The following is a 108441-nucleotide window of genomic DNA, read 5'->3' as shown; positions in this document are numbered from 1 at the left end:
ATCAATACTGATGGATGTAGAGGTGTCTAGAATAGGACGGCACAGCAGAGCCGCTTACATGCACGTCCAGAAATCTTCATAATTGAGAATTATTTACAGTTTATTCACTCAAGTGTCAAGTTTGGAGTCGTAGATGTTTATCTGCCTGTTAGAGAAGTTAGAGATTCACTGCAGGTCCAGCGGCGTTGGCTGTAGGACGACAGTTAGGGGAGTCGACCATCAATAAATTATCTTTTTTTTCCACTACCTTCATGCTGACTTGCCTGTACTAATGAAAATTGTTATCAAGAAACTATACTAAACTGGTCTGTAGCTCACTTTTATTGATTATGAGTGTAATTCCTTTACTTTTCATTAATGTTTTCACTGTAAAACCCGATTCAAAGTTAATTTAACTGATTACATCACCAATTTTTAGCAAAAATAACTTAATTTAATTGATTAAGTAGCTTTAGTTGAATAGATTTTTGTATTTTTTTTATTTGTACAGTGAAAACAAAATACCAAGTTAAAAAAGTACTTAATCAAGAATGTTTCTTGAACTTAATGCCACTTAAAATGACAGGTAAAAAGCTGCATAATCAAAAACCTTTTTTTAACTTAAAATGTTTCAGCAATTGTTAGTTAAATTAACTTATCTGGTTTTACAGTGTAGGAAATAATGGCAGTTTTTTTCTTTTTCATTTCAACAGCTTCCTCATCATGTGACCTTGTGACTCCAAAATCAATACCAAACATTATCACTGAACCAGGACACATTTGCTCTTATTGGATTTTTATGGCTTCTAAAATCAAGAAACCAGAGGGCAGTTTTAGGTTACAAACTCAAGACGTCACACAAAAAAAAAAAAAAAAATTAAAAACAAATAAAAGAAGCAACTATTTTGATATGAAATATTTGGGGTAAACACATGGAAATGAGCCTTAATTGGTATAATTGGTTAACACCTATAACGTTTACCCTACTAGTTCCTGTCAGAATGGCTGCTGCGAAAAGGGTCTGTTGACAATTCATCTGGAAGATTCACTTAAAAACATATCGACATGTCACGGCAGGAAAACCCCAGGTGTAAATAATAAAATCAATGATGTGTGAATTTCGATGCTTCAGGTTTTCGGGGTCTTGTTGTGCTCGCTGTCACACTCTCGTGACCTACTGGGACACTTGAATGGAGCAGAGCACAGCGTTAATGTTATTAATAACGCACTCTAAGTCAAAATGACATCTTGTTTTTCATTAATTAGAAATTATTTAGCTTTAAAATATATAAATAACTTACTCTTTGGGCCATTTGAGACAATAGAGGCTCATCTCCAGTTTGTGCCTCTCACTAATTATTATTTTCACACTTGAGACTTCTACTTTAATTATTAAACTGGAGTCACAGAGCTAAGTGACAGAATTAAGCATCCCCACAGGTCATTTGACAACATTTTTTACAGCTATTATGTCAACCAGATTCCAAGGTTTTCAATTTTCCGACCGTTTTGTTCAGCCAAAAACAACAGAAATGCAAGCTGGAGGTGAAAAATAAGTTAATTTTCCATTAGTTTGTGTTATTTTAGGTCTTTAATTTTTACTATGCATACATTAATATTGTCTTGCATCATCAAACAAGCAGATATGTATTCCCTGACGATTCCCTGATGACTCCCATCTTTGTTTATTGATGATTCTTGTAATATCCTATTATATATATATATAAATAGATAATATAACAGAAAGCTAGCATGTGAGATTTTTATTTTTATTTTTTTTATATAAAACTCTTGTATTATCTTTAAGATAAACTGATGTTTAACTGTGTCACTCAAACACGATCCTCAGTGTAAAAAAAAAAAAAAAAAAAAGATGATGATTACATGACAGGCAGAAACTGGGGCTAATAGAGGATTATTATCTCTGGGTGCACAAAGAGGAGAAGCAGTAATCTATTCTTGTGCAAGAGGCAGCTTCGTTGTCATAGCAACTGATATCCATTTTTATCCTCCATCTGACAGGTTGAGTGGGCGGGACTTCCGACTGCCACAAGCTCTGCCAAAGTTAATAGTGTGTCAAGATGGTCATCCTCCTTTGACGCGTTCAAATGTTATTTTTTTATATATATATTTTTTAACATTATAATATTATTCCAGTTGGAGGCTGATGACTCCTAACTGTATAATCAACAATAACAATCAGCAGACATATTTTATTACATTTTATTGCTTGTTTGGCTTTTATTCTTGCATATATTTATATTTAATCACAATATGTATTTACTGTCCTTATCTTTCATCATCATTGTCTTTCCTCAGTCATGTTTTTTCTTCTTGATCTTTATTTCTGTCTTGGCCTTACTGTCTGGCCCTCTGTTGTTATATATATTTGTCTGTCAAAGCACTTTGTAAACTCTGTTTTTAAATGTGCCATATTAATAAAGTTATTATTATTATTATTAGTAGTAGTAGTAGTAGTATTATTATACAATAACCTCTGTGAACCTCTGTGAGTCTCTGTGATTATTATTATTATTATTATTATCAGTATTATTATTATTATTAGTAGTAGTAGTAGTAGTAGTATTATTATACAATAACCTCTGTGAGTCTCTGTGATTATTATTATTATTATTATTAGTAGTAGTATTAGTATTATTATTATACAATAACCTCTGTGAGTCTCTGTGATTATTATTATTATTATTATTATTATTATTATCAGTATTATTATTATACAATAACCTCTGTGAGTCTCTGTGATTATTATTATTATTATTATTATTATTATTATTATTATTATTATCAGTATTATTATTTTACAATAAGTTCATTAGCATTATAATTAACTTTAGATACAATAAAGTGCAGTTACAGTTTATCAAAGATACGTCTTGAAGGAATTTGCTCGCTTGCTCTGACCGGCAAAAAAACGAAAGCGGAAGTTATCACAGCGTACCATCTTGTCTCTTTACATCATCTCTGGTTTGAACAATTAAACACCATTTCCCAGAAGTCTTTGCCGATGAACTGTCACCCAAAATGTCAGCACCCTTAAGAACTCATGCACCGGGGAGATTACAGCACTATACTTACTACTACATTTAAAGATTAAAGCATTTCTGTCGTCGTGGTAGTTAATTAACGGTCCGCTACTATGGCAACAGCCTACATTGTAGTCATGACAATGCAGACGTATTCCACAGCTAGTTAGCTGACGTTTGTTTATCCTTCACGCTACGTGTTCAGTGACTTTGTAGCTTAACCAGAAACATGTCGTTTTCTCTCGTGAAACGTTGGTGCGAAACACCTTTATTAAGACGTGTTTTACAGTTCAAAACCTACAGGAGGAAAATACTGAACTACAACATGACCTACACACTGCTGAGACATCGCTGGATGAAGAGGCTGCCCGTCCTCTCCAGCAGCTTCAAGATGATCAGCACACAGACAGACAAGGTAAACCACCAGAGACATTCAGAAACAGGTTCAATGAACTCCCAGTGAATTCAGTGAGTCTCTGTGAGTCTCTGTGAGTCTCTGTGAACCTCTGTGAGTCTCTGTGAGTCTCTGTGAGTCTCTGTGAGTCTCTGTGAACCTCTGTGAGTCTCTGTGAGTCTCTGTGAGTCTCTGTGAGTTCAGTGAGTCTCTGTGAGTCTCTGTGAACCTCTGTGAGTCTCTGTGAGTCTCTGTGAGTCTCTGTGAGTCTCAGTGAGTCTCTGTGAGTCTCTGTGAACCTCTGTGAACCTCTGTGAGTCTCTGTGAGTCTCTGTGAGTTCAGTGAGTCTCTGTGAGTCTCTGTGAGTCTCTGTGAACCTCTGTGAGTCTCTGTGAGTCTCTGTGAGTCTCTGTGAGTCTCTGTGAACCTCTGTGAACCTCTGTGAACCTCTGTGAGTCTCTGTGAGTCTCTGTGAGTTCAGTGAGTCTCTGTGAGTCTCTGTGAACCTCTGTGAGTCTCTGTGAACCTCTGTGAGTCTCTGTGAGTCTCTGTGAGTCTCTGTGAAAGGCTTCCTGCTCATAATTCTGTAATACAACATTGTTACATATAAACAGCATTGAACTATTCTATCCCTGCCAAGAGACCTTTTTCACAGCAGTCATTTTGACATGAAATATTAGGGTAAACACAGGTGTTAAATGGAACAGAGCCTTAATTAGTATCACTGGTGTTTACCCTACTGTTTGTGAAAAGGGTTTATATTTATAAATTATCTTGAAGATGCACTTAAAACACATCGACACGTGTTACTGTTATCTGTTACAGTCTGAGATTACATTTAAACTAAATGGTTCTGTATTTGCCCCATCCACAAGTTAATTGATTAGCCTTAAATATTGTTATTAGGGCTGCACAATTAATACAAAATATAATCTAAATATGCAGGTAACAAGAGCAGTAATGCTCTTAATTAAAGTATTATAATGAAGTGCTGTAGGGCTGCACTGCTCTACAAATCTTGTTCTCCAGATTTAAGAAAACATTTAAATCATTTAGTGAAAATTCAATTTGTGATGCAGAAATGATTATTCCCACAAAATATCTGTCATAATAATTGCATAAAAATTATGTTTTTACCATATCGTGCAGCCCTAATTGCTATTTCTTTAAGATGTTTTTTACAGTAACAGTTAAGCAGTTGTTAATTAACAGGCTTCTTTCCTTTTTCTTTTAAGGATGCTGTTGACCTGTCTAAGTTCCCTGCTGACAGAATCAGGAATTTTTGCATCATCGCTCACATTGACCACGGGAAGAGCACTCTGGCTGACAGGCTGTTGGAGATGACAGGTACGTTTGCTCATCAAACAGATTCACACAAGAGTCACAACCGGTTTAGGTCTGAAAACAAACTGATAATGTGATAATTTAATGTATTAGGTAGGTATCTACAGTAATTGGACTGTGTGCATTAATCAGGGGATTTGTGATCTGTGTGTGGCTGTTACTCTCCAAATAGTTGTTTAATAACGTGTGGCTGAGTGATGGTTTCACGATATATTACTGTATTTTCTTATTTAATTTTATTTGACTCTGCCTTTTATAGACAGATATTGTGATATGAGTCACAATTAGTGGGAATAATAATTTAATTTTCATTGAAAAAAAACTGTTAAAGTTATGATGATGTGACATTTGTCATCTGGAGAATAAGATTTAAAGACCAGAGCTTCTCTGTAGCACTACAGCATTTTATTTTAATTAATAATTAATAAAATATCTAATGGATATTGTAATTTCAGTAATATTTAAATTAATTATGAGACCCTATTTTATATGGCTTTATAGTGGCTTATTTTACTGAACTTAATACAAACAAAATATTTTAAAATAGTTCTAAAAAGTCTATAAACTCACATAAAAAGAGATATTTCTCACGTTTTATTGCACAAGTAAGAAACAAATTGTCACATATTATTGTGTGCCGTGAGAGTTAATCGTGGGTTATTCATTGTTATAAAGTTATAACTGTTATTAACTGTGTATCCTTCTTACTAAGGCTCCGTCTCAATACACAGCTTGTCCTTTCATCCAGTGTAACGCCCAACACTAATGACATGAGTGAGAGAGCTTGTGTCTCTCTCTCTCCCGCTGTCCGTCCCTCACTCTCTCTCTCACACACACACACACACACACACACACACACACACACACACACACACACACACACACACACACACAGTGTCAGCGACTGGGTCACTGTTGAGGTTCAGACATAGTACTTAATGAACCACATTATATCAGGAACTGATTAGCACAATGTGTTCACTAATGGATGTCATTGACAAACAGGGGCCATAGCAAAGACTGAGAAGAATAAACAGGTGTTGGACAAGCTTCAGGTGGAGCGAGAGAGAGGGATAACGGTGAAGGCCCAGACAGCCTCGTTGTTTTACAACCACGAGGGACAGCAGTATCTCCTGAACCTCATCGACACACCGGTAAGTGCTCAGCCGAGTCAGTCCTCTCTTCCAGCCCAGACACCTTTCGTTTACATTGAAAATCCTCCTAACGACTTCCTTTCCTCATTGTTTACTTCTTGTTTGCTACTGTGGCAGATTGTATGTGCTCCATAAGTCCCCAACTAGATGCATTTTGGCCTGTTTATTGCAGATTTCACCTCTCATTCACAATTAATTAGACCAAAGTGGCCTCTTACTGCAAAAGCAAAACGATAGATGAACATTTTGTCATTGTCTTTACATTCTGCACTACCATGACTCTCTCTGAATCTCCTGTGCTTTCCCTCTCTGCAGGGTCACGTTGACTTCAGTTACGAGGTGTCTCGATCGATTTCTGCATGCCAAGGTGTCCTGTTGATTGTCGATGCCAATCAGGTACAAAAACCAGACTTCTATCTCCCAGTTTTCTTCATGAATCATTGTGGCTGTATGTTTGTGCAACCATGTGATGCCGTTGTTAATATTTTGCTGTCTCGTGAAGGGGATTCAAGCGCAGACGGTGGCCAACTTCTACCTGGCATTTGAAGCTCAGCTGGCAATCATCCCTGTCATCAACAAGGTACAATGAGACCTACTTGTTTTTGGTTTAATCACATTATTTTTCTCATTTTAATGGGGTTTTTTTCTAATTGGACATTTCTCCCTTTTTAGATTGATTTGAAAAATGCTGATCCGGAGAGAGTGGAGTCACAGATTGAAAAGGTGTTTGATATTCCGAGAGAAGAATGCATCAGGGTGAGTTGGAGCTTTGCTTTTTAGTTTTCAGCATCGCTTCTGTGAAGAATTTCTCTTAATTTTATGGCCTCATCTTTTTCAGATTTCAGCTAAACTTGGAACAAATGTTGAAAACGTTCTCCAAGCGGTTGTAGACAGAATTCCACCGTAAGAAAGTTAATCTTGTTTCATTTCTCACATGAAACATGTTTGACACACACAAATTAAGCTTTTTTTCTTTTTTTGTTTCATTGTATCCGCAGACCTGAAGCTAGTATTGATGACCCCTTTAAAGCCCTAGTGTTTGACTCCAATTTCGACCACTATAGAGGAGTGGTGGCCAACATCGCTGTGTTTGGAGGTCGGGTCAAAAAAGGGGACAGGATTGTGTCAGCATATCTCGGCAAAACCTACGAGGTCAACGAGCTGGGGCTCCTCCGGCCAGATGAGCACTCAACTGGCAAGCTGTAAGGGTCATTCTTCCTCCTCTCGTGTCATTTCTCTCACTCGATATCTCATCCAGTAGAGCTGATATTGGGAGCGGAAAATATTATATTGACAGAAAAATAATTTGCAACTGTTTTGATGTTTTTGATAGTTGAGTGAGTTTTGTCATTTAGATCATTTTTAAAGCAAAAAGGTTTTAAGTTGTGAAGCTTTTTTAGTCTTTTGTGATAATAAACTGAATATCTTCGAATTAGGAAAACAAAATTTTAATTGGCATTATTCAAAGATATAGCATTTTATAGGTCCCATATTGTAGAAAGGGAGATTTATATCATATATGATTATGAAGCAGGTCTAGGTGCTATGTAAATACTGTGAAAGTATCAAAACCGTATTCAGAAACTGCCTTTAAAGGAGCCGTCAGCCAATCAGAAGAAAGGCTTATTAATATTAAGGCTTCGATCACACATATACGCAAACGCAGGGGAGCGACCATCGCCTGCTGAGGCGAATGCACGCTGTGCGTCTTTGCTTTTGGTTGAGGCTACAACTCCACCGGTCAAAGTTCACAAGAGTTAAAAAGGAACAAGTTTGTGCAAGTGTGACTGACTAATGAGGCCAGTTCTTTCTGGAGCTCCAGAGAGACGCACGAGAGAGGAGATTTAGATTTATTTTGAGGGCATTTGTAATGCTTTATTAGACAGCGAAAGCTTGAGAGGTGAACGGGAAAGACAGAGGAGAGAGAGGGGATGACATGCTGCAAAGGACTCAGAAACAAACCCAGGTCGCTGCAGAAAGGAGTCAGCCTTGATACATTGGGTGGGTGCTCTACCAGGAGAGCTACTGGGGTGCCTGAAAGAGGAGAAAAAAACAATATTTAGTTAGTTTTCGTAACCATCTTCTTGGTTATTCAAAAATTCAAATATGGGACCTTTAATGATTAAAAATAGAAGATAGTTTTTAAAATGAGTTTAGGTTTATCTAAATTCTGTTTGTTGCAATAGAAATGTAAAATATCCTGAAATGTATAATGTAATACATGGTTTGAAATCTGATTCCGAATCTCTTGCCACTGCAGCCATCTCTGAATAATAATCCATCCGTCTGTCTACACTCTGTCCAACTGTCCACTGGAGGACGGTTTACATTGCATTAGTGTAACTCTCCTCGACTGTCGTGTAGGTTTGCAGGCCAAGTTGGCTACATCGTAGCAGGGATGAAGGACGTGAAGGAGGCCCAGATTGGTGACACACTCTATCTCCAGGAGCAGCCGGTGGAAGCTCTTCCAGGGTTTAAACCCGCCAAAGCCATGGTCTTTGCTGGTGAGAAGTGTTCTCGTCTGCTGTTGCTTCTTGCTTCTCTCAGATCAAAATCTCTCTGTAAAAAACATTTTTTTTCAACACCGCATGCAATAATGTAACTACTCAGTACGTAACGGAGCACTAGCCTTGAATATTCCGGTATCACTGGTGATGTAGTCAAACATAAAACCCCTTAAGTGCATGTCGTGTTTCAATAGCTAGTACAGTGAGTGCCTGTGCTTTCCAACTAAATGAAAAGAGTTCTGCTTGAGTCCTGATGTGCACTCTGTCTTTTATTTTTCTGTCCCTCAGGCATGTATCCGATGGACCAGTCGGAGTACCAAGGCCTTCGCAGCGCCATTGAGAAACTGACCCTGAATGACTCGAGTGTCACAGTGCAGAGAGACAGCAGTCTGGCCCTCGGAGCAGGCTGGAGGTCAGAACGACTGCTTGGAATTAGAATGAAAAATGGCTCTAAGAGCACAACAGAGGAGTGGGGTCATTACATATACTGTGACCAGTAATGAAAACAAAAGTGTGGACATTGAGCAGTGTGAGCGCAAAAAAAGTTCCAACCTGCTTCGGGAGTCCTGATGTTTGGATGTTTTCCAAGTAATTTGCTGTTGCAGAAAAGTTATTCACTTTTTTCCTAAAAGGCACCAAATGTGGGAGAAGTTGCAAGATTTATCTTCTTTCTTATCGGTTTCTACACAAACTTGGACATCATAAGATATGATTGATTGGGCCATAAGCAACTTTCCTCGGGACATACTGTATGATGCCAAAATAGACAGCAAGAGTTTATTTATCATCACAGGTCACATCAGTCCAGCTGGTGTAAATTTGATTCTATTAGTGGCAGTGATTTAGATCATTTGGAAGTATGAAACTGCACTGGAATAGCGATGAATCTTACTCACTGTTGAACTCTTTCCAAACAGGCTCTTTGTAATTAAAAGCATGAATATCAATTATGAAACTTGAGTGAACCTGTGAACCCTCCTGTCCCCCTGCAGACTTGGCTTCCTGGGTCTTCTCCATATGGAGGTGTTCAATCAGAGGCTGGAGCAGGAGTACAATGCCTCTGTTATAGTAACGGCGCCCACCGTGCCCTACAAGGCTGTCCTCTCTTCAGCCAAACTCATCAAGGTAAGAGCCGCTTCCTGCTCATATATTTTCCTGTCTTACTGTAGAGCTGGGTTCGTACTGTAATCTTAGCAAAAGGAAAGATTGAACTGACTTGGTAATGAATGATAAATGGAGCCTCTCTGGTATTACTGGCGTGCTCTCCTGTAACACGACATATGGGACATGCTTGATGGGAAATACTTGAGAGGGCAATTAAAATGTCCTGTTGCAGAAGCAAAATCACAGCCAATTTGTTGCTGTTGCGTTGAGTTTCCTTGGAAACAACATCCCAGAGCAGCAACTTACTGGATGTAAAGACTTTAAATTATTATTTTATGACAAATTATTACAATTTACACAATTTCTCAGTCTTGAAAGACTCATAAGAGAGAGTCGACCTAGTCATCATTAGCAGGTTAGTTGCAGTAAAAGACTCCCCTCAAACTCCATTCGAGAGCTGTGCCTAACCCTCCTTAGGGCCGGGACTAAAGTAGTAATTAAGTAAGAAAGGGGATTGTTGCAGCATGGACCTTTTCTCTCGTAACACAGATGTCACATACCCTAGTTAGCCCAGTCAGTGGTCCCATTAGCTGACTTTAATGTCATAATATACTCCATTGTACTTGGATAGTCTGCCTACAGATTGTTTATAGAGTATTTGTCACATTTCAACAACTTGTTGATTGAGATTCAGCTATTCAACTGTCTCACAAATAAAGGTTTGCTTAGGTTTAGGCACAAAATCAACTTACTTAGAGTATGTTTGTGAATTGTTACAGTAGATACACTCTATGAATTATAGTGTTAAACATCTACAGACAAAGCAGATGTGACAAATACTTTATAAACCAGTAGTTTATAGTCTGTCCAGATTATCCAAAATAAAGTGTTACCTACATTCTCTGTCAGCCCTGGAACTTAAACCATTTTCTTATGTAAAGGTAACCTTTTATAGCCTTATTTCAAGCCTGCAGTGAGTGTTTCAGTCCCAAAACAAAGCTTTTAGGTGAAGTTTCACGTTAAAATCATCATTAAAGCTTTTGGAAAGACCTTTATCTGCTTAATTTGGAGGTTCAAATCTTGTTGGTTCTTCTTACAGGAACACGGCAGTAAGGAGATCACCATCGTGAATCCTGCTCAGTTCCCAGACAGAACAGTTGTGTCAGAGTATTTGGAGCCGATGGTACTGGGGACCATTCTCGCTCCCGACTCTTACACTGGCAAGATTATGAGTCTCTGCTTGGTAAGAGGAAAAATGGGAAATGCAAATCAAATGCATGACAAACTGTTGTCTGTACTGTTTAACCTGAATGTGTGAATGTGTTTCTGCACCACATGGGGTTCATTTTCATTTGCTTGTGTACCGCTAACATGTATCTGCCTTGTAAACATCTCATTTTAAGGGTAGACGTGTTTTAAAAAAAATCTGAGAATGATGATGTCTCTGAATACTCACAGGCGAGTTGGCCTGATTCTCAAGCCTGTTGGAAAATGTATTTTGACAGCAGATACGAGAGTGCAGCTTTGCTTTTTACCCTTTTCCAAATTGGTCTGGAGCCAAAGAGAAAACAACACTCGAAAATGAGTCCATTGTGTTTATATTTCTGATGCTACATTGCATGTTTAGAGCTCCCTCAATTTCAAAAGTAATTGATTGATTAGGTTACCAAAGCAGCTCTTCTTTGGATTGTAATATAAAACTACTGAAGCCAAAAACAATATAATCTTGTGTTGTTAAAGAATCGCAGAGCGGTCCAGAAGAACATGTTGTACATAGACGACCAACGCGTCATGATGAAGTATCTCTTCCCTTTGAATGAAGTCGTTGTGGATTTCTATGACCTCCTCAAATCGCTGTCCTCTGGCTATGCAAGGTAAAACTAGTACTAAAAGTACTACGTCTATAAATACATATACTACACATTCAATCATAAACATTTAATATGCATTTTGAGGCTACTTTGTAATCTGGTAAGTGGTGGAAAGAATCTTTTTGCAGTGTCAAATGAAACTGGATCTTATATCAGGATGAATTAAAGTCAGTGAATCAAAACACTCACAAGGAACTTTCCTTTGACTGATGTTTTTTCTGCAAAAAAAAAGTATAATTTCCACATTAAAATCCTTAAAAAGTAATTTACTTTACTTACTTTACCTCCTTTAAAAATGTCAGAATCTATGAATGTGCAAATTGTGTTAATTTCTCAAGTTTTCCTGCTGGACACAAGATGTTTCCTACTTCACCTTAAAAAAGAAACTTTCCACTCTCAGCAGATCTGTAAACATCTTTCTAGTGTCAAACTCACATACATCATTCTGCACAGTGAAGCTCAAACATCCAACTGCAAGAACAAGAGCAAAAACATAGTTTTGAGTGAAGGGGGACTTTATTTAAATACTGCGTCACGTCTGACTCATGATTTTATCCTCTTATAGTTTTGACTACGAGAATGCTGGCTACCAGGCTGCTGATTTGATAAAGATGGATATTCTGCTGAATGGGCGACCTGTGGAAGAACTCATCACGATTGTACACAGGTACTGTGTGTTTGAAATTATAGCTGAATTCACATGCAGAATAAGTCTGCAAGTTTAATCTTTCACTAAATATTTTGGTTGGTAAGTTCCTCGTTTGTCTCAGGAGGTGTGACTCTGATGCTGCTTGAGAGGATCTTGTTATTTTTTTTGTCACAGCGGGCTCCCATACCTTAATTATTATTGTTGCTGTCACAGAAAAGAAATGGCAGATTTTTACATAATTTCAAGGTTATATGGTCCTTCATTACTAAAGTAATTCTTCTGAGCCTATGGTGCATGAAATGTATTCAACGCCCAGGATAACATTAAAAAATGGCCTGTTGGCAGCCAGTGTTAACATTATCTATTACGGTGACTTTACACACCGGACAAGGACTTCATTCCATTTGTGACAAGGACAATAGAGTAACTTCACAGGCGAAAAGTGATGATGCACAGCAGATATTTAATGTACTTACCACCAACGCCAGTACAGACTTTGGTAATTGAAGGGCGCTACGCTTCACCAACGATTGCTTCTACTCTCCCACCGTTCACACTGTAAGCCTTGGAGCCGAGCCGAGCGTAATTTCAGTTATTCTTTAAGGGCGACGCAATCGCACCAATCACAGAGCAGAATATCTTTTACGAGAGGCACGTTCGAGGATGACTGAAGTATATGGGACGTGACTGGACTGAAGTGAGACAAGGATGACCTGTGAAGCAGAGAGGCCATTTACATCTGTTTGATATGCAGGCTTTTATCTAAAGTACATTATAGAATGACAAGGGCACACAGGTGTATTGCGAACCTCAAATACTGGTGTTCAGTGTCATGCTCTACCCATTAAAGCAATAGTTTCACATTTTGGGAAATATGCCTATTTATCTTCTTGCTGGGAGTTAGATTATACATTTAGTTTGAGCTAGAGCTAAGAGGTAGCATAAAGACTGTAAGCAGGAGGAAACCACTAGCCTGTTTGTGTGTTTGAGTTTAAAAATGTTCCAGCAACACCTCTAACGCTCACTAATTGACACATTTTATCTGGTTAGTTTAAAGGTCCAGTGTGTAATATTTAGGAGGATCTATTGGCAGAAATGGAATATAATACTCATAGGTATGTTGTCTTTAGCGTATAATCACCAGAAAATATGAAATGTTGAGTTTTTGTTACTTTAGAATGAGCTGTTTTTATCTACAGAGGGAGTCTGCCATTTCAAATCTGCATGTTTCTACAGTAGCCCACAAAGGACAAACTAAACACTCGATAGGGCCTTTTGCGTTTTTGGTAAGTTTGGTGGCCACAGTAGTTTCTCTTACGCACTTGGAAGGTTGAGCTACATTCAGTTGGTTTACAATCTGCAACTTCACCACTGTATTTACCACTGTACCACCATTTATGTTTGGATAGACAAGATTCAAATGATAGTATAACATATTTTTGAACTTTGGAGACAGAGCTAGGCTTCCTGTGTCCCTGTCTCCGGTCTTTATGCTATACTAGGGTAACCGCTTTCTGGCTGTAGCTTCATAATTAATACACAAACATCAGTGTGGTATCAATCTCCGGGTATTCCCAAATGTCAAACCATTACTTCTTTTAACCTTCACAGAACTGCCTCAGTGGCAAAAATTTAGCAATTTTATGGCCGTAAACCTTTTTATCCTGAACATTTTCACCGTGTTGAGAATGGTCCGATTAGTGAAATAACTTGGAAAGATGACGTATGTTGACATTCTGCTCTGATTTTTAAATCTAATGCTGATTATTTGGATGAGTTCGCTGTGATTAAAGGTCACATTTTAAAATTTTAAAATGCCATTTTGATTAAACTTGGACCGATGATTCATCTTGTCAATCACTTCCCAAAGGGGGCGACACATGTGCAGTATATGTCATTATCAGCTGCTCTATTTTGAGGTGATTTGGTGAGAACAGTACATTTTATGATGGATTGCTGGTAGTGTAGAGCTGTGTATCTGTAGAGTTTTACAGTTGTTTTTGGTTCAGATGTTTGTGTTTTCATTACAGAGACCGGGCGTACAGTTCAGGGAAAGCCATGTGTGAGCGACTGAAAGACTCCATACCAAGGCAGATGTTTGAGATCGCTGTACAGGCAGCTATTGGCAGTAAGGTCATTGCGAGGGAAACGTAAGTACAACATCAGCCGGAAGCTTTGTCAGAATGAGATGAGATGCAGAACAGTGTATATAGAAAAAGCACTATGAATTGTATTTGTGTATTAAATGTGACATGACAATATTTGCTTCTTTCAGAATTAAGGCCTACAAAAAAAATGTTCTTGCTAAATGTGTAAGTAAAAGTTTCTCTTAACTCTCAGAATTGTTTTAATCTACAAATGTACCACAAATAAAGTGAATTATATATATATATATATTGTTTTGTGTCGCTAGTACGGAGGTGACATAACACGTAAGATGAAGCTACTGAAGAAACAGGCGGAGGGTAAAAAGAAGATGCGGCTCATCGGCAGTGTGGAAGTTCCCAAAGACGCCTTCATTAATGTTCTGAAGAGGAAACAAAAATAGACTGCGATACCATTAGTGTATTATTATATAGGTTATATATATATATATAGGTCTTTGTTATTAAAAGGCACTACTAATTTATCTGAATAAAAAGATCATTGTTGCTGCAGACTGCTGTAATTGTGCTGATTTCTACGATATGCATCATTACTTCTCCTCTCTTTTTTCATTTAACAGTTTTTAATATTAATTTCTGTGCAAAAACCAATAAAGAGATTGAGGAAAGGAAAAAGGAAATATTACACGCTGTTCAAAATGAATGATTGTCTAATACTTTATTAACACTTCTGTTTGTGATGGTGATTTTGGCTTTATCATATGACAACACAGTTTGACCAAACTATGCAGAAGAATGTTGAACCTCATTTAATGTTAAAAATACATAATAATAATACATCATTAAATGTGCTGCCCACACCTCATGTCACTGTATATACTATACAGTGCAGTAAGTATGGATAATTATTTGATTGCATTCTGAGATGTTCATCAGTCAGTCAACAAATTAAATGTGGTAATTGGTTGATCATTTAGGTCATTTATTCTTTCACTCTTGGTCAGACAAACTTCAGCAGTCATAACTCAACATTTTATAGACGAGAAGGATTAAGCAGGTAAAACTGACAATTAAAAAGAAACATTGTTCAGGCCATGATTTATTTTTCATGAAGTGAGAAGATATAAACTTGGCTCAGTCATTCATGAAGTGAGAAGATATAAACTTGGCTCAGTCATTTAAATTCTGTATATTCTTATAGAGACATTTCCTGTTTAAAACACTAAATGTGCCAATTTGATCATATAAGTTCTGCACATTGTAGACTGAATGAAAAGAGAAGAACAGTAGATCTTCTGGTTCATGCTCTCATCATTTTCCATAAACAGTGCCTGCAAAGTGTTGTTTATGGTAGATGTTGGTATTTAATGAGACTCTTTTGTTCTGGTCTCTGTGTTGGTTTTAATCTCTGGTCTCCGTGTGAGATGATTTTGAATTTGACTTTAACCAGGATGTATTTTTTTACTATTACAAAGTCAAATTTTAACTAATTTAGATTAAGATGTTAATGTTGTAACTTAGGTGTCTTTGATTTACAACTAAACTAACTAACGTCCTACAGTTTGAGTGAGTTGCTGCAGGATGGTGTAGGGAGACCCCCCCAGGCTGTGCCTTCCAATTAAAACACTTAGTCCCTACCAGCTCTTGATTGGTAGCTGACGCTGACATTTGACCTCTAAAAGACAGTGATATAAATTACAATTCTTACCATGTTTTGTGCCAACTGTGCTGCGTTTGTGAAAAAGTAAAATATCAAAGCCTGTCCTTTAAGCAGTGTTCCCAGTAGATGGCAGCAGCAGCTCAAACGCACAAAAGAGCAGAAAGGACGTTGATTCCCCCCTGAACTCATTTTCAATCAGACCTCATCAGCCTCCGGCTCCATAAATGTCAGTTTTAAATCATATAAACTCCAGACAGTCCACTTACCTTCTAACCAGCAGTTAGAGGTTCGATGAAAATATCTCATTGTCCCTGTGTGCTGCCCGTACTTTGCAAATTAAAGCGAATGGGATTTAAGAGACTAATTGGTATTTAGCTCAAGTGAAAGGGATGAGAGTAGTGCACATTTTGACAAGTTGCACTCCAGCAGTGTGCAGTGGTTTTAAGTATTCAAGTAAAAATGATTGTTAATTGTGTGGACAGTTTAGGATTAGACCTGTTTATTGCAGACATTTTGACATCTTACAGAAATGCAGACATAATTTAAGTTATTAATTACACCTGAATATGAAAAGGCCTGTGTTTATATTGTATTTATGGTTATATCAATGATGATATATCAACTGATGAGGAAACCAACACATTTTATAGTCAAACACTTTTCGCAATGACTAATAAACTGTAAAAAAATCAGCAGGCACTTAAATATAAGATATAAAACGGTGTCTTTCCAGCTATTTTTTTTTATGTTTTCACATTTCAGTGTATTCAAACACGCAGATGTGACTCAAATTGGCTTTACAGGTCAGTATGTAGCCTTGGGTTTAAGAAAAATATAATAAACTGAGCTACACTTTTCAAAGATTTAGGTGACGCATTTAGTACTGTTGATTATTATTGAGGTTCTACCCAGAACCATTTGCTTCTGAAGAACACATTTTTACAGGAAAGGGATCTTTAAGGGTTCTTTGTAAGATTAAGAGCATGGGTGTTAAAAGATCCTTTTACTCATAGATGTAAGGAATCCCCCTAATCAATTACTTTTACTTGTGTTCTGCCATAGTTGATATCTTTACCCTCATTTCATGCCATACAATAGTTAATTCCATACTAGTAATGAACATGTGTTAGTTGGTGAGATACCTTGTGTGTAGATGTTTTGGGCTGTGGACTCACGTTTGAATAGTTTTTGGTTTCCAGTTTGGTGAACAAGCTTAAAACTGCTTTGATTTTATTCCATTTGTCATCCTGACACTTTAAAAAGAGACAAGAAGCAGCTCTCAAGTAATTTTAACCCTTAAAAATCACTAGTACAGCTGGTTTTAGGAGACGTGACAGCAACCTCACACTAATGGTTTAAACTATAAACCAACACAAATTGAGGATTATCATCATAAAACAGACATATTAAAAACGTAAAAAGTAACATTTGCATTTTGGAACATAAAACAGCAAACTTAACAAACTACTCAGTCCAACACTAGGGCATGATGGGAAATGTGGGTGGCCACTACAATACATTTCTAAGGGCAACATTCATGTCATCGCACCTCCTCCTCTACAAAACAGGTGTGACGTATGAGGCGTTCAGGCTCTCTCCTATACTGAGGAGGAGAGTTTGTTAGAGAAAGGTGGAGGAAGGTTAAAAGAAATCAGGTCAGATCTGAGAATTTAGTTTTATTTTTCCACCCAATAGAAGACGAATAGGGATTAATGTGGTCTTGATTACGAGTTTGTTCACACCCGTCTCGAAGTGATCACCTGATTATCTGTGTGAATTTTGTACTAGAAGCTGGATTGAAGAGACAGGATCAGAAACTTCAAGGTATAAGACAAATGTAATATTCTCACCATTATTATGTCCCCACACACTGCTCTCATCAGACTCTGCATTACTTTGCTGTTTGTAGATGGCTTATGATTCATATGGTGTACTACAGGGACAGTCAGTAGCGTGATGCTACTAACTGCCTGATGTGCCTGACTTCCACTGGTGCTATAGGCTCCTTTTGGACCTGCTCCCCTGGGACCTGCTCCCCTGGGACCTGCTCCCCTGGGACCTACACAGCCTCTCTTGTTCTGTTGGCTCATCCTCCTCATACATCATTGCTCCAAGATTTTTAAATAAATATTTTACTCATTAAAAATTGTTTGAATGTTTTCTCAATGTTGGTAATTGTAACATAGAAAAACCACAATATAAACCCTTATAAAAAGACTATTTTTAGAGCATCTGGGTTGGTTCTTAGTGGAAACTTTCACAGGTGTTTCTATGTATAACCCTATAAAGGGTTCTCCTATGAGGACAAGCCAAAGTACCCTATATGGTTTGAGTTAGCACTTTTATTTTCTAAGAGCGTAAATACAGTTTTACCTTAATTTGCTCCATTAGAATTGGTATTAATGACAATTTGATGTCATAAGGATCCGTAAAGCGGTTTCTCAGGGGTCTGTTTTATTCTAATACATAATAATAATATGGAATAATCCCATAAAAAAAAAAACTTCTTATAGCTTTCTCTCAGTCTTTGGTAATATTCAATCTACAGGCAGATTTTCAGGTGCAAACACCAGCTTTTCTTTTCTTTTTGGTAGAAGTGGTACAAAAGATAAATAGGTAAACTCCTGTACAGGTACAGATTCAGGGACCTCGGACTGTGAGTATGTGCTGTTGTACTGGAGATGTTAAGCCGTAAGATTTGTAACAGGTGACTTCCTTGTACCTTTTGCCTTTATATATTTATACATCCTTTTATGGAAAACAGCCTATCTTACATGACTTCTGAAGCACAGGAAAACACATATCTTACCTACATTTCAATGTCAAAACTAACAATAAATACTTGATAAAATAAATGTAAAATGATTATTATTCTCAGTGGTTGTAGAAGTTTCACTATAGGTTTTTACACCATACTCTTCTATTTAATTCACAGGTCTTTATTGCCTATAGTGATGCCTTTTTTGTATCCTGTTGGTGTTTCCTTTTTATTATACATTATAATATTAAAGTTTAATATCTTGTATTTTATTCCATATATAGTCATAAATAGCCTCTATCTCTATATACTGTATTATACATACTTAGACTCTTTTTATACTTTTATGATTTATTATTATTTTACATGTGTAACCCGATATATACACATTTCTATTTATAGATATATTGTTAGATATTGTAACCTTATTATTATTTAATTAAAAAAATCTAATATTAAAAACAACATTTTATATATTTTATGTTATTATTATTATTATTATTGTGTTATGGTCTTGAGCCATCTGAACTCTTCCTATTGATAAACTGACAACAGCCTGAGAACAAAACAAAAAAAAGCGAACTGGTTTTGTTTGATTCTACGTAATACCCGTAGTTCCATTCTCTCAACGCGGAAGCAGCTACGAATGGCTACAGCGCTAACTGGCATTAATGTGTTTTTATCCTCAAACACAGCCACGAATATTTAACATAGAGGCGGGTTATGAAGTACGGAGACAGGTGGCTTCATAACATGTTGCTTTGACAGTTTTAAAACATTTAAAAAATGAAGACGTTACGGCTTCTTTTATCCGGCTGCTAACTGAAAACAACTCACCTCCTCTTAAAGAAAGAAAGAAACAAACATGAAGGTCCGCTCGTCTGTGTTCGCCTCGTTTATTTTAATCTCCGAGGTGGTTGGCATCGCCCTCTTCCTGCGGGGGTTCTTCCCCGCACCTGTCAGGTCTTCCCTCTCATCCAAGAGCAAGCTGTCGGATCTCCCATCGGAGCCGCTGACAGGTGAGTTCACCGCGTCTCCTACCTGCGTCTAACAGGTCCGCCTTGTAGTCTCTGATCGATATATTGATTGATTTAATCACAGGGAGCTCTCCCAACGCCTCTCGCCTCCCACCACCCCTCTTTAAAAGGGTGGTTGTAATGCTGGTGGACGCCCTCCGGGAGGACTTTGTGTTTGGCCCCGGTGGTCGCAGGTACATGCCTTACACCAGACATGTGGTGGAAAGAGGCTCCTCGCAAAGCTTTGTGGCCAAGGCGAGACCCCCTACTGTCACCATGCCCAGGATCAAGGTGAGGAGGTCACTCAGGTGTCATTATTATTATTATTATGCTCATGGACGCCAGTTTTTTTGGCAGGAAGCTGAAAATAAATGAATATATTTCACAAAATTCAAGTTTTAAATGTCGCTGTTTGATCAGAAACAGCCGGTAGATTCATTACTTTAACCCCAAAACTTACTAAAATACAGTATTACTTGACATTTACAGGCTGCTGATTAAGAAAACAATAAAAATATGTATTTAAAATGGATAGGAAATCATAATAATCACATTTTCTTGCACTATGAAAAAAGTATTCCCAACTAGCAATTCAATAAAAAGGAGTTTTTAGTGATCCTTAGTTTGGGAGACGCTGATTCAACCTATAATGATTCTTTAAAAAGGCTGGTTTTATTCTCTATTTTTCTTATTGTTGATAAATCCCATAAAAAGCCCAAAGCCGACACTGTGTTAGTCCGTCTTTCTGACCTTCCTGTCCTTCTCTTAAGTTTAGTTTTAGCTTCCTAAAACAAGAATGACCGCTGGTATAAATGTTAGTGGTCAGGTAAACGTTGATATACCCTCACTGTCCAGTATATTAGATCCACCAAGCTGAAGCTAAGCAGTGCAACAGCCTGGCAGTAAATCCTAATATTCTGGTGCTGTTGGACCCGTTTTAGAGACGTTGAATCAACTGAACGATCATTTGAGAGGCTGCAGTTTGTGATGCTGTTTAACTGCGTTGTGTTATACCGAGAGACGTCAGCGAGGGTTTATATCACCAACCTTAAATGAAGTTCAACGCTTTAGTCAGTCTAAGGTGGATGAACACTTGGAGGGGATCAAACCTTTGGAAAATTCTTAACGTTTGACTTATGTGCTGTTCAATGTTTGTTTTCAGTAGAGATGTTAAAGTTTAAGTTAACTTCAAACTGCATGATGTGGTAAAAACATATTGAGATGTGATTCACGATTAGTGGGAATTAACATTTTTGCATCACAAATTTTATTTTTTATTCACTAAAACTATTAAAATCATGATTTTTGGGGGTCTGTACCAAACAAACATCTTAAATCTCTCTTCTCCAGATTTAAGATGTTTGTTTGTTACTTACTAACTTGTTAGTACTACTGTTAATATTACACTTATATTTTATACATTTCAATTAATAACTAACTGAATTTTGTAAAATATAAATTACTTATTGGATATTTTATGCCTTTATTAGGTAATGACAGAGAGATGAACGGCCTTTGTTTATCCTGGAATCAGTGTAAAGTTGGACTATGTTATCTAATCACTAAATAACAATATAACACATAACTGCATCTGACATTACTTTACTTAACTAATGATTACTATTATCAGTTAACACAGTAATTATCAGTGCCCATAAATTAGTGCTTAATAACAGGAATTCATATTTGTATGTATTATTCTGATAATTCAACTATAGACACATAATAATAATAATAATAATGATAATAATAATAATTATAATAATTATTATTATTATTATTATTATTCATTTTGATGGATCTTTGTTCTATTAAAGCCAAATTAATTAAGTTTTACTAGGAAACATTATGAACATTTGAACTTTCTTTGTGATGTCAGTTAGATGTTGTTAGATCTCAGCTATTAAATATTAAATAATCAATCTTAACTCACGACATCTTTGCCTTTCTTACCATCAAGTTTGCATAAACAACAGTTATCAGTTATCTTATGGGCCATAAGAAACAAGTAATCGTCTATATCGTGCATCCATAACATCAATACTTGAAAATATTTATTAAATACTTTTTAATCAATTGTATTTGCATGTTAAAGTAATGTTGGAACAATTAACCAACAACATGTTCTACGATGAATCGCTGAAGTTGTTTGTAATGCACAAACACCAAACATTTACTGCTTCCATATTCTCAAGTGTGAGTATTTTCTCTGTTTTATATCATTATTAATGAATTGAAGTTGTCTCCTTTGGCTCTGGGAAAACAGCAATAAAAGTTTCAATTCCTTTTTTCACCAATATTTCATCCAGCCCCATCATAAGAGGTACAAGTGCTGGAGTCAGAAAATGTCCTAACAGTATTCCTGTGAGACCAGAATAGTCATGTAAAAGAAAAAGTGCGAGGAATATTTTGAAATAGGTGCTAAGATTTCAGCAAATAGGGTTAGATGGCAGAATTTGGGAAGGGTGAAAACATGGCGCGTTGTCACACTTGGATGATGTGTCGTGCTGATGGGAGTATTTTGGGAGCAGAGCCAGGGAGGGAATTACAGTCATTGTCATTACATGTCATATGTGGCTTCCATGACAGTTGGTTGTGCTGAAACACACTAAGATTGTGGGCAGGAAGAGTCAGCGTGTTGTTGTCAATGGTGCTGGAGAGATTTTGCCAAGGGAACGATTTTTTCCCCTCGGAAAAAGAGCAGCTTGGTCCTCTTACAAGTTCTGGGCTGTGCTGAGGTGGTGGGAAGGCATCTAACTGAAGTTGTCAGGTGAAGCAGAATATTGAGCCTGAGTGTCAGAGGGCGGAATAAAAGGCAGCATTCATGCTTAAGCAGTGCTGCTGACAGCGTCGAGCTGTTGTAAAGATAGAAGAAGATTGGAGCTAAACCTGGAGAATCCTGCTGCTTAAGATCCACAGTGGGGACGGAGTTCTCCTCAGCTATGGCTGATAAATGAACCATGAGAGTGCAGATTCAGCGGTCTTCAGGTCAGTGAGGGCAGCAAAGACCATGTGTTGGTTGACAGCGTCTCAGACGGTGGACAGGATGAGCGATGAAGACGAGGAGGAGAAACCTTGGAGGGGAAAGAGTATTCAGTAACAACCTGGAGTCTCACTACTAAAAGCCTCTCTGAAGCCAGCAGAGCATGTTACACTGTGGGGGAGCAGCTGACAATCATTTTAATTATCAATGAATGTAGTGATTTTTCTTTTCTTTTTTTTTTTTTGTGAATGAATCATTTAGCTTTTAAAATGTCAACACTAATGAAAAATGTCTATTAAATGTTATCAGAACACAAAGCAATGTATTAAAACTTTAATTGATCTTAAATAAATAAAAGCCAGAAAATGTCTAAATTGAGACAGCAAAGCTTTAAAGTTTAAATTAGGAAATGATTATCAGGATAGTTGTTGATTATTTTCCTGTTGATCCAGTATACAACCAAGCTCTAGTCCATAAAATGTCATAAGAAACTGAGTAATGCCGATTTTAATTTCCCAGAGCCCACTGTGACACATTTAATGTCTTGTTTTATACAACCAACTGTCCAAAAAACAGTTTATTATCATACACGACAAAGAGAATAATTAAATCCTTGTGCTGTAACGACTGAATGGTGGTGGAAATCTGGGTGACTGGATTGGATGCAGGAACACTTTCTTGGTTGGAAAGTTTGAAGTTGTCGTGAGACGAAGCAGGTCAGTGGTGATGTGGAGGAGGGATGACGGGATAAAGCTGAGCGTGATTGAGGTGGACTTGCATGGAGACAGATGTTCACCATAATCCGAAAGGGTTTAGAGGATGCAGTGTTGATGAGCGGGGGGGGAGGGCCTTAAGGCAGCTTGGAAAAATAGCTCTGGATGTGAACCTTCTCAAAAAGTTTTGTTGATGGTAAAAGAGTATGTAGAGGAAAATCGATGAGAGAGGAAATTCAAAATAAAATCTTCCTGATTCAGAAGCACAGACTTGAGGGGTTTATGTTGCAGTAGAGCTGTAGTATATGGAGGAGAGACGGAACTGAAAATGCAGCCTCTTCAGCTGTCCAGAAATGTGTACGTTTGATTTGCAGGCTCGGTGAGAGCATACAGGTACATCTATAATCCCTGCAGAGGGGCCTGTTAATCACATTTTAGAGGGCTGGGCAGTTACAGTAGATTCGAGGCACAGCACCTTACTATACTGCCTTGTATTCTTCTTCACCTTTTACTGCATGATTGGTAATTAATTGAAGAAGAGATTTATTTTTGAGGGGAATATGAATGAGAGCCCACTGTAAAGAAATCCCAAGATATCCTCTGAATTGTTGGAGCACCGTCACACTACAGCTGGTGCATGACAAAAACAAGCATAAGCTCAGAGCTTCTGAGGCACTTTTCTGTTGTAAACCTGCAGCTCAGTTTAACATTTAAATGATTTAGTTAAGGTGTGTTATTCACAGAGCTTTAACAGCATCAAAAGCATTAAGGTTAAATTGTTTCTAATCATGGCATTGAGGTTTTGTGGTGCGCCAGTAGGTGGCAGTAGAAACTAACTGCCATTTACTGCCCACTATCACTGCATTGCACCCAATTAACTGGTATGACACAGCCAACTAACCTAAATCATAATCTCTCAGTGGCACGGCCATTAATTTACACACCCATTAGACCCAACACTCCCTCCGCTGTATCTAATAAAGTTACAAGCTTCCTGCACATATACCATACAGCTGATTTTGAAGTCTTATTCAGATACACAGTTACGTTTAAGTATCTAGTTTCTTCTCCATGTGTTATATTTTTTTATTGAACTGCCACGCAGCAAACAGTTGTTATGCTGGAAACTCTACCCCGGGGTCTTCCCACTAAATTTAATGGCTCCAATTTACTTGCGCTTTCTAACCATGACAGGAAAAAGAAAAGAAGTTTTCTTCCCCAGTCCTGTATTCACATGTGGCCAGTTGAGCCTCGCACTCAGACTGGCACAGCAGTCAGTGGACATTACTGAGGTGGTGGATTTGCACAATGAATTCAGTTAATCATAACAGTAGCAGCAATGCACAGAGGGTGTCTGAGAGGCCAGTGCTTTACTGGGTTGAGTACACACACACACACACACACACACACACACACACACACACACTTAGGTATTATCTGGCAATAAGAAACCTGAGGAGATTGAGGAGATTTTCAAGTTACTGGTGGAAAGTCTTCCTTTACAACAGTCAACCAAAAGTAAGTGAAAAGGAAACTGAAAAATCTTTTGCCAGGCTCGAAGACTCAAAGTCACAGCCCCTTCCGTCTGTTTTTTGGCACCTTTACAAGTTTTAATCACCGTGCCAGAGAGTGTCTGTATACCCCACTGATATTGTATTTGACATTTAAGCAGTGGCACATCGTAAGCCTAGACGCGTACTGTGGGCCAGTAATTAGTATGTTGATGAGTCACTGATTCGTTTGGGCAGCTTCTCAATGTTTTTTTTTTTTGGCATCTGGAGAAATGTTTAAGATTTAGCCTTTTTAAACTTTTCCACAGAGCTCTCGTATGTCTCCAGCTGATCGTTTCCTTTGCAGTAGAATTATCTCCTTTTGCTCCTGTGTTCGTTATTGCATAACAGCAAAGTGTTCACAAGGCACAAAGGCCCTGTTTTCCACCGAACCACTGGTTTCATTGGTCTGACTGTCTCTATTAATAGACAGGGGACCACAGTGAGACTGAATAGGCAGAAAGAGAAGACTGCTTTTGAAGCGGAACCATCCGTCTCTTCCTGAAACAAGCATCTGCAACCGGCAGGAGCAAAACAATGACAGGGAAGGAAGGAAGGAAGGAAGGAAGGAAGTGGTAAATAATTGAGCTCAGGAACAAAGCTCACAAGATGAGGCTCAAATTTCAATTTTCATTTTTCCTGTCGTAGCAGTACCTGTGAGCGAGCTGACAAAACTGAAAGGCTTCTGACGTTCCTCTGGCGTAAAGCTGTTGTTCATTCGTTAAGTAGCAGACACAAAGCTTTCAAAGTGTCAGAGGAGAACTTTGCTCCCATATATAAAGACACAAATTGATAAAAACTTATTCTCCTTGGTGTATTGAAAATGTAGCAAATAAAGAGAGGTTTAAAGCCTGTGACAGTTCTTGGGGTTGTTTGCGGGGGCGTGATATTGTTAGTTTATTGCTATTTGTCTCTTGTGTCTGTGCAGAAGTCACATTGTTGCTATAGAACAGGTACTCACACAGTAACCATGCAAGCAAAAAAAACCCCACGATTATATAAAAACTGATAAGCTGAACAAAATACCCAGATGTGAACTGAGAAACAGGGTTATACAAGGACAAATACATTAACAATAAAGCATATAAAATAGCGCTTTAAGAAGTGATTTCAGAGATGAATCTGAATTTGCCAGCCGAGCTTCCTCTGCAGGTTCCTCTAACACCGAGGCCCTCACACAATAAAGGCTGGTCACCTCTGATTTTAGCCTGGATTTTCTGAGCGTCCCGCAGGATCTCAGGTTGTGCTCCAGGCAGCTCATAGGGGGGTTTAAATAACACTGTTTCCTGCCAGTATCTGCAATCTCATGTCTCCTTCAGTGCATAAAGACAAGGCCTTTGTACTTCCCCCTCGACAATGCACCAGACCCTCTCCCGACTTATAAAATAGGCTCTGTTTTCCTTGTCAGTCAAATGGAGACCAGTGTTGTTTTATTTCTGATTCCATGATGAAATCAGTAGAAACTTTACTACATAAATATCATCAATCTACCTGATTCAGTTTCCAGTTTCCATTTGTAGCAGCAAGATTGTTTAGGGGATGTGGGAATTAGTTTGGCTACCAATACTAGATTGATCGGATAAAAGGGAAATTGATTGATTTGAAGATTATTAATATGTAAAAACTGAACAGTGTACAGCAGCAAAAATCGTAATTAGCTGGATTAATATGATGAAATTGTAATGTTGTATAACACTGTTAAAAGACAATTATTGTTCAAAGGACAATGACAAAAACATCCTCCCCAGGCTCTTACCACTGGCAGTATCCCAGGCTTCATTGATGTGGTAATGAACCTGAATTCTCCTGCACTGCTGGAAGACAACCTCATTTGGCAGGCCAAAACAGCGGGGAAGAGGATCGTCTTCTACGGAGATGACACCTGGGTGCGCCTCTTCCCCAAACACTTCATGGAGTACGATGGCACGACCTCTTTCTTTGTATCTGACTACACTGAGGTATGTATGAGTTAAACACCAAGGGATTGACTGTTATGATGTATTTTTCTGTCTAACATCAATATAGAATTAAAGCACCCGGTGGCTGATATGATACAGAATCTTTAAAAATGATACATAAAGAAATTCTGGATGAAATTATGAAACCATATTTACTGTGGTATACATGAGGTTGAAGTTTAAACTAAAAGTGAGAAAAAAGATGAAGTAAAACCTGTTTAATTGTTTCTTCTTGGCTAAAAACCTTCCCTTCTCACTTTCATTATTCTTAGATCACCTTGAATTGTTTTTCTATATGAATCATACAACACTATAACTAACGCTCTGGTTGCTCCAGACTGCTGATGCTCTACATCAAAGTATTTTAAATCATAGCAATAACCCAATACATACAGTCAGGTTCCAAAATTAACTTTTTGGCTCCTCTGCCAATGAAAGCTTACCAGCCAAAAATATTTTTTTTCTAGCCATAAAACTACATCATTCATTATTTGACTTGAATTCATTTTCATTTTTGAGCCTTTCTGAACTTTTTGAGCTTCATATTATAGCCTGGATCTCGAGGCCTTCAGGACTTTTGTCTTCATCTTTATGTTTCCTTTTTGGTGGCTTAACACTAACTAACACTAATAACATGTAACACAGATATTTCTTACAGCAAATACATAAACAGGCATTGTGTAGAAACAGTAGTAAGCTGCTTTGATGTGATTCTGTGATGTTACGATATGTTTTGATGGACAGTGAGGGTTACACTACTCTCAGCCTGTCCTCATAAACAACACGGCGATGAAAACCTGGCCATAAGCTTGGAAATTATTTACCACCTCTAGTGACCCTAGTTTATTTTTCTGCCAAACCCAAAATTTACCAGCATTTTGGGCCCTGCATACAGCAAAGACTGTTCATAATGTAGTATCTAGAGATCCACAATCCAATTCTTTCCAATTCCAGATACCTGAATTTGGATATCTGCTGATACCGATACAACTTCCACCCCTCTGAATGTTGGCTTTACACTCATTTCAAATTGCTATCTTGCTTTCCTGCATTTCGAGACTAAAATATTTCCAAAATAAGGACATGTTGATTTAGCCGACTGTTACTAGCTCACACAGTTTCAGACTGTCTCATGTTACGTTATGGTGGGTATATGGTGCAGCGCAAGCTGAATTCTGGGAGACAAAATATGGGGAATACCGGATATCTTTGTAGAACACTAATCGCTAATCAATTAATTAATATAACATTTTGGCTTTGAGTTTAGAAATGCATTATTACATATTTATAATTCATAAAACAGATTATGGCATCTGGATTGGTTTGAGGGTCTAATCCACCGAGTGAATTATGTCAGTATTGGCTGATGCTGATATTCAGTCTGATTGGTCCGAACTCGAGTAGTAATGGTTAATTAAGCAGGGTTTTTATATATATGTTCTCTCAAATATGGTGTACATGTATGTCTGGAAATGATCCAGTCACTGCATTTTCTACGAGTGATCTGCATTAAAGAGAGCAAGGCGGCTGATCAACCAGGGACACACAGAGATGAGATCACACACACACACAAAAAAAGCTGCTAATCAGTTATCTCCATATGCCATAGCTACCAATCTACTGTGGGACTGTATGCAATCTGTTCTTGTTTATACTGGAATATTGGTGATGGAGAGTTTTGAGCCCTTTACCTGAAATGTGGGATGAAGGTAAATATCTGCCGGAAAATCTTTGCCTGATGATGATAATCAGACAATCATCAGGTTTGTCACAGCTCTGGGTAAAGCTCCTTTCGGCTCAGTTTTTATTTGCTCTGGGGGCGATTTTAAATAATATGAACCTAAATTGGTTATTGGTTGAAATCCTGTAGATCAGTAAAGTATCTTTTATGCGTCATGTCTCCACGTAGGTTGACAACAATGTGACCCGTCACTTGGATAGCACCCTAAAGAGAGATGACTGGGACATTTTGATCCTCCACTACCTAGGCCTCGACCACATCGGTCACATCAGTGGACCCCACAGTTCCCTCATCCAGCCCAAACTGCTGGAGATGGATGACATCCTGAAGAAGATCCACAGTGCCCTCATTTCAAAGGTAATTTCTTACCCCGGCATCTGTTTTCTACATCATGTTGTATCTGTTTGTTCTGTTGTTGTTAAGCTTCAGAATTTGTTTTTTTCAGTGTGAAATTTGTTACAGAGTTTCAAGGAAGTTCTTGAAAATTATATAAAGTTTTAAAGCTGCGCTGGGTCAAATTACTTAGTGAAATGTGAAAGGGGTTGCTTATAGTCATGGACCCACAGAGACTTTCTGACTCTGCAGGTTCTCATTTACCTGGTTTAAAGTGTCTGCTGATTTCAGGAGAAATCCTCTGACTGTACCCGACCTGCCCAACACCAAACAGCAGACAGTGTTAGTCACTAGCTGGTGAACATAGTGGAGCATTTAGCTGCTACAAAGCGAGCCTACTCCTCTAATCAGTCCAAAACATAGCTTAAAAGAAGAGTGATTATTGGCCTGGTGGTCAGAAATGCTGATGTTGCTGTGTGTCTGCTCAACGTGTAAAGAGGCATCTGTTTGAGGATTCATTCATGAAACTATTAGTTGATTATTCAGTTAAGTGATAAGTAGGTGTGCAGCGGAAAAAAGTGTTACTATTTTAAAAATGTAAGTTTAATTTTTAAAGCCAAAATCGCAGTAAAATGAATAAACTTAATATCTTTGAGTTTCAACGTGTTGGTCGGACAAAAGCAAATTGATGAAATCACCTCGGGCTTCAGGAAATTGTGACGGGCATTTACACTATTTTCTGACATTTAATAGACTTTATTCATTAATTGAGGAAATAATGGCCATATTATATTACGCAGTTAAAATGTGCCCAGATGCAGAACACAGACAAGGAGGCAGATAAAGTTTAAAGATTTATTGCAGTAGTACCAGAGAACGGAGGTAGTGTGGAGAGGAGATGAGGGGGCTTGTGGCAGGGAAGGAAGATTCGATGGCAGCAGAGGTTGACGACGATGGTGGTGGTGGAGTGTGGCTGGCATGAGCGGGGTTGAATAAAATTGTTGCAGGCAGACCGACAGGAAAACTGGCAGGTGAGTGATGATCTGGGAACACAAAGAGAATCACGTTAGATCAAGGAAAACAGACGGAAGCTAAATCACCAGCGTAACGTTTTAAAGTTTGGCCTGAAACGCATTCCACTGAGGCTGAACAAACGGTTTGACACAGTGCAAACTGATGCGAGCCAGGTGAGCCCACTGAGAGTGTGGATGAGCTGTTTCAGACAGGTGTGCAGAGGAGCAGACACAGAAGGGGAGACCACACCCACGGACATACATGTTGGCCCCATCCCAAGGGCTGTCCCATTCTAATGGTAAATGGACTGTACTGCCTTTCTAGTCTTCCAACCACTCAAAGCACTTTTACACTACATGCCACATTCACCCATTCACACAGTGATGGGATAGGCCATCACAAACAGAAAGAAACTCACTCATACGTTCATTCACCCGGAGCAATTTGCTCTTTATCCACATGTTCTGTAAGCGAACAGTACTGCAGACTTTGCCTGAGAGAATTACCCGCAGTTCATAGCGTTGTGACAGTAAACACGGGTCTACCAGCGGAAAAACGTCAAATAAAAAGCCCCATCCCACAGTTATAGGCTGCGTAACATGTCTTGGCGTTGTCAAGGTAACGTGATAAAAATAATCTAATAATAAACTTTATTTATACGGCAGTTTAAAAAAAAAAAAACAAGTTGTTTACCATGTTGGCAAGACAACGTGTGCTAGAATGAATCCTCTCAAACTCAAGCAAAAAAAATAGAAAATGGCACATGCAGCTTTAAAATCACTCACTGTGTTTATATTTGATTGACTGACATTGAATGTACAAAATACAACAAAGCACATATTTTCATCACGGGCAGCTTAATAAAAACATTTCCAGAGCTATCCTCAATGGAACAAAATCAAAAGGTGTGAAATGCATAAAATTCATATCATAACCACTGTTTTCTGTAAATCCGTCTTATGGAGGAGGCAATTTGAGCCAGCAGCAGGAACGGTGGGCTCCACCACTAACAATGAAGACTATTATATAGAGCAGTAATTACAGGATGTAAGTACATTAAATGTCAGTATAAAAAATATCAAAAACACGGTTTGATTTCATGAAAATGTTAAATGTTACAGCTGTAACTTACCTGTTATTTACTCACTGTATTTGGAGATACTGGTTTGGCTTCTTATTTTAAATTCAAGTCTGTTAGACTGATTGACTTTGCATGGCTGTGCTGCTGCTTAATTTAATTGTCAACATCTGCTTCTCTCTATTAAGATAAATTAAATTCAACATTACACTTCAAATTTTGAACAGCAACTTTACATTTTTTTTCAAAGATTTTATAAAAGTTAACGTCAATCTATTGTAAAAAGAAATATTCAAATATGAAGTAATGATCAATAGTTAATATATTAATGTGATGCTATCAGGGAATTTCTTGCATTATCAGTTTTTTGGATGGTCATTTAATTACACGGATCATTTGTGGTGTTTCCAGCAGTTATTATGTTATCTGTTGCAGCAAACCCAGAGATTTAATAAACTGTTAAGCCTTTCTGTTATCTTTAATTTTGTCTTTGATCAGTGTGCAGGTCTAGTCGCCTTGTTTTCTCTGTGCGGTCTGACAGCTGTGCATGCATATTGTCTTTGTGCCGTGTGTGTGTTGTTAATGGGCACTGTCTCACTGTCATTCATCTGTGTAGCTTGTATTTAGATTGTCAAGTCATGTCAACACGAGCCTACAATCTCCTTTTTGTCTCCTCATCTTTTTGCATCTCTGAAATGACAGAGAGAGAGAGACAGAGAGAGAGAGACAGAGAGAGAGAGACAGAGAGAGAAGCCAGATGCAGATATCCATGTAAACTTTTCCTTTTTGCAAAAGATACAGCGAAGGGTATTTCTGGAAATGTTGATGCAACATTTCACCACATCCCCAAGTAGTTAATTCAGTCTTGTTAAATCCTGTCTCTCCAGGCTCCTGGTGACATCTGTGCGTTTTGGGCAATGGCGGCCTCGTACGTGCTCCCAGTGAGCTCTTTGAATGAAATGTGTTTGAAAGTCTTGCTTCAGTCACATTAGTGAAAGCTGTGGCTGTTCTTTTTCTACCGCAGCTGTGTGACCTAAAAATAGACACAGCCCAGAGGCGTCCCACAGAATACCTTTAGAAGCTTCTCAAAAAAACAACCATGTTTTCTCTGATCAACACATGCTTTTAACATGTTGGGAGCTGTTTGACTGCACACGTGAGCTAGCTGTTGTTTGCTGCTGATTCCTTCAGTAGTAAAAGAAATGACGTCTCCTGCTGCAGCAGCACAGTGAAGGAGAAAAGCGTGGTAGCATTCAGAGGTTCTGTTGTAATGTGACGCGAGTAGCCTATTTCAGCGAGCTCATATTAGGGGCAGAGACATGCTCTACCTGTAGCCGCAACACTCTCCATTAAAACATGATTGGAAAGCAGGACCTCGTGGTCATAAAGACCTCCATCAGACCTTTGTGTTAATGGAGATCACATGGCCTCAATCTTCTCGTCTGGATATTTCAGATTGTAAGGTTGTTCTGCTGCTTTTTTCTGTTTGAAGTGCAAAACTTCTTAAACCTGACCTGCAGAGCAGTGTGTATTCTGAGCCATGTATTTCATCAGCAAGATAAATGAAATGTTGCAAGTGTTTAGACTTATTTTTCTTGTTCCTTCTGTAAAGAAGACCTTGATATCGTCCTAATATTGAGTGCACCTTCTTTACAACTAATGTACAACAATTTTCCACGGTTGTTCCTTTTTATTTGTCTGATGTAGCCCCACAGCTCTACTGTATCCGATTAGCTATTAGAAGTAAATCTTCATTGGCACCACCACCAGTCAGTTTTTTATAAATGGGTTATAAACAAGGTGCTATTTAACACTATTAATTATATGAAGGTGTTTATTGTTACAGTCACGTAAATATCTTAGCAGTTTATTCATCACTCTTACCTTAATAACCTGAATGTATTTGTTTATTAATCAAATAAGACGTGAGTTTTAGCACAATCTAGCTTGATTGTGTGAGGATTTTCTCATAAATGTCCTGAGTAATTCACCTTCCACAACAAGAAAGTTAAGGGAAGAAATTAGCTCCATACTTTTAATTATTTTTAGCTATCTATTTAAACTGTTCTTCTTGCTTGCTGGCTTGTTTCCATGCACTCTCAAATGCAACACGTGTGTTACAACTGACTGAGGTTGATGGGCAGCTTACTGGTTATTCTAAGTTTACTAAAGATCAACATGAAACTATTTTGTAAGCAGATGTTCATTTGCCTCCCTTTAGAGAAGGAATGACTTGCAGCAAAGGTCCTGGGCTGGAATCAAACCCAGGCTGCTCCAGTAAGGACTCAGCCTGTCACTACCAGGTTAGCTAGTGGGGTGCACCCATGTGGATATAATTTTGTTACTCAAATCACAATTTCTGTTTCTTAGTCAAGTTTAGGTAAGTTAATTAGTTGAGCTTTCCGCATACCCCCTGGCAACTGCAGAAGTACCCCTGGTTGGGAATCACTGATTCACCGGATAGACATAAAAGCTATTCAGTTTTTATTTTTTCTGGCTTACTCATGGAGAACATGAGCTATCATCTGATTCAGCATGGTGCCTAGTGTATTAGTTTTAAAAAGGTTTCTTATGAAGTGTGAAGAAAGTCTCCCAACAGAGGCCCGGTGCATTCATCCTTGAGAACAGGAGTAAACTCTGACTTATCCTAAATAGAGGAGAGGCTCACTCAGTGTGGGGCTCACTGGTGTTTAGTACCGGTCTTGAGGTGTTTCTTTGGATCCCCTGTGTCCAGTGCCATTTATAACAAGCATCCAAGAGGTAAAATCTAGGACAGAAGGTAATCTTTTGCTCCTTCTTTGCTGAGTGAGTAGCAAATATAATGGGTCAGCTGAGCACAATGGCACAGTTTGGCTCAGGCTCCAACCTGCAACGTTCCCTCAGTGCATTCATCACTTTTTTTTATGTCACAATATCAAAAAAAGTATGATCGATACATCACTATAGCTGTGGATAAAAAAAAATAAACGCTCATGCTGACGTTGGCCTTTTCTGTGTGTCCGTTCGGATAAAGTCATCCTAGATGAAACATTTTATCTGCCTTAGTTTCCAAATGTTCCGAACTCAAATGAAGAATTTATCTCAGCTTTCAGCAATCGTTGCTTTTTCTGTCTTTTAGGCTGTCTGTTAATCTGTAGTTCATAGGATACAATTTTCAGTCTTTAATAATAAATGAAGTCTCTGTTCTTTGATTTTTTTTTTCTGTCCTTCTTGTGTGATACAACACTGAACTGAGGAATCTTTTGAGAGTATTGTAATGTGTGGTAAGATTTGGCTTTTGTTTTGTTAACATCTGTAGTCGTATTTTTTAAACCAGCCCCCACTACCGTGACTCATAAGGCATCCTTGTGGAATACACTGTCAATGGAAGGTACTCGTGAGTCTGGTTGAAAGGGAATTACTTAGGGAAGAAACCAAGCTCGATCAAAGTATGTCATCCTCAACAAACGATTCATCCTGTGTTTGTGTGCTACCTTTACTCAATTTGTTTTAGTCTGGAGATGCAGTGAAACGGTGCCAGGAAGTATTTGTCATGACTTCCTTTTCGAAACTAATAATTTAATACCTTTCTTTCTTGCTCCAATATAATGGCATAAAAACGATGTGGTGAAACAATCTATTACCCCCCAGCAGCTGTCATTTTAAAGCTATTTCTCTGTTTTCCAAACTGGATGTGTTTTTTTTTCATTTGGTGCCAAGTTTGAATTATTCACATCTCAGAGCTTTTGAGGTTTGCCCTCCCATATCAGCACATAGAGTGGGAGTCCATTAACCTTGGTGTTTGCTTCTCTCAGGAGGCAGAGGGATCCTTGCCCTACCTGCTGGTGCTGTGTGGAGACCACGGCATGTCGGAGACCGGCAGCCACGGAGGCTCCTCAGAGCCAGAAGTCAATACACCCCTGGTGCTCATAAGTCCGGCCTTCAAAAGAAAAGGTAAACTGTCTGGTGTTGTTGAAAGAGGCTGAGCTCAGCAGATTTGTCATTAAAGCGAAGAGACTCTTTTTGGCGGAGGATAGTGATACCATTACAGCTGCACCCTGTTAGTATACAGATCCATGAATACAAGTGTGTAGACTTGACATGATTTTAGAGTGTCTAAATTAAGCGGCGTCTCGGTCCACTGGTTCATCCTGCTGAAGGGAATGTGTTTTGCTGAAAATTATGAATAAGTGAAACTAAACTTGTAAATAGGATTTGTAAAAGAAGCGCTTTCTTTCATACTCACACGTAACTTTCCATTAATTTTAGCGTGAAGAGCAGTGTCATCCCGAAAGAGTGCAAATAGAAACTCCTGAGCAGAACTTTTTGCAATGATAAATGTGTTTGAGTGTGAAAGTGTGATTGTGATAATTGCCTCTTTCTCAGCCAAGTCTATTTTTGAGATCTTTTCTTGCACAGATTTTTTATTTATAGATCATTCATGTTAATTAATCATTTACAGTTCAGTTGAGTTGTTGCTACAGAGTTCTTGGTTTTGCTTGCACTCTGTGCCTCCTGTGGTGCCAACAGCTTGAATGACTTGCCAACGAGTAGGACTTTATGCTTTTAAATTCCTAAATTTCTACCAATCACAGAAGGGGTAGGAAGTAAATGCCAAATTCTCCTCAAAGAAAATAACACACTGCCAGTTTAATGAATTCCTTAAGTCATTAATGAGTTGCTTTTCAGATATTAAAAGAATACATAAATACAATAAATAAAGTTTCTTTTGTAGCACTTCTTTATAGAATACGAACATAATATAACCCTTAAAACAGGAGACAGTGTGGTGTTATCTGCCATCAGATTCAATCCCGATTGGTGCGTGGAAGTGCCGCCCACTTTAAACCAATGACAGCAGCACAGATAATACAAAAACCTCTGATGTGAAATAACCTAAACTTTTCTAACCTTCGCAGAAAATAGTGTGATCATATAGGATCCCATGGCTCATAAGAAGAGGCTGGTTGAGAAAAACAGTTTTCTGGGCCTTTAAGTCCAACACAGGGTGTTGTTTTGTCCAGCTTTGTTGTTGTTGTGATGTATATCCAGCCATCTGTCTGTGGAGAAACACTTTTATGAACACCTTCATCCTTATGCCACATGTTCTTTCTATAGGAAGAGGAGAAATGGTTATATTCTAAAGAATCTCATGTAATAATTAGACAGGAAACATTAAGAAATCTATTGTAATTATTATTATCTTAACTCTGTTGTACCCAGAGACATTTAATGCTATAAGAGGCAGACTTTCTATTAATACCTTGGATGTATATATAGTATGTTGGCATGGAAATGTGCAATCAGTGGCCTCATCAGTGTAACTGGTTATTTTTAACATAGTGAGAATGGCGGGTCATTAGTGGAAAGCTCAACTGCCTGTTGTTTTTCATTAGAACATGCTGCAGTGGATCAGAGTTCATTACTGGCTTAGTACCTGAGCTTCACTTTTTAATCTGAATGCATCATTGAGAAAACAGCCCTCTCACTGCAGATTGGCAGAACATTTAGTCGACATTGCTGGGAGGATCCTGAGAGGCCATGCCACTTTAATCAGACAGTGTAGGCGTGAGAAGCCATACAGTCATTGTTTACCTCGATGTCTGTGTATCCTTGTATTTTCTTGTTTTCTTTAAGAAGCCACAGTACACTGTATTGCAGTCAAAAAACCAGAAAAGCCAGTAACAGAGGATAAGTTCCTCACCTTAAAACCCACCACAACAATGGTGAAACCAGTAACTGGTTGCAACACGGTTTTGTTTCCCTGAAGTTTCAGCCTACTGATGTGAGAAAGATATAAATGAACTGTGGTATAGTTCTCATATACACATTGCCAGAGTATCGAAAATCCGTACTCAAGTGAAAGTACAATTACTCTCATAGAAAATCACTCCAGTTACAGTGAAAATTACCAGTTCATAAACCGACTCAAGTAAACTAAAAAAAAAGTACATGATTAATAAATTACTTAGAGCACAAGTTACTTCACATTTTAGTATTTTTTAGGCTGTGATTGCTCCTGCTATTATTAAAGTAACATTAACGTTGAAGTTGGTTTTACATTAGGTAAACTGCTTTGAAAGCACATACATTTAAAACCCAATAGAATGCTAACTACAAGATAAGTTAATGTCATTATTATAACATCCAAGAAACTGTTACACATGAAAAATGTACTCGGCTAACATTTTCACCTACAGTATGTGCAAATTACTTCAGCGTGCTCGCTGAGGTTTGAAGAAGAATATTTAAGAGTGGAGATTTCTGCAAGAAATACTACAGCAAGCACTTCATCATGTAACTGTTGTTTTTATAGATTTTGGTATAAAAAGTGTGGTCCGATGTGCTCATGGATTGTCTCCGGAAGCGAGGCTCTTCTCCAGGCAGCTGCAGGAACATGTGTAGTTTTTTTTGTGTGTTACTTGTAATCCATTACTACTTCCACCCCTGCACATGTCATCCATGCACCAGCTGCGATTAAAACCCACAAAATTGAGGTAAATGTGCCGTAATCTTTTCAGAGCTTTCATACAAAGTAATCTCCGAGCTGCCCAAACGTATAACTCTGTACAGTCATATTAAGAATTTAAAAATGGCCTCTAACTGTGGTATTTTAGAGATAATATTAGGGAGCTAGATCCTCGCATGGCTTCATCATCAGCTGCAGTTTTGTCATCTATGAATCAGCATTCTGTGTGTGTGTAACCTTTTACTGAGTTATGACACATCTGTTCTGCCAGAATGTGAGTCGCTCTGTTCTGTGTAAACCAAACAGTACAGTACAAACAGACCGGGTGCTATTCTATAGAGGTTTGCTTGGATGTAACTGTATAGGCATGTGGTCAGTGGTCTGGCAAGCAGATTACTTGGCTTGTTTTCAAAGAACAGATTGCAACATCATAAAATAATGATGTATTCCTTAACACACAGTTAATATGGGATTAGTGTTTGATGAAACACCTCCAGGGGGTGAAAATATTTCACTTTTAAAAAGAAGGATCAATCAACTTAACTCATTAGTGTAATTGCTGCAACTCAAACCATAACTTAAACGTTTTTGGTCATTCATTGCAAAGTAAGAGATTTATACAAGTCTCTTATACTTGGTGGATTTATGGCATTATCCTGAATGGCTATGGGCTTAATACAGCAAAGTCCTTGTCTTGTTGCAAATCCGTCTCCTTTTAATATAAAATGGATAATTCCCAGGCTTATTTCATTGTGTCCAATTACCAAATTAGCTCATAGCTCTGGGGTTTGTCCCAGTCTTTTGTCTGCAGCTGTCTCACTTCCACACACACATGAGCTGTGTTGTTCAGTTTTGGATATATTATACAGCAGTATAGTTCATTATTGCAACCTCACTTAGACACAGACAATTTGGGAAATGACTTCCACTCTCTGTTTGTATTTTTGAAAGCTTTCTACAGGAAGCCGGGTGTCAACATAAAAATATCTGTTCACTTTTGACAAGGAGGCACGCTTTGAAAAATGAAAACAACATTTCACATGATAATGATTTATTCATTCATTCATTTTTTTATTTTGGGTTGTTTTGCACTTTGCAGCAACCCTCCCCACGGTCATACCCTTTGGCATTAATACAAGAGTAATAATCAGGGTTGTTTGTGATGCTTTTGTGTTCAGAGTCAGGTTTTTTCAATGTTAGAATTCAAATTAAATATTGCCACTAACAAGGTGTCACTAATCCACTCTGCCTTACTATTTAAAATGAGAGTCAGCTGTGGTGAAAGGTTCCCGATGTTCCCCACCACACTCTCGCCGCTTTCCTTTGACCGCAGCTTGACTGTCCTGAGGGGACAGAGATGCTGCAGGAAATATATTCCACATAATCACTGACTTCCAAATAACACAGAGGCGCTGGATCTTTCCCTGTTAGTGTTTGTGTCAGGTTTATGACTCTAGGAGAATGACCTTCTTTTTTCAAATTTATTTTGATGAATGTTGTGAAATTATTTCAGACAAGCTCTTATTGTGTTAACAGAGGAATCTTCCACAGCAGACAGTATGAAAATTGAGCCATTTCCTCATGTCCATCGTGTAAATTGTTTTTGTCTGTGGATTGCCTTAGAGTTTGAAGTAATAAAATGTGACTTGTGTTCTTATAAATAAATATCCATTTTTCTCCCCGATATCGCTGATTGATGTAACACAATTGTGATTCAACAATTGGTTAGTTTTTGAAAGCTTTTCCATTTTCTGTGTCTGACACTGCAGGTTTTTAAGATAAAAGTTCCCCCGGCACACAAAAGATGCATTTTAACGTTAAAGTATTTCTGGAATGAAAAGAAGAAGAGCCTGTTAGTTAGTGCACTCAGGTTGAACAGGTTCCTTTTTTTTAAATCTATCAACAGAAAATACACCACAGTACGAGACACACTGATTGACAAGTGAAGGTTAAAAAACAACACATCAAAGCAAAGATACCACCTAAATATGAAAAATGAAAAATGCTAAGAAATGTAATTTATGTGTCATTATTTTAGCATCATGTTTTGCAGGTGTACTCGCTCCTCACTGTTTTGATTGTGTGTGTTTTTTGCCCTGTGATATCAGTGGGACTGGAGAAGCCTGAAGTTGTAGAGCAGGTTGACCTGACTCCGACCCTGGCACTGGGACTCGGTCTGCCCATATCTCAAAACAGCGTGGGCCACGTCATCCCCGGTGTTCTGGAGGAAAGCTCACTCCGAGATCAGCTGCGCTTCCTGCATCTCAATGGCCACCAGCTCAGCTGTCTGCTCAAAGACAGCATGCCCGACTATGAGAAAGGTGGGTTACAAATTCACTGCGTCCAACTTCTGGACTCGTTAAAAGCCTAGAAAGCCAGGACCTCGTCTGACAGAGTTTCTCATCATTGTGCTGTAGTGTTTCTAGACTGATGATAGTATCAGTGGCTACATTTTTCCATGCACACAGCAAAGTGACTATTGCCATTAGTAAGAAAACAGTGCAGTTTAAAGAAAAGTTCATTCCAAAATGAAAATGCAGTCATTTTTTCCCTTTACCCCTATGTCAGTCTAAACTCTATTTACGTTAGAGGAACCACCAAACACACAGCGAGTCAGTACTTTCTCTTGGCTTTCTCCCAAACTATTAAAGGTAATGGGGCCATTTTATCAAAACTCCCGAAAATACCATGCAATGTCGAGCACAGACAGTATGTTTTTCCCTCACATCTTTCTTCAAGATTCCAATAACTGACACCAGCAGGGTTATTATTCAGAAATAAGCACTTTAACATGAGTTATGTCACCTGCTTCTCATGTTGTGCACCATTTTCTATTGACAATGGGTCAAATGAATATGTGATCATCCGACTCTGTAGTTCCCCTCAGCTCTACGAAGCATTTTAGCTACTTTAAAGGTCCAGTGTGTAACATTTAGGAGGGTTTTTTTTGGGCAGAAATGGAATATAATAGTCATAGGAATGTTTTCAGTAGTGTATAACCACCTTTTGTTACCTTAGAATGAGCTGTTTTTATCTATAGAGGGAGCGGGTCCTCTTCCATGCAGTCCACCATGTTAGCTTACATTTAGCAGCTAAAGAGAGATATTTTTCTCTAGAGTTGAGTTAAAATGAGAGTGAGAATTGGACTTTAGCTTCCCAGAAACACAATTTAAAATGAATGACTATGTGTCTGCTGGATGTGTTACTGTATAGGCAACTGTTAGCTATAACGAATCTGTAACATGATGAAGATGATAATGTTGTTGCCCCCAGGTGGGCATAAAAAATCTGAATACTCCACATAAGTTATTGAGATCACATATGCTTGCTCAGACTATAAAATCTTATTTAGATGATTGTTTTATTTGCATTCCACTCACAGTTTTGTGCATGTAGTGTTTTCACCGAAGACACACAGATGGAACAGACTTAATTTAACTCAGAAATAAACAGACGTCCATCTCTTCATTATTCACACCATGTTGACGACTGCATCAAAGCAGCTTCTCACAGCGTTTAACCTGAAGCAGTCTGATTAAGACGAGGGTAGAGTCATCTTGCAAGTTCAAAAGATTCATCACACCGAAGCTCATCAACACTGGAATTTTTATTTAAAAAATTATAAAATATATTATATATATATATATATATATATTATTTTGTAAAATTAGATTTGAACATGTTGCAGATGAAAATAAATCCATTAAAACACATGGTTTTATTTTGGTTAATGGTCTTTAATGGTGGTTGGCAGATGTCATCTTGCTGTTAGATAATTCTCCAAATGTTTCTGCTAACGGTATGTTTGTAGTTTGGTTTTTTGTTATCACTGATGAATCCAGGATGCATTTGAAGGAAGTAGGGTACTAAAAGCTGCAATAAATACTGACCAAGAGCAAGTTTATGAAGAGAAAGACTGAACTTGGCTCCACCAGAAACCACATATCTGAGTGAGAAACTGGCAAACCTGTTCTGAACATGGTGGTTCCTGTCATGTCAGGGTGTAAGTGTTAAACCCTTAGTGGGAAAGACTTGTTTCTTAAAGTCTGTGAATAAATGACCTGACAACGGTGAAAATTCCTCGTGGGAGAGTCACAGACAGTCTGTGGTCTGTTCTTGAACATTAATGCTGCCCACTCTTTGTGCAAATGCATGCACATATCCTCACTGAGTTTTGCTCCCTACTTATAGCTCGGGGTCACACTGTTTGTCAGAGTTATCCATCTTGCAGCCTCTTCCCCCCCCACGCCTCTTATCTGTCTCCCTCTCTGTCTGTCTCTCTGTTGCTGTCCTTCACTTTCACAAACATTTGATACACCAGTGGCACCAATTACCATTGCTAATGTTTGATCAGTCGGAAGTAATTTATCTTATCATTTTACGTGAGACAGAGGAAAGGAGGCAGGGAGAAAACTGGCTTGTTTGGCAAGTTTTTGGACATTTTTGGCATTCAATTTAAAATAATCTTTGACAAAAAAAAGCTGCTTTCCTAAACCTGAATGTTTTTTTGCACTGAATCTGTTGAACATGGCAAACTTTAAAAAATACAACCAAATAGATAGGTGGTGGTGCCAAGGTTGCTTACAAGCCCACAGCCACCCGATATTTCTTTTTTTCTGAACACAGAAAAAGGCACAAAAACAGCTACAACAAATCATAAGGAAATAACAGTCCATAGCAAACATTAGAGGACTGATTTAAAATAATTACCCTGGATCTGTAAGTAGATTAACTTCTTAGATTAACTAGTAATAACTTGAGAACTTGTAAAATCAACTTATACTGTACATTTGTTTTTTAAAATGGGGTTAAGCCCCCTGTAAATAAATGGCTGGGATGGGAGATGGATAGATTGGTCGCCACGTGGAAGAAATGGTTGGTATGAAGGAGCCTCTTCCAAACAGGAATGTACACTCATTTTTCAGCCTTTCCTGCAGCATGGCTCTATGGATGACAGTGTCAGCACTTTGGTCCTGACTGAAATAACTCAACAACTATTGGATGGATTGCCATGAAATGTTGTACAGACATTCACGGTTCCCAGACAGTGAACTGTTTGTTTTTTTGTGGCTTTTAATGAAATGTCTTAACAATTGGATGGATTCCAATTAAATCTAGAACTGAAAATTCATATAAGTTAGGGGTCGACTGGTAGCTTACCTGGAGCTGGCGCCCCATGTACCAATGCTGAGTCCCAAACTATATTTCAGTAATATGTCTTTTGTCTTTTAACACATTGTTTTTGGGCCCACACACATTTATATATTGTCCCAAGTTTTATAATAGCATGATGACAGTAACACTGCATGTTGTCTTGCGTGTCCTAAGTTGAGTTGTAAGACAAACGTACAGTATGCTGCGTAAAAGAAAACACACACAAACTTTCGTGGTAGATATTGCATTTCTCAAAACTTGATTTGAAACAAACTACATCCTTTCACATTAAAAAAACTTACCGCTCTGGCAGCACATTTTCGACTCTATTTTGGTCCCTGGTTTCCATAGTGATGGGATGAAATGGAAATTATTTCAGCAGACCTACATTTGGATGTGTTGATTTTTTCGAATCCGTCCACTTGGGTAATCATGAGGCTGTTATGCAGTGGAAAGTAATAGTTGTCACTGCTGGGAAATTCGTCTGGGATGATATTTTAAGTAGCATGCCTGTTGGACACCTGTTGGGGTCAGATCTTACTGGGTGTGAAAGAAGTTGCATAAAAGAAAGCAGGCTTCTTGTCTGAAGAGAAATGCTGCTGATTTCAGTATTTAAATATGATTCATCAGGGGGACAAAAGTCCTTCGATTGAAAAATAATTTAAAAAAAAGATTTACAATGCTGAGCACTCTCAGTTTGAGTGTGTCACTCTAACTGGATATTTTATGATTTTATCATTATTGTGCAATGTAAAAAAGAAATTTAAAAAAAAGTTTATGCAATCACTTATCTTTGTCCCAAAGTAAGAATAACCTGAAAAACACGAAAGTAACATTTTAAATGTTCAACTCAACTGATGATAAAAGGTTTAAGTAACCTTGTTCTGCCACATTCTCTGTCTTTCTTGTTTCTTTTATTTAATAATAACTTTATTTTAATACTGTTTTATTTGTTGGTTTTAATCCCTTACTATAATCACAGTGACAGAGCACAACGTCTGTCTTTTTAAAACAGCAGGAATTTAAGCAAACATTAAGGGAGATGTGAAGTGCTCAAATTTATTAAAAAAAAAAAAAAAATTGTTCTTTTTAAGGATGTTTTCTTTTATTTATGAGATTCTTAACTATATTATATCACGATAATAAAAGGACAGGTTGAAGTACTTTTTGGGGATTGACCTGATGTCCACTACAAAGGACATGTGACTTAAATTATGTTAAATAATGAATTATTAAAATAATTATTAATAATAATAATAATAATAATAATAATATTCAAATATCCTCAAGTCTATCTCTCTTGCATCTCCTATCCTTCATTTATCTATATTACCTATAGACTTGGTATATATATATATATATATGTATTTCTGAAATATCAAATCAATAACGCAAATCAAAATATGAAATCCTATCAGTAAGTCCCCAACATAGTTTTGGTAAAGCCTTGACAATATAGTCACCCCTAAATATTTAGATCTATTATGGCCCAATTATATTTAGATTTAAAAATGTGTGATATATGCTGTCTGACTACCCTTGCTTTCTCTTCACACGTATTATTTCAGACACTGCACTGTATTGATTTATTTCCTCCATCACTGCCTCTAGTATTTGTGGTATATAAAGTAGAGAATCAAATCATCTGCGTACTGTCAGAGAACCAGTATTTGTATTTTAGAACAATTTTCTCTTTTCTATTTTCAATGTCCAAAAGGAAAATATGCAGGGAGCCTCCTTGCTTCCTTAAACCAGGTTAAAGAGGATTGAGATGTAGCATTTACTCATGTTCTCAACCGTGGCATTTTATACATAACGTTCAACCAGCTAACACATTTTTCATTTAGTAAATTCTTTTTGGACACACTTAAAATATAAAAACTTTACACAGGAAGGGGACTAGCACATTTTTGAAATTCCTTATAACACTAATTTTTAAATCCATCACTGTCTGCCTTGTATCAATCTTCATATTATGTTTTTCTTTGCTTCTAACCTCAGGCATCTTGGAGGGCCATTAACCAATCCCTGTACTTTTAGACAGATGAAACATGGCCAGGGCCATCGATATTATATGATTCATGCCTGTGGCTTAAGGTTCTAATATTTCTACCAACCCTTCTGTCTGGCAAAGCCACAGTCACTATTTATCACCCCTATGCCTATGCTGCTGAGATAGGTGTTATACTACAAAATATTGTTTTAAGGAGTGTGTGTGTGTTTGTTTGTTTCATTGATGTGTACCACAAATCAAACCTCCACATTGCTTTGTCCTTGAACAGGCTCCTAAAGCACACACGTAAAATGAGAACGGGCGTCATTTCATCTGCTTTGAGTAAACATGTGAATGAGTCATAGCTTGTCATCATTTGAATCCTGACAAATTATACTTTCATTTTCTTTCTTTTTTTCAGGACTAAATGGTTTTTACCACAGGCACATTATGTTTTCAGTTTAAGGAACATTATTGACACAGGAAACACAAAAGGAAAATACTGAAATTTAATAGATTTCCCATTCATAACATCCAACGTGCATCGGAGTGATTGATGTCACCATAAATAGGATTAGTGAACTCTCATTCATAAGGAAACAAATGGATAGAAAATGCCTGTATTTTCTTTATGGAGAAATATAACAGGATAGGCAGCAGTCTGAGGCTTTTTTCCAAAGTGAGACGGAGTACTCCAGACTACCTTAACTTTTCTTCACTTTTTTTCAGTGTGTTTTTTAAATCAGCTAACAGTAAAAAAATAGACATTTCTGCTAGTGGTTCTGACTCCATACAGTCAAAGCATAGCATCCAACCATGGCTGTAACGTTGTTAATATGTATATATAGTGACAGGTTGTTGATATATATACAAGAACATAATGCTACCGATTGACAACAGTGCTTTATTATAACACTGAAAATATTGCATTCAGTTTGAAGGCAGTCTGCTAATAGAGGTTGAAGTTACATAATTGGAAAGCACAGATTGTTTGGTTTCATAAATAAGTTTAATTGTCCCGATTCATCAAGTGGTATTAGGTGATAAATAAACGGCGTAAAAACTAATGCGACACCGCATCAGAAAACCCATAGAGGTTATTGATGAGATGCTGCGAACGTCCGCCTCGTTTTGACAAATCTATATGAATGCAATAGCTGCTACGGTACCGACAGGAAGTTTTACAACGTTTCACGGCGCAATAATGCCAAGTCTTTGAGTACCTGACGACAGACATCAGTGTCAAGCAATCCCTGATTAATGGTCACTCTAAAGCTGCCAGTTGTTGATACCGGTGTCCCCTTCCCGACTTCTCTTCGATCCAGAGGCAGGCTTTGAGCAGTTCCGAGTGGCAGAAAAGGCTCATGGAAGCTGGATGAAGCTCTACCTGGAGGGCAACACCTCTGAAGTGCTGACCAACATGGGCAAAAAGGTCCTGAAGCAGTATCTGGAGGCCCTGGCTGCCATGAGCTCGGCCCTCAGCAAACAGCTGGGCAAATACGACATGTACTCCATGATCGCAGGCATGGTGTTTGTGTTTCAGGTAAGTACAGAAGATTTTCACCCACCCTAAAGACTAATAGATTGGTGTGTACGAACAAAATTAAAACTAAACTCTAAAAAGTATAATTGCCACACAAAAGCTGAGGAAAAAAAAGCTTTTATAAGGTGTATTGGCTACAAACATAACTTGAAACATGTACTGACAGACCCCCTTCCCCTCAATGAATTCAATAAACAAAATCAAAAACTCATCTGACAGAGCTCCTGTAAGAACGGATTGTAAAATACTATATAGAAAAACCTACCTTAGGACAGTCAGCCTTTTCGAGCAGCGCCTGGAGCACTATACCCACAGAAATAAGGAATATCACATCTCTCAACTCCTTCTCCAGATCTATAAATCGGTGGTTGCTGGACAATCATCAAACATGCTGTCATAATCTGAAGTAGTGGTTATGTCATTGTTTTACTATTTGCCTGTGCTTTTGTGCTCCTGTATGTTTTCTTATAATGTTTTTATATGTTATCAAACCTTCGAGAGACTGCAGAGGAAAGTTAGCCTGTATGGCTTAATCTGGCACATTTATATAACAACACCAAATGCTCATGTTAATTAATGCGCATTGTCTTGTCTTAATTAAAATAAACATGCTCTATATGCATTATATTTCCATGGTATGGTCTCCACTGTTCACATATACTGCTAAAGCCATGTTACTGTAGGTTTCTGGGGTTGCATCAGTTGAACAAAAAGTCCTTAAAACTTTTTCTCCTGTTCTCTCCCTCTGTCCTGGCCCTTAAGCTTCTGTTGGTCTTACTGCTGGCTATGCCTGAAGCCCTCAGTGGTGAAGCAGCGGTGGACCTCCCAGTCCTCTCAGTCCTGCTCTCCCTGCCTTTCTACCTCCTGTGCCTGCTGCTCGCCTCGGTGCACGTCTTGGTGTGCACATCTGCTGAGAGCTCCTGTTACTTCTGCAGCCTCTCCTGGGGTCTCGTGTTTGCTGCTGTTGCCTTCTCCTCAGCAATGTTTTGTATTCTGGTCTCTATGGCAACACGGCGACTCCCCCTGGGACCAAAGATTCACGGGAAGGTGAGCTTGTGCACCTAAATATACCATCCAAACACAGATACAGATTGTAGCAGATGTTTGCCCTGACGTGTGCTTTACCTATGTGCATAAGCTGCATTTGAAACATCAATAAGCAACCTAACTTGTTAACCAGTTCAGTTTGTGTGTGTTTGTGTTCGCTTTACAAACAATATCGAAGGGAAAAGTAATGAATGTTTGCGAACGCAGCTGTCACTGGATGGGAAATATAACGTGCTGCAGTTTAAAAGATATATTTTTCTCTTCTTATGTTTTAATTTTTCACTTCCTGTGGGTAGAGAAACATTACCGTTGAGACTATCAGAATTTATTTGAGAGAAAATCTACTAAATCCACTGAGGCTCAGGGGGGATGGCACGGTCTTGTCTATTGTACCCCCACTTTTTGATTTAGCTAAGTTAGCAAAGTCTTTACTAATGCAGCTTTAAATCACTTGAATGTTCCTGTCCTGTGAAACAAAGACCTGAGAAAAAGTTTTAGTAGATTTAGTAGCGAGTTAGTCGATTTGAGACTTTAGGCACCATTTATATTAATCAAACAGTGCTTGGCCGAATGCACACCTTGTCACGTGTTTTTCATGGAGAATTGCCAAGAGCCCCTTTAGTTTCTCCTTAATTATTCTACAGTATTGCAAAGGGAAATGGTCATAAGTAGGGGGTAGCTTTAATGTTGACATTTTAATGCAGTGAAATAACTTTCAATATATTGATACATATAAAAAAAGATATTGTTTAACGTTGACACATAAAGGGAATGATCATCTTTTTAATGCAGTAACTGAGTTATAGAAAAGAAACTCAGACAGTATTTTTTTAAACTCCAGAGTTGAACCAGTAATGCCAGCAGCACAACAAAGCAGGGATGGCTCAATACCACTCCAGCCTCACCATCATGTCCGATACTGATGCTGCAACCTTGAGTAAACCACTAAACTGTTAATACAGTTGTTTGGATGCACTGTGCTCAACGTAGCCATCTACAAAACATCAGGAGCAAACTGTGAAATAAATATTTTAGTCCCATGAAGGAAGAAATATAACCTACAATATGACTCAATACTATTTTTATTTAAACCTTTTCACACAGCCCCATTCAAAGATTCAAAATGAGTAAAATAAGTTGCATAAACTGCCCTTGGCTGTTTTTTTTTATTACACATTAAGGTACCTCCACCCAGCTGACATGATGACAGAGCTGCTAACAGGTCTCACTCACCTTCTAGTTACTGTTCATGTGACACATGCTGCTCATCTGTGTCCTCTCTCTTGATGGCATGTCACTCAAAGTTTAGTGAAGCATTTACATGATAGTTTAGGCTAATGATGATATCAGATTATACTTTTTTCCCCTAGTGATTTTGGCCAGTATCAGACCAATACAGACACTGAGTATCGTATCAACAAAGGGAACATGAATGTGGTACAGAAGCTGCTACAGTCTCTTCTGCTGCAGGTTGACTCTGCAGTATGTCCCAGAACTCACAGGCTCCCATTGTTTTCAAAATTCATTAAAATCAGGTCACATTTCTGAAACACACTGCAGCATCAATGCACAACATAATCCATCATTGTACATAGCATATGTATAGTACTATTTTTAACATGACTTTATAACCCCACAACCATTGCACTCATATCAGAAATGTTCCAGTCTACCAGAATTGAAATAATTGAGAACATTTTGTTTTTGCCTTTTTATTGCCAATGGAGGGTTGCCCCAGTGTGGTATGATGAGCAAAGTGAAAATGGTCCAATCAACTATGACTGTTAGCTGCCCTATAAATTCATGTTTGCAGTAGATGTGCTGTTCAGCATAAAGTGTTATGTCAGTGCAGCAGGGATATATTAAGAGAGCTGGACACCATCTTTCCATGCCATCCAGTCAATTCCAGTGAAAGTTGTTCCCTTGGCACATAAGGGAAATAGTTACAGGCTTCTGCAGACACACAGGCATAGTTACCAGTTTATTAGGTACACCCAGCTGAAAGACATGCAGTCTAATGTGACCACCCTTCAATAAATTCTCATGTCTGTGGAAAGGAAACATTCATTAAACCTACAAAGTGAATGGACAAACAGATTCAACAGTCAAAAATTAAAATAAGAAAAAAAAACCAGAGGAGACAAAGGTATACAGAAGCTTAGAAATAATTGTTCATACTATTTTGTCTTTCTATATAATAGCTATGTTGAAATTTACATCAACAAATAAAAGTAATTGCCAGCAATGTGTAGATTGCTCTTCTAAATGTGAGCAATCAATCAGAGATAGGAGTAGTTATTCAGAAGGTGGAAGCTTTCAGTCTTAAGTGTTTGTTTAAATTGGCCTAAGAGATGAGTCCTCTTTACTGCTGCATCTCTTTGCTCATTATAATTTATCTGTAAAGGTTACATCTCATTTCCCTTGTGGCAACTTTGAGAAAGTGCTGATACAACAAAAAAGAAAAAAGTCAGAAGTAATCCACTTGGGCCATTAGGTTGGGGGAAAAAATAAATTCCCAAATCTATATACTGGAGCATGTGGAGGAAATGTGCTGTAGATTTTTCCTCCTTGAAAAAAAGAATATTTTCTTTGAGCATGAATGTCGCACAAATGTCAAAAAAAATGTGCACATAGCTCAGTTGGAAGCCAATAATTGGACTTGTAAAGAGAAGTGTGCTTTCTCATCCATCAGCAGATTCTTGAGAAGTCACCAGACTATGGCCAGAAAGGTAAAATGGTCAGAAAGAAAGCTGTGGCTCGACTAAACCTATTTAGAAAGATTTTGACTACACCCTTATGTCTGTGTCTTCTGTGAATAACACAACCACAAAATGAAGGGAAAGAAATGATTTATTGTTAGTTATGACTGCAACTAAAAGTGGTTTCTATACAAATACTTTAATACAATAACATAAATACAGTAACAAAAGAAGTTTGATGATGTTGTGAAGTAGTGTGGGATAATGGGAGTTGTTGTCTTCACCACCACTGCCATCATTGCAGTCAGCTCCTAGTTAGGATTCCTTCAGCGCTTCTACTGGGTTTCACCTTAAAAATCACTGCTGCTGTTACATGAGCTCAGCTTGTTTCTCTGATAACTTCAACAATGTTCAATGACTAAAATCCTTTATCCATTTAAAATATGTAGTTAAAAAACAACCAAGATCTAAAAAGTGTATTGTAAAAAATGTTTCTAAAACTGGATAAAAAGTCAGTTTATGACAGCTTCTGGCAGACAACCGCACAAAGGGGATATGACGCCATTGACAGGTAACTGGTGAAATGTGTTACCAGAATACACTTTTCTCTGGGTTTGAACATTGTTTGGGATAATGATAATAAAGTTCTTTTGTTTTATTAACTGGCTAAGAAAATGACAGAGAACAAAATACACACACCAAAAGCCAAAGATATTCAATTCACAATGACATAAAGAATAATATCAAATCCTCACATTTTAGAAGCTGGAACTAGAAGCTGATAAATGACTTATGTGAACAATCAATTATCAAAATAGTGGTGTTTCGAGGTGCACGGTAGCTCACCTGGTAGAGTGAGCGCCCCATGTAGGCTGAGTCTTTTAAAGTCTTAAAAAAGAATAAAAAGTAGCAGTGTTTCAGCACTACTGTCTGTGTGTTATTAAATGATTCGTGTCAAGAAAGTAAAGATATAAACACATGGGACTATATCTTAAATGAATTTATTAAAAAATCATACAGAAGGATCATAGTGCTGAATCTTGACTGGCAGACTGTTCCAGCCACACAATTTATATGATACGGGCTATAAGAGGTCATAACAGTATATATTTATGGATAATAAAGTCTACAGCTATAATCTGTCTTCAGATATAAAAGCTGTGTTTATTTAGTTCTGAATCCTGCTGCAGACATACTCACATTATAGTCTTAGAGGGATAATATACAGTAAAACTACAGTAGTAATTTCAACTTCCTTCCATTGACTTGCAGTTGATGTTGGAATCGCTTTTACAATCTTATTGATCACTTTGAAAGCAGTATATGTATTTATTTTATATACTGTAGTGATTAAACATTTACAATCATGGCCCATCTTCATGGCCAAAATCTTTATCTCTGTAATAACCTGTGTGAGGAAATGCAATTAGTAGATTCTGTGTCCTCTTAGTCATGACTGACAAGCTCATTTTGATATTGAGATTAGATAATGAAGCTGTTTTATTATTACACTATATTAGTACTGGTAATGAATTTGCAGGAAGTCCTCTGTGATTTTTCTAAAGTCTTTTCTGCTTTTGCCAAATTGGCATCTTTCTGGACAGTTTTCAGGAACCTTTCAATTTACAAAATACACCTTCAGTTACCATTAAGGAGAAAAAAGTAAGAAAATATTGTGTAACACGGCTCCAAAATGAAAGATGGATAGGGTAACAAATTATCTAAAGTCAGGTGTATATATATATATATATATATATATCAATATATCACTTGCATCAGTTTGGATGGAAGTGCAAAGCTGTGCCTGGTTTGCCTTGACAAATGACTGCATTATGGGCAGCATCCAAAACCTTTATTAGCAGTATCCTGATTAGTTTCTCTGTGAGACAGAGTTGAAATACTGGAAGATTAAACACTCTTACTAACTCACCACTCCAACAAGAATGTGATTAGAGTTCCAGTTGAATGAATTTGAATAACCTAAAGGTGAGAGTACTTTATTTTTTAAAAAGTAGTGTCTATAAAGGAGGTGACAAGTTATAGAATATTTGGAAGAGAAAATTGGAGAAAACAGAAATGCCAAGTGTAACATACCAGCAATATTAAATATTATCAATGTTATTAAATAAAGTATGTATGTAAGTACTAAAGTATGTAAGGAGCCTACAGTTTAATGATAATCTTTTGTTTGCCTGAGTGAAAATATCTTTATTTCGTATGAGAAACCTAGAAAGTCCAGAGGGCCGAGTCAGGTGTTTCACAACTGCATGATGAAAGTTGGGTTCACTGACTTGCTGTTAGAATATTATAAATCATATACACATATATTAAACCCAAGAATGGTTGAAGTATTTCTGGAAATATTGCATCTGATTTGCCAGTTTCATAGTACCTTTGCCTAAAATCATAGAAATGTGGTATTGACTGGGATGGATGCAAAGGTGGTACCAGATCATTTTAAGGCAACATATTACATTTTAGACAAATAAGTCATCATCCTGTCATTTCACTGTGCTTTGTCGTGATGCAGAGAAGGTCATTTACAGGGCAGAAGAGTAATATCCTTTATCCATCCTACTGTAGACACATTAAACTTCAGTTCAAGTTTTGATTGATGGATGTTCTGTTGTATATGTTGGCCCTGAGGCTCCTGAGAAAATATTTTCCCTGTTATACCCTTTACAGAACAAAAGGGTACAGAGACCTTCATCAGGTAATTTTAAATAACCTGATTGAAGCTTTGTGTACCCAGATGTTGTTATTATATATCTCTGATTGAAAGTGAAGAGGACAATGTGTGGGAGCCTTCTCCTACGCACCTGTCAATCTACAGGTGTTCATAAGTTTTACTCTATATACTCTTTAAAATAGCATAGAACATATCCTAGCTCTCTTTCACTGTTTGATTTGTAAAACAGTCCTTCTTGATAATTTATTTAGACATTTATTCACTTTCTGGTGGAGAGGTAGATTAGAAGATCACTACCACTCATACCTGTCCATTAAATATAAGGCTATACAGCCAGAAGCCACTTAGCTTAGTTTAGCACAAAGACTAGAAACAAGGGGGAAACAGCTAATCCACCAACCTCAAGTTTACTACTACATTAAAGCTAGTCTGTCCCTGCAAAGACTGAAGTCTAAAAACAATAAGTATAAGTGAATGTTTGCTGGATTATTTGAGAATCCATGACAATTACAGAAAGAGACTCATTTACTATTGTCATGTGATGAAATTTAATTGTCAGCATAAGTTGTAATTGATATTCTTTTGAAAAATCTGGCTCAGCAACAGCATGTATAGATCGCACAAAAAGTGGGCCAAGTATTGATCCTTGTGGTACTCCACAAGTCATGCTGACCTGCTTGGATGCAAGATTGTCAATGGAGATAAAGTAATTCCTTGCAAGTTGGACCTGAACCAGTTTGTAACAGTACTTGTGGACCAAACCCTGGTTTTTAGACCTGTCCAACAATAGGGAGGGATCAACCGTGTCAGAAGCAGCATTGCAATCTGAAGATACCAGAATATAATTTTCTTCTGTCCAGGTTTGATTCCAGTGTCATTTAGGGTCTTAAAAGAAGTGAGTGGAGGAAGCAGTCACTGTTTTATATCAAGCTGATACATTTCTGATACTTTAGCTTTTTTATATTTCACTTAATGACGTAATAATAATAATCTCTGTGGTTATTTGTTTAAATTTGATGAAGACTAACTTGAACCAGACATTTGTGATATATTGTATAAGGCATTCAGATGAAAAATAGAGTGAAATTGTCAGGAAAGTAATTCTATATAAACGCTGAAGCTTCCTGTTTTTTCCCCAAGTAATACTTTATGTTATATTTGCATTCAATCTACTTTGAAACAATGCCATGAACACAAATGAGTGTGCAAAAGACTTACTCAGTGAAGGAAAACATGAGGAGTTGTTGAGTTTGAGATTTCACAATTTGCCAACCACTGGAGGAAAGAGAAACTTGAACGGGGAGCAGTGGAGCTGGAAAAACATGTTACAGCTCTCTTTGGGCCATGACAGGTTTTATCTCAAAAAACAAAGAAGTTCCCAGAATACAAGACATTAATCCTCTTCTCAGTAATGCAAGGGTAGCTCGGATTTCGGTGCAGAATGAATTGGCAGACCCTGCTTAACCAAAATCCTGACGCAACTCTGAAATATATGTCGGATAGAGAACTATATTTCGATAGACTTAAGTAACATAGAGTATTTATTCTGGGAGACATTCATCAAAAACTTTATTATGATTTGAGTTTCATAAAAAACAACCTAGATACTGATAATGTATAAAAATGTATGCAACCTAGAAGCTGTAGCTCATAAATTTGCCACAGTTGAGTAATATTTTTTTTCTTTCTTTCTTTCTTTCTTTCGGTACACAACTACCAGAACTGAATATTTAATGTCCCAGCATTTTGTATAAAGTAAACAGGAATATGTGTCAATGCTGGGCACAACAGCCTGTAGTTGTGTAAAGGAAAAATAAGTGTGAAACAGCTCAGTCCCATAGTGAATTGGTACTGTAGCCTGCAGGTAGCAAACATACAGGCTCGGCCTCTCTTTGTCCTCAAGGTGACCACAGGCTAAGATTCATGTCTGTATTTGGTTTGTTGGGCTAAAATATTGCTGCTGAGAGATTGGCTGAACTTCATTTGAACTTGCTTTGCATGGCAATGTGCTGTTAACCTGATTGCACCAGATGTTTTGTTACAACGAACTATCTGGGAAGATGTTGTTAGAAAGGGGCAGGCCCTTTCAAAGACTTTTGACAGGTGATTGGATGAACCATCTGTCTATCACCGTCTGTCACGAGCAAACAACTAATCAGATCAACAAACCATGTAACAAAAACTCTTACCGAAGTCAGTCGGAAGACGAGAAACATCTTTTCCATTGCTTCTTCCAATGAAGAAATTCTCTTCAGTTCGATATAACTGATCCTAGCAGCATCTATGCTCACCTCTTTGGCAACTGCCATTGTTGTTCAGCTAACAGTGTGTTCTTGTTTTAGTGCCCACCCTCGTAGTTACAAGAACTTCCTCAAAGGACACTGATTGTTCTGGTACCGCTGTACCAGCCAAGGTTAATGTGCTGTCACCATTGAACAAAGTATGCAATTTGTGATGGAAGCGTCTATTAGTGATTGACCGCAATTCATGCTGAGCTATGGCAAATAAAATGTCCTCTATACATACTGAAGAATATGATGACCAACTGAATTTCATATATTAGCAATATGTTTGTTTCTTTGATAAAATTAGGATGTGAACAGTTTTGAAGCCGTGGACTCTCTTTGAGTTTGAAGCTTTCTGGGTGAGATAATAGAGCAGATGTAAGTGGTTGCAATTTGAACTGTATTATTATGAAGTACATGGGTCACTTGATGAGGTTTTTTTCATTATTGAAGTATATTGGTATGAATCACCCAAGCACTAGTTTGATCCAAATAATTATCCCACTGAGTTGAACAATTATATCCGCCAGTGGAGCAGTACAGAGGTGGGCGAGGGGAAAATAGATTGTCTAGTCAGGCTTGTGTGGTCGTGGTAGTGGCTTCTCGTGAACCATTTGTGAATGGTATGAAGGTAAAATGGTCTTAACTTAATAGATTTGTTGACACAGCACAGGATTTTGAATTCGGTCTGTGTCACTTTTGTTCTTTCGGGCTACAAACATGAGTTCCCAGATCTGGATCCTGATCCATTGTGTATCATCTGTTAGGCTCAAGACCTATGCTACTGTTCAAAAGTTTGGAATCAGCTGCCACAAAAGCTTGATTCACCACAGTCAGATGGCTGAGAGGGCTGCTCTATATTTTTGAATGGTCTTCAATGCTTTTGGATTGTAGAAGTCCTTTTTACAAATAGATGTTATTTTGTATGAAGGGTTTTCCAAAAAAAACCCTGCCTTTTTACACAGAGAACAAAATGCAATGGTTCAACCAGACAGACAACTGAAAGGGCAGAAAGAGCCAAATATTTCTCTGAGCAACATTCAAAAAAGAATCACCAGTCATTAGTAAAATAAATGGGAAGCTTAGAATAAAATTCTGTGCAGATTTAAATAGGCACAATAATGCCTGTAACAAGCTGGAATTAACAGAGACATTGCTTTAGCAAAGCTATTCTTAAAACTTCCAAAATAGAAATAGAAGTTTGGTCTGGGGTTAGCACTTCTGAATATTAACTGAATATACTATGTACTTACAAAACACACAGAAAAACAGGTTCTAAATATATTCAGAGCCCAACTGCACTGTTGTGGTTCCATAATGATCGAGGGCAGTGGTTCAGAAACTGGGGAGCAGGGCTCCTCCTGGAGGTGCATAGAGTCACAGATTTAAAATTGTTGGGTATTTGTGCAGAAAAAAAAAATATTTTCCCCGTCATGCAACACTGTGGAACATCGACTATATGGAAATCTTAATCATTTAATTGTTCTTCTTGTGGGACCAAAACTAATTCATATGAAACTAATACATTATCTGAATACTACTGTTTTTGTCTATGTCAAACTAGCACTTACTGAACTAGTCATTATTGAACTAACCACCTTTGAAGGAAAAAAGAAAAACATCAATATAACAGGTGATTCAAAACTTTTTAATGGTAATGTATCCGTCTGCAAAATCCTATGGATATCTGTATTTTGATTTATGAGATACTCAGCCAAGAAAAAGAAGAACACACAGGAGCAAAAGACTGAATGTATAAATGTTGTTTGCAAACTACTGTGTAACCACACAGAGTGCCTTTTGGACATGTTTTTTTTTTACTCCTTTCTCTAAACCTTCTTGCACGTTTGTTCTCTTTCATAGTCTCCATTGAGGAGCAGTGGCAGTGAGTGGTCGCTGTCAGAGCTGGATGTGTTGCTGCTGGCTGGCACGGTGGGACACACTCTTAGCTTGGCGGCCAGCAGCTTTGTAGAGGAAGAGCACCAAACCTGGTACTTTCTGCTCAACACCCTCTGCCTCGCCGTCTTCCAGGATGTCTGCCGCAAGTACTTCCGAGAGCAGCGTGGCTCTGGAGATGAAGAAGAGCATATCCTCCCTTCCAAAGACTGTCATCCCACTGCTCACCCTAAGGCAGAGATTTGCTCAGAGAAGTGGCTTGCATTAGCCACGCCGCCATTCACTCTGGTCTGCTGCCGACTGCTGCGCTCCCTCAACCAGACCGGGGTGCAGTGGGCTCATCTTCCTGATGTGGGACATTGGCTTAACAGGTTGGGTATACCAATCTTCTAAAATGATAAAATATTGTATTAAAGGTCCAGTGTGTAACATCTAGGAGGATCTAGTGGCAGAAATGGAATATAATATTCATAGGTATGTTTTAAGCAGTTTATAATCACTTGAAAATAAGGATTATTGTGTTTTTGTTACTTTAGAATGAGCTGTTTTTGTCTACAGAGGGAGGTGACTGCCATGTCGAACCGCCATGTTTTTAGAGTAGCCCAGAATGGATAAACCAAACACTGGTACTAGAGAAGGCCTTTCACATTTTTTGCAAGATTCAAGGCCACCGTAGTTTCTCCTGTACACTTGGAAAGCTGAGCTGTATTCAGATGGTTGCAAGCTGCAATTTTCCACTAAATACTGCACACTGGTCCTTTAAGTGCTATACGAGACTAAATCAATCACACACACAGTAAAAAAAAAGTTCCTGATTATTGGAACTGCAGAATGGTTAAATTGTTTTATCATTATTATTTCATATATTTTAATCATGTAGTAATTCTTATTTTTGAATGCAATTTTTTCCAAAAGGCTGCTTTTTTATTTCACACTAGCATTTTTGCCAGTGACTCATTTGTCATTTGTCATGACAGTGGTGTTGTCACCCAATCACATGCCCCCAGCCTTTTAGCAGCCACTGCTGCCAGATTATTTTATTTCATCTTTTATTTAAACAGGCAGTCTTCCTGAGATCAAAATCTCTTTTTTCAAGAGAAACTTGTGCACAAGAAAACATAAACAGTATGAGCATAGACCAAAAAAATCATTACACATCAAGAAAAAACATTATAAGTAACCAAAATCCCAGAGAATATATATTTAAAAGCTTAAAAAGCAAAGAGATTTTAATTGTTTGGAACCCATTTTTGAGGAGCATTTTATTTAAAACCAGTTTTTCCTAATTCTGTTTGAACACTTATACATGAAGTATACATGAAGTTAAACTGTGTTGTGACCTGAGAGATTAGCCACCTAGCTCCTGTTAACTAGATTTATTTAACTCAATGAGGTTAGCAGAGAGAGAGAGAGAGAGTAGCAACAGCTGCCTCCTTGATTGAGAATTATCTTGGTGGCATTATGATTCGAGGATATGAGTGATTTGTCTTTGTTCCCTTATAAAACAACACAAAAGAGCTGGATTAAATAGTGATTATACTGAAGTTCAAACCTTTATCTGAATCAACATTTGGCTTTTTCTCTTCTTACTCAAGACAAACTTTACTTTTTAACTCCACTACTGTTAAGGTCCTAGAAACAGCAAACTCTTCAGTGTGTTCTATCCAACACTTTCGTAATGTGGGCTGTAATGAACATGGGGCTGCTAGTATAGCTGAGGACTATTAGTCTTGTGTTATAGTGTATAGTATATTTTTCTTTTTTATGTGCATATGTGGGCACATGTAGTTGACAGGACATTACAGAAACTCATTTTCAACACACTCCAGTTGATGGTGAGAGGGGCAAAAAAAAAAACTGTGATAAACTTAAGGTTCAATGTGAGCACACTTCTGTCACCGTTAAAGTAGCGACGTAAAGCAGTCACAGAGGGATAAATTCATTATGAAAAGACAGAGATACCAATTTTGTCCAGATACCAAAAGGCAATAGTCTCAGTAGGCTAGAATGAAGTGCAGCAGCAAGATGTTCAATCTCCATTTGTCTCTCCACCTACACATAAGAGTAACAGATCAGTGTAACAAATTCATTCTTGTTCTTTGGGGAATATTGAAAGCCATTTTGGGAAATATAGGAGATAACCCACTGGAGTAGTCGAGGCTTATTGAGTGAAATATAAGAGAAATTGTGACTGATTTGGTCATCACAAATATTCAAGGGGGGTATAGGGTGTTAACACTATATAAGGCTCTTTTCTTCTGACACTGAAACCTTTTAAAGTGTGTTTTTCTGGCTGAGAAGCTGACAGGAACCTCCACTTACATGTTTTTTTTTTTTTTAAAGATTCAAGAAGGGAAAATAGCCTTCTGTGATTGCTCAGACTGTAGAAAAACTGATTTCTCAGTAAAACTGACTGTTTCAGCGCTATTAATATTCTGTCAACAGCACAGGGCAGGGGATTATGGTTTGTTCTTTAACATGCATCACATTGTGGAATAGAGATGTGGAATCTGACCTTTTCCCTGTCCGGTGTTGCCCTTTCTTCCTACCTGCTCTGCCTGTTGCTTGGATAATGAGATCTCGCTAGCGTTACGCCTCATCTTGTCTCAAAGTACCCAACTTCCACTGCTGTCTGATCCAGCTAACAGCTAAATACACGGCTTCTATCCAACTTTGATATGTCCTTTGAGGTCTTATTTCCTGTCTGTGCTCAGCGGCATGCAATTTCAAACTGGATAGCCTTAAATCCAGTGAACAATTGAAGATCCGTGCCTCTTTAAAGTTTAAACTACTGCTGGAGGATATGACTGACAGTGTTTCATCTCATCAAAATGTTCTCTGTTGCTCAGTAAATAGTCTACTTCAACCTTTTAGGCTTTCTGTTTTTGACTAATTAAATTACAGAATTAATTATTTTCAGGTAAAATAAAGAGTGATGAAATAGTACAATATGTACCGTACATGTATTTTAAATTAATTTCATTTCAGTTTCAAAATTCAAAGAACATAGAGGCGTTGTTTTTTACTGTTTTTCTTTCTGTTCTTTCCAGCTCTGAGCACAGGATGGTCCTCTCCCTGCTGGCGGCTTTCTGTTTGGTTCTTATCTACCTCCTGGTTCAAAGACGGTGCTCATGGGTGTCCAAGGTTGCCCTCGCCCTCGGACTTTTGGGTGTCTACAGCTACCGGGCAGCTGTTGGCAATGTCTGGTTTCCCTGGCAACACTCCGGTCGAACTATGTCCAAGTACGTTTTTTTGTTAACCCCACGATCATCATTTCATTTGGCGTAACAGTTGGCAAATTGCTGTCTTCTGTTAGCGGGCTGATTTGTGCTGGGTTGCTATGATGCAGTTGAGCGTGCAGGCTGCTGTGCTGCATGTGTCATTTGGGACAAACACTTAGACCCACATCTCTTAAACTGCGATGATGAACTGCTGTACAGTTTTTTTTTCTTTTGTTTTTTTCTACCTACAGTAAATCTCGCCGACCCGGTGTACCCTCAGGTCCTAAAAAAAAGTCTGACAGGGTCTTAAATTAAATTAATCACACTGAAAGGGGAGTCGCACAATCTATGACTGTTAATTTAAATTGGCACTCAGTAAGAATTGCAGTGGTATCGACAGTTCTTTTCTCCTCCAATACAAGTCTCTGACACAACCACAACCCCACCCAGCCCTGCTGTCCCCCTGTAACTGATGAAAACACAGTCACATGTTTCACAACACAGAGTAAGCTAGTTAATTAGAGTACAGATTGAACAGAGAAAGTGAAGAGGTAACACCTCGCAGAATATTGGAATAATAGTTTAGTAAATTTGCTTTTCATTTGGCTTGAAAATTATTCTTTTTGTTTTTGTTTTCATGATTTAAATACAAAATCATGCATTGTTCTCCATTGTTGAGAAGTAAAAATATCAGTATTTGTATTTTTGGTGGTCACTAAAACAATCCTTCCATCAGAAGGTTCATATTTGTGGTTTCAAGCAAATTGTCTCAACAACTATTAACTTTGGTGATGCCCTGATAAAATAAAACAAGAAAATATCTGCAAAACTACTAACTTTACAGTAAACTTCAGCTGTTGCGTTAAGTGCAAATTAACCACGTTTAAACAAAAAGCATTCTATCATGCTAAACTAAGATGATTAACATGGTAAATATATTATACCGTAAAAAAAAAAAAAAAGCCCAGACTTTCATTTGCTCAAGTCACTGAACTCAACCTGCCTATATTTAAGACAGGCTTCTGTATGGGACGGGCCTTTAGGTCCTTTTGCACAAAGCTCTTGCTCAGCAAATATTGGAAATAATATCAAATTGTTTATTTAAACCAGCATAGATATTATATAAAAATTAGGCTGTCAAAAACACATCAATTACAAATCAGCCATGTGATCATTTGATACTTTGGTGCTCACTGTTTCCGTAAAATGAACCGAACATTTAAATTGTGGAGAATCTAACTGATCAAACGATGTGAAGCATGTCCATATTGACTAAACTTTAAACATTTATTTTCCTGTAGGCGATTTAAGCAGCTTAGAACTCACGTGGGCGACCTGGTGGGCTTTAAGAGGTTTTCTACATCCAAAGAATTTCTATAAAATCTAGACGAGGCGTCTAATTGAGACGTGCTTTTATTTATCAAAACATGTATCCACAGTAAAAGTAAAGGGGACTTTACTCATGTTAACATGCATACATTAGCATTTATCTCAGAGCATGGCAACACTCATATCCTCACTTCAGTTATACTGATATAAGATGCAAACATGTCAGCATTAAGAAATTGTAGTAGCTACTGTACCGCTCCATAACAAGGAGGGTGCTTTTTCCAGCTTTTCAAAAAAAAAAGCTTTTTTTTTTATCTCAGTCCTTAAATTGCTCTTGAGTTCCTGCTGCTGCTTTATCATTGAAAGATAAATCTTGAGAAGAGTTTAAATTTGAACCTGCAGATGTACTGAAACCCCTGTGGTATGTTCCTGAGGGTAAGAACGTCCTCTCCTGGAGCCTCAAACCTTAATCATTTATTTTGCGGAGTATATATGATAGAACAATTCATGTGAGGCACAACACTTCAGTGTCCAGTGTATTTTAGACAATCTGCGTCCTTGAACTCAATCTGAATAATGAGGATTTCTGTTTAATGTGTTCCTTAAAACATGACTCAGTATTCTTGAAGACTGATGCCCCTTTACACTGTATAAATATAATCCTTTAGTACAATCTATATGTAATAGCTGTAGTTAGCATTGTCCAAAAAGAGGGGAAATCGAAAATCTTGCAGCTCCTAAGTGCGTTAATTTTTCATTCTGTCGACTGTAGCTTGGCACAGAGTTATCTGCTACTAACCCCCGTCAGAAAATAATGAGTGTGCAGGGCTGCACACAGTTCTCCTGTCTAGTTTTCCTGACCTCCCTTCATCTAAAACCAGTACCTGGCCTTCCCTAACCTTTCCTGTTCTTCTTGGCAGTCTCTCCTACCTGCTCACCTAATTAAAAGCTCAACCTCTCACCCGTACCCATACAAAGACACCTGACTAAAGCCATGCAGGGACCCCGGCTCTTTTTTGACGAACTGTATGATTGACACGGCTGACGGCTGACCCAGTCCTTCAGCTTTTCCTTCAGACCTCAACAAAGTAATCATTACGGTGCTCCGCCTCAAGGATGTATTTTATACGTAGTCCACACTGTGGATTCCTTGGCAAAGTTCTTCATAAAGCCAAAACAAACTTGAACTTTGGGCTTTATAACACGCAGTCCATCTCCGGTGCTGTAAGCTATATTTAACTAATTACACTAGAATAGTGCTTTGATTTTAGTGCAGTAGCTTCCAGCTGAATTGTTGGAATCAAATAATGTTTCCCGTGGGTCTAATTTTTTTTGGTTTATTTTTGAACAAGCACATAGTCGAATTTATGGTTATTTTAGATACAATATCAGGACAGTTTCTGTCTCTCTGAAATGAAAAAGCTATAAATGTTGCCTTTTTCATTGCTGTGTTTTTTTTCCCTTCTCGCCATAATGTGAGTGTAAAAAGGAATGACTTTGTCTAATGATGCTTTTTTTAAAGTCTGGTCTTCCTGGGTTACTCTCTCTCTGTGTGAGCATGTTATCAAAGTAAAGCCCCCTGACAACTGCCCGGTTCCCTCCTCGCCTTCCCTTTGTGCCAACTGCCTAATTGCACTGTTGCATCTTTCAAAATGGCTAATGGGGTTGAGAACAGCCAACGCTGCTCACTTTAAACGGTTCAGAGGCTTACTTGAATTGATGTCACTGTGGATACAGTTTGTCCATCTCTTTCTGTTTTCCTCTCTCTCGCACACACCCTTCCTCATGGCACCGTCAGAAATGAACCTAAAAATAGACAGCCAGTCGACTGACAGAGCAAACATGTACTTTCCATTATTTGTATTTAACTTGATATTGAGAGATCACTGGATAATGACCCGAGCACAGCAAAAAAAAAAGAGGAAGATACAATCAAGGTAACACAAAATATGAAGCAAATCAAATTTGTTGTGTTCCAATAGGAAGTAGCTCAACATCAAAGCAGCCGGCTAGGGGCCAAACCTGTCTGTGCCTGTGTACATCATAGCCAAAGTTTGTTGCGGTCTCCGTCTCTTTCTTAGCGTTTATGGCGCATGTAAACAAACACGGAGCCACAATAAGCATTTACAGTGTTTATGTTTTTGTCTGTGTTTGTATGTGTGCTCTACGTCGGCACAGAACATGACCCATTTTATCATGTACTGCTTCATCTAGAAAGGGGCTGTTGTGCAGGTTTCCAATTTAAAAATATTCATGCATACCGATCCCGCTTAAAAATGGAAATATATTCAAACTCGTCTCAAAACACCTGTGAACCCCTGCCACACTTACACACACACACGCAGTGACAGACACACACACACACACAGACACACAGAATTCAGTTTTCACTTTTATTACCCAAGAGGTAAACCATTTTATAACCCTGTCTCAAAGGCAGTCTGTGTTGGTACAATATATCAGTGGTAACATTTAACAAATCATTATCCTCCACTGACTCCAAAGCACAGTTCATAAAGGTGCATTTGTGTGTGCTTTCTCTTTCTAAATCATACAGTTGTTTCAGAAAGACAGTGATGTCTTTAACATAAAGCTGAAAAAACACACATTTCTGGCAGCAGAGCAGGTATTGATCTAATGGTCTGTTGTGTAATTAGATGTTTCGCCTGTAACCATTGTTTTAAAGTCTGCCACTTTGTCCCAGTGGCATTTCAATAGTTAGACTTTGACGTGCTCAGATTTATCCCACAGAGGGCCCGGAGCTCAGACAAAGTGGGCAGGCCCTCCTCATTCTCAGGCGTCTGCTTCAAAGCTTTCCTCTGGCACTGAATTACTTGTTTTGGCTGATTTACTGTAAGTGTTAGCCTGATGCAGGTGATTGATGAAGGGGATATACCAAACATGTTGAGGGGATTGGACGTAGTCTTACCTTTTTTTATTCACTTGCTGGAACACCAGCACTTGTTTCCAAGGTAACATGAAATCCAGATAGCTCCTCTGTGCCACAGCTTGACAAGCTACTATTTTCTGTCCACTGTTACTACTATTAACATTACAAAATGCAGCAAGTAAGATTCGATATATTTGACTGGTAGAGTTGTCTCACCAGGCAGTGTGGAGACTATCCCTAAAAAGTTTTTTCTCAATAACATTAGATATTCATAGCTAAACGATCGAAGTTTAAAGTTTGAAAATACCTCTTATGGAATTATATTTATATTCCATTTATGATGGTTTCTTTTGGCTGTATAAAAAAAACTTCTGCTTTAGAATGAGGAGCTTTTATTTGTTGCAAACTTTTTGTACCAAGCTTGGGAGAGAAGGCAGAATATTTTGTTCCAAGACCGAGCTGTATAATAATCTATAATGTGTCATTTTGTAGTGAAACAAACTCATGAGGGCTAGGCACTTTTATGTGTACGACAGGATAATCGGATCAAATCAATCAATCAAAAGTATAGTAATAGTTTTAAGTTTAAAAAGCTCTTCTGATCTGCTCCATCAGGACTGTGTGGGTGTGGTTTGAACAACATAATCAAACAACTCCACAGCAGTTCTTTTGATTCAAACATTGCAAAATTTTGATTGCTGCATGAAAGTACGTGCTATTTTCTGCTACGATCCCACAATGCAATGCGTCACATTTTTAATGTCATGCAAAATGACTCATGATTCATAAATGTCTCAATTTACTGCTGACTATGGAGTAAACTATTAAGTGTATTATGACAGGAATGGTGACTTCAGCTTTTTCCAAGTGAGCAAACAAAAACAAAATATAGAAATCTCTCTTGAAATAAACTGTTTAATAATAATAATAATTCTGACATAAAATAATAAAGGGCCTTGTCCTTCATAGTAAGAAGCTTAAGAGGTTCAGAGGATTTGTTTTTAGGGTCTTATTAGATAAAGTTATGATAACGGGATACCAGAGAGAATCCATATGACGAATGCTGTTTTGGACACACTTTCAGGTAGAGTCATTTTCTATTTTTTATTTTACCTTAAGTCACTTGAGACCAGTCCTGATTTACAGTGACCACCTGGCCAAGAGGCAGCGACAGGAGGCAAGTTGATACAAGCAATTAAAATATAGATACAGCTGGTGCAAGAAAACAGTATTAGGTTAGTTAAAGCATCACAGTACATACAGAACACAACAACAGAGGTCTATACACTGTGTTCCCAGGAAGCAAACTCAAAAGCAGGTGCAGTGATGAGAAACTATCAGCTTATAATGAGTTCGAACGGTAGTTTTAACATCTTTTGCAACTCGTTCCAGTCACTACGAGCGTCAGACTGAAATGATGGACAGCAAAAGGAGCTGCAGACTTTAGGAGTGACCATACTAATGAATTTGCTAGAATGTAAATCATGGTTACTGTTGGAGATAATTAGTAGTGAGCGGAGATATGTATGTTATATGTAGACTTACCAGATAAACTTTAATTCATCAATTAATGAATACATTTGGCATACAATATTACAGTATCTGCTTTAATGAATGTTTAATGATTGTCTCGTCTTTGTAATCTCGTAATGACATTCCCTGGAAAGACTTTTCAGAGTTGTGGTTCTCAAATCCACAAGTAAACTCAACAAATGAAGCCAAAAGTAAAAAAATGCACTCTTAGCATTGTTCTTTATGATAGATGTGCTCGTCTGGAGGACACAGCTGAACACCATTATCACAACAACTTTGGCCTTTGTTATTGTTCTAGAATAAGACTGAGCTTGCTGTGACCCTGGTCTTTGCTTGGTGGTCTGAACTACTGCACGCCAAAGGGCAAATGGAGGACTTTCTTTAAAAACTCCTCAATAGAAAATGCCAATAATATATCTGAAGGAGGGTTGATAGGATAGTCGTTCAATACTAATGACCTAACAATTACGCTGACTGTAGTGTGTTGATTAGAACAAAAATCTCCCTGTAGACCAGAGTCCCAAGAGGCTTTGCATACTGGCATCAAACACTTCAGAAGCAAATAAAAATGCAGCATTAGTTTGCTTACATCTCTCTACTGGAGATTGTGACTGTACTGTTTATGTGTATTACTAGCCACAGTGCTTCAAGCGGACAGGATGAGAGTTCAGGCACATGAGGGGTAGTGTCTTACTGTTGCAGCTCGTGCTGCCTGCTGCTCGTCTGTAGATTTGGATGGAAATCATAGATTGCGTAATATCCCCTTGTCTAAATGGCTAGTCTAATTTAAGTAAGGGCTGGAAAAGTTGAAGAAATATGATAAGTGCAAAGCCATGCTGTGTGATATACTATAATCAGGACACACTTAAAATAACTGCAGCTACTTTTGGGGGTGCTGCAATTGGGGGGAAATTACATAAACAGCAAATAGCCTTTACTGCTCAGACAAGGAGGAGGGCTTGTGCTTTCTGCTCTGGAAATGTCAAAACAAACAAGATTCCTTTCAGCATTCAGAATTGTGCATGCTTCAGTGTTGGGGAAAATGTTTATTGTTTCAGACTGATGTGGATTAGTGCTGCAGTCTTTCACAGTTAAATATACAGTTTCTGAAGGAAAGGTGTCTTTTAATATCTCACATGTAAATCTCATGGGTTTCCAATCCTGCTCCCTTTGTGTGATGTATAGTTAAAGATAACAACCACATTAGGCGCACCCTGCAATACTTTTCTGTCGAGCACAAACATGCAGCCACAAAAAGATTAGTTGGTAATTCTCACGATTTCTCCACCTTGCACACTCATTAACAAGTAAGCCCGGCAGCTCAAACCCATCACTGTCCTCGCACACAATCAAATCCAGGCCAGGATTTTCCACTTTTCCTTTGCATAAAATAAAGATGAATACAATCCGTGCCACATTGTTAGGGGAGTTGTGAATAATAAAGAATAGTGCTGTATGGAGCATATTACTCTGCTCCTTTCCTCTGTTGGAACAGGTTTCCATAAAACACACTGATTAATAATACATGTCCAATACTTGCTCAACTCCTTCAGGGTCAGCTATTATCCTGTAGTGCTTTTGCAGCTTTGACTGCATCCTGCTGCAAAAGAAATGTTCCTTTACTGCGTGATAGCCGTCAACTGACAGGAAGCGCATTTTTGATGTCATCACTTTGGACGCAGCATTGACAAATGTGTAAACTGCTTGTGAGCAGTCGCAGTTTGAAAATACTACCAGCAGCTGCTTTAAATCAATGTTGTGCTTCTGAATATCATCAGGGGGTAAGGTGGTCAATAGGTGAACATATAAAATATATATATATATACATGTTTGCAGAGAAGCATCCTCAAACTGTTACTCCTTAAAAAGTCAGTGTCTGTCTAAACTTCATTAGCTTTTAATGCTCTTTATTTCCCCTCCATCTATTATGAAATAGAATAAAACGACTTATCAATGCCACACATCTTACCACTCTATTGTTGTCTGTTGTTTTGTTTTATTCAGGTTTATTTACTCATTCCTCTTTCTTGGACAAACATTAATGAATGAAAGATAATTAAAGAGCAGGTTTGAGGCGGGGGAAAAAAAATTCTTTTCATTTAAGTTTCTGTGGATAAGAACATATGCTGAATGCCTGAAATGGAAATTAGACTAAATGTAATTGCCTTCATAATCGAAAGCACTTTTCCTTTAAAGCTTCAATTTGGGACTTTTTGAGCATATAAATTATTGATAGTTGGAAAAGGATTTTTGAGGAGTAAGCCTTTTAGAAGGAGAAGAGCCTTATGGAAACTTTTTTTTAACCTTGTAGTAGCTTCAGACTTACTATTGTGCACCTCAGGACATACAGTACAAGCCTTGATCTTTGTGTGTGTGTGTGTGTGTGTGTGTGTGTGTGTGTGTGTGTGTGTGTGTGTGTGTGTGTGTGTGTGTGTGTGTGTGTGTGTGTGTGTCTGTGTGTGTGTGTGTATCTGTCCACAGCTAATCTCACATACTATTGGACCCATCAGCATAGTATTTTTTGTACACATTTATGACTGTATGTTCGAGGTAGTCTCATCGGTGCAGTGATTGAAATGAAAAACCTATTTTATTGATTGCTCTGTTTTCTGCCACCATTGACTGCAGAGTCGTCACTCCTGTTAACTGGCCAGTAGGGGCCCGCTTGTGATAACCAACAGCTTCAGTTTAGAGGAAAGTGTGCTAGGGACAACGTATACGTGGCAGTTATGTTATAAAATCCCTCTTTGACCTTCTGTAGTCTGTAGCTTAGGTGGTTTCACTGCCACTCTTGTCATCCCTACTACTTACAACCTGTCATACTCCATTGAAAAGAAGATATTTTTGAGATCAGTAGCAGGAGGAAGTGATAATACCGTGCATATCAAATTGTAGCAATGCAGAAAGCACAATGGAGAGAGTGATGGATGTGAAAGTCTGTTTTTCTCTGGCAAGTCATTCTGACTCCCAGTCTCACACCTTTAATTATTAATGTTACATTGACACACTGAATACTGAATGAAATAAGGGTTATAAGTAACAGAAATATACAGAATACTGTCTCAAAAGAGACAGGGATATGCAATTAATTAAAGTAGTGAACTGAAATATACTGGAACCACAGATATGTTAGACTGTAGTCTCTCATATCAGAAAATGGTAATAGTCCCAAATGTTTTTCCTCTAAATGAAAGGTTAATGAATGAAATATATGATAATGAGTCATTCAGCTAAATATTTACTATTGTTTTGAGTTTAATTGCACACTTTTCATATCTGCTGTTACGGATGCTGTCATATTTATTTTCTTCAAGAAATGTATTACAGAGATGATATGAATCTGTTTTAGGTGTTTTAGACTTTCTGTCTTATTTTATCAATGATTATTCTTTATTGCATTTAAATGATCAAGATGGTTGTTTAGGTTCTGTTTAGTAGTTTGCTTTTGTTCTTGCCCATTACAGCTTGCTTTTGTCACTTTTGTTTGACATTCAGTGTATAAAGTCTGAATTAAATCATTCTCCTCATGTCCCCAAACTCTGGATTTTTAATTGCTAAAATGCATGGACAGGTACAGCAAGACTGCCAGAATCCACATCCCAGAGTCACTTACCACAATTACTTGAATATTGAACGTTTTGTAGAGAAAAATCAATACTGGCTTACTGCAAATGCAAAAATGACACTGTAATCTTTCTCTTTTAGGGGAACAGTGGAGGCGCGCTTTGTTTACGTCTTCGTTTTGGGCATCCTCTTCACGGGCACCAAGGACCTGTTGCGATCCCAGATCATCACAGCAGATGCCAAGTTGAAGAGCAGGGGATTATGGGAGATTTACAGTGGCTTGGTTTTGTTGGTTTCACTGTTGTTTCGTGCTCACAATCTGCCAGTCCTCTGCTGCTCCCTGTTGATCCAGACCCTCATGGCTCAGTTTATCTGGAAGGAACTCCACTATGACGCCGCCCAAACCACCATCATGCACTACTGGTTTGGTCAGGCCTTCTTTTACTTTCAGGTAAGCAACAATAATGAATAATGTCAGTGATGGCAAAGGTTCAACAGACACTTGTTTATTTACTGTTTAATGTGCAGTAGAAGGTGTATTAAAGAATCAGTGTGTAGGATTTAGTGGCCTCTAGATACCAACTAAATACCGTTAACACTACACTGCAGCGGCAGAAAAGGTTAGTAGAAGTAAAATTTCCACACAATGTTGCTAATATGTATTACAGACTGGTTAATATATTCACAATAATAATAGTAATGAAGCACTGGGGAGCTAAATGTGTGTTAAAATGGGAAAATGATGTGGCAAAATCAATGATTTCCAATGGATTTGCTGCTATCAGTGATCAGATTTGATTACTGTTAGCAGCTTACTGATCAGATTCGTGCTATGGTCCAGTAGCAAACTAAACTTGATGAAGTTAGCGTAGCTTATTAGCTGTGTTGCACAATCCACTGGTTAATGGTATGAATGAATGGATGATGGTTTGCAGACAGTTATGAGATAAGATTCAATGGTACAAATACGTCTTTTGAATAAACCTGTAAACATATTGTCCTGTCAGCGATAAAGCTAACAAGCTTGCGAACTGACAGTTTCAAAAAAGTAAATTAAATTATTAAGTGCACAGATTCATTGTGCTGTGCCACTTTATGATGTGACTGTGACTGGTTTCCTTTAACCCCTGACTGCTCCGACTGCACAACATTTGGGAACTGTGGTTGTACTGGACAGCCTCCGGGTGTGAATGTGCGTTAACTGTGTGAGGACCTTCCTGAAGCTTAAACAATGTGTTTGTTGCAGCAGTGGATTGTAATGATTTGTGTTTTTTAGTGAAGGTGATTGTTTTGAGTTACTATTAGTCAAACCAGTTTGTTTGAACCCCCCACTGACTTATCCAGATTAACTTTGATTGTAGTCCAGACCATTCAAATTCACCCCGCTGTAAATCTATAAAATAAGTGTTGCAGTTACAAAAACAGTTATCAAACCATTACCAGCTCACAAATTACAGCCAGTTCACAAACTGCAATACCTATTGGTGCTGACACCAAAAGTACAGAGGTGTGAAGATGTGTATCACAGCCAAAATCACAACCTCCCATATCTATAAAAGAAACTCCAGGGAACAAAAAAACAGTAAGCAAGGTTTTCTTGTCTGATTGCAAGAGACATCTAATTTAATGCTCTGACAGTGAGTGCAGCAACATTTTGGAAAGCTATCACCGCTGATAGTGTCGGACACTGTAATAGGAGCAGTTCTGGGCAGAGGAAGTGTTTAAATTATATTACTTTCATCCCGCACTGGCATAAAGGTGAACTGGACTAGTTGTTTCCTGTGGAGGTGTTATGGTGTTATGAGCTATGAATGATCCTCCAAGGCAGATATGATACCTTCCGTTCGGTTTAACTCCACCCAGGACGGATATTTGGTTAGCAGATGTGTGTTGTTGTCAACGCTGAACTTCCACATCGCTAACAATTTAATAACCGGCATCACCCTTGGGTCATTAATACTTTGATGGGCTCGGGAATAGACCGCCACCAGACAATTTTCAGTGTACGCGCCCAGGCATGTAATTACAGACCTTTGAGTAATAACATTCTCAACGAAGCCGTAACCATAATGGATCTGTAAAGCAGCGACATATGTGATTTAAATTTGCTGCTCGGAAACAAAAAGTGGTATCATGCAGAACAATCCAAATTATGTTGAATTAAAATCTAATCAGCGGTTACAGCTGATCAATGAGCTCTGGGGTTGCAGATTGATCAGAGTGGTAAGATAGTAATGGGGAGTCTAGAAACATGCCTTTTCTGTTTTCAGATGCTTTATTATACATAAATATTGGCAGAAAGCTGTTGTTTTTTAAGTGTCCTTCTTTGTTGGCAAGCAAACACACAAAAGCTCAAGAGGATTATGGGAAATATTCCAGGTAACCTCAGATGCAGACATTGCTAGTGTCACAAAAAAGTTAAATCGCATCACATGATGAATTAACTGTCTCGCTGGAGACGCCGTTTTGGCCGTCTGCATTTAGCTGTCTTGATCATTTGCAGTGATGGACGAGTCAGACTTTGCAGTGGATTTTCTGTGGATTTATCAGCATCCCAAAACCAGATGGTCAGTAAAGCAACAAGGAGGAGTTTATTCTTCTGAAATGAGCCAGTTTGTGCAAATGTTGCCACATGAGTCGGGACGAGTCACCCCACGGGTTTGAATTCAGATGCAACTTAGCAAGCTTCTGTAGAAAACTATGAATCATCACAAGGATGTTTTTAGAGCTTAGAGCTGAAAGGTGGACTCACATTTCATTAAGCTGACAAAAGTGACGTACGGTAAACATACAAATTAGAATAGATGTTTCTCTTTTAGCGATGCATTTTGGTGCACACACTGAACACTATTCAGGTTGCTAAACACCACTTTTAAGTGTATTCAGACTTACCCCAAAACAGAGATGTGTTTCTAGTATACACTTCAGCAAAGAGCTATATTAGACCAGCCCCACTCTCTGACAGTTTTCATTTTTGTCTGAAATTCAATCATAAAATACTTCTTGCACCTTTTTTTTCAAAGGTGAGATGTTTGTCGATGGTGCAGAATACATTTGAATGATCACAGCAGGATTTTCAGCAAGAAAGCAAGCAGAAAATATCCATATGCAGCCTCCAACCTGCTCACTGATATTCACTGCTTGTTTGTTTAAAATGAAGGCAGCTGTTAATGTTTTCTTCCTCTGTGATCAGAAATATTTGCACAGAAGAGAAATGAACCATTACTTGATGTGTTGCTACTTATGGATCGTCATTGCAGTCGGATTTAACCAGAAAACCACCCTTGATCTCTGCTGATTCCCAGAGATTTTTCTTTTCCTTGTGTGTGTGTGTACATGTATAGAGTGGAGTTTACATGCCACAACCTGACAGCCGCAGTGAATTGTACTAATTTTAAATGTTCTTATTGCTTGTTGAAACACTATAGATGAGCCAGTTTGAACTCGGTAGGAAAGGATGTGTGCAGACGTGACAATGTTTCTCTGAGCCGCTGTTCAGTGGCTCAGGTTGATTGATTTGTCTGAAGGCTGCATCTCAGAGGCGTGAACAGATTTCAGTAATCTCCAAGTGCCACCCAGAAATCAGATTAAGCACCTGAGCAGCACAAATTTGAACATGGATTACTTCGCCTGTATTTTTATTTATTTTTTTAGCTTTTGAACATAATTTTACAGTCCTTTTATTGTAAAGGTTAAGCTTCAGGGAATAGTTGGATTTAGTAATGTGTTTAGATTCACTGGAGCCTTTACCGGTCAAAAAGATTTTCACCTGCTTACTTCTGATAATCTGTATGGGCCACTTTATTTTCATATTCTTTCATTTTAAGCTATAATTATTCTGCTGGTTGAGCTCGTGATGAAACAACATCCTCAACATTTCAGCACATATTTTTTGAGTTGAGTTATAACGTTTGAACAAAAGCATCTTTCCTTCTGTGGATATAGCCTATATTTGCAGAACCAAATACCCTTTATATTGTGGCTATAAATCCTCATTGCATTGCAGTGATGAAATCTTCTAAAGCTTGAGATGAAACTTCAGAACAAGGGAAAAAGGAAATAAAACAAGGTTACAAAAGCATAATGTTTTCAGTTCTACTTTAGGCATATTTTGCCCGTTCCAGAGATACTGGAAATTGGTTGCAAAGTTAAAGATAAGAAAATGCACTGTTTTTAAAACAAAACAAAAATTCTTTGCTGGCACAAACGCATGCACACTTACACAGTAGCCTTAGTGGTTCTAACAAGGGTCTAGCTACAGACAGAATGCTGTATGCTGCTCAGGTCAGGGACTGGAAAACACAAACAACTGTGCTGCTGGGAAGTCGCCAGAAGCTCAAAGTAATGATGATAAAGGAAAGGACCACTTCTTAACAGCTAAGAAATGCTTACAAAGCTTCATCCACAGATCTTTGTGTACTCCTTTTTGTCTGTATACAGGGTGAGTTATTCCTGTGCCCATGGCGATGCTAAAATAAGCTTTTTTTGTGCTCCTGCAGGGAAATTCCAACAACATTGCCACTGTTGACATTTCAGTGGGCTTCATTGGACTGGAAAGTTACATAGAAGCACCTGCCATCTTCTTAACGGCCCTCAGCACTTACGCGGGGCCCCTGCTCTGGGCGTGTCACCTCGTCTGCTATCTCAGCTCAGAGAGAGACAAGTAAGTGTCAGATTAAAAGTCACTCCATGGCAATGATATCCAACCAAGGGTTGTTTATACCCCGGGGTTACTCCTGCAGTTTCCAGTGGATACGTGGAAAGCTCAACTCATTAAGTCAACTAAACTCAACTGAATGATTTCATTAAATCTCTCCACATAACCCTGTTGAGGAAAATCATAAATAACAAAATAGGATTAGAAATTTGTGCTGATCTTTACGACTATATTTAAAATAACCAGTAAAATGCCCAGTGACACTGACAACAGTCAGTTGTAAGAGAGCGTGAAACAACTTAGTACGCCAGCAGAGATGTTGACATAGTTAATTAAGTAATAGATAAAAAGTTAAATTACAGATAAGATAAATTAGAGTTAAATTGTTGTTAAATTAGCTAAAAGTAATGGATAGACTTTTATGAAACACCTAAAAGTTTTATGAATAAACAGTTGAAATAGTTCAAATTAACTGAAATATTTAAAAGTAATGAACAAAGCAGCTAGTAATGGTTAGCTTAAACTAGTGAGTGAATTGTTAAAATAGTAAGCTAAAAATAATGTTTATGTGTTTTTAACGGATTAGCTTAACATAATAAACAAATAGTGAAGTAGTTAGCTAAAGGTAACAAATAAACAGTTAAAATAGCTGAAACGTTTCAGCTATTTTACGTCACTCCAAGTGGTAGCATGAATTCCACCTTGATCAAGGCAACCCAAACACTGTCATTAGATCTGATGAAAGCATTATTGTAACAGTAAACGCCGATTTAAGTAATATTTAAATAACATCCAGTTTAATCCATTTATAAGAACACATTTGGAAGATGACAGGTGGTGCCAGTGAAAGTGAACTTGAGCTCATCTGAGAGGGCTATAGGGGAGCTACTGCACTATGATATTTAATTTAAACATGCTACTCTCTTCTACTTTGGTTTCCACCGTCACACAGCATCACTGCTACAGTTAATTTTGAGTGGCGGTTGTTTCCTTTTGTAGTTTTTCGTTCTGAATCCTCTCCGTGGGTGAGACAGTACAGGTGCACAGGAATATTCTCTTAATTGGTTTACTCGTGGCAACGAGGAGACTCGCATGCAGGGTATCAGAGATGCATGTAAACAGCTTAACCTGCATAAGACCTTAACTGGAGAGAGGCCAGTAGCTGTATGTGTGTGAATGCAGCCAATAACTACAGCTCCCCTCAGCATGAGACACAGGCACAGTGCTGAGTGATGAGGACTGTGGCTGGGCAACAGCTGCCCTGCTGCTGGAGCCAAAGCTGAAATACTCTTTTAATGTAGACAGAAGATGGTGTTTGTATAAAAGGAGTTTGATTAACCTGCCTATATTGTTTAAAAGCCAGTGACAGAAATGCAAGGATTGATCTAAGGCTGCAGCCTTGTCATAAAAAGTCACTACTTTATGGGGAAAAGAATGTTTTAATTTTGCTCGCACAAAGGTCCCATGAAAATTAGACTGCAGAGGGTGTACATACCCATGCATGATTTATATTCTTAATAATCTTTGATCCCACATTCAAATATGATATGTTTAACATTTCAGTAGTCCAGACAGTCTCTGATTAAAAAGTTGCGACTCATCTTAAATTTTTTTACGCTGCTGCCGGCAGAGCCTAGGGAAGTTGATCCTTTCGTCCATCCGACACTTTGGTCCAGAGCGGCTCCTGACTGGCCTGCCATGATATTTAATGTGGACATTAAAGATCCTCAGAGAATGACTATTGATATGGGCGACCTTTTCATTCAGCACCTTAAAAATGTCTCTGTGACCCAACGTTTGATCCATGACAAGACATTACCAAAAACCCCGTGAAAATGTCAACATCACCCCAAAATTTCCACTTTTCCATAAAATATAAAAATTTACTCAACTTGATTATAATGACCTCCATCATCTTTCCTGTAGCACCACTCTCCGGGGAATCTAAATATCTATCCCCACTAAGAGTAGAGGGGTTACAAATGAAAAAGTAAAGCCACGCTGAGATTGAAGCTACACCACAGTGAGCAAGGCAGAGCTGCGGAATAGCATTCATTTTCTACTAGCAACAGGAACTCACTTGTTAGAAACATGACAGCGTCTCACATACAGTAGCGGAGGAAAACTGCTTTACAGTAACAACACCAAAGATGTGTCGACTACGTATGTTCAAATTGCTGCTTTAGCTAAAATCAGACGTGGCTCATGCATTGATTTATGTCACTTGTGAACCTAAACTGTAACAACAACAACGCATGCAGACAGTAAATCGCTATTTAGACTGAATGATCTGCCAACAAGTGAAACCATTATGAGGAGGTGATGATGGAGCTATATTCACTGTGGTTTTAACAGCCAGATCGCCAGCTTGTTGTTTGGCCAGCTCATCACTTTCATATCGTGTGCTGCAATGAACACTGCAGCCTCTAGTGGCCACTGCAGGGACTTTAACCTTGATGCCTCACAAGCTAATGTCACACTAAATCCTGCTCGCAGACATTACATACTGCATTACTCTGCGGGACACACAAGCATCTTTATGTTGCTGTTGTTATTCACAGCGCAGTGTTTTCCTCAGAAACCCCACCTGTAATGTGCACTCAAGACATTGTGACAAATGAAACTCTGAAATAGCCTCATATACGGTAGCTCATTTAGGATTCACTCTGCACCATCAGCAGCTCGACCACAAGGCAAGTACTGGAAATGGGCTTTGATCAATAGCTTTTCAACGGGTCTCCCTTGACACAGTCTGACTCTACTCAAAGCAATCTCATAATTCAGAGAGAATGTTTTCATTGTTTTAGTGCAGCTAATCACTGTGAACAAACACGTCATTCCAGATGAAGGGCACACATGCCTCATCAGCTTTTATATTTTATTATTTTATTACTATTATATGTAGTTAAGATTCTTTTTAGAACTGCTACAATTAATCGCAAACTTTTCTGATAATCGATTAATCATGAGTCATTTCTTAAGAAGTTAAGTCATTGATTTGCCCTTCTCAAATGTGAATATTTTCTGTTTTCTTTAGTCCTCTATGACAGTAAACTGAATATCTTTTGGGTTGTGGACAAAATATGACATTTGAGGACGTCACCTTGAACTTTGGGAGACAGCTATCGATAATTTTAACAATTTTTTGACATTTTATGGACCAAACGACTAATAAAGATTATTATACAGATTAATCGATAATACAAATAATCGTTAGTTGCAGCCCTAATAAATGAGTGAGTGAAACGAAACACACACACACACACACTTTCCCTGTGGTATCAGTTTCTTTTAAAAGTTGAAATTCACAACAGCAGGTACACACAGCTCTCTGTTGGAGGAGATGTAGGCTGCAGCTTAACGGTGTGTTGCTGAAGTGGTTTGTAGAGCTTCAATTCCTTTTTTCAAACATGTGAAAATGGAGAGAGTTAGGGCTTCCTTCTGGAGTCTTGCTGACAGGTCTTGAGGTAGGCAGGTAGGCATATTATTGCTCCCCTCCCTCTCTCTAGTCACATCAGTGTGTGCGGTGTGGTTACAGGTTAATGTATTTGTTCTTAGGCTGTTGGTGATGATGGATTACGAGGAGGTTGAGCATTTTGGAAAATAGGTTGCTGCTGCTCTGTCTGAGCTTTTACTGGCAGCAGACACAGCTATGTGATGTCAACACAGTCCCGTCTGTACTGATGCTGCTTCCTGTGCATTGTGTTAGAAAATACAGCTGTTAGCATGAAGGCAGGTTCCTTTCATCTGTGGCTTTATTATCTTTGTTCTCTAAACTAATTTGCATTGAGGATGTGGTCTTTGTATGTGAATGTATGCCCATTAAAATTTTGGGGTAAAGCAGACGAGTGGCAGCTACTGAAGAAGTGTCAATCAATAACCATAACAGCACATATAATTGAATAATCTAATACCTTAATATATAAAAGGGGGGGATAATTAAGCTACAAAAACTGCTTTAGCGAGGTTTTCAGACAATCCCCCCAAAGCATTTGAATATATATGTCAAATTGCAGAAAATTCCGTCATTATTTTCTTTATTTCTGCTCTAATTGAAAGAAAGAAATTTAGTTTGCATGACGACCCTGACTATAAACCCATCAACGCAGCTTTACTTTCTTCAGACTGTCTTTAAAAAGTCAGGATTCTGACAGAAATATATATATAAAAGGTGTATTCAGGTCATATTTTCACTCTGTACTACATTGGCTGCATTGGCTCTTTGAAATTACCTTTTGTTGAGAGGTGTGAAAAAGCACAAGTGGAGACAGACAGTTGATCTTTTGTGCAGCTTGCTGCTTTGTGAGCTCAAAAGTAAAATGGTTTGAAATACAATGCACTGAAGGACGATGTAGCCTTCCATCAAACTCTTTCGTTTTGGTGCAGAATTTCCAGCGCTGGGATCTCCCTGAGTCATTCATTCATCCTACATTTTGCACATTCTGCACATTTCACACTGTGTTCGAGCCCTTCTTTCTTCTCCTTCTTCAGTTTGATCATTTGTTTTATATGATTTTTATTATTCCTAACCACACCAGATAAACAACATCAAAATTGAGCTAATCTTCTTTATCACCCCATTCATTTATAAAACCGTGAATTAGAAAAGATACCATAGATGTCGCACGTCTTCTCCTCTGAGAGAATTAAGTTTCTTGCAGGGTTTTACTCAGATTGGCTGTTTACCCTGCTAACCCACCTGAGAGGTCCCACATTAATGTTTTAGTAGCTCTTTGAGGTAGGACACAGGAAAAAAAAACCCTAAGCTGTTTTAAACCCAGCAGCTCTGTGGAATTCTCCATTAGGTAAATTCACAGAGCACCGTACAAACTGAGTGTTTTTTTATGTAGCTAAAGCCATTTTCTTCCATGTTGCCATGATATTATAGTCACCAACTTCATTTCTCTTCATCTGAGGACATGGCAGCTTTACAAATAGGTCAATTTGGTCAACACAAACAGAAGTTTGAACATATAACTTCTATTACATTATTACCAGTCATAATATGTTAACCACAATAATTATAGGGACTAATAAATTATCGGCCAATAATGGGAAATTTATATTATTATAAATTATCCTGGCATTTAATTTACAGCTGATAAATTATTGGTCCATAATTATTATAATTTATTTGGAACTCAAAATGATTGATAAACTTTATGCTCTATGAAAGCCAAAGTATGTTTGTTGAGTTTTTTTGATGAACTATGGAATATTAAATCATCCATCGTTGCTCACTACATAGCCTTAGCCTTTCTTACAATCAGGGGTTTAAAGAAAAAACTGGTTATGAACTGAATGTGAAATTATTAGGTATCTTATCAGTATCGGCCATGAGAAGCAGGTAATTAATGTATTGGCTGAAAAAAATTCACATTGTGCATCCCTAATTTTAAGTGTTTTTTCAATTACAAATAAGTAATTACTTGTCATAACTGGTTTAAAAAGCTATAAAGGAGCACTCTACAGAAGTTATTGATCAGTTCACTTGTCATGCTTAGTGTCACTCACATAATGTCTTCTGTGGTTGTGAAAGGAATACTCCAGATTCTGTTGATCATCGTAAATTCATAACAGAAACTCTCCAATACAAACTGAGGCCTTGGCTTTTGAAAGAATAGGCTTGGGGGGGATTTCACAAAAGACCATATTCAGTTGCATTGTGGGAAGTTATTTTGGAGCTAGACCCATACTAGGGACTTAGCGTCAGGATATCTTGGCACTTTGGTGCATCAGTTTAGATTTCTGTCCCTTAGGAGTCCCCACCCCTCATGATCCTCTGACCAGTTTGGTTGCTCGTCCTGATGAACTGCCTCACATCTCCAGAATGTAATTGGTGGCTAAAATGTGATCATACAGACAAAAATGATGTCCAACACTACAAAAACAAGACTGAGTTTACAAGAGTGGCACACTACACCAGTGTAGTTGTGACAGTCAGTAATATTGTTTAAATAAATGTCATTGACTCTGAGGGGAACCAGAGCAAATACTCCTGTGTGCCACAGTTTTGAATTGCTGCATTCGAAAAAAGCTCATTATTGATTATTCGCCGGTGTTTGACACATTTGTGCCTATGTGTATCTTGTGTGTGTGTTTTAACTGGCCCCTTTGATTGATTTTCCACCTCCAAACTGGACTGCTTCCCATGTCTCCTACTTCTCTTGTCTTGGGAAAAGGCTTGAAGTTCCTCCCCCTCAGCTGGGACTCTGCCTGTTCGAAAGAACAAGATCACTGTATTTATTTACGCATTTGTGTTTCAGTGCGTCAGAGAAGAAGTCTAGTGTACACGTACACATGTCTTTGTGTATCTGTGTGTGTTTGGTTTTACATTAGCACCTCCTAATCTCCTCACTGCATCCCTCCTTCCATTATGCAGGTTTTAAAGTCATTAACTTCTTTATCAGAATTTGCCAGCAATCTGCATTATTGTGAGAAGATAATTGGATCTGACTCTTCTCCTGGGTACATGCGTAAGGTAGAAACTCCAAAATGTAGTGAAATTGTAGTAATGAATCATCAAACAATCTGCAGCTTTACTGATTCAAAATCATCATTTAGAAAACATAAAGCGGCTTAGGATGACCTTGGTTCACATATAAACTTTTGCTATACAGGAAGTTTGCCTATTATTCACAGAAAATAGTTGCCTGCTTCGCTCTCTGCAGTGCTTTCAACCTCCCTGATGAATCCTTTTCCTCTCTGCAGGAGCCCGGTTGCAGTCGGCCATGGCTGCTACTGTTTGGCCCTGCTGAGGTCTGTGCCAGCTGCAGCCTACATTGTGCTGGTAACTGTTCTGCGGTACCATCTCTTCATATGGAGCGTCTTTTCACCCAAATTACTGTACGAGTCCATGCACCTGCTGCTGACTGCAGGAGTCTGTCTCTTCTTCTACACGATGGAGCAGAGCCACAGTTCCAGTAAGTCGTAGGAAGCCAAAGCCGCACGTCTTCCCATAAGGGATTCGCTTTAGTCAAAGGGTCGGACACAGTCTCTTAATGCTGTGTGCAAGACTTTCAAACTGAGACACTATAATATGCTTACCCTCACTTTGTAGTAAACTGATCTGTTCACAATATGTGAGCAGATACTTCAGAAAGAGTTCTTCCTCCTGACTCTGTATGTCTGGTTTGCAAAAAAAAATACTTTGAGAATGCACTTACAATGTATTTTTGAGCAGTCTATTTAAATATTTTAAATTCTTTCCCAGGAGAAAATGTTTGCAGACGAATAAAAGTGAAATTAAGTTTAAAAAAAAAAAAAAGCTTTTTGAAAGAATATGTTTTTTTAACATATACATGTATATTACCTCAGGGACTGGTGTACGAGAAGCTACTTAGACAACAATGTAGATGCTTTGCTCTGCATGTATAAGTGAATGACTTTGTTTCTACTGATGTTGAACAGCGTGTTAACATAAGAGCTTAGTAACAACCTGCACCCACACAGGTGTTTTCAGTTATCCTGTCTGATTAGAGCTTGAAGGTTGAAGTCTGGCCGAGCAATTCTCAACAGCACTGAGAAAACTCACCAGCAGACATTTTGACATGTCACAGTAGGAAAAAGCACAGCTGTAAATAATATGAATTAATGATGGCTGAATTCCATTCAGCTGCTCCACTTTCAGGGAGCAGGTATCGTGTAAGCTGCCTCGCTGTCACTCATGTCCTGACTTAATGGGACACTTGAATAAAACAGAGCCGTTGTTTGGAGGCTCGATCGAGATGAGCCAGGCCTTCGCAGAATCGTGCCGGTTGAATTTGCGTCCGACTTCATGCCGACTGCATCTCTAACCTCACGACTGTGCTCCTTTAATTAACATGTCTTACATCATGATTATTGTTTTAACCTTGTTTATTGATTTTATGCTGATTTCAGGCTGCCAGTATTTAAACCTGGCCAGGGACTACAGATGGAAACAAGCCTTTTGGCTAATTCTTGCACACTTACAGCAGTGTTTATTAATATGCACTGCGTCTGATGAATAGATAAAGAAACTATACAATACTGAGGCAGCCGCAGTTTTTAGACGCTGGTGCTCTCCACCGACTGCACAACCCAAGGCATCACTTAAAATGCCTGGCTGTCGCCTGATCAAAGAGCTGATTGGCTTTTGACCACAAACACCACGTTTTGTAGAAAATCCTAATTGTCTGTGTGATTGTAACAATTAACACTAGATTGCTGACTATTAGCCTCATGTTGTGCAATGAAGCTTCAATCTGTTAATAAACATATCTTGTCTGGTCGATAATATTAGCGATAAAGTTTATTTATATATCCGAACATGGTTTAAAAAGTAGTCTACAGATAAGTATTCTTTGAAGACGGCTTGAAACTGTACGAGTTGCCTGCGGCTCTTCGCCACCGCCTCCTGCTGCTGCCGCCTGATCTCATCGACTTTCAAGGCGAAGAGCAGTTCATCTCAAACAAGCCTTAATGTTATTAGTAACATTTGAGCCTTTTCCTGCTGTGACAGGTCAAACTGTCTGCTGTGCAACAAAGGGAGACCTCAATCAAGTCTGTACCTGCAGACACAGGCATAAGAAGAGGTCTAATCAGGAAACATAAGTGAACACCTGTGTGGGTGTAAGATGGAGGTGCAGGGGGGGGGTTTAATGTGGGTGTTTTTAAGATATTTGTTTCTCTTCACAACATTTTCAAAAATGCTGGGCAAATATTATGTAATATTTAATTTTCCTTTTTCACTCTTAAAAGTATTTAACCCTTTTTTTACTGGGGACATTTTGGAAATGGCAGAAAGCTGCACTAGATATCTGTGTGTGTGTGTGTGTGTGTGTGTGTGTGTGTGTGTGTGTGTGTGTGTGTGTGTGTGTGTGTGTGTGTGTGTGTGTGTGTGTGTGTGTGTGTGTGTGAGAACAGTTAGAACAATGGGGCTTCTTGTCTTGTCTTCATTTTAAGGTGTCTGTTTAGATGCATGGCTGGAAAATATGCCACATCTATCGAATTACTAGGGATGTCCTAAGGCTGGAAATCACCTGGCCTCCATCTGTTTCGTCAGTGCAGTTTATTTTTTAACTCTCTAATTATTTCCACCTAGTTTTAGCAACAAAAACCAGGAAAAAGTCCTCAGTCTCTACTGAGCGAAGCATTTAGTTGGTTTCAGCTCATAATTCATTAAAAACGTCCAGAAAGTGTTCAAACTGTAGTCAGCCCAGAAAAGAAAGCAAATATCACGGCGCTTTATAAGGTATGTTTTATCTGTTTTTTTTTTTTTTTCTGCAGCTCTAACTGAGACTTTATTAATTCAGTAGCAATTTTAGTGTCTTGGCAAGCATTTCCACTGCTTGTAATGTCAACTAGAGGTCTCCAGCACATCAAGAACACCAGACACGCTGTTCTTTTTTTTTTTACTTGCTCTCCTTATCCAGCTGAATATATATTACAATTTGAATTTACAAGTGATATAATTTCCAGAGTCTAACAGTACTCCGCAGACTTACAAACTTCTTCAACTTGTACTCAATCAGTTCTTTCAGTATCACTGAGATACCAACCAAAGGAAGGCTGGCAGGTGAGATGGCTAGCGTCCAAACCAATAAGAGTATTGGAGCCAAAAGAGCAAACAGTGTGCTGCTGTCTTGTTACTTATGGGGCGCAATTTATTATTATAGTATCTCACTGATTGCTTGGACTCCATTTTGAAAGTAAAAATCAGAAAAGTCATAATCAAACATCCAGTGTGTCTTAAACTCACGTTTGTTTATATTTATATCATAAAAGAACTGCAGTACCAGGTGTTTTATTGTGAAGTGGTACATTACAAAATAAGAGCCAAACTAAGACTTCCATTCCAGCTGTTATTTTTGTTGAGTTATGGGCTTCAGTGTTGTCAATGAGCAGCTGTTTCTACTTCAAAGCTGCTTCCTGATGATTACCTGGCAGTTCTTACGTCATTAATACCCTTTGAGACTTGTCCAAAAAAAGTTGAAAAAGATGTAACGTTACAGCTACAGTGTGCAACTGTTTTACCTCTGGGCAGAAAAGTGAATCGTAAGTTCCCACCCCAACACTTGTCAATCACCTTGATGAGCTGTCTGCCCTGTAACGGCACCTCGCCCGAGGCTAAGATCACTGACATCTCCCCAAAGCTGCCACAAGCTTCGGAGAAGCAGATGCCAAAACCGAGAAAGGCAGAAGAAAAAAAAAAGCGATGCTGATGTTCAGTGTGTTTCTGAATAGATTTTGTCTGATGCAAGACGAGCTTCACACTTTGTTTTTGCTCGCAGTTGGGGTTGTTGCTGTGACTCACCTTGACAGAGACAACCTCAGCGTCGACTAAACCCGCAGAAAATGGAATATAAATGTCCCGAACATCATTGAAAAGTCAGACAAACAAGAGGATTTACATCTGAATACACAGGGTCACTGACACAGACACACGCTGCATATGGATCGCTGCAGGTTAGCTGGTTTGCATCAGAAGCAGGAACGCATTTAGGTTTGAGGTGGCTGAGCTTAAGATTGAATAGGCCCTTTTTCTACACTGATGGCATGCTGTTGTCAAGTGCCTTTTCCTCTCTTCAGTCAAATTAGGTATCAAACACACACTTTAAACAAAGTCTGATGGAAATAGTTTATGAACCAGATAATAATCTTCATCACTCACGCAGATTATTCTGTCAGCAGCTTGTCAAACAGCCATCAAAATGTGATATTTTTATGTTTTTATTTTAAGTTTCTCCCTTAATTGTAAGTTTTTTTATTTACTTTTTTACAAAAAATGATAACAACAAATAATGACAGTCACGTCTTTGACATTTAAGTTGGTTTAAAAAAAAATATAAAGAAGGAAAAGAAGAAATAAATAAAAGTAGTTCTAAAAGAACTGTACACACAAACCGGACTAAATGGATCCAGAGAGATGGTGGTTGAAGTTGTAGGCAGTCGTGGAGACTCGTGATAACGAGGGCTAGCTGGTGATCATTCCTGCATCCCATAATAAAGGACCATTTAGACAGTTTAAAGGTCAGATGTAATTTTTGAAGGCCATTTAAGATCATTTAAAATGAACAGCTATCCATGTTTTCAGTGTCGGATAGATTTTCTGTTCTGAGAGATGAAATGAAAATGAATGTTGTTGGTGTTTCAGAGCACTCGGTGGGATTTTATTGTGCTGAAGATCAATTATGTTGTGCGTCTCTCTGCATCTCATCAGCAACCTTCCACTAAAATGAAAACCTGTGACACCACATTAGTTCTTTTAGAGTTTGAGAAACTCCTGAAGTACTTTGGGTACATCGAGTTTGATAATATCATTATAGTGGTAATTTTTCTCGGCGCTGGCAGCGGATTTGCCGCCGCCGGCCAGCAATGTGATTTGTTATTCCTTTGTTGTGTTTTTTTTTTTCTGTTGATGATGTTTGGGTTTCTATAAGGGGGCATCATTTTTCAGCTGGGTTTTTACCTTCATCCATTCTTAGTTCCTGCTCTGTTCTTTCTAAGCAAAACCAACAGATGTTCATGCAATGAGCTGTAGTCAGGCAAGGGTTGCTTTTATTTACACAAAAGTCAGAGAACATCACTAAACAAACAAGTGAGAATGGCTCGACAGGGATTAGTCATTACGCTGTGATGAACTCCAGAGAAAATGCTCAGCTGAGAGGAGAAAATAAGTCTCGATAAGAACTACTCTTTCATGAGAGTTTTTTTTTTTTTTTTAAAGTTGGTTTACTTTTTTCTTTTCCAACACCTCGTGGATCATTGTGTGAAACATGACTGCACCGGTGCAACAAGAAGCCTCAAAGCAGCTTCTCACAAATCTGATGGGACGACACTTTCTGTGCAAAATCATTCCTCTGTATCCGAAAACCTACCGGCCCGTGAAATGGATCAGAATAATTGTAGTGTCCACATGGTTGAAAGCTTTTAAGCACATGTTATACATAACAGGAAAAAGTGGACTGGTTTTTTTGTGTGTGTGTTTGTGTATTTATTTGCATTTCCATCTTGTTATTGATCCTTCAGTTGACATGTAGACTGAATTTAGTTTCTTATTTCAGGTCAGAGAGACAAAGATGTACAACACATATTATAGGTTTTATTTTCCAGCTGTTAGAGCGTCATAACACACACCTGTATTATCTGTGTTAATACACGAGATTTGTGCTTATACTGGTTAACATCCCACTTGTTTTGATATAGTTTAAGGTAACACTTCATCCTGTTTTCTATGTGTGTGAGCATTTTTTCCCCTCCTTGTCCCCCCCCAAAAAACTAGTGATTTTCTTTCTTTTTTCTTTACCTACTTCTGATTTCTATCTTCTGTGACAAATGTGAAACAATAAAAAGTGACAGATTTCCCAAAATGATTGTTTTTAATCAAGACTTGCATTATTTATGTTCTTAATAATGAAATAAAGGATTTTACTACACTGAAATTTCAGTTCCTGTGTGATTTTTGTCAGCGACGAAAAAAACTTTCAGAGCCTGATTCGCATATTTTAAGCAGACATTTTAATAAGAATTCATGCACAGTTCTCCTTTAATATTAGTGATTAGCTGCCCATTAAATTGTCTTTCAGCTCCGCGCAGCCTGCATAGAGGCCATCTGTCTGCAGGCCCAGAAGATGGATGACATATGAGGCACTTTTCACTGGTGTTTCTCCTGTCAAAGTTTCCTACCGACTTAGTAAAACTGGACAAGAAACCATCTGTGAAAGTGCACCTTGCGTATCTCCATGTACAGTGTAGTAGTAGGAGGATGGTAATTTAGTAATCATCCCTCTATCTGCTATCCACCCACTAAATAATTATTTTATGCCTTCAGGAGCTGGACTTCAATGCCATCATTAAAGGAACCACACATTTCATGCTGTGCTCTCTTCTGAGTGGGAGTCTCTCTTAAAGTCTCCAAAGTGATGATGCACTTAAGATGTATTATTGCCCTGAAATCAGAAATGTTGCAGGCAAAAAGCAGGAATTCAATTAATGGAAACTGTTTCTACAAAAGCCACAAATGTCCATGAATGTAGATATTTGCCAGCATTCACAAAAAATACTACAGTTTCCTTTATCAAAAAACATTATATACATATTTTCTTACCATTTACTTTATACATAGATCTTAAAAAAGGAACTGGCCAACAAGTTTTTTCTTTTATTTACTTTCAGATTTTGAGTTCCTGTTAAGTTTTTGGGCTCATTTGTTCTGTTATTTCAATCTGTTTGTCTTCATAATTGACATATATATTTAAACATCCCCTCCAGATACGTATTAACACACATACAAATAGTGTGCTTGGAACAATAATGTGTGTTTGAAAGTATAATTTCCACATTCAAATCCTTAAAAAATGGCATCTACTCCTTCTCCCTCATAAAACATTCAGAATCTATGAATATACAAATTTTATTCATTTCTAAAGTTTTGACAGTTGAACACAAGATGTCTCCTACTTCAGTCCGTTCTCAGTGTCTGGTGCCTTCAAGTCTCTACATCACACTCGTACAAGTTGCATACTGGGACCAGGATTGACTTCCAAACTAATTGTGATGACACAAATCATGCTCGTAAGCCCCGCCTCTTAAAATCAGATTTTCACTGAGCACTAGAGATGGGGTTTATGGCTCTTTGAAGGGAGCCGGATCTTGAGGAGCCGTTCCTTTCAAAGAACCATTCAAAAGACTGACTCATTTTTATATTTATTTATTTTTAAGAATCTAGCCTGGGGGTAACCCATTTTATCTTAGTTGGTCCTCTTCTTCCCTCCAACACTTTGACTGTCGGGTGTTTTAAATGGCAATGCAAATTGTCTGTTGACCCAGAAATATTATTTTGACAGATGTTACACTTTGCTTTGCCGTTTTTTGTTCGTCCAAGAAGTGCATCCAAATGCTGCTGCGCTTTCTTTGGCTCATTGTAGCTGCAGTACTGACACTCACATGAAGGCAGTGTGCCACTGTGTCGACAACTCAGATGACATCATGCGAAATTTGCATATCAAATTAGCACCTGTGTACTCTGCTGCGCTCCTCCCCTTGTTCTGCATGCTCTCCGTCTCTGTGGAGGAGCAAAGGAGGAGCTTGTGTGTGCATGCTGTGTGCAACAGCGATTAAAAAATAACAAAAAAAAGAAAAAGAACGGCTCTCAACTGCGACTTGGTTCCCAGCGTTCGTGTTAAAGAGCCGTTCAATAGATTTGGTTCGTTCGTGAACGTCACAACTCTACTGAGCACAGAAAAACTTTCCACTTTCAGCAGATGAATGTAAAAACATCCTTCTAGAGTCAAACTCTGCACAGAGAGGCTCAAACATCCAAACTGTACAAGAAGAAAAACATATTTTTCAAGATTCAAGATTCAAGAAGCTTTATTTATCCCGAGGGAAATTACTGTGCAACAGTTTAAATACAGAGGTGGTAAAGTAAAGTACTACAGGGTTAGAGTAAAAATAAGCTAACATAAAGTAAAATAAAATAAAATAAAACAAAGCAAAACAAAACAAAATTAAATTAAATTAAAATAAAGGCTAACATAAAATAAATCAAACAATTAACTAAATGCAACTAAATGCAAGCACTTACAGGTGACATAAGTAGAAAAGAAGAAAACAAGTAACTAAATGTGACAAAGTGCAAAAATTGCAGTTAAACGTAGGTACAGTATATACAACATACAACAATACGCACCGTGCAGTTTAGCAGCATAAATTGAAATAAAATAAGTACATACTAAGTAAGTGATAAGGAGCGATAAAGTGGTAACAGTGGTAAAAGTGATAAAAATTGTAGCAGCATTTCTTATCAGCATAAGTTAACTATGGTACTGTACAACTAAATAAAGTGATGAAGTGAAGATTGGGTAAAAATGGTAGTTTGGAGTGAAGGGGGACTTTTAAAACGTCTTTGCAAGAGCAATGTTTGTTACGTCCATCTTTTCATGTTCCACTTACTCAGCTCCTGTGTCATGATGGCGACCTTCTTTCCAGCCATTTCCTCCGGCTCTTGTGGGAGTTCCTGAGGCGCTCGCAGGCTAAAAGGGATATGTAATCTCTTGTGCACGTTCTGGGTCTGCCCCCAGGCAGGAGGGCCTGGGAGGAGGCCCTTGGTTTGACGTGTCCAAGAGGCACTGGTTCTTTTCACAGCAAAGGTGCAGCCATGTGTCAAAAAAAACAGGACACACTTGACTCTCCACAGGCAAGTGTGGGCTAAAACCCTGCTTCGGTTTGCCAGACCTGAATTAACCAAAACTAAGAGTCACAGAGCCTGCAGTCCTCTTCCCTCACCTTGTCAGCGTCCTCCACCACAGGGTTTTCTGGGTGTCCACCACAACTGGCGCAAAGGACTTTCTGGCCAAAGACACTGAGAATCCGCCTCAGCAATGGAGGCTTTAAACATGGCCCACTCTGGTGGCTCATGAGAAACCCAAATCTGGATAGCACTTTGTACCCCAGGCAACTCTGGAAAAGGAAAGTATCCAGTCTGTATCTATCTCTAGGAGTTTTGTTTCAGAGTTAGTGCTCTGGTTTCACATTATTGGAATTTCTTTCTTTGGTTGAACGGATGAATAACGGTAAATAATCATTTTTGACCCTTTTGTTCCTTGATACCATTCTTTTTTCTTCTTCTATACATCCCATTATCTTTGGAGCAGCTGATGTGAGACATAAACACATTCTTGGTTTCGTCACAGAGCTTTCACCGTGTTATCCATCAAATCCAGTCTCCACTATTGAACTGTACATCTTTCTCAAAGCTCCACTGACTACAAATCATAGTATGGATTTTTAAGGCTACCGCGTTAAAACTAGTTTGATCTCATTAATATATCTATGGGAATTTGAAGCTGCTCTAAACAATATTTTAGTGTTGAAAATTGCTCAGTTTGTGTGTGTAATATGGAAGGAGTTGCATGTACCTGACTCTGCAGTTCTCCTCAGCTCTACAGCGTCTTTTAACTCATTTTGGTTCAGTCTCACCGTTCAACATTGTTTTCAGACGCAGCTGTTTACTTTAACAAACCCACAGTACACCACCTGTCCAGCCCCCAAACAGCAGACCGACAAAACAAAAGTTAGCTAAAAGTAGAGTGAATATTGGACGTACATCCATCAGGAAACACGTCTCCAAATGTTGATGTTTCTCCAAAACTCCTGAACGTGTAAATTAGCAACTGTTTGCTAACAGACTGACCATATCAGCTCCAACGTCCAGTGTGTAGGCATCCAGCGGTGAGACTCCAGATCGCAACCAACGAAGCACGGATCAAGCCAGCAGCGTTGGTGGTGAGAACAAACCTATCCGTCCATGCACTATTAAATTCTCTTTTTTCCTCTGAGACTTTTCTTCTTTTTAAATTTGGAATTCATAGATTGTCTAGCTCAGGAGACTCGAGACTAGTAGCCACCGCTATTGACTAAAAGGCTCCTTGTCACGAAATGTTGAAATTTCTTTTTTTATGTGGTGTGTGATGGTTACACATTTTTACAATTGGAGAAGGTAAGAATCACTTCAGGCCTACAACACTGATAAAATGTAAAAAGATAACTGTTACTCATTTACATATAAATTCCTGTCAAAGCCACAGGGAGCCGCTGGAGAGGGGCTAAAGAGCCGCAGGTTGCCTAACCCCTAACATGGTGGACTCCGCAGAAGAGGACCTGCTCCCTCTGTAGATAAAAACGTTTCATTCTAAGGTTACAAAAACACAAAAAAAATCTTATTTTCAGGTGATTATACACTAATGAAAACATACCCATGATTATTACATTCTTTTTCTGCCTATAGATTCCCACTAAATGTTACACACTGGACCTTTAAAAGATGATGCAGCTTGCTTCTGCTGTTCTCATAGCCAAACAATCAGCCAGTGCAGCTTTAAATAACAGCTAAATGAGATTATGAACCATATTGAAAAGAGAAACAAATGATAGAGAGATTCTGCCCTGTGAAATAGGCAGTTCCTACCTTTACAGCGTGATGTCTCTTTAAATCATCAGGCGCTTCTGTTTGTGTGCATGTGAAAGAGCATAAATCACGCTGTCATAAATCAGTAAGCATTTTGTGCCTCCTCAGCATGTTGACTTGTATGTGCTCCTCATTTCTCCCTCATGTGAGGTAAGGACTATCCCTCACTGGCCGTCCAGCGGAAAATACAAAAACTAATTACAGGTAGAGACCAGCTGGAGAACTAAATTGAAGTTGTGCCTTTGAGTTGGAGCTTTCCCTGTGAAAGCGACCTTACCTCAGCTGCACCACTCCGCTCTTTTGATGCTCCAGGAGTTGTCTGCTAAGTGGCAGATGGCAGCGAGCCAAAGAGGTTATTGCAAGTTTAGAGCTGGCTCCCTCTGAAAACACAGCCACTGCAGAAGCTATTGATTGACGCACGACTCACTCTGTGGCTGCAAACGCCGCCAGGGTTCCCCTTCTCCCTTCACTGCATCTCTGCCACACTTTCTGTTCCAAGCTACTGAGAGGAATCCAGCTCACTAAAACTCTGCTCAGTTGTTAAGAAGCCTGGAGGGAAACACTTGCTGTTTGCATAAAATTACTACTGGCTTGACTTATAGAGCAGTCGAAAAGCTGCTTGTTTACCCATCGTGAACTACATTTCACCGCCTGCATTTAGATCATTGATTGAATCATTCTATTAGACTTCTCAAGGTCTGATTATGAGTTCATGTCACGTCAAAAAATATGGAAGTGATTCTGACATGAAAAACTGAAAACAGAGTATTTTCACTGCACCTTAAGTGTCAGGATGTGTTGAGAACGCTTCCTGGGATTTACATAATGACTCCATTCTCAGAATAATATAGCAGTGTTTCTCTTGGAGAAGTTTCAGGTAAGAAATGTGGCACTCAGCAATTCCATTAACATTATAATTTTCAGTATTAAGAAGTAGATGAACAAACTAGCCAGAAGTTGGCTCGAAAATAAAACAACCTTTTCCTGCAAATGATGTTCATTAGTTGCCAGACAAATAGAACAAACAGACATCTTGTGCAGAGAATTTGGTTTATACTCAGTTTAAAAGATAATTAAATTGCAACAGCGGGGGAAAGCATTCATTAAGTATTAATTCAGGAGGCCACCATGTGAGATGAGTCGATTGTAATCCACAAATCCAGCTGCAGGTCGGTGAAGAGTCCAAGTCGGTCATTAAAGGACTGTTAAGTCATCCATGACCCTCATTGACCACTTTTGGGCAACCAGCAGGCGGTCAATCGAACCTTTTCTCCATCTATACACAGTCTGCTTGTCCGTTTGAATTACAGTAACCTGTGAAGTGATACAAACAATGATGTCACATTTTTACAACAGTGGATATTTCTGTAGTTTGGAGGTTTATTTGCAATACAAACTGTTGGATAAAAACTAGCCAGGAATCTCAACACCTGACTGAAATCACTAAATCACTGGTTCTGATCCTCATCAGCCTCCCGCAACACCAACTAGGGCACTGTATTGATCCAAGTCTCCACATGTTTGACTCAAGAAATTAAAAGTCTTTATTGACTCTGGACATAGTAGTTTGCCAAACAATGACACTGTCTTCATCAGTGGATGGGGTTCAGCTATGGTAAGGTAATCCTTTTTTGAGCCTCCATGGGGAAATTCAGGTGTTACAGCCAAGTCACACAAAAGCACGTAATCGACCCACCGATCCTCTAGAGAGAATAAGTCAGTGTCGCGTTTTGCCTCAGCTTGATATGAAAATACACACATGCATGGATGTGCAGTACAAAAAGCGACAAAGTCTGCACAGGGAGGAGGACAGGGTGGATGGATGGGTCAAACAATCCACACATGAGAGAAAAATTTCAACATTTACTTGTTTTAAGTTATATACGTATGATCTTCTCCTAAACCTAACCAAGTAGTTTTTGGTTTTTAAACCCAAAGCCAAACTGAGACCCCAGCCAGCTTTATTTTAGTCTAACCAGACTTTGCACATTTATTCTCGCTAACTTGACCACAAAATGATCAAGTGTTGAAAATGTGACTCTGCCAGTCGCAGGCAAGGCCAAATGTGACATTATGGCCTCGTTATTATGGTTGCAAGGAGCTCGATCTGTTGCAATGCTAGCTCAGTAGCTGTTATACTTTTAGGACCTCTGTTTGTGGTGTTAATGCGATCACTCAGTCGTCAACAGTGGATAAAGATGACGTGATATGGTTAAAGGTTCTAGAAAAAGCAGGTAAGGGGACTTTAATGCCATAATTTCCTGTCAAGAATGAACTTTCATCCTTGCAAGCCGACAGACGAGGAGTCCTAAAGTGCACTTGAACTGAATTAGAACAATTAGTCAGTTAAATGACAAGTTTTACAGACAGAACATTTATTTAGTGTTAATTTTTTTGTTGGTTAGATCCATTTTTTAAACCAAAAATGCCAAATAGTCTCTGGTTACAGCTTCTCCAGTGTGAGGGTTTGTTGTCTTTCTCAGTTTTATATCATTGTAAATTGAATATCTTTCAGTTTTGGACCATTTGTCAGAAAAAAACAAGACATTTGAAGATGTGACTTTTGGGTTTAGGAAATCATGAGCTGAATTATTAAATGTTTTCTAGCATTTTATAGACCAAAATGTATTGATTAATTGCAACGGTGATGGTCAGATTATTAAAAAGCTTGTGATATGATTGAAAGTCCTGAAAAAGAGTTGTGAAATGGACTTGGAGTTAAATATAAATGTTCTCTTTTTAATTGAATCTAATAATCCAAAAGTGGCTTTTGACTGTGATTCCAGCACATCAAGCTATAAATTCCTAATAATCTGCCTGTGATGTGAACACACCGTACACACGTGGTTCTGCGATTTTGAAGCCCCTTCGATGGTGTAGTGGTTTTTTTCTCACTCATAATGAGAGCTCTGACACTGTTGCTCCTGCAGGAGAAAAATGAAAATCAGAATCTTCAAAGAGAGTATAAAGAAGAATCAAGTTTTTTCAGAAATTGGCACAAGAGAGTCTAATGGCTTGGAAGCACATGCACAGGTAGTGAACCACATTTCCGTCAGGAAAGGCCCAGTGTTGGCTTTTAAAAGCCACTCTGGCAGCTGCACACAGACAAATGGATATGTGTCTAATGAAAGGCTTTTAGGGGGTATTGATTTTTTTTCCATAAGTATGGCCGGCAGTTTTGTCCTTGACATACATTCGTGGAAGTATGCAGATGGAGAAGGAAAATGTAATGCAAGATATGTGTGCGTGAGTCCTTTGTCCCTGTGTTTCACTCCGCAGCTCAGCTATAATTTTCTTTGCGTGAGAGGCAACAAAAGTGGCACTACAACATTTAAATACTTATTACACTTGTTAATGAGCTAATTGTCTCAAGTAGTGCCAAAGACATTTTTGATCTGCCTTCGTTCTCCCTTCACTCCTTTCATCAGCTCACCCCGGCTCTACGCTCCTGTCCACGTACATCATTCATCCAAAATATCTGCAGTGTAATCACTTGTGCAGAAACCCTCCCTTATATTCCTCAGAGTGAAGAACTTTGAGATGCAAGTCAGCGGTTTTTACTTTGTGTGACCAGAGCCGGAGGCTGTCATTACACTAATGCAGCACCGCTATCCAACAAAGGATCTGCCACCAGGAGAGAAAAAAAAAAAAACTCCGGACTCTTGGTCCACAGAGACCACAGATCTTAAGATAATACACTGCCCTACATTATAACCAAGACATGTCTTTGCTTTTTTAAAATGTGCAATTACTCATCATTATACCTCTGAAGCAGCATGTGCTAGAATATATACCACACGCTATCTAAGACACAGTTCATACATTAATGGAGGCAATTACTTTCAGATACACACTGTCAATGGCACTTTAAAGCAGTTTTGACATTGCATTAGTGATTAAAACTATTGATAAAACACACATAGATAGCAGCCACCTCTGTTAGAGTTCTACTGTGAAGATTTAAGATGATTTAAGTTAGATTTTGTCTCAGAAAGGTCATCAGGTCAAATCCCATGAAGGTGCCATTAAGCAATGCACTTAACACCCTGTCTCCTCTCAGAAGAGGAGGGGTGGAGGCAGCGGTGTCAGGCCGTAACTCATTACTAGTAATAATATTACTTTCCAGAGTAACAAGTAGTGTAACTAATTACTAATACATTTTAGTAATACTATTAAATTCGGGGCTTAGCCCAAACCAAGAAGGCATGCTCCCCAGAGCAGCAGCTATATGCACTATTTTTTTTAAGCCAGATCAGATTATAGGATTCCTAAAAAACTGTACATTACTTGGAAGAACATGATTGTTGCCCAGGAAAAATCATCCTATAGAGCCTACATCCTTGTATCTAATTGTTCTCCAACCCTAACCACAACATACCCCTATCCCATAACCCTAAATCTTAGCATTTTGTATCCATTTTAACAAAGACATTTTATATTTTTTCTCAAACATTAAGCTAACTATGTGTTTACAGTTTGAAGACACACTCGGCCATAGTCTGTCTCTCATTGGCTCTAACACTGATCATCTCACTCCTCATGCCTGAACCCATAACCAACCAAACCAACAAACAATCAGAGGCAGAGTAGGGTGGTGGTCGTCACAGAGTGCCACTCACCAGGAGGCGGAAAGGTCATAAAAAGTCAGAAATGCCAGTATTCCCCGATCAGTACCAGTGAGTACTGGCACTGTTCATCATTTTGAAACCAGAACACAGCAAATGTTGGAGATGACTATTCTTTACTCCTGCCACTTAAAAAGAGGCAAGAATTATTAATCATCATAATTATTATTATTATTTTAAAGTTACATAACATAGGTAGCGTAGGAATTTGGTGCATTACCAATCTTGAAACCTATTTTTGGAAACGATATGAGTTCACAGAATGAATGTTTATCCGACAAATCTGCTTCATGTGAAACCCTGCCCATAATGCTGTAAGAGAGGGTGATATTTCACCAGTAATAGAACAGACGGAGGGGAAATGACACAAAGTTGAAGTTATTTTAAATCCCTAAAAGATTCAGGCTCTGAAGCCACTCCTCAGCTCAGCCTCTGGCTCCTAGTGTGAATGTGACTTACTGGAAAATAGCATCAGTCAACTTCCCTGAATAAATACAGATTAGATTTATCGTGTAATCTTGGATTTTCTTTCCAGTGAACAGGCAGGTGACATTTGTTAACGACCACAGAGCAGAGATGCATTTGTCACGATAGACAGCAGGTTGCTCCCACTGTGGTGACTTTTAAAAAGTTAATCTCTCTCTCTTTTACTTGTAAGGGTGAATGCACTCTGTAATTTCATCATTACGTCTGATGGAGCTGATATTTGAACACAGCAGCATCTTGAAACATGCTGGATGAAATGAGTCAGACTAAACCGAGAGTCGCTTTTTCAGTTGGATATTTATAGGGTTTTTTTCCGTGTGACGTGAAAAGTGTGTAGTTATATTTGTGCCTCAGTTCAGAGACGTGATGGGACATTTTGAGCACAGAGGGGAAAAATGAGCACACAGCTTATGTTATGTAGAGAAATGATCATGACCTTAAGGAAAGTTTATTAAGTTATTTAGTTATAGTTATTTTAGACAAACTAAAATATTTTGCTCAACAAATGGATTTTCATGTTTGCGGAGATTAGCACAAAAAACAACAACTTGTTTTCACTAATTTAAAATCCACTGGCCAACATGAAAGTCTTACAGTGCCACAACAGAATCAAATGGAGTATAGTTAATTTTTGATTAGCTGTTACAAATTAAATTAACAGTATGAATAGATTTAAAAAAAAAAAAAAACAACTGAGAAAATTGATGCTGCCTGCCAAAACCTACCAGCAGGTTTTGTTTTGTTATTATTGCCATGATTGTATAATTTTTATGTTTTTATTTGGTCTATTAGTATAAAAAGTGGGATAATAGTAGCATATACTCCGATCATCTGGGCTGTTTCATAACCAGACCTTAGTTACTTTCCACTTATAATTATTATTAACCACCTAATAGCATAAAATGAGATGTAGCACACTCAAATGACTCAAACAAAAATATAATGACGTAAGATAACTGTTAAATCCATGGGTTCCTAACTATGTGACCAGTCTGTAGTGACACAGTTGGGGCTGTTATGGTCATTCCAATTTTGTAGTGCAAAAGTATTTCATCTAAAATCTGACAAACAACCTCTCTATGTTATCAATGAAATAGATTTTAGCAGTAAATGTCAAAAAATGTTAGTCTGGGCATCTGCATGAGTCTCCCTAAGCTGGAAGATATAATCAGCAATTTAGATACTTAGTGAAGATGCTTATGCACAGTTTGCAGTGAGAAAACATTCTGGACATTTTTTCAATTATTCTATATGCAAAGAGACCTTGTGCATCCTAAAACTATATGAAATCTTAATGCTTAGTTTAACCAGCTGGAAAATGGAAAATATCTGCAGTCCAATAGTTCCCACTGCAAACAAAGCCAGCACTGAAGTTCCAGTGATTTAATGGAGGGTCACAGCACCGTCACATCCTTGTGTTTCATCTAAAGTTTCTCTCACCACCAAGTTTTAGGTTTATTTACACCACATTAAGTCTCCTGAAGACCCTATTCATAGGCAGTCGGGTAAAACCAAAAGATGCCTATCTACATTAGCTACTTCCCATCTTTTTTTGACTTTAGTTAATGAATGTTGGACCATTTTTCGTGAGTAACAAGCACCACACGTAATCGAAATATGAAATAGAAGCAGCACTGCTCCACTGCACCGGCTCCCTGATCGATGATCTTTAAAACATGACATTTTACTTGAGGTGTTAAAAGGTACGAAGGAAGGCAAAAAACATTCTCAGACACTTTATCTAAAGGTAAACAAATCCATCTATTGTCCCGCTGACAAATTTACTTTTGCAGGCAGATCAAAAACAGAACACAACCTGAAACATATCCGGGCCAGCTAACTCACTGAGCCTGGTGTGATACTGCTGACCTGGGCGTCTGTGCTCTAGGTTGAAGAGGTGCTGCTGGCAAGGGCACACATCTTATTTGTTTGAAAGGGTCTGAACCTAAAGTCTTGTTTTCTGTTCTGTTTTTCTGTCAGTGGACAGTGCTGGTGCACAGCCACAGCAGGAGCCCCTGCCATTAGCTTTGTTTGCATCTTTTTTTGGACAACCGCCTCCCAGAAGACCTCTTTTGTTCTCTGGTTGGTTGCTGAGTTAATCTCAGGTTATAGCTGTATTTTTTATTTTTTTTATTGGCACGAAATGTTAGAAGAAAGAGCTTTTTTTTTATTAAATTTATTTTTTTTGGCCTCTCCTGTATTCAGCTCTGGCATGCAAAGCCCAACCTAAGTAGGATGAGTGAGTGGATACATCATCACACTGTTTGAAAAGGATAAGAGGAGGATTATTACACTGAGCCAGTACAGTATACTTCTTAAAGTTGTTCCTTCCCTCTGGAGAGACAGTTGGCCACGGATGCTCATTTGAGGGCTTTAATTTGAGGGAAAAGGGACCATTTCAATTTAATTTACCACAGAGAAGAAGATGTTGTCTAAAGGTGGGCACATAATGATGACAGCCAAATCTATCTATCTATCTATATATATATATTCTTTCACTGTTCTAGCTGTTAAGGGAAATTAGTAACAGTGAAGTTGAAAAGGTTTTGATGGTCCTGGGAGGATCCATGCTGAGAGCTGATGTGATTATTTGTGTGCGGCGGAGTTAATTTATTAACTCGAGTCACATCAAATGGAACAATAAGGGAAGCTGTGCTGCACGGTTTCAGTCTTTTAAACCTTCAGTCTGGATCATATCTGGACAGCCTGCTGCACCAAAGAATGCCTTCACAGACACCAGCAATGAGGGATTTTGCATCACTCCTGTTGTACTTTAAAGCAAATGATGCATTCAGGCTCGGACTCTCTCTCTGCTCTGTCTGATACTCGTTATCATTGATATCAGTAATATGAATTTTTTGTGTTATATTATGGTTATGGTTAGTATCTCTGTTTGGTTTAGGTTCTATCTGTTTACCTCATATATTGCTTTTTATCTTATTCTTTATTGCTGCTGTATGTAAAGCACTTTGTAAACACTAATATTTTTTAAAAAGTGCTATACAAATAAAGGTTTTATTATTATTATTCTCTCTGGAAGGAGTGCTAGTGATGTCATTAGGGTTATCGGAGATAACCTATAAACAGAAAGCCTGTGTCAGGGTCCAGTGGATCCAGTGTTTATTACTTTCTCTCATACCAATAAACATAACATAACCATAATTTGGCCTCCGCTACTTTGAGTTTGGAAGCTCTTTTTAGCATTTGTGTTCCCAGACTTTATGTAAATAATATAATAAACCACTGCAGTGTGACTTTAAAGTGGTTAAAGGTATTTTGTCTTGTCAACATTATGCCATATACAGGTATTTCTCCAGATGATGGGTTTAAAAAAATAACTGCTTGTATCTTATAGGAGTTTTTGATTATTAATAAACAGCACCATAAAAAAAAAAAAAAAAAGTTGGTTGAACCCTTTAAAATGAAGTTTAGATTGACCACAGCATCAACGGGGTTTCCAAGCTATACTGGCAGCAGCCTCAGGACAGTCAGATGAGGTTAAATACACTTTTTATTCACAAGTAAAAATATTAACAGCAAACATTCAAAACACAAACTCTGCTTTTTGTTATACTGGCAAGCTGTTGCGTTTATGGGCCTTGATCTGCCTGCACTGTCTGGGCCTGTATCACTTTGATCTGTTCATCTACATCAGTCTGACTGGTGGTGCACAATGTAAGCTACCAGGCAGATGTAAGAAACATATCAGAATGAGAAGGAATCGGGTGAATTAAAACCCACAGCTGCTGTCCTCCTGTGTAACTTACTGGTTTTTGTTGGGGGGTGTTGGGAGAGGAGGAGAAGAGAGGGATGGTAGTGGTGGTTGTATGGGGGGTGGGTGGGGAGGGGGGTTGTTTTAAAGCACAAAGTCATTGATTGTCACAGCAGAGGGAAAAAAGCGCTGCTGGGGGGGCTGCTCCAGAGCGGCTATGTGTTGCATGCCTCAGCGGGGAAAATGTCCTCGTATGCGGGCGGCAGTTCACTGGGGAGCGGGTAGGAGAAAGGGAAGCAATGATTGAGCTCCGGGTCCGTGGGCGAGTATCCCGGCAGCTCGATTGACGGGTGTCCCCCGCACTGCACTTCTGCACCTGTCTCGTCAAACACGTTAAAAACACCCAAATTGATGTAAGACACCGGCTGGAAATCCGCCGAAGAGCAGTCCCGCTCCTCGCTGAAGAGGATCGCGCCGGCGCGCTGCCTCGACTGTCGGCTCCTAGAAAACTGCGCTGATTTGTACCTTTTGATGACCACCAGGTTGATGAGCCCCAAGACGCACTCCAAGGTGCTGAGAACAGTGGAGATGACCAGACTCCGCTGGTAATCCCTCAGCTGCTCGCAGGCAGGGTTCACAACCAAAGAGTGGAAGCAGTAATGGGAATATTTCCTCTCCACCAGAGAAGCCGTGTCCCCGTCCACCACCGCGCCGGAGAAAGCGGTGAGGACTCCCAACAAGAAGACCACAACACCGAGGAGAAAGAAATTCCTGCAGCCGGGCTTCTCCATGCAAAAGAGCAGCGCCATCCCCAGCAGGACCTGCCCGATTCCCACAAGTAGCCCGGAGTAGAAAGCCCCGGCCGCGGCGCCGAGGTGGAAATGCGCTCTCACCGTAGATCCCAACGAGACGCATCTTAATCCAACGACAACTTCGCTCAGGGCGCACACGAAGAGGAGGGTGCTGGAGAAGACGGTGCACAGTCCTTTCCCACTCAACTTCATTATATTCCACCTCTGCCGCTCTCGATCCCTCTCCCCCCTTCTTCATCCTCCTTCGTCCTCTCCTTCGTCTCCTCTGGAAGCACTCTCACATTGGGACATCATCTGCCGGTGACTCCTCCGGTTCAGAGCGGGCGATCCTCGCCGCTGTGGCTTCTCTCTCGCATCCCCGCCGCTTTACAGGAATATATAAATAACTAATGCCAAGAACGCGCTCCTTTCCCTTTTTTTAAAATTTTTTGTTGTTGTTGTTGTTTGCACTTAACGATAATCCATACACAAGTAGTAATCACATTACCCAAATCACCTAACCGCCCATCAGCTTCTTGAAGCACTCTCCTGACCAAAAGTTTTTTATTTTCCTCCCTTTTCCTCCTCCTGAAGAGAGAGTCTCATCTGCAGTCCGCCAAGTCGTCGGAGTGAATGGTGTGTGGCGTTTTTGTGGCAGAGAAGGAGGCGGCTGCTTGAGCCGGAGATGCTTAAGGGTCCAGTGGACCAATGACCAGTGACCCACAGGCCTTCAGATAACACTCCTGCAGGGACTTTAAATGCGTCTGAGGTGCCCTGTAGTGGGTTTATAGCGACGTGGCGTTAAATGAAAAGGTGGGTGAACGACTTTTGGCTGCCGTTCGAGAAAACAAACAGCAGCAGGAACAGAAATCATTGACTTTCAGGAACATTAATTTCTCAACACCCCCTTTAAAGCCCCATAGCCTTGTAGTGAAGTCAGTTTGGTAGCAGTAACTGTGAGTCAATGCATTTAATTTGTACTGGTGGTAAAACTGCAAATAAAAGGTGTATAAGCTTAAGTTTTGGGTTAATTATAACCTCCTCAATGATATGATATAACTCAGTGGATATATTATATATATAGGTTGCACACATACTGTGATATATCTACGTCATCCTTGCATAATTTTCTCCTAAGGGTTGCTGTTTGTAGGGTGGATCTTTCTGGAAATCATTAACAAAAGCATGAATAATAGCAGAGGATGGACGGAGGCTGGGCGCTGTCCGTGGTGCTGAAACATCCAGCCGAGGCCAGATGGCATCTGACTGGACTCCTCAACATCCTTCCTCTCAGCAAACCTCCTCTTCACCCCCCCTCCCCCCCAAATAAAAAACATACAAGGAAAAACTATCCTTCTCACGTTTTCATTTAGCACAGATTTAATGACTCGTTGTGTAGGTGGGGGCACAAACTGCAGTCTGTTTTTATTTATTTGTTTTTTATTCAGTGCCCAAATGACCTTGGCACGATGGAGATTCCGAGAGTTGCAGACAAACAGAGAGAAGAATCAAAAGAAGCGCAGGTATTAAAGGGTAGATTACTGTTTGGAGAAATTCTCTTTAGTCCGAAAAACAAATGTAGAAGGACATGCCGGGTGAGTCATCCAAAGCCGATTCTGTAACAGAAGTTGACACAGCCCACAGAGTAAAAGTAAATGTTTGAGTATGAAGTGCAATATGTTTCCTACTGATGGGAGATATATTCCATAAATATCAGAGTTTAAAATGTGTCAGGGAACATTTAAGAGATCGATATGTTGATATTTTATCCCAAAAAGTTCATATTTTGTCTCTAGGGTTGAGTTAAAGGTGCAATGTGTAACATTTAGGAAGATCTGTCAGCAGAAATTGAATATCATATGCATAACTGTGTTTTCATTTGTGTATAATCACCAGAAAATAAGCATTATTATGTTTTTGTTACCTTATAATGAGTCTCTTATATCCACAGACACCGCAGGCCACCTACAGAGGCTGCCATGTTTCAACAGTAGCCCAGAACAGACAAACCTGACACTGGTTTAGGGCCGATTGCACTTTTTGCTCATTTCGCGTCCAACGTCATTTCTCTTTCCTGCTTGCCTGGTCCAGTGTGCAACTTATACAAGTGTGAAGTACAAACTTGAAGTCACTTGCTCAGACACTGAGAATGGACTTTACAGTGAAGTAGGAGACATCTTGTGTCCAGCAGGAAAACTTTATTTACAAATTCATAGATTTTTAAAGAGATAGAAGGAGTAGATTTATTGATTTTAATGTGGAAATTATACTTTTTTGTGGAAAAAACACACATTATTATTCAAAGCAGAGAATTTGTATTATATCTTATTACTTGACTTCAGGGGATCTTCAAAGAAAGACAATAAGACTCTTCAGCCATGCTAGTGGGGACTCTGTGAAACTGTACTTTGAGCTAAATGCTAACATCAGCATGTTAGTGTGCTTACAATCACTGTGCTAACATGTTTATAATTAGCAGGTATAACGTTTAACATGGTCACCATTTTAGTACCATAGTTTGAGAACCACTGCTCTAGACACAAATACACAAACATCAACCTCATGGTGGCACCAGAAAGACTTGTTAGGAATCACCCTCAGGGACCATGAATTTATCGTACAAACTTTAATGGTTGTTGAGATGTTTCAGTCTGGTGGACCGACCAACCGAAAGGCTGACATTGAGATCTGTAGAGCCGTGGCTAAAAAACAAAGACGTGTCATAGAAGCAACAAGCTGAAAACATTAGAAAAATGACAAAATTAGTTTCCAAACTCAAAAGGCAACCATCTGAGAAAAGTTCAAGGATATGTAAAATGATCCCATTGGTGTGACCTGCTGCCAGATTGTTGCAGGTTGTTAGATTTGATTTGTTTCCAATTCATTTACCCTCGATGTGAAAACTTCCAGAGGACAAGCACAAGTTTTTGGCTTAATGAACCAAATGTTTGATGGGTCCAGGTGAGAGAATTACACCGGGGAAAGCCCTCGCCGATCCATTCATCACAATGAGCCACCTCATTGACTGTACCAGTACAGCTGCCAGTAAGTGTGTGTGAGTGTGAGACTAATTAGGTCATTACTGCTTTGCATAGGTCTGCAGATAAGAGAAGGGGCCTGTGAATGATGTGTTGATGATCTGCTGATTGGTTGATTGATTGGCAGCTCTGCTTGCTGACAGTGGATGTCTCTGCTGCCAACGTGGGTCGGTCCAACGGCGGCGCTGTGGATGTCAACACCATCAACAGCAACAACAATGAGACTGACTGGACCCGGCATCAACCCACTTATTTTGACTCAGACAGACCAGGCTTCAGCAGAAAAACCACAGCTCTTACCCGTCTCTTACAGTGTTGTATAATGTCCACGCTTTGCTGATCTGCTGATCACCAATTTTCTTACATTTGGTGTTCTATAATGTGGGCGTTGTGAAGCCTTTTGAGACTGTAACTGTGATTAAGAGCTATACAAATAAACTTGGACCAGGCCAGCTCAGAAAATGGCTTTAGTTAACTCGCAGTGGGAGCAGTCACAGGTACGCAGCATGCATTTTAATCTTAGGGAAAACTACTGTATTCAATTGTCCGACAAATTTGATGAAGCAGAAGCTGTTAACAGCATATGCCTTTCATCAGGGCACATGGAGAGCCCTGCTCACCTCCATAACACAGACAATTTCCCTGTCATGGTCACAAACCTGGAAGATGCTGCTACTGAAGAGGAAAGTAATTCCCATCCTTATAGGTAAGATTGCCCCACACACACACACATACACACACAGCTGCAAGAGGAGGAAGGCAGTACACCACTGTAGAATTAGCTGAAAAATTGATTTCATTCTGATCAGTATGTTCTACAGTGTGTTGTTTTTACCCAGCAGTCTAAGGAAAACACGATCAACCAAACATAAACTTGCCTATTCAGTGACAGAACAATTCAGATCGATTCCTCACGTTGTGTTAAAATCACCTTTTCACCTTCAAGAGCAGCTTTTTAACTTGAATCACTTCAAAGCACAGTGTGTGTGTGTGTGTGTGTGTGTGTGTGTGTGTGTGTGTGTGTGTGTGTGTGTGTGTGTGTGTGTGTGTGTGTGTGTGTGTGCGTGCTTAGGGTCCATCGCCTCAGCTGTGCCAAGAGTCAGCTGTGAAGGGACCGCTTTGGCGTCTGAGATGCAGTTTTACGGCAGCAGTTACAACCGCGGTGACAGGTCAGCCTGTAAAATCCTGTGTTAGCCTATAAATATTAATGAATCTAAAGCAGTTTCTCCACTGTTGCTGGCTGGAACTGGGAGGAACACAAACAATGTTTGAGGAATTGACTCAGAACTATATAGAATCAATACGGAGGCGGAAGACCTGTCTGGCCAGGATAAGACAAGGGACAAGGCCTGCCAAATGGGCCTGACTGTAAAGAAAATTAACAAAGAAACAAGGTGGTCATGAGTGTCATTTAAAGCTTCGCCAATCAATATTTTTATAGTAACAATGGATCAAATGACTATGTGTAATGTGAAAGGTGTCGCTTGTTGTGATGAACCCACAGAAAATCTTAACCCTGCAGTTCCCGTTTCAACCTCTCTTAGCGAACAGTTTTCTAGCCACAGCTTTCATTTACAGCCACAGCAGGTTTTCAGCTGTTTTCAAGCTTTGATAGACCCACTACTTGTACGCTACCAAAAACTCCAAACAGAAATGGCCAGAAAATGTTAGCAACTAGCATTGGCCAGTAAAAACAGGGGAGCATTTAGCAGCAAAGAGTAACAGTAAAGAAGACCATTGGACTTAAATTTGTATGTTGAATTCAAAGGTCAAGTGTGCAGGATTTAGTGCCTTCTAGCAGTGCACTCAAAGCACGAGGGAGAAAGTATGGTAGCCGTGAAAAAAAATGGTTTGTAAATTCTTATTTACAGATGATTAAACACTAATGGAAACATACCTATGAATATTATATTCAATAGATCCTCCTAAATGTTACACACAGGACCTTAAAGAAACTCTTTGCTAACATTTTTTAACTTTATTTGATGTTTTGTGGTGTTTTGAACCCACTCTGCTGCCACCAAGTGGCTTTAAGTGAGATATTGGGATGATGTTTCTTTATTTAATGGGCTAATATACCTGGAGGTTTGCCTTGTACAACGGTCTTTTAACAAACACTGAAACAATTAAAGAAAGTTATGTCAGTAGGCCGGGTTCAATGGAGCGTTACGTGTACCATTATCTACAGTCGGTGCTCTTTGAAAGGTGGTTGCACCATGAGGAGAGTAACAGTCTGTAGAAACACTGATTGTTTGCAGCTTTTTTTTGAATAAAAGACAGAAGAAAATATGTTTGTCTCTGTACAAAAGCACAGGATCAGCCCTCAAAATACTTTATCAGTCTTTAACTATCAACTAACCACCATTATCCCGTTATTAATGCAGTTCCCAGTGTCACCATCACCATCACTTGTCATTGTCTAAAAGAAATTCAATGCAAATTAATAAAATTGCTTCTCAGAATCTAAATCAAAAGTCAATTTAACTTTAAACTCATTCCCTGGTCATTTTAATTTGTACTACTTGATGTAATAATAGACTTCATCGCCGAACTATAAATATTCTCAATTGGTTTCCACGGAGTGACTTTTAATCAGAGAACTTTTGGAAATTATATTTTGCATAGAGTAAGAGAAAAGGGCACCAAGAGCCACACTAACTAAACCCAGGAAATCTGTTTAAATCATGAAGACTAACAACAGTTAGTGTGAGAGCAGCGTCTGTTCGTTCAACAGCCCACTCAGTTCATTTTATGCTCAAATAAATTGAAGTCAATTATAAATCATCCTTCAGGCATTGACTGGCTGGTCTGGAGACAGCAGATGCAGAAACTTGATTAATAATAGTATTTGTACATTTCTCCCACATTCAGTACCATCATTGTTATTGTTCTGCTACTCCTTAAAGAAGATTAATAGTGGCATCAGTTAATGGATATCCATGTAGTTTTTTATTAAAAGAGGGTTGGTTTTTCTTTCTCTGTTGCAGAGCAGTGCTGGGACGATGATGATCAGACTGTGGTTTTTACAGTTTTAAAGATTTTCTTTGGCCTTTTGGCTTTTTATTGAATAGCCACACTGTGGATACAGATAGGAAACATAGGGATTGAGAGAGGAGTGTGACATTTTAGATTATTTATGTGTGGTGAGGGACTACAACTTTTAGTGATTGCGTGCAGAAGTTATTCTACATTTTTCTTATTGTCAACAAATCTTGTAAAGACCAAAACCAACAATGTTTTAGTCCCCCTACCCCAAGTAGGATGCAGATTCATCTCTGAAATAAAGTTAAAATATGAAATAAATTAAGTCAAGAACATGTAATATTATCAAAATACTACAACATTTGTGATTTGTGATGGCAAGATAGTAATCAGAGGTAAAATGAATGCTTCAAAAACACTGCAAACGGGAACTATTAGGAAGTGCAGATCAGGAGTAACCCTTTTCCACCAAATTAGCTCTGGTTCTGTCCTGAATACAGTATTTTACTGTATTTTAACACTAGTCATAATGGTGGTACTAATAGAGAGCCTAATATCTTCTAAGGTGGTACGCAGTGTAAAAAGTTTGACATACACTGTTTCAGTTCATCTCTCAATAATGTTCCACTCCCCTACTCTGTCTGTAGCTCTCAGCCTCAAACCCACTGGTTCTTTAAAAATGGGCCAAAAATTATATGTTTATTTGAAAATAAAAAGATGAAACCATTTCCTAAACCAGCTGGGCACTGTAGTTCTCAAACAGGAGTAAACTGTGCTAAAGGACTTTTTTTAGCCATGGACTAATACACATTTTGTATGCTAGTGAGTATTTGTGGCACCAGAACGGCGTATGTGGGATCGACTCAAAATAAACTACAGTCAACCAGTGTAACAGTGTGGCTCACTGATGTGTTTACTGGGCAACAGTAGAGGAATGAGATATGCAGGCTTTGGCAACGCAGCGGGTACTTGTTCTACGATCAATTGGTTTTAATGCTTTCAGGGTTTTCTTGATATCAAGGAAAATATAGAATAGTATCAGCTTTATCCGTACACACACATACCAGGTTTGATGTTTATTTCAATGTGGCAAACTGCTAGAGAATATTAACTAAATAAATATCTAAATATTCTGTGGAGCATTCCTCTCTGGTTAAGGCGTATGTAATTGTAGAATATGGCATAATTACAGTGAATTCAAATGTTTCAATTAACTCTAAATAATATCCTAATTTTTGGTATGGCTGTCTTTGGCTCCAGTTTACTCTAGAACCCTTTTAACCGCACATAAATCATTATTCTTCAGATGTTCAGACTACCAGAAAAGATTATTAGCCCAATTAATTCTCTTCCAAAACACGCTGGTGTTAAAACTGTTTGACACACATCTCCTGGAGTCACGAGTTAGTTTGTAACTGCTTTCTCCGAATGCGCAGGTTCCTTTCATCTGAGATTCAAGTGTCTGTTGTCTCATTGAATTACATTGTGAAAATACAGCATTTATGCAAATATGTGCCCCCTCAAAAATCCTACATGTGCTGTATGATTCTGGTATCAATGCTCCTGTGTCTCGGTGTTAAAAAAAACACATGTGGCTGACTCTGTGATAAACGGAGAGGCTGCAGAATCCCACACAGGATTAGCTGCCTTTTCCACCATTTAGAAGAAACAGATGTCTCAGAACCAAGCTGGATCTCGGCCAGGGCTCTGCACCGATACGCTGGTCTCCTGTTAATCCAGTGTGTCTGTGCATGCATCTTAAAAAGTAGCCCCGGCATCACAGGCTTTTGTGATAAGTGCTCTTGTGGAAGTCACATATGGACACCAGAACAGAAGACAGATTCTTGGCTGCAGTCTGTCTTCCTAACCTGTATTCAATAACTTCCATAGCCCACAGACTGCAAGGGAACCTGGGTGGTTTGTTTGGACTTGTGCTGGGTTTAATTAGTATTTTAATTACACTGTCTGGGACT

The 108441-nt window shown here is 38.6% G+C and overlaps 3 protein-coding genes across 5 annotated transcripts; 2 read left to right on the top strand and 1 right to left on the bottom strand.

Moving 5' to 3' along the window:
* The first annotated feature begins 3010 nt into the window (after positions 1–3010).
* On the top strand, positions 3011–14704 carry guf1 (GTP binding elongation factor GUF1). The gene is made up of 17 exons (XM_051420761.1): positions 3011–3438; positions 4654–4765; positions 5768–5916; positions 6232–6312; positions 6419–6496; positions 6589–6672; positions 6755–6819; positions 6915–7118; positions 8281–8420; positions 8712–8835; positions 9416–9548; positions 10627–10770; positions 11268–11401; positions 11964–12065; positions 14078–14197; positions 14323–14359; positions 14461–14704. Exons 1-17 carry the CDS (start codon positions 3253–3255, stop codon positions 14593–14595), a joined length of 2028 nt encoding a protein of 675 aa, XP_051276721.1. The 5' UTR covers positions 3011–3252; the 3' UTR covers positions 14596–14704.
* Positions 14705–19171: 4467 nt separating this feature from the next.
* pigg (phosphatidylinositol glycan anchor biosynthesis class G) lies at positions 19172–86308 on the top strand. Its single transcript, XM_051419563.1, has 13 exons — positions 19172–19589; positions 19672–19877; positions 26581–26790; positions 28700–28888; positions 34751–34889; positions 39513–39725; positions 45877–46094; positions 46857–47141; positions 56678–57081; positions 59761–59952; positions 69389–69698; positions 73747–73910; positions 80616–86308. The coding sequence occupies exons 1-13, from the start codon at positions 19436–19438 to the stop codon at positions 80836–80838; spliced, it is 2907 nt and encodes a 968-aa protein (XP_051275523.1). The 5' UTR covers positions 19172–19435; the 3' UTR covers positions 80839–86308.
* Positions 86309–91867: 5559 nt separating this feature from the next.
* LOC127375059 (transmembrane protein 271-like) lies at positions 91868–101603 on the bottom strand. 3 transcript variants are annotated; one of them, XM_051420876.1, is made up of 3 exons: positions 99713–101603; positions 93669–93758; positions 91868–92148 (listed from the first exon to the last, which is right to left on the bottom strand). In XM_051420876.1, the coding sequence occupies exon 1, from the start codon at positions 100659–100661 to the stop codon at positions 99873–99875; it is 789 nt and encodes a 262-aa protein (XP_051276836.1). In that variant the 5' UTR covers positions 100662–101603; the 3' UTR covers positions 91868–92148; positions 93669–93758; positions 99713–99872. The 3 variants fall into 3 exon arrangements, with proteins under 3 accessions (XP_051276836.1, XP_051276834.1, XP_051276835.1); XM_051420874.1 differs by having other exon boundaries at positions 91868–93758; XM_051420875.1 differs by lacking the exon at positions 93669–93758.
* Positions 101604–108441: the final 6838 nt, after the last annotated feature.

Source organism: Dicentrarchus labrax, unplaced genomic scaffold (genome assembly GCF_905237075.1).
Source record: "Dicentrarchus labrax unplaced genomic scaffold, dlabrax2021, whole genome shotgun sequence".
Taxonomy (NCBI): Eukaryota; Metazoa; Chordata; class Actinopteri; family Moronidae; genus Dicentrarchus; species Dicentrarchus labrax.
This window is presented reverse-complemented; position numbering and strand designations above follow the sequence as displayed.

Excerpts from the sequence above, each read along its gene's own strand:
- LOC127375059 (XM_051420874.1), bottom strand. The coding sequence starts at position 100,661 with ATGAAGTTGAGTGGGAAAGGACTGTGCACCGTCTTCTCCAGCACCCTC.
- guf1 (XM_051420761.1), top strand. The coding sequence starts at position 3,253 with ATGTCGTTTTCTCTCGTGAAACGTTGGTGCGAAACACCTTTATTAAGA. Across the intron at positions 4,766-5,767 it reads CAGGCTGTTGGAGATGACAG|GGGCCATAGCAAAGACTGAG; the intron begins GTACGTTTGCTC and ends ATTGACAAACAG. Across the intron at positions 7,119-8,280 it reads GAGCACTCAACTGGCAAGCT|GTTTGCAGGCCAAGTTGGCT; the intron begins GTAAGGGTCATT and ends ACTGTCGTGTAG.
- pigg (XM_051419563.1), top strand. The coding sequence starts at position 19,436 with ATGAAGGTCCGCTCGTCTGTGTTCGCCTCGTTTATTTTAATCTCCGAG. Across the intron at positions 47,142-56,677 it reads GACCAAAGATTCACGGGAAG|TCTCCATTGAGGAGCAGTGG; the intron begins GTGAGCTTGTGC and ends TCTCTTTCATAG. Across the intron at positions 59,953-69,388 it reads TCCGGTCGAACTATGTCCAA|GGGAACAGTGGAGGCGCGCT; the intron begins GTACGTTTTTTT and ends TTTCTCTTTTAG.